Raw genomic sequence first — 144,179 nt, 5'->3', positions numbered from 1 at the left:
TCAATGAGGGGGATAAAAGACTGCTTCCTTGCCTTTTAGGTGACTTCAATATGGCCAGACTTTGAAATCTAATACTGTACTGAATTTTGTATTGAATGCGGTGGTGCAATATTGAACGATAAAAGAAGGGGCTGGTACAGTACTTTTCAAATACTTGCTGCTCAGAATCTCTCTGCCCTTTTCCACTTACAGGTATGATCTTATCTATTGATATTTTCTGTCTGAAAGGGCCCTCTGTCTGTTCTATCAGGTTGCCCTATTTTTCATTGTGCTATAGGCTGCATTTTGAAATGAATAGCCCAAACAACTTCGATATATTGCTATTACTGTGCTGTTCTTTTGAAGAAATTCTTCAGTTGGCATTTGCACTTTAATCTGACTTCAAGCTGCGGTGACAGCGGTGCCCTTCCATTGCCAGACCCCACCACCGCCACCCAGGCACTGGCTCCTTTGTACATCTCAACGACTTCTGTCATCCTTCATGCCACCTGTGCCCCCTCTCCATCCTAAGCTGGTAAGGCGCAGCTGGAGGCTTTCTTCTGACCTCTTTCCAGCCATGCCTGCTGCTGCCACTCTGTAGCAATCAGCAAATGCATTGGGTGGCTGCCTTTACGCTTTTCCTCACTCTGATCTGCCCACCCTGGCTCTCAATGCCCTCTCGAAGTCCTCCTGCATTACATGTGTGGGTTCTCATGGGCAATAAACCTAAAGTGAACATGCCAGAAGGAGCTATTCGGTGGCCACAAATCTGTGAAAAGCTCTTTATGTTCCCTGGAGCAGATACTGAAGAGTCGGCCCATTTATGTAAACACTGATCACTGAGATGCTGGTAGTTTAGCTGCATTTTGAAGAATTTCTAAATGAGACTAGTCTGGGGACAGAATATGATTGTATAGTTATGAAGAGCATCAACAAGCTATGCTCAGTTATAAAAGAGACAAAGGGAAGGATACTGTCAGTTGAATGTCTCCTTGACTATGATGGTTGAAGACACAGACTAAGGCTCCCAGCACCCTGAACATTCAATGCAGCCACAGTTAGCACTCAGTTCGTGTATATTTAATGGAGCTGAACTTACAAACTAGGGAAACTGTAGTTCCTAAGCTATTTGTGAGGGACATGTTGTAGAGTTTTGGATGATTGGGTGAAAGTTAAGAGCCCTCTCCACAGAGACACGCATACACAAAAACTTAGAACATTTTAAGTGGTCCTATTACCCACTGAAGATGCTGCCATGCTCTCATTTAGATTTTCACACACTTGAGATTCTAATGTAAAAATGAAGGGGGAAAAAAAAAAAAGAATCAGAAGAAGAACAATGAAGTATCAACAACCAGGGTTACATTCTCTTGTGGCAAAAGGTTGATGATCTGACATTTAGATACAACCCCGACATTTACTGTTTATGTGCAAACATTTCTTAACCTCCCTAAAGTTCATCTGCAAAATAAGGATGAAGCATGATTTTTCTTCTCTGTGCTGTTGTGGCATTTAATGTGATAATTTATGTGAAACAGTTTATGCACCCTTTCCAGAGACTGAATTATCAATGTTACTGTTGTTGAGGAAATCTAAACTGGTTATTTTCTTTTTTGGCTTGTTTCTTCCCTCTTCTGCTTGCTTTTCTTCTTCTTCTCCATCTTGCTTGATATTTGGTAAAAAAAAAAAAAAAGTCTGTATTTTATTGGTTGTTTTGTATCCATGAAGTGTCACCAGCAATGAAAATCCTTAGATGTCCCATTAGCATCTAGGGAGTTGTTGTTGTGGCAGTATGCATTCCTTCAATCACATCATCTGAATAAAAAGTCTGCAGAGCTTTTTCTGACACTTTTAAGTGTCAGATCTTACCAGATTGAGATTTAAATATTGCTTTCATTCATTTCGGGAAGGTATACAGCTGTACTTTCTAAACTTTACCATTTGACTACTGGGCATATATCCAGAAAAAAAAAAAAAAGAAAAGAAACATAATTCAAAAAGACATATGCACTCCAAAGTTCATTGCAGCACTATTTACAATAGCCAGGACAGGGAGGCAACCTAAATGTTCAACAACAGAGGAATAGCTACAGACTGTGTGGTCCATATACATTGGAATATTACTCAGCCATAAAAAAGAATGCAATTACGTCATTTGTAGGAAGGTGGATGGACCTAAACATGTCATACAGAATGAAGCAAGTCAGAAAGAGAGAAACAAAAATTGTATATTCATGCATATATATGGAATCTAGAAAAATGACACATGACTTTTTTCAAAGCAGAACTATAGACTTAGATGCAAAGAACAAATTTATGGACACAAAGTGGGGAAAAAGGGGAGTGGAATTAATTGGGAAATTGGATTGACATGTATACACCATTGATACTATGTGGAAAATAGACAGCTAATGAGAACCTACGTTATTGCTCAGGAAACTCTACTCAATGCTCTCTGGTGACCTAAATGGGAAGGAAATCAAAAAAAAAAAAAAAAAAAGAGGTATATGTGTATATGTACAACTGATTACTTCGCTATACAGTAGAAACAAATACAAAATTGTAAAGCAACTATATTCCAATAAAATTAATTAAAAAATAAAGTTTAGCCCTTTGGAAAATGGGGACAATAACAAGGTTATCTGCAAATTCAAGAGACATTGTACTTAAAAATAATATGTTGAAAATTGTAAAGTACTCTGTAAGAATTAGTAAGCACTAGAAAGTAAAGATGAAGGTATGCGAGTCCCACTGAGCCTTTCCTTCATGGCTACTGTGAGACTGCAATGAGTATTTATTTTGTCTGTTCGCCCCTCTGCTGCTAAGTCGCTTCAGTCGTGTCCGACTCTGTGCGACCCCATAGACAGCCTCCTACCAGGCTCCTCTGTCCCTGGGATTCTCCAGGCAAGAACACTGGAGTGGGTTGCCATGTCCTTCTCCAATGCATGAAAGTGAAAATTGAAAGTGAAGTCACTCTGTCGTGTCCGACTCTTAGCGACCTCATGGACTGCAGCCTACCAGGCTCCTCTGTCCACGGGATTTCCAGGCAAGTACTGGAGTGGGGTGCCACTGCCTTCTCCGCCCCTCTAATGGGGTCTAAATTGCTCTTCAGATTTCTAGCCTGACCACCACAGGTGGGAATGATAACTTTAATATTTTCTTCTCCCAAGCAAAGTGGCTGGTCTGGGTTAGGTCAATCAGAGACTTGGCCTAAAATTGTCCAAGTTAGAATTAATGGAACAGGAGATTTTCTTCTCAAGAAGCCAAGCTAGAAAGTTATTAGTCGGAGCATTAAGTGGCCATAGTTCAGCCTCAGGTGAAAGCTGTTTTGAGAGAATGAAACCAACAGAGAAGAAGCATGGAGAAGAGGACACAGAGAATCTGGAAGTGATTTAAATTCCTACAAGTTCAAGAAGTTGCAGCAATCCTTGCTTTCTCAAGCCATGATTACTCTAATGTTTCTTTTATTCTATAATAAGTTTCCTTTATCTCATTTTCTAAAGTTACTTCGAGGTGGGCTTCTCTCACTGGTACACAGTAAGGTGCTGACCGACAGATCTGCAGGTGCTTTCAGAGAAGGGAGGGGCGTATAGCTGTCAAAACCATGTCTTTTCACATCCGCAAGAGGGAGGGTATTCCTCCATCCTCACTCTGGTCCTAGCCCAACCAAACCCATATTCAATGTTGTTGCCTGTGAAAGGAATATGAACAATAGCATTTGCCTAAGAAGCCAAGAAGACATTTCTGCACAGTTTAGAGTCACATGTTCGTTAGTCCAGACCTTGTGTGGCAAAGCCCTGCGCTCCTTGTACATTCATTGTCTTTCTTGCAGCCAGAATGATTTTTTGTTTGTTTGTTTTAAGAAGCCAAACAGAGGGAAATGACATGAACAGACAATTTGGGTTGACTGGAGAGCAGATAAGCGTGAGGAGGAGACAACAGCAGGCAAGGAATGATTTCTGAGCAAGAGTAGCCTGCTGCTGTTTGGCTCTTTTAGCCCATGGAACCCACTAATAATTTTCCCCAAGTTCCATATTTCCTGCCAATTGAGCCCTATAATCATATTTCTAGGGAGGTCTGAATCACTTTGCTTGTCAAAAAGGAATGTTGTTTATAAGCTGAGAGCTAACATACTACTTTGCCCTCCAGTCAAGAGAAGACAGATCTATCTGAATAGAAATAAGGGAATACCTAAAAACTCCCAGTTAATGCCAGATAATCAAAAATTTTTAATAACTCCAAAATTTGATCATGATGTTTTATTTTAGGCTTCACAAGACTTAATACTGTCATATTTTAAAATGTGAACTATGACAAAACAATATTTCAGTTAAAAACCACCAATCTGGAAAACCACAATAATTATGTAAACCTAATCCAGAATGTGTTACCCTTGAAACACAACAGATACAGACACTAGTAATGAATAGAAAAAATAGACTTGATAACTTTCCCTAAAGCCTAGGAACTTTCTCAAAATGCCACAGAATATATCACTATTTTATTTCTCAACTGTACTTAATAAAAAATTTCTATAAGAATTCCTAAAAGTGATGGTCTTTCACCTCCTCCATCAGGACCCACTCTTGATGCCTATCCTCTTTTACTTTTTTGTTAACCACTATATTTGTGTTTTCTACATTTGATATTCTAGAACTTTCTCCATGTTTTATAAGGAAGTCACCTAATCTAAGGGATTTTGTTTACTTGTTTCTTTCTGTTTCTAAATATTTAAAAAATCATTTTGTTATGTCAGTCACTTCTTAGTTTCAGATGTCTCTAAAATTATAAATATGTAGAAATGGTATTTAATTCTTTATTTTGAATTTATTTTTTCAAGGTATTATTAAATTTATGTCTGAAATTAGTCTTCAAGATAATTAACTTGATCATTTGCACGTCACACCTCATATCCTTACATACTCATTAAAAAGCCCTGATATTTTTAACTTTATTTTATAGAAAATTATTTTCCTTTAATTATGTCTAATATTTATATGCACACTTTCCTAGTAACCCTGTTCTACTAAACATAGATTTATAAATGTCAGGAAAAACAGCTTCTTTTACATGTCACTTAATAGGTTTTTATTTCTCTATTTCAATTTTCCTTAGATCCACTCAATTTTCCTTAGACAATTAGATTTTAAGCATTATACTTGAAACTATATTGATCTAAATATGACTCATGTTGTCAATTTAAAAATATGTCAACCTGTATTCACACATAATTAAAGATGTTTGGAGTTTCCTCATCTTCTGCCATTTGCCCTGTAAAAGTACAGTAAAGCCATAAGTACAAGTAACTTATGTGAATTATTGAACTAAAAATGTAATATATGATGTGAAGAAAATACTATATTTTCACTGAAAGCAAACCATGAATCTCTTTGGGGCAATTTAATTTGACTCCTTAGACTTTAACTTCAAGTGTTTCTTCAAGGCATGCTGTTCTATCCCTTTTACTTATGAATACATTTTATTTTGCTGGCAATAAAAGCATTAAATTATTAAAGAAGGCATTCATTTTTATGTAGAAACTTTAAAATGTACTGGTGTGCAAATGTATGACATTGTAGAGTGCTTATATTGGCTATTTGATTTGTGTTGATATTTGCAAAATATTTTCCCACAAAATAATTTTATTGTCTCAATAATACCCAAGAACATTCCTAAGTTAAAATAAAAGGAAAGTGTGTAAAAAGATGTGAATATTCTCCTTTATTCATCCTGTCCCCATCTCACATGTATACACATTTATTTTTTCATGTAGTTTAATTTTTTGTTTGTTTAGATTTCACCTACAAGCAATACCATAACTACATGTCTATCTCTGTCTGGCTTATTTTAGTTAGTATAATATACTCCAAGTTCATTCATGTTGTCACAAAAGGCAGAATCTTCTTTTTTAATGGCTGAGTAATATTCCATTGTATGTGTGTCTTTGTGTGTGTGTGTTGTGCTTGCTCAATCCGATCATCTATTGATGGGCACTTGAGTTGTTTCTATATGTTGGCTACTGTGAATAACGTAACAGTGGACATAGGAGAGCAGGTATTACATTGAGATACTGATTTAGTTTTCTCAGATACACACCAAGAAGTAGAACTGTGGGATCATATGGTGGTTTAATTTTAAAATTTTTGAGAACCCTCCGTGCTGTTTTCCATCAGAGCTGTACCAATTTACATTCCACTAACAGTGCACAAGTGTTTCCTTTTCTCCACATCCTTACCAACACTTATCTCTTGCCATTTTGTTAACTGGCATCCTAACAAGTGTGAAGTGATATCTCATTGTGGATTTGAATTTCCTAGATAATTAATGATGCTAAGCATTTTTTTAGTGTGAATCTATATATGCTATGGAAAAATGTCTAGTCAGTTTCATTGCCATTTTTTAACCTATTTGGGTTTTTGCTATTGAGTTGTGAGTTTCTTATATATTCTAGATGATAATTACTCATCAGATATACAGTTTGTAAGTATTTTCTTCATTCCATAGACTATCTTTTCGTTGCATTGTTTGCTTGCAGAAGTTTTTTAGTTTGATGTAATTTTACTTGTTTTGTTGTTGCTGTTGTTTATGCTTCTGGTATGATACCCAAAAAATCATGTCTAAGAGCAGTGTCAAAAGGTTTTCTCCATATGTTTAATCCTAGAAGTTTTGTAGTTTCAGTCTCTATGTTTAAGTCTTTAATACATTTCAAGTTAAGTTCTGTGAATAGTGTAAGATCAGCATACAATTTCATTCTTTTACATGTGAATATTTACCTCAACACCATTTTTCACGCTACCTATTGAAAAGTATCCTTTCCTCACTGTATTTTCTTAGCTATCTTATCAAGTATTAGTTGACCAAATATGTGTGAGTTTATTTTGGGGCTCCCTATTCTGTTCCATTAATCTATGTTTTTATACTGTTTATTTCTGTGGTATATCTGCTGTAATATATTATCTTTTATTTCTGACATTTTGTATTTGGGGCTTCTGCCTTGTGTTTTGTTAATCTACATACATTTTTTAAAAAATTTTGTTTATGTTTCCTTGGGGCATCCCTGGTAGCTCAGTAGGTAAAGAATATGCCTGCAATATAGAAGACTTTTTTTTTCAATTATTGTTTGCATTTCTTAGCTCCTAGTTTTATTGATCTTTTCTCTTGTTTTTCTAGTCTATTTCATTATTTCTGGTCTGATCTTGCTGTTTCCTTTTTTTCTGCTAACTTTGGGCTTTACTCTTTTTCTAGATACTTGAGGTATAAAGTTAAGTCATTTGAGAATTTTTTTCTTAATATATGCATTTATCACTATAAATTTTCCCCTTAGAACTGCTTTGCTGCCTCCCCAAAGTTTTGGTATGTTGCATTTCCATTTTCATCTATGTCAAGATATTTTTTTTATTTCTCTATCTATTTCTTGTTTGATGCATTGATTCAAGAATGTATTCTTAATTTCTACATATTTGTGAATTTTCTTTCTCTTATTATTGATTTCTAATTTCACATCATTGTAGTCATAAAAATACTTAATATGAATTCAGACTTCTTAAACTTGTTAAAACTTTTTTGTTTGTGTGATCCAGCATATGATCTAGGGACTCCCAGGTGGCTCAATGGCAAAGAATCCACCTGCCAATGAAGGAGATGCAGGTTTGATCCCTGGATTGAGAAGATTCCATGGAGTAAATGGCAACTCACTCCAGTATTCTTGCCTGGGAAAGGCCATAGCCAGCCCCGCCCATAGCCTGGCTGGCTATAGTCCATGGTGTCTCAAAGACTGGACATGATTGAGTGATTGAGCATATGCACAACATGTGATCTATCCTAGAGAAAGTTCCATACGCAATTGAAAAGAATATATAGTCTGCTACTGTTGGATGGAATGTTATAAATATATCCAAAGTTGTATTGATGTCTAATATTTCCCTTTTGAGTTTCTAATGATCTATTCATTGCTGAAAGTAGATTACTGCAGTCCCCTATGATTATATTGCTGCCTATTTCCACCTTCACATCCTTTAACATTTGTTCAGTACAGTTAGGGGCTCTGATGTTGGATGCATATACATACATATAACAGTTATATCTTCTTGGTGGACTGACTTATTTATTTTGTAACCATTACATTTTTTGACTTAAAGTCTATTATTGTGTTTTACTCATAAGTATAACTACTCCTGCTCTCTTTTGGTTTCTGTTTTCTGGGAATATATATTCTTCCATTCTTTCACTTTCAGTTTATATGAACCCTGAAGGCTGAAGTGAGTCTTTTGTAGGAAACATGTAAATGGGTGTTGCTTTTAGCCATTCATCTAATCTAAGTCTTTTGATTGGAAGATTTAAATGATTTAAGTTAATTATTGATAAGTAAGGACTTGCTATTACTATCCTGTCAGTTGTTTACTGGCTTTTCTTGTAATTTTCTGTGTATTTCTACCTCTCTTGCTGTCTTCCTTTGTGATGTGATGATTTTTCATAGTGATGGAGAACTCTATGCCTGAACCAAAGATGCACACAGAACAGTCGCAGAGACAGGGTCGGGAAAACAGGCACACATGGAGCATCTGTGGTCCTGGGTCTGATGTATGCACAGGATTAGGGGGAGCTGATGGCCTTTGTCTCAGGACGGTGTAATAGTAGCTTTTTCTGGGGTTGGGAGATCAGTAATATTTCCCTTCCCAGAGTTCTGTGATAGAGATAGTGTTGATTTTCTCAATGAAAAACATTGCTGCTGTCCTCTTCATAGCTGTTTACTGGAGTCTACACTGATAAATTCTACAAGGTCCTAGTGTGAACATTGTGGAAAGTCACAGTTTTCATGGGAATTATTGAGATCCTCTATGGTAAAGGCTGTCAAGATCCTCTACAGAGAAGGCTACTGATGTCCACAATGGCACCCTCAGCCAACCCCCACCTTCCTTTGTTTTTAACTGTCTCCAGACATCTCTACTGAGTTGATATCCCTAGCAATTATCAATTATTTCTGTGAAGCTATTCTTTTTTTTTTTTTTCTCCACTGTTTTTCTATGGGTTTTTAATTAGACTCTTGTGCCTTACCAGGACTATTTTCACTCATCTTAGCTATCTAATTTTTGTCTGTATTGGGGAAGAAAAGCTAGTATCTCCTACTTGCCATCTTGGTGACATCTCCACTATAAATTTGTTGTTTTTAAACTAACCGGTTTGTAGTGATTTGTTATGACAGCAATAGAAAATGAATGAAAGTTAGTAAATATTAGTCATGTGGAGACTATACTGGATTATCTCGGTGAGCCCAGTCTAAACCCATAAATCCTTAAAAGCTGAGAACATTTTCTGGCTGTGGTCAGAGAGGGCAATGTGACACAGAAGAACAATCAGTGAAATGCAATAATGTTGATTTTAAATGTGGAGGAATTGGGCAAGAAGCCAAGGATTATGTGTCCTCGATAGTGAAGTGAAGTGAAAGTCGCTCAGTCATGTCCGACTCTATACAGTCCATGGAATTCTCTAGGCCAGAATACTGGAATGGGTAGCCTTTCCTTTCTTCAGAGTATCTTCCCAACCCAGGGATCAAACACAGGTCTCCCACATTGCAGGCAGATTCTTTACCAGCTGAGCCACAAGAGAAGCCCCAAAATACTGGAATGGGTAGCCTATCCCTTCTCCAGCAGAGACAAGGAAATAGATTCTCCCTGGAGCCCCTAGAAAGGAACACAATCCTGCTGACACCTGGATTTTAGCTTGCTGCAATAGTCAAATATTTCACAATGCTCACAGGAGATTACAGGCATGTTGCACTGATGCAACAGTGAAGAGTCTAAGCATGCCTAGACAAGCACACCCGCTGTGTCAAAGACTGACGATGGCCTGGGGCTGACAAACCTAAGTTGGTTCTATCCCCACCCATCCCCCCACCTTATACAAGCACATGCACAAATCTCCAAGTTTTCAGGAAAGTTTGATGAGCACTTATGGTGTTTTGTTTTTTTTTTCTTATGGTGGTTTTTTTTTTTTTTTTAGTAGACCGTTTAGTTTAGTATCCCAAGGCAATAGAAATAAAGTGAAAATAAACAAATGAGACCTAATTAAACTTGTAAGTGTTTGCACAACAAAGAAAACATAAACAAAATGAAAAGACAACCTGCGGACTGATATAAAATATTTGCAAATGAGGTGGTCGACAAGGGCTTAATTTTCAAAATATCCAAACAGTTCCTGCAGCTCAATAACAACAACAACAAGAAATAAACAACCGAATCAAAAAAACTGGGCAAATGGCCTACACAGACATTTTCCCAAAGAAAAGATAGTCAACATTGCTAGGGAAACGTTCAATTACTAGAGAAATGCAGAACTACAATAAGTTATCACCTCACACTGGTCAGAATGACCATCATTAAAAAGCCTACAAATAATAAATGCTGGAAAGGGTGTGGAGAAAAAGGAACCCTGTTACACTGTTGGTGGAAATGTCAATTGGTGAAGCTACTATGGGAAACAGTATGAAAGTTTCTCAAAAACTAAAAATAGAGTTACCACATGATTCAGCAATCCTACTCCTGGACATATATCCTAAGAAATCTCCAATTTGAAAAGATGCATGCACCCCACCCCAGTGTTCATAGGAGCACTATTTATCATAGCCAAGATGTAGAAGCAACCTAAATGTCCATGGGTAGGTAATGGATAAAGAAGATGTGGTATACACGTGAACAAAATGGAATACTACTCAGGCATTAAAAAATGAAATAAAACAATGCCTCTTGCACCAACATGAATGGACCTAAAGATTATCATTCTAAGAGAAGTAAGTCAGACAGAGAAAGACAAATATCATTTCAAGTCACTTACATGTGGAATTTGGTATATGGAATATGATAGAAATGAACTTATTTACAAAATAGAAAAAGACTCACAGATGTAGAAAACAAACATAATTACCAAGGGGAAGAGAGGCAGGGGAGGGAAAAAATTAGGAGTTTGAGATTAACAGATACAAACTATCATATATAAATAGATAAACAATGAGATCATATATATAGTCTGGGAACCAAAATTCTCCAAGCCAGGCTTCATCAATACGTGAACCGTGAAATTCCAGATGTTCAAGCTGGATTTAGAAAAGGCAGAGGAACCAAAGATCAAATTGCCAACATCCGCTGGACCATCGAAAAAGCAAGAGAGTTCCAGAAATCCATCTATTTCTGCTTTATTGACTATGCCAAAGCCTTTGACTGTGTGGATCGCAATAATCTGTGGAAAATTCTGAAAGAGATGGGAATACAGACCACCTGACCTGCCTCTTGAGAAACTTCTATGCAGGTCAGGAAGCAACAGTTAGTTAGAACTTGACATGGAAAAACAGACTGGTTCCAAATAGGAAAAGGTGTACGTCAAGGCTGTATATTGTGACCCTGATTATTTAACTTATATGCAGAGTACATCATGAGAAATGCTGGGCTGGATGAAGCACAAGCTTGAATCAAGATTGCTGAAAGAAATATCAATAACTTCAGATATTCAGATGACACCACCTCTATGGCATAAAGTGAAGAAAAGCTAAAGAGCCTCTTGATGAAATGAAAGAGGAGAGTTAAAAAGTTGACTTAAAGCTCAACATTCAAAAACTAAGATCATGGCATCCGGTCCCATCACTTCATGGCAAATAGGAGAAATAGTGGAAACAGTGTCAGACTTTATTTTTGGGGGCTTCAAAATCACTGCAGATGGTGACTGCAGCCATGAAATTAAAAGACACTTACTCCTTGGAAGGAACGTTATGACCAACCTAGATAGCATATTCAAAAGCAGAGACATTACTTTGCCAACAAAGGTCCATCTAGTCAAGGCTATGGTTTTTTCAGTAGTCATGTATGGATGTGAGAGTTGGACTATAAAGAAAGCTTAGCACTGAAGAATTGATGCTTTTGAATTGTGGTGTCGGAGTAGACTCTTGAGAGTCCCTTGGACTGCAAGGAGATACAACCAGTCCATCCTGAAGGAAATCAGCCCTGAATATTCATTAGAAGGACTGATGCTGAAGCTGAAACTACATTACTTTGGGCACCTGATGAGAAGAGCTGACTCATATGAAGAGACCCTGATACTGGCAAAGTTGAGGGCAGGAGGAGAAGGGGATGATGGAGGATGAGTTGGCTGGATGGCATCACTGACTCAATGGACATGAGTCTGAGTGAACTCCGGAAATTGGTGATGGACAGGGAGATCTGGTGTGCTGCAGTTCATGGTGTCACAAAGAGTCGGACACAATTGAGTGACTGAACTGAACTGAACTAATCTTTAAGAAATCAAAAAGAAAAAAAATATGAAAAAGAATACATGTGTTCTTTTATATGTATGTATATATATATACATACATATAGTACACACACACATACATATACATATACATCTTCATTTGAAGACATATAACTGAATCATATTGCTGTATACCAGAAATTAACACAACATTTTTAATCAATTATGCTTCAATTAAAATAATTTTTAAAAATAAAGAATATAGTTAAGATATGCTGTAATAACATTTGGAAAAGATAATGATATGACCTTGGATTTGCAGAGATGTAAAGAAATGAATAAATTTGAAAGATATTAAAAGTTATAACAAATAGTACTTGGCAATTATTATTGTTACCTATGAACAAACTATCTCAAAACTTAGTGGTATAAAACAGTAAAAATTATTTTTATTACTCACACAATATGGGTCAAGAATTCATGGCTAAGAAGGTATGTCCATTTTTGCTTCAGATGATGTCAGCTGGGAAGTCAGAAAGTCCATGATACTTTTATTCAGTGTGAAAAGTTGGTGCTGGCTGTCTGCTAGGCACCTGGCTCACCTCTCTGTGAACTCTCTATGTCTCTGTACAGGTCTCTGATCACTCAATAATCTACCTCAAACTTCTTTAAATGGTGCCATGCTTAAAGAGAATAAAAATGGATGATGTGTGCTCTTTTCATGTCTCAACTGAGAAGTCACGTAGTGTCACTTTTACCATATTCTCCGCATTAGACAGGTTGTAGAGCTGCCTAAAACTCAGGGAATGGACAAATGGCAGAGTCACATTTTAAAAGGGAATGTGAGTGGAAAGTTGAGAATCAAGAGATCAGAGGCATTACTTAACTGAGGAGTGAAGTTATTAATGGCATGGAGGAAGAAATAGGAGAAAGACCAATTAGAGGGGAACACAGCAAGCTAGATTTTCTACATATGGGTATACAAATATAGAGAGAGATATCTAAGAAATTTCTAAGATAAGGTTATAAATCAAATACTTGTATTACTACTCTTTTGACATTCTAAGTACTTTGCAAATGTTAACCAATTATCATGAAAACACTATGAAATGAAGATATTATTATTTGTATTATCCTCATTTTGCATATGGAAGTCAAGTTACATGCCCAAATTCACATATTTATTAAGGGGCGGAAGCAGGATTAAAGCCCAAGAAGTCTGGTTCCACATTTCTTAGTTGAATCACTTTTCTTTGCTAATTCTCAGTTATATAGCAAAACTTGTTTTTCTAGAGCTCAAGAGAAATATTAGATGATTTGGATATCTATAATATTTCAATGTTTAAATCAGAAATGAGTGAAAATAAAATTTTAAAAATTTAACCTAAGGAAATATATATAGGGCTGAAGAATATAACCATTGTCTTTTGTCTTATCGTATTTGTTTTGAGACATAACAGCAGGAATGATACGAACCTCTGATCTTGTGGCAGGAATTCATAGAAGACAGCTTTCTGGTGGGATATTTAATTATTCCTAGGAATAAATAGACAGTAATAAATAAAAATGCTAGTCTGACTTAGTTTTGTGATGTTTTTAATTTACTGATGATGCAAAGTCCAGAGATGCCAGATATAAGAATTTTTGCTACATTTTGTCCTTTGGTGTGCCATTTACACAATAGTGTGTGTTCAAAGAGCTTACTGCCTTTTGAACTCCTGGGATATTGTGATCTAATAAAAATTATACATTTGATTTTGTCCCTGGTTCCTGCACAGAGCTTCTAAAATCCTTGGAATTTCTTAAACGGGTAAGTGAAGTATCTTTTGTTATTCATAATAAGTCCTCTTCAACCATTCCTAAGTTTATGCAGATGAGGTAAATCATAGCTGATGGAGACTGATTGCCTGACAACCAATTTTTAGCTCCAGCCCCAGACCTCCAGGGAGGGAAGAGAAGCAGAGACTGAGTCAATCATAATGGCTAATAATGTAATCAATCATGTCTATGGAATGAAACTTTTGTAACACTCTAGACGTTAGGCTTCTTACAGCTTCCAGGTGCTCAGCACACAGAGGTGCTGGGAGCATAACAAATTCAGAGCGAACATGGAAGCATCATACCCCTTCCTCCACAAATTGTCCTATGCATCTCTTCCACCGGGCTGTTTCCTTTTATGGTAAACTGGTAATCTGCTAATAAGGGCTTCCCTGGTGGCTCAGTGTAAAAAGCCCACCTGTCATGCGGAGATGCAGGTTCGATCCCTGAGTTAGGAAGATCCCCTAGAGAAGCCTAGTAGGTTACAGCCCATGGGGTCGCAGAGTCGGACACGACTGAGCAACTTCACCTAGAGAAGGAAAGGGCAACCCACTTCAGTATTCCTACCTGGGAAATCCCACGGACTGAGGAGTCTGGCGAGCTATAGTCCATTGGGTCACAAAAGAGTTGGACACAATTTAGGCATTAAACGACAATAACAAAAAAATGTGATAACAAACTGTTTTTCTGAGTTGTCTAGTCTTTCTAGAAAAATATCATACCTGATGAGGGGGGCATGGGGATCCCCAATTTATAGCCCATTAGTCAGAAGTACAAACGACAACCTGAAATTTGTGACTGATATTTGTAGTTGGAGTAGGGGACTGTCCTGTGGGGTTGATCCCGAAACATGTAAGGTCTGCACTTTCAGCAGGCAGTTAGTGTCAGAATTGAGTTAAATCGTAGACACTCAGTCTGTGTCCACTGAGAATTGAAGAACTACTTGGTGTGGAAAGCACTCCTGGTGTCAGAAGTGCTGAGAATGTAGAGAAAAAAGGGGGAGGTTGAACTCCGCACTACATGACAGGACATTCTGAGAACAATGCCTGCTATCAAATGTTCCAGAGTATTGCTGAGGCATTTTCAAAGTGCAGAAATCCTTGCTTTTAGTTTAAATTTGGCTCGTTTCTGAAAACTTGACTTTGGATTCCAACGCAAAACTCCCTTGAGAGTTATATAGAAAAGTCCCATATAAGAGGATGGGAATGAACTTTATCAAAAAGAATTTTGCCGGCTTAGACCAGGGAAAAATACCCAGTGAACCGATCAATTTATTCCTTTTGAAGATGATTCAGCTTATTATATCAAGTTTATAACGTTGAATTCCTAAACCTTGATGATATCTCTCTAGCAATTTTTTTTTTAATCAAAGGGTTTACAAAATACTCAAAGACAAATTCCTTTTGTAAATCACTTCTCAAAATCTTAGCAAGCGTTTTTTAGACAATTCAAGTCCTGTGAATAATTGTGAAAAACTTGAATTAGGACATGATGGTAGCACCAGAGTGTGAGCCAGACTGTTTGGATCTGTCTTAAGGTCAACAACTAAATCTTTAATCCCAGGCAGCTGTCACTCAGAGTCATGATTTTGTCAGAGAAGAAGCAGGCCCAGTGCAACATCATATCTCTTATCACAGTTTGTGGGTGTAGAGAAGAGTGTCAAACTGAGTAAAAAAAATCAAAAAATAAAATAAATTCATATTAGAGTTATATACCCTTTGCCTGTGAATCGCAGAATTGTATTTATGTGCAGAATGAAGCATTCCTTAACATACTGGCAGCCTCAATCTGACAGTCGGGAAATAGTCTAGTGTTAATATCCACTGGAATAGAGCCCAAATCTTCTGCCTACTCACAGTTGCTGTTCAAATCCGCAACATCCAGCAGAGAGATCCTTGTGTTCAATCTTCACATGAGTGTGGAGCAGACCAAGGCCCTGTGGCAAACATCTCTAGGCTTTGTAAGTTGATGAATAGGAGTTTTCCTATGGATGCAAGTGAATATCCCACAAGGCCCTGCTGCCTCTCTTTTAGCTTCCTAAACCAGAGCAATCCAAAGAGGATATAAACAAATTAAGATCATTGTATTCCAGACTTTTGAACATGCTGCTTTTTTATCTGGGATACTCTTTTTTTTTTCCTATATTCAGAAAATTGCTATTATCTCTTTAAGTCTCAACCTAAAGCATTAATTTTTCTACTGAGATATCAGTAAGCTGTTCATTTAGGCAGGAACCTCTTTTATGTGTTTCTGCTATATTTTATGGGGTTTTTTTCTGATTTTTCTAGCTAGATAGTTTACTTACACAGAAGGGTAAGAAAGATTACAACAAATTGATCTGAAACTAAGAATTAATTAATGCAGTTTTAATTTGTCTGCATGGAGTCCACTTTGATCTCTATTCCTAGTCCTATTTACTTCTGGTCCTGACCTAAGATAACCACAATCATGAGTTTAACTTCAATACTTCAAATCCACTCCTAATTTTTGCACACACATAGACACAAAAGCTCATTAACAATAACATATCCTTGTATTGTATATGTTGTGCATTTACAGAAATACCCTGTTTGTGTTGTATAACAAACATGCCTTTGGCAATATATCTGTGTTGATAGTTGTAAGCCATTCATTTAAATCACTGTGGCTTACTACATAATCGTTCACATGTGTACACTGAATGTACTCTCTTTATTTCTCAAAAAACTTCGTGAAATTATGAATGTTGATCACCGTTATTTCCCTCACTGCATTGCATTGTGCTTGCTATTCTACTCACAAATAGTAGAATACAGACTGAAGTTTGCTCTTACATTTACCTTGAAATGAGATCCATGTATGTATTTGAATATCTGATCATTCAGTGCCTTACTCTTGTTTCCACTAAAGTTTGTAGGATAACTCAGAGAAAATGTTGATGAAGTTTTGTTGATTTAGATACTTGGTCTTAATTTAGTGGGATTTTTGAGAGCTTTATTAATATCATATACTGCTGGTCAACTGGTAAGTTATAGCAAGTTGTCTGAAAAGGCCTGAATACAGGAGAGTTCCTCCTCGGTGGGCAGGCCTGGCTAGAATGACACACTACTTCTATATTCTCTGCAAATTTCAATTTTATCCATAAGACATGTTAGGAGGTGATACTACTTCACCACCATGCAGTGTCTGGTAAACCACATGAAGATAATGAACACTGGCAGTTACACAGATTACAAAATATTAAAGAGTGTCTGCATTCTAGAATGTTGAACAATGCTATATATGAACATCTTCTGTGGCATAATCTCATTAATCTTTTTGAAAGAGCCTTTAGGACTCATCTTTAAAATTCACAATGCTCGCTATGCCCTTCCTATAAAGTATTATAGTAGTAGAAAGGACAGAGGTATTAGATTTACTCAGTTGTTGTTCAGTCCTCCAGTCATGCCTGATTCTTTGCTACCCTATGGACTGCAGCACATCAGGTCTGCTTGTCCTTCACCATCTCCCAGAATCAGTCCAAGTTCATGTCCATTGAATTGGTGATGCCATTCAGACATCTCATCCTCTGATGCCCTCTTCTCCTTCTGCCCTAAATTTTCCCCAGCATCAGGGATTTTCCAATGAGTTGGCTGTTTGCATCAGGTGACCAAAATACTGAAGCTTCAGCTTCAGCATCAGTCCTTCCAATGAGTATTCAGTGTTGATTTCCTTTAATATTGACTGGTTCAATCTTCTTGTCCAAGGAACTCTCAGGAGTCTTCCCCAGCATCACAATTCGAAGGCATCAGCTCTTTGGTGTTCTGCCTTTTTTGCAGTCCAGCTCTCACAACCATATGTGACCACTGAGAAGACCGTAACATTTATTACACAGACCTTTGTCAGCAGAGTGACATCTCTGCTTTTCAACCCACTGTCTAGGTGTGTCATAGCTTTCCTGTCAAGAAGCAAACATCTGATTTCATGGCTGCAGTCACCATCCACAGTGACTTTAGAGCCCAAGAAGAGGAAATCTGTCACTACTTCCATATTTTCCCCTTCTATTTGCCATGAAGTAATGGGGCCAGAATCCATGATCTTGGTTTTTTCAATATTTAGCTTTAAGCTCGCTTTTTCACTCTCCTACTTCATCCTCATCAAGACCCTCTTTAGTTCCTCTTTGCTTTTTGCCATTAGAGTGGTATCATCTGCATATCTGAGGTTGGTGATGTTTCTCCCACCTATCTTGATTACAGTTTGCAACTCATCCAGCCCAGCATTACTCATGATGTGTTCAATATATAGTTTAAATAAACAAGGTGATGACAGACAGCCCTGTCTTACTCCTTTCTCAATCCCGAACCAATTAGTTGTTCCATACAGAATTCAAACTGTTGCTTCTTGACCCACATACAGGTTTCTCAGGAAAAAGGTAAGATGGTCTGATATTCCCATCACTTTAAGAGCTTCCCACAGTTCATTAAAAGTTTTCACATAGTTGATGAAATAGAGGCAGATATTTTTCTGGAATTTCCTTGCTTTCTCTATTTTCCAGCAATGTCAGCAATTTGATCTCTGGTTCCTCTGCCTTTTCTAAACTCAGCTTGGACATCTGAAAGTTCTTGGTTCACATAATGTTTAAGGCTAGCATGCAAGATGTTAAGTACGACCTTACTATCATGGGAGATGAGTGCCATTGTCTGATGGTTTGAACATTCTTTAGTACTGCCCTTCTTGGGAACTGGGATGAGAATTGACCTTTCCCAGGCCTGTGGCCACTGATAGGTCTTCCAGATTTACTAACATATTGAGTGCAACACTTCACACTGTATAAAAAGATATATAACACTTTGCAACACTTTTAATTATACAAAAAGATAAAAAGATTTAGTCAGGCCAGAGTCCAAATACTGATAACTGATTAGTTGGGTAACTTGGGCCAAGTTATTGCTCTCACTGAGCCTGTTTTTCATCTGCCAATCACAAGTTCTATCAGGGAGTGTCAGGCTGTCTTGACAGTCTATGTCATGATCCTTTCTGCTCCCAGCCTATGGAGAACCCTATAAGAAAGTAAGGACAAAATAGAAGTCACAAAGCACACTCTGATAGGTATGAGGGAAGTTCCTATGCGATAATTGAAGTCATTATGATAGGTCTATGTGAGTGTTAAGTTGCTTTAGTTGTGTCCAGCTCTTTGTGGCCCTATGGACTCTAGCTTGCCAGGTTCCTCTGTCAATGGGATTCTTTAGGCAAGAATACTGAAGTAGGTTACCATGGCCTCTTCCAGGGGGTCTTCCCAGCCCAGGGATCGAACCCACATCTCTTACATCTCCTGCACTGGCAGTCAGGTTTTTTACCACTAGTGCCACCTGGGAAGCCCTCATAATAGATCTAGACCACATCTTCTTTCTTTCCAGCTGTACATTTGCTGTGGCTTGTGTGACAAAGTCAGCAGGGAGGATTTGGGATCCCCACCCACATATTGAAAATGAGAACTAGATAAAAGATAAATAGAAAATATATGGAGTAGAATCTTGAGGAACCTTATTTGGCTCAACTCCCATATAGGCAGTATGCTCAGTATGGGCCAGATAGATGAGCTATAAATAAAATGTGTTTCTCTTCTTATAGTAAACTTTGCCCTTTGAGCCTTTGGGAGCCAAGTAAGGGTAAACAGTTGGTGGCTGGATCAAGTGTTAAGGACTTGGGGTCCATGTTTTCACCATTAAATTTTCCAGAGTCTTTGTATTGGGACCATCATCAAAGAGACATCAAATATAAAAGAAATGATATATAAAAAGGATTTTACTTATTTTCTTCTTCCTACAAGTTTTCATTCTTGAGGTCTTGAATGGAGCAAATTGTAAATAAAATGTTAAAATAAGCAGTGTTGGGTTTGGCATCCTCAATTCTACTTCTCTGTCACTTGATATTCATCTTCTCTTTGTCCATTTTTGCAAATTCTTTGTTGAGCTAATCATGTGAATCATGTTTCTCCTTTATTCATTTCACCTTCACAAATATGACTTTAGCCAGCCTATGATGGGTAATCATGCATCTCAGCACCCTCAAGCAAATAATAACATTAAGGAATGTTATTGTGATCAAGCCAACAAATCATCATGTCTCATCCAAAAACTCACCTTACACTATGATGATTGAGTATAGGCTCTTTAAGAAAGAATTTTCTTCTACACTGACTCATTCAGAACTAGCTATTATTGAAAAATAAGCATCTACTTATAAGATGCTTTTTCTCTGCTATTTCATTTTAAGGAGGACTATTGAGGATTAGGAGCTTCCCTGGTGGCTCAGATGGTAAAGCATCTGTCTGCAGTGCTGGAGACCCAGGTTTAATCCCTGGGTCAGGAAGATCCCCTGGAGAAGGAAATGGCAACCCACTCCAGTACTCTTGCCTGGAAAAGCCCATGGACAGAGGAGCCTGGTAGGCTACAGTCCATGGGGCCACAAAGAGTCAGACACGACTGAGTGACTTTTATTGAGGATTAAGAGCGTCCCAGGTAACGCTATTTGTAAAGAGCCTACCTGTCAGTGCAGGAGATGTAAGAGACACAGGTTCCATCCCTGGGTCAGGAAGATCCCCTGGAGGACAGCATGGCAACCCACTCCAGTATTCTTGCTTGGAAAATCTTACGGACTGGGGAGCCTGGCCGGCTACAGTCCATAGGGTTGCAAAGAGTCAGACACTACTGCAGTAACTTAGCACACACACAGTGTCACAACTAAATGAGATTCCAAACAATGAATTCTTAGGTGAAATTTCAGTTATGGGAATGATAAAGGTGTACAGGTTATAGAAATTGCTCAAGATATAGTTGCCGACTGATTGAATAAATGGAAAGATGAACATATGAATGCGAGGTATTTTGTAAAGGGATGACTTAATAGAATTTCTTAAACGAATTGAAAATATTCCCCTGGACTTAATTGCTATTTCAGAAACTGAAAACCTTAACCTACCTTCTACATATCCTTGTTTCCAAGAATGCCTGTGGGAGATCTGGCAGTATAACACATCTGGGGTGGGAGAGGGGAATGAGTCACTGACCTTGGGTGATACCTGGAATGCGACCTGCAGACAGGAGTACACGGCTCTTTTAAAATGTTTCATTCTTACAAAGCTTCTGAGCATTTATGGCTTTAAGGCAGGAATTCTCTCAGGCTTAAAACGTAAATTAAAGCCATACAGTGTCAGCTTCAATAAAGGCCTCTGTTTTTCACATTTTTTGACTTCTACTTAGAAAGACAACACTGTGCTGAGAGGTTACTCTTTCTGAACAGTCTCAACATTTCTTTCAGCTATTCTCATCTCCCCTTCAAAAGACTCTCCCACTAGAATTGCATGAATATTGTGTACCCAAGGTGAACGTAATGTTTGGAACAACAAAATATTGATTTCTCATTGTGTAACTTCCATTTAATTTAAGCAAAAATGCAAGAAGGGGAAACAGTTGGTAAGAGAGGACACTGATCTAACCCTTTCTAGTGATCCTTCGAAACTTCACACACTGCCAGTGTTGAATTTTGTTGACAGATACTTATTTCAGTCACATTTTGATTTTATACAACTCTTCAAAGTCTGGTTTTAAAACAAAAAATCTAAAATCTTTCTTAAAGCTTGGCTTCTCTAGCCCAGGATGATTCCAAAAATTGATATTGTGAACATTAAAAACTAGCTGTTTGCCCAGTTCTATGTAATTCATCATAGTTGGTTTAATTCTTACTCCAAAATATCCTCTAAATGTGTTGGCTTCTCCATAAATACATGAAAATGACAGCTCTCTACCACCTCCAGCAACATGTACTGTTTTACAATCCTGTTATTATTCCAGCCTAAGTGTAATTTCAAATCCTCTTGAGCGATGTTCTACCATTTGTATATTCTATTATCTTGCTAAACATTTCCTAATCTGCTTTTCTCTTCATCCCCAAAGGTCAGAAGCATTTTCCCAAGATATTTTTCTCAGTTAACCTTATTTTATAAAACTACAGTAAATACATTTACCAATGGTTATTTTGCTGTCTTTGTCTCTACCTCATTTACTTGAGGAATTGTTGACGTCTTTGGCATCTGATTAGTTTAGATCAGGAGATTTTCCGATATTTTTCTCAGGTTTTATCATTTTTATCTCCTAACGGATAAGGTAATCATCCTCCTGATTGTTAACTTCTAGTTTTTTTTTTTAATCTATCCATTTAATTTACTGATCTCAAGTCTCAATAATGCAAAAACAACAACAAAAACAAAAAGCCAAAAAAAAAAAAAAAAAAAGCCTTACCTTTTGCTACCAGGCTATACTAAGTACTTTATCATGTATTTTTCACAATAACTTTGTGAGGTTGGTTCTACTATTCTCATTTTCCTGATAGAACAAGAGGCTCAGAGAAGTTGGATAACCTACTCAAACTTACAGAGATAAATATCACAAGCAGAACTGCAACCAATAAGCTTTACTTTCAAGGCATTTTAGCCACCATATTATTCTATGTTTATCAATGGATCACTGTTTTGAGACATAATGCTAGCTTAAGGAAGAGAAAAACAAGTTAAAAATATATATATAAACTGCCTTCACAAAGATTGCAGTATACAGCAGTAGAAGAAAAAAAGAAATCTATATACACCAAAAACTGTAATACCTGGTATAAATTTGATACAAGTCTGGGAAAGATAAAAGCCCTTCAAATAAAAGCAGAAAAGTTCCTGATGATTGAGGATGGTAGGTCAAATGAGATTTTTCATAAAAAGGAGAAAGGAAGACTAGGGCAAATTTATTGAGTCACATAACTGCCCAGTCCAAGAGTAGATCTGAAGTCCAATAAACTTGATCTTGTGTTTAAATGGTGTAGTTAGACCCTATTTTTTTTTTTTCTCCTTCTGTTTCTTAGACTTACAATTTCAGTGTTGGTCATTCCCCTCTATAATTCCAAAGTTTTGAGGAAACATACTTCTTGGCTTATGCCCAGCAAGAGAAAATCTGCTTCACCAATATTATTCACTCAAAATGTATGGAATTTTTATTGGTCATGATAAGGCTGACTTGAGTCATCTGTCTATCTCCCAAATCAATCATTGTTGCCAAAGAAGGAAGGTATGCTAATTGGCTTAATTTAATTAGGGATTAGCCTTCCCTTCTAGATGGGGTCAATTGGAGGTGCAAAAGACAGCAGAGAAAATCAGGATACTATCAGAAAAGGGAAAAAAGTAATGCCTCTCACTAAAGATTTATTACTTCAGATCTCGTGATTTGTATGTACTCTGCAGTAAACAGAAAATTTACTATTTAATAACTTGAAATTGTGAAGTGGCACTCTCAAAACCCATTGATCAATATGTTTCCATTGAGCTGATATGTAATGATTTTTTATAAATTAACAATCCACTATAATAAAAATATGCTTTACTTTCTTCTGAGCTTTTCTTCTCTTGTCCCCATCAAAAGAACTATGTTCCCTAACTAAAAGAGCACAGTTTAAACCCATCTTCAGAATGCTTTTCCTGGTTACTTTACCCTATCATGCTGTTATTGTCAAATTCTGATCCTGTCCCCTGCAGTGCACTGACAGTTAGTATTACTGTCTGTAGTTATCTGTTTTGGGTATATGGGTCGCCTCATCAATCTGTTGATAATCTTCCTGAATCCTGTACCTGACTATCCAGGCTAGTTTGCATTAAAAATAAAGAACATTTGTAACTGCAATAACAAACACAATTCACTTTTGGTAGTGCTTCTCAACTTGGTCAGGTGGCAGAACACCTAGGACTTGGACTTAGACTTATTACATTGTAAAATGAGACACAAATACATCTGATGTATATCCATTTTATTATATGTATATATTATTTTGATACATTAGTTATCACCCTAGAATTTATACAGATGATAATAAAAGGCAACAAAAAGTTAAGAAAAAATGAGATGACAAATGTAAAATTTTATTAGTGTATATGTGTTGATGCTTTTCTGTTATATTTTGCTTTGCTTTGTTTTTTGATGAAGTAGGGAAATGTAAGCCTTTTGAAATAGTAGCACTGTGATTCAGCTCACAAGGCCATGGAGTTCTATGGAGCCACAGTGGCAAAATGTTGTATTTCTGCTGACATCAAACTATCAGATATGGAATGGCTACCTGTGTTATTAATTACAGTGGAGTTCAGACTGCCTCCATTACACTCTTAAGTGCATGGTCTCCAAAACTCAAATCAATTCCAAAGTCAGTGCTTTGAAAGCCCAGTACATCTTGTTTTGATCTTCAGACATTTAATCCTATCTTTCTATAATATTTTCCTAGAACACTAAAGAAGCATATACATAGATTAAAACAGTTGTAAACATTTTCAATACTGTTGATATCTACCTAGATACTTTCATCTTCATTAAACAATAAAAGGAAGACAAGAGAATATTCCAACATTTATTTATCTCCAGTTAGGTGTCAGGTAATTTTTATGGCTTAATTTACATACTCATTTATTCATTCCTTGGTGGTGGTGTTTAGTCGCTAAGTTGTGTCTGACTCTTTTGAGACCTCATGGACTGTAGCCCGCCAGGCTTCTCTGTCCATGGGATTTTCGCAGGCAAGAATACTGAAGTGGGTTGCCATTTTCTTCTCCAGAGGATCTTCCTAACATAGGGATTTTTAGGAGAACTCACATCTCCTGCATTGGTAAGCAGGTTCTTTACCGCTGAGCCTTATCAAATACTTTTTTGAGAGCTAGCACACAACAAAAAAGACTGACAAAAAGGAGTAGCAAAAATAGATATACTCCCTACATTTATGAAGGATATATATTGTAGTGGGTAGGAAAAAGTGAAAGTGAAGTTGCTCAGTCATGTCCGACTCTCTGCAACCCCATGGACTGTAGCCTACCAGGCTCCCCTGTCCATGTGATTTTCCAGGCAACAGTACTGGAGTGGGTTTCCATTTCCTTCTCCAGGGGATCTTCCTGACCCAAGGATCGAACCCGGGTTTCCCACATTGTAGGTAGACGCTTTTACTGTCTGAGCCACCAGAAACTATTACTAACCAAATTCATAATTGCAAATAGTTTGAGGAAGGAATAAAATGTGATTTTACCCTCAACAATGTTTAAAAAGCATGCTGTCCCCTATTTATAAATGAGGAGGCTAAGGAACTTGTCCAAACCTTTAAGATTAGTAAAGGTCAGCAGGGCTGCCAAGAATTGCTGGGCAAGTGTCACTTTACAACACTTCTGGGGATAGAGGCCATCATTCAGATCCACTGCAATGTGGCTGAGGCTTTTAGAGTGTTGTAAGGTACCATCCGCACAACCTGAGCATGGCCTTGAATCAGGGAAAAGGTCGGGTTTCTAATTTGGCCATTTTACTTTGGATACTATAGATTTTCAATATTATCATAGCTGAAATGTGTCAATTTTCTCATTAAAATAATTATCTATAAAAAATAAGATGTGTGGGATAATATTTAAACAACACTCTGAAACAATTGCCCATCCAATTAATAAAAGACTGAGTATTCAGTGTATGTGGGGGGGTGGGGGGGGGGAAACACTGTGAAAAAGATGTTTTCTGATCTCATAGAGCTTTCAGTAGACCAGGCAAATAGATAGAAATGTGACTGACCCTTATGATACAATAAACTTAGAAGGCATTTTATTGTAGTAAAGAGTTTTTATTTGCTTCTCCAAGCAATCATTTTAGGTATGGGATAGACAATTGGCAAGACAACCAGAATGCTTGCATTAAAACGTTTGAATTTCTACTCTGTTTAAGGGTCAACCACAGCCACTTGATGGCTCAGATGGTAAAATGTCTGCCTGTAATGCAGGAGACCAAAGTTCGATCCCTGGGTCAGGAAGATCCCCTGGAGAAGGAAATGACGACCCACTCCAGTACTATTGCCTGGAAAATTCCATGGACAGAGGAGCCTGGTAGGCCACAGTCGATGGGATCGCAAAGAGTCTGCCATGACTGAGCTCTCACTTTCTTTCTTACAGCCACTTTAGGGACAGAGTTATGCTGTGTGTTACACAAGATTTAGGATTGTTAGTCTGGGAGGGTAAAGATGCATGAAAAAAATTCCAAGTCTCAGGAAATTCAATTAGAAGGCTTTTACAAAAGATTGATTTAGGGTAATAAGTTCTTAGTTTATAGTAATACGAATTTTTTAAAAGGGAGAGGGCAATAAGTTCATAAAAACATGTATTGTTTTGAGGGAACATCAAGGTCTTTTTTGTTTTCCTACAGTTACAGCTTTGTGAGGCAAGTAACACTTAGTAAATCTTCCTTACATTTTCACTGTAATACAAATGAACAATCTTACATAGCTCATTTCTCAGCTCATTTTAATTAGTATCAGAATAGGAGAATGGGTATCTCAGGCTGTTAGTAATTTGATATAGAACTTTTCACCTCCAGGTCAATGGTAAGTGAAACACATTTACATATTTTTAAGTGGATTTATTGCTCTTGAAGGGAGTCCGGTTGTAATCCCTCACACTAGAACACGTTATTGCCAGAAAGCCCACAGGCGCTGAAACATTGATCAGGAAGTAACAAGGAGAAAGGGTTCAATTTCAAGTGCTCTTCAGTCTGTGGCTTGCCTTACAAGATCTTCTTAAATTGTTTTAATTAATCCTAATTATGATTCTATTTTTAAAGACTGATATTTATCTGATAAATTGGATCTAGACCAATATGCTGGACTTATTTTAATTTAGAATATGAGCTATCTAATTATTCAGAAATGATTATCTATATCAGAAAAAGCAAGGAATTTACTAAAGAGCTCACTTTGAGGTAGGGCATAAAAGAATGAGTATTCAAGAAACTGTTTTATAAATTTTAGTAATAGGAATGTGGCTTTTAAAATCTGAAAACAATAGTGCTGCGTATATTAATCTTAGTATCAAGGGCATTAGAAGTTACTTTTTCTTGATGTGTGTGCCCACTTAACTCCCCTAGAAATGGTCATAATGGATTCAACCTTGTTTGATTTCCCCAGCCTCCAAGGCAACACATCCATGGCAACAACTAAGCATCATTATAGTTTCTCAAATGTGAAAAAAATAACAATTTCTTAACTCCCTTTAACCTCAGCTCTTAGTAGACAATGTAAAAAAAAAAAAAAAGTTCTATCATCACTGTATATATGCTCTGCCAGACATACTATTAGGAGAGGAACAAATAATAATGAATAAAGCACAATAACTGTGTTTTAGTTTAAAGTACACCAAATGAAAGACTTAGGAAAAGAACTCACAGGAGGATTATTGGGGACATACTCTCAAGGATCACGAGTGAGAAACAGTGGAGTGAAATAAAGAGGAAGAAAGACCAACCAAAGGTGAATGGATAGATCATCGCCATGGGCAAATGGTGTTCCATCCTGGCAGATTCTCTAAGGGGGCCAATGAAATGTGTCTTAGAATTGTCCCCTTGAAAAGGGAAGTGATGTTATTCATGGGCTCCATCTCTCCAATAGTTAAGCGTGAGATCTTATTGGCAGGAACGCCCCCACACTGCCCAGTTGCAGAGGTGTGACTGGCACAGGGAAACAATCATGTTGCAGCTACAGAGTAGCCTCATGGGGTACAAATAAAGCAATGTAGGTCCCCCTATGCAAGTCTGGTCAGAGCCTTCATGCGACTGAATGGTGCAGCAGACGCTAGCGAAGGAGAGGCTGAGAGAATGTCAAGTAGTCAGGGTGGAATGTCTACCATCTATCACACTCTGCCCTCATAGTGCTCAATACCCAATGCCTCTCTAAAGAGGTACATTTTCTTTCAAGGGAAGGAACTTGAAAATAAGAAAATCTTAAGACATTATTTAAGATGCATCCTTTTAGAACTATAATACAGAATAAACAGATAGGTAGAGATAAATACATAAGTTTGGAATCAGACAAATTGTAGTTTGAACACTGCCTCAGATTCTTATTCATTGTGTGGTCTTTGTCAACTCAGTTTCCTTATCAGTCTGGTGGGGGAGGGGAGGTAAAACAGTCACTAATGCATGAAACAATGCTGAATATTAAATGAGATTATGCATTTGTACCACCCTGGCCCATTTTCTAGAAAAAGTACCAACCGGGAAATTAAAAAAAAAAGGTGATTAGCCATTGAACATGGTAAAAACTGACAATCCTCCTGTTTTTTTAAACTAAAATTAAAAGATGCTTTCTCCTTGCAAGCAAAGCTATGAAAAACCTAGACAGCATATTAAAATACAGAGACATCACATTGTCAACAAAGGTCCCTATAGTCAAAGGTATGAATTTTCTAGTAGTCATCTATGGATGTGAGAGTTGGACCATAAAGAAGGCTGAGTGCCGAAGAATTGATGCTTTCAAGTTGTGGTTTTGAAGAAGACTCCCTTAGAGTACAAGGAGATCACACCAGTCAACCTAAAGGAAATCAGTCCTGAATATTCATTGTAAGCACTGGTGTTGAAGCTGAAGCTCCAATACTTTGGCCACCTGATGCTGAAGAGCTGACTCATTAGAAATCACCCACTCAATGAACATGAGTTTGAGCAAGCTCCGGGAGATAGTGGAAGACAGAGGAGCCTGGTGTGCTACAGTCCATGGGGGCGCAAACAGTCAGACATGACTTAGCAGCTCAACAATAACATATTTATGCATCAAATGATGCCGTGAAGCATAACCCATTTTTAATATGATTTGAGCATTCCTAAGGTAGGGATAATGCTTCCCGTACCACTGAGGGGTGAAAAATAAGGATAACACTGCTACATGCTATCTGAAGTCTTCTTCTGCTGCTGCTGCTAAGTCACTTCAGTCGTGTCCGACTCTGTGCGACCCCATAGACAGCAGCCCACTAGGCTCCCCCGTCCCTGGGATCAAAATAGAAATTGGTTACTCTTCATTTTCAGAGGCACGGTGGCTGTGACAGACCAAACAGAAGTGCGGTGAGAAGCTACGCCACGCCCAAGGTCAGGAGCAGCGACCAAGAGTGCCAGGCTGTGACGGTACAGGAGCGGCTGAGAGGAGCTACCCCACATCTAAGGAGCGGTGGCTGTGCCGGCGCAGGAGGGCCAAGAGGAGCTACTCCACGTTCAAGGTCAGGAAGGGCACCCTCGTCCAAGGTAGGGAGCAGCAGCTCTGCTTTGCTGGAGCAGCCATGAAGAGATAGCCCATGTCCATGGTAAGAGAAACCCAAGTAAGATGGCAGCTGTTGTGAGAGGGCATCAGAGGGCAGACACACTGAAACCATAATCACAAAAAACTAGTCACTCTGATCACAGGGACCACAGCATTGTCTAACTCAGTGAAACCAAGCCATGCCGTGTGGGGCCACCCAGGTTGGGCAGGTCATGGTGGAGAGGTCTGACAGAATGTGGTTCACTGGAGAAGGGAATGGCAAACCACTTCAGTATTCTTGCCTTGAACCCCATGAACAGTATGAAAAGGCAAAATGATAGGATACTGAAAAGGAACTCCCCAGGTTGGTAAGTGCCCAACATGCTACTGGAGATCAGTGGAAAAATAAGTCCAGAAAGAATGAAGGGATGGAGCCAAAGCAAAAACAATACCCAGCTGTGGATGTGACTGGTGATAGAAGCAAGGTTCAATGCTGTAAAGAGCAATACTGCAAAGGAACCTGGAATGTCAAGTCCATGAATCAAGGCAAATTAGAAGTGGTCAAACAGGAGATGGCTAGAGTGAACGTTGACATTCTAGGAATCAGCGAACTAAAATGGACTGGAATGGGTGAATTTAACTCAGATGACCATTATATCTACTACTGTGGGCAGGAATCCCTTAGGAGAAATGGAGTAGCCATCATGGTCAACAAAAGAGTCCAAAATGCAGTACTTGGATGCAGTCGCAAAAAAGAATGATCTCTGTTCGTTTCCAAGGCAAACCATACAATATCATGGTGATCCAAGCCTATGCCCCAACCAGTAACACTGAAGAAGCTGAAGTTGAATGGTTCTATGAAGACCTACAAGACCTTTTAGAACAAACACCCAAAAAAGATGTCCTTGTCATTATAGGGGACTGGAATGCAAAAGTAAGAAGTCATGAAACACCTGGAGTAACAGACAAATTTGCCTTGGAGTACAGAATGAAGCACGGCAAAGGCTAATAGAGTTTTGCCAAGACAATGCACTGGTCATAGCAAACACCCTCTTCCAACAACACAAGAGAAGACTCTACACATGGACATCACAAGATGGTCAATACCAAAACCAGATTGATTATATTCTTTGCAGCCAAAAATGGAGAAGCTCTATACAGTCAGCCAAAACAAGACCAGGAGCTGACTGTGGCTCAGATCATGAATTCCTTATTGCCAAATTCAGACTTAAATTGAAGAAAGTAGGGAAAACCACTAGACCATTCAGGTATGAGCTAAATCAAATCCCTTATGATTCTACAGTGGAAGTGAGAAATAGATTTAAGGGACGAGATATGATAGACACAGTGCCAGATGAACTATGGATGGAGGTTTGTGACATTGTACAGGAGACAAGGATCATGACCATCCTCATGGAAAAGAAATGAAAAAAAGGCAAAATGGCTGTCTGAGGGGGACTTACAAATAGCTGTGAAAAGAAGAGAAGTGAAAAGCAAAGGAAAAAAGGAAATATATAAGCATCTGAATGAAGAGCTCTAAAGAATAGCAAGGAGAGATAAGAAAGCCTTCCTCAGCTATCAATGCAAGGAAATAGAGGAAAACAACAGAATGGGAAAGACTAGAGATCTCTTCAAGAAAATTAGAGATACCAAGGGAATATTTCATGCAAAGGTAGGCTCAATAAAGGACAGAAATATTATGGACCTAACAGAAGCAGACCATATTAAGAAGAGGTGGCACGAATACACAGAAGAACTGTACAAAAATGATATTCACGACTCAGATAATCATGAGGTGTGATCACTCACACTCACCTAGAGCCAACATTCTGGAATGTGAAGTCAAGTGGGCCTTAGAAAGCATAACTATGAAAAAAGCTAGTGGAGGTGATGGAATTCCAGTTGAGCTATTTCAAATCCTGGAAGATGATGCTATGAAAGTGCTCCACTCAATATGCCAGCAAATTTGGAAAACTCAGCAGTGGTCACAGGACTGGAAAAGATCAGTTTTCATTCCAATCCCAAAGAAAGGCAATGCCAAAGAATGCTCAAACTACTGCACAATTGCACTCATCTCACATGATAGCAAAGTATTGCTCAAAATTCTCCAAGTCATGCTTCAGCAATATGTGAACCGTGAACTTTCAGATGTTTAAGCTGATTTTAGAAAAGGCAGAGGAAGCAGAGATCAAATTGTCAACATCCGCTGGATCATCGAAAAAACAAGAGAGTTTCAGGAAAACATCTATTTCTGCTTTATTGACTAGGCCAAAGCCTTTGACTGTGTGGATCACAATAATCTGTGGAAAATTCTGAGATGGGAATACCAGACCACCTGACCTGCCTCTTGAGAAACTTCTATGCACGTCAGGAAGCAACAGTTAGAACTGGACATGGAACATCAGACTGGTTCCAAATAGGAAAAGGAGTACGTCAAGGCTGTATATTGTCACCCTGGTTATTTAACTTATATGCAGAGTACATCATGAGAAATGCTGGACTGGAAGAAACACAAGCTGGAATCAAGATTGCCGGGAGAAATATCAATAACCTCAGATATGCAGATAACACCACCCTTATGGTAGAAAGTGAAGAAGAACCAAAAGCCTCTTGATGAAAGTGAAAGTGGAAAGTGAAAAAGTTGGCTTAAAGCTCAACATTCAGAAAACAAAGATCATGGCATCTGGTCCCATTGCTTATGGGGAATAGATGGGAAAACAGTGGAAACAGTGTCAAACTTTATTTTGGGGGGCTTCAAAATCACTGCAGAGGTGATTGCTGCCATGAAATTAAAAGATGCTTACTCCTTGGAAGGAAAGTTATGACCCTCTAAAGCACAGACATTACTTTGCCAGCAAAGGTCCGTCTAGTCAAGGCTATGGTTTCTCCAGTGATCATGTATGGATGTGAGAGTCGGACTGTGAAGAAAGCTGAGAGCCAAAGAATTGATGCTTTTGAGCTGTGGTGTTGGAGAAGACTCTTGAGATTCCCTTGGACTGCAAGGCGATCCAACCAGTCCACCCTAAAGGAGATCAGTCCTGGGTGTTCATTGGAAGGACTGATATTTAGCTGAAACTCCAATACTTTGGCCACCTCATGTGAAGATTTGACTCATTGGAAAAGACCCTGATGCTGGGAGTGATGGTAGGTAGGAGGAGCAGGGGACGACAAAGGATGATGGCTGGATGGCATCACCGACTCGATGGACATGAGTTGGGACAAACTCCAGGAGTTGGTGATGGACAGGGAGGCCTGGCATGCTGTGATTTATGGTGTTGCATAAATTATGGACTCAGTCGATTTATGGACTCAACTGAACTGAACTAAACTGAATTTTCATTTTCAGTTCACAAAGTTTCTTGAAACTCTTAACTTATGAGAAGGGGCCAGTGGATGATTTAATGTGCCCATTGTTAGTTTTTTGTTTTTTAAAGATAATGTTGTGTTCTTTTTTGCTGTACAATGAAGTGAATCTGCTGTACATATTCATATATTCCCTCCTTCTGGGACATCCCTACCACTCCTAGCCGTCCCATCCACCTGGCTCATCACAGAGCACCAGCCTGAGCTTTTCATGCCATACAGCATGCTTTCACTAGCTGTTTTAGTGCATGCATGGTAGTGCATGCACATGTATGGGCTTTCCAGGTGGCACAGTGATAAAAAATCCCCCTGCTAATACAAGAACACAAGAGACGGGGCTTCGATCCCCTGGTTGGGAAGATCGTCTGAAGTAAGAAAACAGCAACCCACTACAGTATTTGTGCCTGGAAAAGTCGATGGACAGAAGATTCTGGTGGGCTACAATCCATGGGGTTGCAAAGATCAGACACGACTGAGCAAAGTATGCACATGCACGTATGTCAATCTCGATCCCCCAGTTCATCCCCCCTCCCCTCCCCATGTCCATATATCCACCCACTGTGTCTGCATCTCTTTTCCTGCCTTGCAAATAGGTTCCTCTGTACCATTTTTCTAGATTCCACGTACATGCATTAATATATGATATTTGTTCTTCTCTTTCTGATCTACTTCATTCTCTATGACAGGTTCTAAGTCCATCTCCTTTCCAGAAGTGATCCAATTTCATTAAAAAGAAAAAAAAAATTTAAAGCAAAAACTGATGTTTGGCTGAACCATTTCTTGAAACATCAGTGACCCTGAATGCACAGTCTTTACAAGCTAAGAATTCCCTAAAGCTCAGTAGAAGCTCTGAGATCTTAACCTACACAACAGAACAGCAGGATCGGGCAAGCCGCTGTGTTGAGACACCACTTGGGGCCAGATTTTAATAGCTGACAGCTCATAATGGATTGACAAAAGCAAAACATCATTAACTTGAATCTACAAAGTCGACATTTCCATATGCAAATAGGAATTAGCACATATGTGCCTGCGTACAAGTCTCATTGCTTGTTTAGTTGTCTGTATGTCTTTGAGGTGGCCTTCTTTTGTCTTTAAGATCCCAGTGGACAAGCACCACGTCTGGTAACCCACTCTGCAGAACAACAACAGGTGCACACACTGAGCCTCACTAAATGTCTTTTATGGTAATGATGGTGATATTGTTGATTTTTCTCTCACAAGAGGATTTAAGATCTACAGTTTAATGTTGGCACCCAAGAGTGAAAGGATACTCATGAATAATAGGTTTGAGCTGTGGGACCTGAAAGTTACTGCATATTTATATGACAAAGACCACTGAGCTGTCTCCTGAGAGCAGGAGTGCGAGAAAGAGAACTCCTCCTAAATTTTCCCGTATATTAAAGTTCATGATATCAATTCTTACAAAAGACATTCCCTTCATTGCAAGCTAGGTAACTCTTATTTATCTTTCTTAAGAATGATGGGGCTGTGGCATTTTGCTTCTTAGTTGAAATTTGCTTGGTTCAGTGGCACAAAAAATTGGAGTGATTCTGTCCGGTGAGGAAATGATTTAACCTCTCTCAGCATTAAGTGTTTCTTGAATAAGTGTAACCTGTTTTACAGACTCATTCTGTGGATTAGATAAGATCAAATAAGATGATACAAAATACTATAAAAGCTTAAGCTATTGTTATCACAGAAAATGCATCCATTGGGGTGGGCTTACGTGATTAAAGGAAATAGCCAATTATGCCATATCCTTTATGAAAAATGTGATCTTGTACATGTTGCCCTGCAAGTCTGTATTAATACACCAGGAGGCTCAGTGGCCTCTTAAGATTCTTTGCTCTATGCTTTTCCCCATTTTCCTCAGTGCGCTGTCCTTTCTTGGCTTGTCTTTCCTTTTCTGTTGTATATACAAATGTTGTGTGTTAAGATCAAGGAGGTGGACACCTGTTTTGCTTCTCGGAGTTCTATCACTCACTCTCATAAAGATTTTGCTCTGGGCATTGCAGCTGGCATTCTTCTCTTTCTTTGCCTTGCTGCCGGAGAGTTCCACAGGAAAGAATCATGAAGGCTTAGACTTTTCAATTCTACTTCCTCTCTACCTCTCATCCTCCTGTTACCAAAGGGGAAACACATGCTTTTCAAATTCAATTTTTTTCTGATGAAAATTTTGTTCAATTTCACAGTTTGACTTCAGAATTCTCTCAAGTGATGGTAAATTCCATTCCCTTGCAAACAAGGAAATAATCTACAAGCATGTTTGGAAGGAAAATTTAGAAAGTTCCCTTAAGCTTTACGTATCAGATAAATATAAGAAAAACAAAATGTGTTTTGCCAAGCTCTCTGTCATACAGAATACTAACATGTTTAATAACTGTAAATTTGGCAGAAATATTTAACATAGGTCAGTGGAATTTATTAAGTTACAAAAATGTAAACTTTGAAGCACAGATATTTTTAGAAGTGGTAGCATTTAGACAATGAATAGACAAGGATAGAAGTGAAGCTAGTAGGTGGCTAGGGTCGAACACATTTTTGTTGAATAAATTTTAGTTGGAAAGAGTGCTCAATTAAGTTTTATTCTTGTGTCTTATTTTGCTTAAAATAGTTTTTAAATAACATTTTTACTTGTGAAAATGTATTTCTCTTATTCCTTTACTTGATAGTTATTTAAACCATTATAATCCCAAGTTTCTTTTTCTTTCCTTAGTTCACTACAACCCTGGTAAAGCCCTTGCTATAGGTCACTTTCATTACAGCTGTTATAAAAATAAATGGCTTGTAACAGGTAGGCAAAACATGAACTGGGAGGAATGGTCCAGAATCTTATTTCACAGCAGTGCCATAGGAAGCCTTCATGTTCTTTGGGGATTTATTTCTGTGTTCAGTTCTGGCTAAGTAAAACCCCCCACTTGGGTGTCAATGGCTAGTACTGAAAACTACAAAAGGCGAGAGAGACTTTTTTCTCCCTGAAAGGGGTTTTGGAAGTGAGCTAGTTTATATAATCCCCAGGCAAACCTGAAGTCAAGCTAATCAGAATGAGAGAAACAGCTACTACATGTGCGCTAGGACAGTGAGAAATTGTTTTTCAGCATGGTTTATAGCCAAAAGCCTTCAAGGGTATGGAAGAGCTCTCCAACCAGGGGCACAAATATTCAAGGAGAGCTTGTTTGCTTTATGGCTATTTTTATCCCACAATAAACAGCTTAAATTTGCAGACTATACTTTTTGACTATAAAGTGGGTTATTTCTCAAGATGCTGGTGCTTTCCAATAACAGATGGAATAAATAGAAGAAAATGCTGAGAATACACCACTGAAATTCTGATTTATTCAATCATTAGCAAAAAGAAGGGCAATTTCAATTGTAATAGAATGAAAACCTGTTTCTGCTTTCCTTCTGAAACCTGATTTCCTATTGAAAATGTTGCTCTTAGGTAAACACCTATTCAAACCTTAGTGATGGGTAATCCTAACTTCAGGTAGCATGATTTTGTGGGTTCAGTAATTTGTAATATCTATGCAACTAGGGATAAAATATTGACTTTCAATAACAGAAGTAGTATCTGTAGTACAAATAGTGAAAGAGCACATTATCTTCTAAGAAAATGTATGTGCATATATATATATACACACGTATAATATTTACATGCATATGTATATATACATATGCATATATGCATGTATATATATAGGCACACATATATATGCCTATGTATATATATGTATATAGATAGATACTCTGTACTTGGCTTTCAATGCTTCTCAAAATAGTTACTGTGCAGCATATTAGAGGAAACATAGTCCATGCATACTCTCTGGGAACTTGGCACTAAATAGACAACCAATCCGTTTAGCATCTCTTTCTCAGAAGACAATTAGGAAAGAAGGAAACAAAAGCCATTTGATGTGCAACAATGCTTAAAATAATCTTAGCAAGAGGCTACTTTCAGGTTGGAAACCACACTAAATGCTTCCTTTGAAAATAGTTTGAATGTAATAAAAGTAAATAAAAAAGACAGAAAACTGAAAATAACAAGTCTGTGATACACACACACGCATGCACACTAACAGGATATGTAAGAAGGTGGAACATTTCCATTTATTTTAATGGTATATCACAATAAACCTGTGGGGTATAAAGATTTCAATATATACTTGCTTAAAACTTTGTAAGAATTTGAAGTTCTGTGATCAGTTCTTGATCTGGCTGGATCTAACAGAATTTATTTAATATAGAGACAGAAACCTAAGATTGGAACCTGGCTCTGTTAATCTGTGGTGGGACCTCGGCTAAAGCATTCATTTTACCACCTGGCATCTCTCTTTCTCTTTTTTAAAATTTGGTAATTGGACTTAGTCTAAATCAAGGGTATCCAGTCTCTGGGCTGTGGACTGGTACCTCCTGTCAAATCAGTGGTGGCATTAGAAATAAAGTACACAATAATATAACATGCTTGAATCATCCCCAAACTACCCTCCTCATCCCTCGTCCATGGAAGGATGTCTTACAGGAAAGACATTGGCCCCTGGTGCTGAAAAGGTTGGGGACTGTTGTTCTAAATGATCTGTAAGGGCCCTTCTGATTCCAAAATCTTACTATCTTAAGCCTTTCCTTCCTTTTATTTTCAATTATTACCTTCCTTACTTTAATCTTATTATCACTTAAATCAACATTGAATTATCTTTTTGTCATGCAGCTACCTAAACGTACTAAACAGATATATGTTTGTGAGGGCAACTGTTCAGCTTTGTTCTTTATCATCTTTAGCTTCTATCAGACGAAAACTTCTCAAGCAGCTAGAAATAATAGCAGCTGCAATCTACTAAGGTTAGAATGAAAATTCATTAAATCATTTTATAAATGAGAGCTGTTATGACAGCCCTCGTCCAATTTTTAAAATCTTAGAATGGACCTTCCTGGTAGACTCCCTAGGAGTTCTGACAAAGCTATATGTATAAACACAGCCTGGCTAAACATTTTAAATCTACACATTCTGAAAGTTGATATAGCTTCTGTCTTTTGCCCTAACAATGAGAACAGAATGCAACAACGTTACTGCTTAAACAAGATCTTTTAAAATGTACTGTCCTTTTCCTTTTTCAATCTACCTGATAGATGCTATTCTTTCCAAACCTCTTCTGCTCTCTGTGCTCACGCAGTTTCATGCCATTCTCCTGTGGCAGGTGACTGTTTCGTGGGGGTTTGTTTACAGTGGTGGTTTTGATTGTAAAAGCCCTGTATTATGAATAAACCAATGCCTGAAATGGAGTGGAACCTTGATTTATTTGGGTAGGACTGTTTTCCAACTCCGTAAATCAGAGTTTGGTGTTCATTTACCTTTGCATTCTTTTTGAGCCACCGGCACTGATGCTGACGAATGGGAATCAAATGAAGTGTGCTAAGTGCTTCTGCCAGAGGGTTCCATCTTCCCACATGCCGGGGTGTGATTTATCTCTGCAATACATCATGCAACTTATTTTCCTTTACTTATTTTATTTAGCGTTGTCACAAATAATATCAATTGGCCATTGACTGTGAACCCTAAACAGTAGTAAATTAATGAAATAAGCTTCATCTACAGAACTCATCTGTCCCTAATTTGATTAGAGCCACTTTGGTTGCACCAAGCCATTTACTATAGATGAACCTCATTTATTAAACAAGCAGCTTCATGAGTTTTGTCTAAATCATTATGCATAGTGTTTGCAGTGATTTTAATTAAACACTTAAAGCTGACTCTTTTATATCTCAATCACTAAGAATATTTTATGCTTGCGAAATAGGCATTTTCAGACATCCTGTGACTTCAGCTTAAGTAACTTTATCTGAAGTTCAATTTAGTTCAGTTCAGTTCAGTCGCTCATTCGTGTCCGACTCTTTGCGACCTCATGAATCGCAGCACACCAGGCCTCCCTGTCCATCACCATCTCCCGGAGTTCACTCAGACTCACGTCCATCGAGTCCATGATGCCATCCAGAAATCTCATGCTGGGTCGTCCCCTTCTCCTTCTGCCCCAGTCCCTCCCAGTATCAGAGTCTTTTCCAATGAGTCAACTCTTCGCATGAGGTGGCCAAAGTACTGGAGCTTCAGCTTTAGCATCATTCCTTCCAAAGAAATCCCAGGGTTGATCTCCTTCAGAATGGATTGGTTGGATCTCCATGCAGTCCAAGGGACACTCAAGAGTCTTCTCCAACACCACAGTTCAAACGCATCAATTATTCGGCACTCAGCTTCTTCACAGTCCAACTCTCACATCCATATATGACCACAGGAAAAACGACAGCCTTGACTAGACGGACCTTAGTCGGCAAAGTAATGTCTCTGCTTTTGAATATACTATCTAGGTTGGTCATAACTTTTCTTCCAAGGAGTAAGCATCTTTTCATTTGATGGCTGCAGTCACCATCTGCAGTGATTTTGGAGCCCACAAAAATAAAAGTCTGACACTGTTTCCACTGTTTCCCCATCTCTTTGCCATGAAGTGATAGGACCAGATGCCATGATCTTCGTTTTCTGAATGTTGAGCTTTAAGCCAACTTTTTCACTATCCTCTTTCACTTTCATCAAGAGGCTTTTAGTTCATCTTCACATTCTGCCATAAGGGTGGTGTCATCTGCATATCTGAGGTTATTGATATTTCTCCCAGCAATCTGGATTCCAGCTTGTGTTTCTTCCAGTCCAGCGTTTCTCATGATGTACCCTGCATATAAGTTAAATAAGCAGGGTGACAATATACAGCCTTGACGTACTCCTTTTCCTATTTGGAACCAGTCTGTTGTTCCATGTCCAGTTCTAACTGTTGCTTCCTGACCTGCATACAGATTTCTCAAGAGGCAGGTCAGGTGGTCTGGTATTCCCATCTCTTTCAGAATTTTCCACAGTTTATTGTGATCCACACAGTCAAAGGCTTTGGCATAGTCAATAAAGCAGAAAAAGATGTTTTTCTGGACTCTCTTGCTTTTTACATAATCCAGCAGATGTTGGCAATTTGATCTCTGGTTCCTCTGCCTTTTCTAAAACCAGCTTGAACATCTGGAAGTGCATGGTTCACATATTGCTGAAGTCTTGCTTGGAGAATTTTGAGCATTACTTTACTAGCGTGTGAGATGAGTGCAATTGTGTGGTAGTTTGAGCATTCTTTGGCATTGCCTTTCTTTGGAATTGGAATGAAAACTGACCTTTTCCAGTCCTGTGGCCACTGCTGAGTTTTCCAAACTTGCTGGCATATTGAGAGCAGCACTTTCACAGCATCATCTTTCAGGATTTGAAACAGCTCAACTGGAATTCCATCACCTCCACTAGCTTTGTTCGTACTGATACTTTCTAAGGCCCACTTGACTTCACATTTCAGGATGTCTGGCTCTAGATTAGTGATCACATCATCATGATTATCTGGGTAGTGAAGATCTTTTTTGTACAGTTCTTCTGTGTATTCTTGCCACCTCTTCTCAATATCTTCTGCTTCTGTTAGGTCCACACCATTTCTGTCCTTTATCGAGCCCATCTTTGCATGAAATGTTCCCTTGGTATCTCTAATTTTCTTGAGGAGATCTCCAGTCTTTCCCATTCTGTTGTTTTCCTCTATTTCTTTGCATTCATCGCTGAAGAAGGCTTTTTTTTATCTCTTCTTGCTATTCTTTGGAACTATGCATTCAGATGCTTATATCTTTCCTTTTCTCCTTTGCTTTTCGCCTCTCTTCTTTTCCCAGCTATTTGTAAGCCCTCCTCAGACAGCCATTTTGCTTTTTTGCATTTCTTTTCCTTGGGGATGGTCTTGATCCCTGTCTCCTGTACAATGTCACGAACCTCATTCCATAGTTCATCAGGCACTCTATCTATCAGATCTAGTCCCTTAAATCTAATTCTCACTTCCACTGTATAATCATAAGGGATTTGATTTAGGTCATACCTGAATGGTCTAGCAGTTTTCCCTACTTTCTTCAATTTAAGTCTGAATTTGCTAATAAGGAGTTCATGATCTGAGCCACAGTCAGCTCCTGGTCTTGTTTTTGTTGACTGTATAGAGCTTCTCCATCTTTGGCGGCAAAGAATATAATCAATCTGCTCTCGGTGTTGACCATCTGATGATGTCCATGTGTAGAGTCTTCTCTTGTGTTGTTGGAAGAGGGTGTTTGCTATGACCAGTGCATTTTCTTGGCAAAACTCTATTAGTCTCTGCCCTGCTTCATTCCGCATTCCAAGGCCAAATTTGCCTGTTACTCCAGGTGTTTCTTGACTTCCTACTTTTGCATTCCAGTCCCCTATAATGAAAAGGACATCTTTTTGGGGTGTTAGTTCTAAAAGATCTTGTAGGTCTTCATAAAACCGTTCAACTTCAGTTTCTTCAGCATTACTGGTTGGGGCATAGACTTGGATAACTGTGATATTGAATGGTTTGCCTTGGAGACGAACAGATATCATTCTGTCCTTTTTGAGATTGCATACAAGTACTGCATTCCAAGACTCTTTTGTTGACCATGATGGCTACTCCATTTCTTCTGAGGGATTCCTGCCCGCCGTAGAAGATGTAATGGTCATCTGAGTTAAATTCACCCATTCCAGGCAATTTTAGTTCACTGATTCCTAGAATGTCGACGTTCACCCTTGCCATCTCTTGTTTGACCACTTCCAATTTGCCTTGACTCATGGACCTGACATTCCAGGTTCCTATGCAATATTGCTCTTTACAGCATCGGACATTGCTTCTATCACCAGTCAGATCCACAGCTGGGTACTGTTTTTGCTTTGGCTCCATCCCTTCTTTCTTTCTGGAGTTCTTTCTCCACTGATCTCCAGTAGCATATTGGGCACCCAATGACCTGGGGAGTTCCTCTTTAGGTATCCTATCATTTTGCCTTTTCCTACTGTTCATGGGGTTCTCAAGGCAAGAATACTGAAGTGGTTTACCATTCCCTTCTCCAGTGGACCACATTCTGTCAGGCCTCTCCACCATGACCCGCCCAACTTGGGTTGCCCCACAGGCATGGCTTGGTTTCATTGAGTTAGACAAGGCTGTGGTCCTAGTGTGATTAGATTGACTAGTTTTCTGTGAGTATGGTTTCAGTGTGTCTGCCCTCTGATGCCCTCTTGCAACACTTCACATCTTACTTGGGTTTCTCTTACCTTGTGTGTGGGTTATCTCTTCACGGTTGCTCCAGCAAAGCACAGCTGCTGTTCCTTACCTTGGACGAGGGGTATCTCCTTACCGCCACTGTTCCTGACCTTCAAAGTGGGATAGCTCCTCTAGGCCCTCCTGTTCCTGCACAGCCGCCACTCCTCGGGTTGCTCCTCCCGGCCACCGGCCCTGGCCTCCTGAGTGGGTGGCTCCTCCCAGCTGCCGCCCCTGGCCTCGGGCTCGGGGTGGCTCCTCAAGGTCACCGTCCCTGGCCTGGGGCGCTAGGTGGCTTCTCCTGGCCGCCTCTGATATCAGACGCGGGATGTCTCCTCCCGGCTGCCACTGGCCTCAGACGCGGGGTAGCTCTTCCCGGCCGCTACTGCCCTCCGACGCAGGGTAGCTCCTCTTGGCAGCCGCCCCTGACCTCGGACGCGGGGTGTCTCCTCCCGGCTGCCACTGACCTTGGACGCGGGGTAGCTCCTCCTGGCCGCCGCCCCTGACCTCGGAAGCAGGGTAGCTCCTCTCGGCTGCAGCCCCTGACCTCAGACGCAGGGTAGCTCCTCTCGGCTGTTCCTGTGCTGTCTCAGCCTGGCACTCTAGGCCGCTGCCCCTGACCTCGGACATGGGGTAGCTCCTCTCGCAGCCGCCTGCGCTTAGTGAGCCAGCTCTCGCAGCCGATTTATGGAAGGGGGTGGTCTTTTGTTTCTGGGGAGATGATGGGAGCAGGGAAGGGACACAGGGCTTTTTTCTAAGAGGAAAGGCTTCTTGGAGAAGGTGTCCTAAAGATTGTGATTAAAGTTCCATCACAACGCAGGGAAAACTATCACAGTCCCTGCCCCAGAATCCCAGCGCTCTTCTGCGTTCCTTAGCATAAGAATTTAAGAATCCCACAGGCGTACAGGAATCCTAGTGGTCAGTTTACCTTGGAATTTGGAAAGGTAAGTTTCACCAAAGATTGGCTTCACAAAAAGCAATCTGAATAATTTAAATTGACGATGTCCATGTTTCCGTGTAGTGGCTCTAAAAATGTAAAAATGTAATGCTAATTCATGTCCCAGAATTAGCACAGAAAGGTCTGTAAAACCAAAACAAGGGAAACATAAGCAAGTTCAATATGAAACAAGGTGACAGCCTCTGGGCACTAAAGAATTGCACAAAAGCAGGAGCAAAAGTGAGCGGTGTAACCAAGGGGGACATATACTTGGACTTGGAGTGGGAGGGGTTGATTGTACAACTTTAGTGAAGGGCAGACCGGAGAAGGCAATGGCATCCCACTCCAGTACTCCTGCCTGGAAAATCCCATGGACAGAGGAGCCTGGTAAGCTGCAGTCCATGGAGTCACTGAGAGTTGGACACGACTCAGTGACTTCACTTTCACTTTCATGCATTGGAGAAGGAAATGGCAACCCACTCCAGTGTTCTTGCCTGGAGAATCCCAGGGATGGCAGAGCCTGGTGTGCTGCCATCTATGGGGTCGCACAGAGTCAGACACGACTGAAGCGACTTAGCAGCAGCAGCAGTGAAGGGCAGACGAACAAAGCAGAAAAACAAAAAAGTCCTGGTGGATGAGATAAGAACATTCCTGAGAAGTATCTGTGAAACTAAAGCAGAATAAAAATTGGAAACATTTGGTAGAGCTTGTCTTTTTCCAGAACATAAATGAAGGTGGCTGGTGGTGATGTCATACAGAGTCCTCCAGCAAGTCTTTGCTAAGGACATATGCCCTCCTCATGAATCCACATGACGAGATCTACTGCAGTCAAGGTCTGATTAAAGAGCTGTGAGAAAAATCACAGCAATGCTGTGTTAATATTAAAAGCATATTCAATATCCTTGTTTTTCTGAAGAATTTGATGCATACCAGTACCTTGAATCCTCAGATGTTTTCAAAGAAATTTAGAACCCACAGTTCTATAACTTAAAAACGAGAAATGAGGGAATTTAGCTACCTGAGCCCTACAGACTGTGTGAATGGAGCTTCCCAGGAGTTATTGTATATATGTTTTTCTATAGTTATTAATTATCTAATTCACTGGTAAAAATTCATTGACTTAAATAAAAACTGCACAGGTCATGGAAACAATCTCTTCATTAGAGGAACATATCAAGGAAGGAAGGGGAAGGGAGGGAGTGGGAAGGAAGAAAGGAGGTGGATTTATGCACGTATATTTTTATCACTGAGCTATTTTTATACTACACTATACAACATATGAATACAATGTAACAGTCTGAAGAAAAAGGAACTGGAAAATATTAGATGAAATATGTCTAATGCAGTATGCCTCAAAGTGAGTTTCTGACAAAATGATTTTTTTAGTCTAAAATGTTTGGGAAACTGTAATGATACATATTTCTTCAATAGTCACCGTGAATATATAAGGTTCTGAGGAGTGCTGCAGTAAAAAAAAAGAAATCTAAATTTGTTTAAACCTGCATTTCAAAAATACATTTCACTAGGATAGCTTTGCTGCCTTTAATACCTATTAACAGCCTAGGGCACAAGCATTCCTTATTTTGGGAAGCTGCTCTCAGTATTTCTGTAGAACTCACCTACAGGGTCTAACTCTTTTAGAGATCATGCAAAGGAAAGTGTGTCCAAGCATAGAATTACCTATAAGGAAAGCAGAGTTTATAAAGGGAATTCTTAACTCTGAAATCTTCAGAAGTGATGGATGAGAGAATGAAAATCATATTTGGAGAGTTCCCAAACATCAAATATGCTCTAGTTTTCCCATAACCAAACTTGAAGTTACAAACTCAGCCTTTAGAATGCAGTAGCACTGAAAAATAAAAGCAAACAATAACTGTGTAGATAGCATACTACAGTTAACTACATTTTTCCCCCATTTTTGAAGCTGTGAGCATGACTGAAATCCACTTATGAAAATTGCAGTTCCTGTTCAACAGCTTTGTTATCTGAATTCCATATCCTCTAAGCAATTACTACATAAATCTCTCTCTCCAAAATTAGCAATTACTCCCTTCTGATTATTTCTCAGATTCAACTCCCCTGGTGTCTCAGAGGCATTTGATAGTGTTGATCATCACCTCTTGCGTGTATTATGGTCCTGGTCCTCTGTGCCACATCATCCTTATTCTCTCTCCCACCTCTCACCAGGCTTCCCTGGTGGCTCAGATGGTAAAGAATCTGTTTGCAATTCAGAAGACCTGGGTTTGATCCCTGGGTCGGGAAGATCCCCTGTAGAAGGAAGTGGCAACCCACTCCAGTAGTCTTGCCTGGAGAATCCCATGGACAGAGGAGCCTGGCAGCTTACAGTCCATGGGGTCACAAAGCGTCGGACATGACGTAACCAGCGCTCACTTTTCACCTCTCAGATTACTCTCTCCATCGCTATTTCCTGATTCAGTAAGTCACTGCTCCTCTCATGTCACATGGTCCATGTTCTAAGCAGATATGTATTTCCCTTCATGTTTATTCCTTTAAAGTCCATACCTAGTCTCCGTGTTATCACCTCTAAAAATATGCCTGTCCAGCGATGCATATCTCTTCCTAGTTTAAGAACCACTTCTGCAGTTCCAGGAATACCAGAATTTTATTTTTTTCTCAAATACCCCTTGACATAGCCAATTGAATAAGAAAACACTAAACTTCCCATCTACTCTAAGCTACCTCTATTGACTAATGACCTCTATTACTCTGTGTAGCAACATTATTCTTTCATGTTTAATATGTAAGTTTTTCTAGTGCTTTGTTTACATGTGTCTCCCACTTGTCATGACATTTTACATATTATGCATCAACCATTTATTAAACTCTTAGAATATGCCACTACCCTGGTAGGCACTATAGATGCAACCTTGCTTGACCTTCAAGAAACTCACGATTTAACATCAGAAGAAGGAATATAAACATAAAACTTAAATAAGCTGCATGCTACAAGTACAAGTTGTTATGGAAGGAGAAAACGATTTCAGAGAAGCATGGGACAATATTATTGTTGTTTAGTTGCTAATCCTGTCTGACTCTTTTGTGACCCTAGATTTTAACCCTCCAGGTTCCTCTGTCAGTGGACTTTCCCAAGCAAGAATACTGGAGTGAGCAGCCATTCCCTTCTCCAGGAGTTCTTCCTGACCCAGGGATTGAAGCTGCATCTCTTGCCTCGCTTGTATTGGCAAATAGAGTCTTTACCACTGAGCCACCTGGGAAGCCCAATGGGACAATATTAGAAAAGGAGAGTCAACATTTAAGATCTATCTTAAAAAATAAATTGAAGATAATATGAGGGAAAATAGAAAGAGCAATGTCACCCCAGGCTGTAAATATTCATAACTTGTTTAAAGGAATAGCAAGAACTCTGGTGTGCTTGTGGGGTGGGGATAGGGTTTATGTCATGTGTTTGGGTTTGAAAGGCTTGTTAGGAGATGAGACCGATAAGATGTTGAACATGGTTTGCTATGGATCTTGAATGAACTGATAAGGAGTTTGGACTTGACCCTGAAGGTGGGGTAGGTTATCAGAGTTCGAGAAGCCAAGTGCAAAATCAATCTATGTCTAAGAATGATCATGTTGGCAAGACAGAGGGTGGAAAATAGAGGATGGGATGGAGGACAAGGAAATAATCTCCCAACTAAACTTGTCTTGTTCTTAGCTCTTTAGTTAATTCCAATCTTCCTGGATGACTGTATGACATTTCATTGCACACATGCACACACAAACACATACAATTCAGAAGTGACTACCTCTTTCTTATGACATCAAAATTAAACTCTTCCTGACTCTCATTGTCTGCTAGAGACTGAATGGTTGCATCCCTCACACTTCACATGTTGAAACCTAATCCCCAATGTGATGATATTTGGAGATAGGGTCATTGGGAGGTGATTAGATCATGAAGGCAGAGCCCTTTTGAATGAGGTTAGTGTTCTTATAACAGAGAGCAGCCACAGAGTTCCCTCACCTCTTCCACCATTTGAGGACACAGAACGAAGATGACCCCCTTTGAACCAGGAAGTGTCCACACCAGACACTGAATTTGCTGGCACCCTAACCTAGGACTTTCAGATTCTAGAATTGTGGGGGAAATAAATTCTGTTTTAAGGCATCATGTGTGGTATTCTGTTGCTGCAGTCTGAATGGGCTAAAATAATACCTGTCATGTTTCCTGAAGGACTAATTATCCGGCATATGCAAGTGTCCTCCTCTTTCAAATGCCTCATAATTCTTGCTTCTCACAAACATTACCCTCAGCTTTATCCTGTATTCATTCCAACTGAACTCCTAATTCTTCCTCTCGCCTCTGCCATGGAAAGCTCTCATTCAAGAATTTAGATCAAGCCTATTCTCCAATATCAAATCCAAATCCTCCCTTCTCCCACAAAGCCTTTCCTGAGGACCTTCTTGCATCTTGCCTTTGCACTTACCGGTATTTTTCTTTTCCCAAATGTTTTGGTATATCTTGTATCTCACAATTCATGTATTATCTTCATCATTTGCTACTTTTATATTTGAATATCACTGCAGACAGTGACTAAAGTCATGAAATCAAAAAATTCTTGCTCCTAGGAAGGAAAGCTATGACAGACCTAGATAGTGCATTAAAAAGCAGAGACATCATTTTGCTGACAAAGATCTGTAATGTCAAAGTTATAGTTTTTCCAGTAGTCAGGTATGGATGTGAGAGTTGGATGATAAAGAATGCTGAGCACAGAAGAATTGATGCTTTTGAACTGTGGTGTTGGAGAAGACTCTTGAGAATCCCTTGGACTGCAAGGAGAGCAAACCAGTCAATCCTAAAGGAAATCAGTCCTGAATATTCATTGGAAGGACTGATGCTGAAGCTCCAGTACTTTGGCCACCTGATGCAAAGAGCCAGCTCATTGGAAAAGACCCCAATGATGGGAAAGATTGAAGGCCAAAGGAGAAGGGGGTGGCAGAGGACTACTGGAAAAACCATAGCCTTGACTAGACAGACCTTTGTTGGCAAGGTAATGTCTCTGCTTTTGAATATGCTATCTAGGTTGGTCATAACTTTCCTTCCAAGGAGTAAGCGTCTTTTAATTTCATGACTGCAATAAAATACATTTAAAAGTGATGACTCAGTCTTAATGAATAAAATGATTTCTTTCTAAAGAAGATGAAGTGGGTGTATTCACAGCTAAATAGGGGGAAAAAAACAAACATGCTTGAGAAGAAGCAACATGCTGAGGATTCATATATTAGCACCATCTCAAACTAATGCTCCAGCGACCTTGCCAGTAACATTTATTCAGAACAACCAAACAGGGAAAGAACCAGCTTCTCAATATAAAACTGTATTCATCCTGCTTTTTAAAAATATTTCCAACAATAATAAAAGGTCAGAAACAGGCCTTGACTGGACACTGATTGCTATTCTTGCTTTCTGACACTTTTCCAACTTTAATTTAAAATACAATTTGTTAATCTTTGTAAACAGCAGAACTATTCTATACTGTGTGTGTGTGTCAGTCACTCAGTCTTGTCCAACTCTGTGATGCCATGGACTGTAGCTTGCCACCAAGTTCCTCCGTCCATGGACTTCTTCAGGCAAGAATACTGGAGTAGGTTGCCATTCTCTTTCCCAGAAGATCTTTCCAAACCAGAGATTGAACCTGGGTCTCCTGCATTGCAGGCAAATTCTTTACCATCTGAGTCCCCATCTGAGTACAGTAGCAACTAGTATGTGTTGTTAAATTTGACAGATTTAACCAGAAAAACACAAATAATAGTTAATAGTTCAAATCTTTAAGTTGCTACTTTTCCAGATACAGTATATTGATATTAATTTGTTAGGGTTGCCTTAACTAAAATTTATTGACTTACAGTTCTGCAGACTAGAAGTACAAAATCAATTTCTTGGCAGGTCTGGTTCCGTCTGAAGTCTGTGAGGGAAGCCTCTGTACCAGACCTCTCTCCTTCATGTGGTTCACCATCTTCATGTCCACGTGATGTTTTTATATATGTATATATATATATTTCTATCACCAAATTTCCCTTTATCTTTGAAAATAACTGACCTTAATGGCCTCATCTTATTTTGATTACCTCTCTAAAGGATCTCTCCTCTCCCCAAATAAGACTACATTTGGATGTATTGAGGTTTAGGATTTCAACATATAAATTTTGAGGGGAAACAAGTCATCCCATAAATGGTACTTTCCTCATTTTTAGTTGAAATATTATTTACAATTTAATTATTTATTGTCTAAAATTTATAGATTATAAAAGTTTGTATTAAGGATAGTATTTGGATGAGTCTTTACAGCCACATAAATGTATGGAAATTGGAAAGGAATAACTTGAATTTCCTGTTTTCAAATGGCATGATCTTATACAAAGAAAATTCTAAAGACTTCACACACACACACAAACGTGTTATGTTGCAGGATACAAAATCAATATACAGAAATCAGTTTCATTTTGATACACTAACAATAAACTGTCCAAAAAAGAAATGAAGAAAACAATCCCATTTACAATAACATCAAAAATTTATAGAAAGAAAAAGTTGAACAATGTTTTCTATGGCCCTGGACATGAGAGAAATAGAAAGATGTTGGTCAAAGGGCACACATTTTTATGATAAATAGGTTCTGGAGATCTATTTGCTAGCATGATGACTATAGTTAACAATCCTCTATTGTATACTTGAAATTTGCTAAGATAATAAACATTTGTTCTCACCACTCACACACACAAAAAGGTAACTACGTGAGGCAATGTACGTAACTAACCAGACTGTGGCAATCATTCCATGACACACACATATATTAATTTATTACATTGTACATGTTTACAAAATCACATTGCACAACATAAATATGTGCAATTTTTTGTCAATCATACCTCAATAAAGCTGAAAAATAGGAAATAAGCAAAAATAAAGAGAGAAGAGAGAAATCTGAAAAATATATAAATTTAAAATCACAAAGTAAATAAAAGTATATTCGATGGTTGTTTGTTTTAATTTTGAAACATTTAAACTTCTAATGAATTAGGATTGAAAAGTAACTAAACACTGCTATTTAAGTTCATAGACTAACTGGACTGCTGCCTATGATGTGAGATACACTTGAGCTGCTGGGAATTGCTCCTACCTTCAACACATGTGCACTGTCGGTGTCTGCCGAATATCTGAAGTTTCACTAGAATATTGTCTCATGTTGAAATGTGTGTGTTTCAGAAAGTAGAGACAGATCAAGCCAATCATCAATTACAAAAATTGTATTGACAGTAATTTAACAGATTTCTTCTAGCCAATGATTTTTCACCATCCAATAGCACAGAGTGCTGTCACACTTCCCACCTAGCCTCTCTAGTATGGGTCTAGGGTTCTCTACACTGTCAACTTCAAAACCAACATATGAAAATATTGCTGAAACTGCTGAAATCGGATCTTAACCAAATATATACCTTAATTCCCTTTTTAGACAAATATTTATGGGGCTTCTACTACGTACCAAGCACTATCATAGATGCTTGAGTACTTTTTGTGAGGACAAAGCATCCCTGTCTTTGTAGGTTGTATTTAGGGATATATGGAAATGCCTCATATTTTGTCTCCTTGAAGTTAGTTATTTGCATAACATCCAGAGTGATCTTTTCAAAGAGAATTCTGAGACTGCCTCTACTTCTTTGGAACCTTTTCATACTTTCCAATTGCTCTTTATTAAACCTGAAGAGCAATTGGCATAGCCTTCTAGGTTCTGTGGAATCTGATTCCTGTTGATTTTACCATTTTATTTCATGTTGTTTTCCACCTCACCCACTCTGTCCCAGCCACACTGGCCCTCTAGCTAATGGTGATATTAACCAAATCTCTCCTGTCTCAGAGCATTCACACATTTGTTTCTTCATTCAGGAGCTTTCTTACTCCTCACATACCCACTTAGAACTCTTCCTTTACATCTCAGGAGAAATACCACTTATTTATGGGTGTTTTCCTAACCCACCAAATTAACTTCATTGTTCCTACAATACCTCTTAGAACTTTCATTTATAATAATTATTAATATATGTATACTTTTATTATTTGTAAACATCTAAATCATTATCTGTATAATGCCTATCTCTCTAATTGGATTTAATTCAGTTAGTACAAAGATCATGTAGGTTTACACTTATCTCCCTATTCTTTGCACAGTACTGGATAGATGAAAAGCACTCAGTAAGTATTTATTGACTTTAAGAGGAATGAGGCACAAGAGAAAAGAGAAATAATATCTTGACTGTTGGAAAGCTCTTATATTACAGTGGTATGAGGTTAAATTAGAAAGCACAGTAATTTAAGGATAGAGATTCGGGTTCTGGGCAGAAAACTTCAGATAAAATAACTTAATTTAGCCAATGTTTTCTAAGTACATTTAATGGTGTACTGTCCCCATAAACTGCTTTTCAAAAGCATGATACCATGGTTAAAGAACATTGTTCAATATCTTCTGCCTCTCGTGATTCATAGTGCCTATCATGAGTTCCTAATAAAGAGTTCTAGGAACTGTTCTGGTAAAGAAATCTGTTTAACAAATCCCCTTCTTCCTCCATAATAGCTAGTAACACTTTGGGCATTTGCTGAAAAAGACTGTTTTGAGATATAATACACCTCTTCCACACCCTTATTTTTTCTCTTACAATTCAAGGCATTTAGTGGAAAATCTCATTCTGCATTTTTTTTGGCCTCAAAAGAGACTCCTGGAGGCCTTACCTTTAGAGATTTTTAGAGATTTTGTTTTAACTTATTGACTGAAAACCGATATATAGCATCAGGAATTTTAGCACCCTTTTTATAGCATAGCATTTATGTATTTTTTTATAATTAATATATAAATATATATGGACATATATGGATTTATAGCATGATATAAGTGGCCAATAAGTTTCCATCTAGAATTATTCAGCCTAATTGTATTGCAGACTGGAAATCAACAAATAATTTTGCATGCAAATTTCTAATATTTGTATATTTATAATGTTATAGTAAACCAACATATAATTAATGTATCATCACACACGTTTAGTTGCTCAGTCATGTTCAACTCTTTTCAACCTCCTTGATTGCAACCCAGCAGGATCCTCTGTCCATGTGAATTCTCCAGGCAAGAATACTGAAGTGGACTGCCATGCCCTCCTCCAGGGGATCATCCCAACTCAGGGATCACACACAGGTCTCCCGCATTTCAGGCCAATTCTTTACCATATGAGCCACCAGGGAAGCCCAAGAATACTGGAGTGAGTAGCTTATCCCTTCTCCAGGGGATCTTCCCTAGCCAGGAATCAAACTGGGGTCTCCTGCATTGCAGGTGGATTCTTTATAAGCTGAGTTACCAGGGAAGACCAATGTATCACTAGACTCACATATAATTTATTTTATAAAGTATATTCCAAAATAAAAGTTTTAAATGCTGATGTGAAATAAATATAATGAAAGGTCTTCATCCTTTTTTCTACTATTTCATAATCATCATGCATATTTCCTGGATTCCATATATTCACCTTATATTAGATATAAATTTTATAAATTGTGACTGGGTTGGAACTCACCAAGAATGATGAGGCCTAGGATTATTGTTCAAGAATAATAATTCATTTGAAAACTTATAGTCTTAATTTACTCTGTAAATGATCAGCTGCTATTAATATTCACTAACTATGGCTTATTAAGCAGTTGCTGCTACTGCTGCTGCTAAGTCGCTTCAGTCGTGTCCAACTCTGTGCGACCCCATGGACTGCAGCCCACAAGGCTCCTCTGTCCATGGGATTTTCCAGGCAAGAGTACTGGAGTAGGGTGCCATCACCTTCTCTGTATTAAATGGTTAGAAGGAACTAAATTTAGAGGGTTTGTAGAAGATATTAATATGTGGACAAGGGCTATATCTTTATAAAATTTGGGTCAGGATTGAGATGTTGCATAATTTGCTGGTACATAGATACCAGACGGAGCCATGTCTTTACCTTGGCCTAGTACCCTAGCAGCACAATTTCAAAGGCACATGGTCCTCCTAGATGACCAAACTACAAGGCCATGTGATTACTTGAGCACAGATCTATCAGGAGTTCAAAGTGCAGAAAGTGGGGGTTATCAAAGATGACTTCTGAGCTCTTTTCTGGGCTTCCCAGGAGGCTCAGCGGTAAAGAAATTACCTGCATTGCAAGAAGATGCAGGAGATGCTGAGAATTTGATCCCTGGTGAATCCCATGAACAGGGGAGCCTGGATCCCTGTCTATGGGATTCGCCAAGGCAAGAATACTGGAGTAGGTAGCCATTCCTTGTTTCAGGGGATCTTCCTCATCCAGGGATCAAACCCCCAGTGTGGGCAGGGGTCTCCCGATTGCAGGCAGATTCTTTACCATCTGAGCCTCCTGGGAAGCCACTGTGAACACCTGAGTGAGAAGTAGTATTGCTGAATGATTAGGAACTCTGACTTTGAGGAGAGATGGGTCTGATGTCATTTTCCACTTTAAACAACTTAAAAGCAATATCATCAGGGACAAGATATTTGATATATCTGAAATACCATAAAACATAAATAATTATAGTTGCACAAATCCTGCCTTGAGTTAAAATACTTAGCAGAATGATGCTGTAGTTGGCTTTCAAGAAAAGTAGTAATACTTCTTCTTATTATTATTATTTTTTAATTCCAAGAAAGAAGTGAGAATTATTTATGGTGCTAAGTATTTTCCAGGTATGTCACTGAACCCTAAATTTGATCTTTATGTTTCATATAGATGCATTTGACTACTTTTTACCTAGTGACCATACGTCAGTTGACAATTTTGATTAAGGCATTTTCAATTTGAACTTTGCTTAATCTTTAGTTCAAGTGGGAAATCTGGTAGTAAGGCTTTCTCTCCTTTTGAGGTTCTGTTAAACACTGTGGTCCATGGAGACTGAATGGTAAATTAAACCAAGGAAACACACCAAAGAAAAAATTCTGTGGAATTGAACCCAGAAGCAATCAATGGCTGCAGGAAAATAACTAATCAACAAAGGCGAATGCCTCCTACATCCTGTACTGGCAAAATCTGAAAGCAAAATAAGTTCCACAAATTAAAACTTTTTGATTTTTGAATGATGCTCTAGAACAACTTGAGTTCTGACACATTCAGAGCAATTGTCAATGTTCACCACTAGAGACTGTGTTAAAAAAGTAATCAACAATAAGTTTTATAGGTTTTATGTGTTGCATTAGTCTTATCAACTACTAGGGGTAAGGGCTAGAATTAGAGTTGGAAGAAGAAATGATAAATTCTTCCATTTCTTCAAAGAAAACATAGATATTTATACAGCGATTTTTTCTTTTACAAACAAGGATCCAGGGTCCGGAATCTAATAGGGTAAGGTAGACTCATTGATTGGTCTTTTAGGGTCTAGAACAGTTCATGAAGAAGGCACAGAATGGAGCAGAAATACTTCAGCAGAGAATTGATGCTCCAGTTCATGCTCTGTAGAATTACAAATGTCTGGGCTTTTCATTGTGATACATTTCATCCTATGAATCTGCAAAGAATTGTGCAATATGTTTTAGAAAATCTTGTGACTTTACTTTCAAGATCTAGGAGATTTCAGGTTTCTTAACTCTTTATTATCCTGGAATAATCAAGACTAAGCTGATTTCCTGAAGAAATTGCTTTCATTAAAAAAAAAAATTATTTTCTTAACATAAAGCTATCACTAATGGAGAACACACGTAAAACTTTAAACTTCTGCAAACCAACACAACTTCCCATGCATACAGCAAAGATTGACTGCCATCAAACACTTTAATTTTTTTGGACCAGCTTAAAAATAAAGTACACTCATTTTGCACCACTACAACATGGTCATTTTTACTAGAGTAAGCATTGGATTCATTAGCCTAACACCCTCAAGGCAAAATTCTAACAACCCCTGGATCATAACGAGATAGAGGGCGCAGGAGAGCCATTTAACTTGATTCCTAACATAAAGTTATTTATGAAAAAAGATACAACTGAATTATTTTTTGCACAAATGTTATAAAATATTTTTATTAAAATAAAAACAATGATAGGAAAAACAGAAAAGGAAAGAAAATATCCAAAAGCAGCCAAACATATTTAACAGAGATGAAGTCCATTCTATTTCCCTGGAGTGCAAATGTGTGGTTTAACATATGAGAAGGATATTTCACTTGGTGTATGTTACCCATCACAGAGGCACCAGCAGGAGCAGCTACAGAAAATGGTCCATTAGTTTTCCCATAATAAATTCTTTTTTCACTGGTACACTCCTGGGATTCTTTGACATTACTTCAGTGTAGTTATTGGTGGAAGGCCTTCATAATTAGAACTCTCACAATTTGAAATTAACATTTTCCATGTCATTCTGCTGCTGCTGCTAAATCACTTCAGTCATGTCAGACTCTGTGCGACCCCATAGACAGCAGCCCACCAGGGTCCTCTGTCCCTGGTATTCTCCAGGAAAGAATGCTGGAGTGGTTGCCATTTCCTTCTCTAACACATGCATGCATGCTAAGTCGCTTCAGTTTTGTCCAACTCTGTGCGACCCTATGAACAGAAGCAAAGGATCAGGCTCCTCTGTCCATGGGATTTTCTAGGCAAGAATACTGGAGTGGGTTGCCATTTCCTTCTCCTCCATGTCACTCTGCTGCTACTGCTGCTGCTAAGTTGCTTCAGTTGACTCTGTGCGACCCCATAGATGGCCGCCCGCCCACCAGGCTCCCCCGTCCCTGGGATTCTCCAGGCAAGAACACTGGAGTGGGTTGCCATTTCCTTCTCCAATGCATGAAAGTGAAAAGTGAAAGTGAAGTTGTGTCCAACTCTTAGCCACCCCATTGACTGCAGCCTAGCAGGCTTCTCCATCTGTGGGATTTTCCAGGCAAGAATTCTGGAGTGGGTTGCCATTGCCTTCTCCACCATGTCACTCTAGTACCTGTTAAATATTGCAAAATTTGATTTTATGGGCATCCTCTCCAATATATGTGATTCCAAAGGCAAAATTGTAAATGCAAAATGCTCTTTGTGTCTTTGCATTTTATATTTGCACTTGTTTCTCAAATTAGCATGTCAAGACACCTATTCAGTCAGCATGACTTATCATGCTCAAGGAAGGACTAGTGAATGAGAGCTAACAGCTCCCAGCTGGAGTCTCCAGTGTGTCTAACTTATAAGGCAATAGCTTCCACACAAGGGAGTTCTCAGAAAATATGTACCCTAAAATGTACAAGTACACATGAGAATTGGATGGAAGTCTTCACTGAGGCCCCCCCCAAAAAAAGTCAGCACCGAATTGTGCCAAGTGCCAGGAAGAAGATATGGTGTTTATGCTAAAAGGAAATCACAATCTAATACAGAAGCTAGAATTTTGGCAACATAATAAAGTAAGTTCAGTCAGAGAAATATACAGCATTTAAGAAATAACACAGAAGAAATATGATTTGTGTGTGCCAAAACACTCTTTGGAAATTTTTCTTACAGCTGCAAAGGATATTAGATGTCATCTCCTTTATGTCCTCTCTAAATGCTAGTGTTGTGTTTTAGTCTCTCAATCATGTCCAACTCATTGTAACCCCATGGACTGTATTCTGCCAAGCTTCTCTGTGCATGATAGTACTGGAGTGGTAGTCATTTCCTTCTCCAGGGGATCTTCCTGACCCAGAGATCGAACCTCAGTCTCCTGCATTGCATGCAGATTCTTTACCCTCTGAGCCACCAGGGAACCCCCTCTAGATGTTATGGGTAAGACTGAAACTTATAAAAGGAACATGATTCATGCAAGGACCCACAGCTCATTTATTTCATAGCTCCAAATTCTAAATCTAATGTTTTATTGACTACAGCAGACACTCTTAGGGAAATATATGGCAATGTATCCCTAATTCACAATGCTAATTTGTACATTATTACTCTCTCTCAAAGACTATAATAAATTGGGGAGGGTGTGGCCTGAGGGATAACAATTAATCTCTTACTTACTTTTCCCTTCAATTGTGCTATTTAATAAAGGAATCATCACTGAGAGAGCAAGAACTTGGAAACAAAGTTGAACTAAATGTATGAGAGAATAGGCAAAAAAGAAAAAGAGTCCTTGGACTAGGGCCATGGAGTAAGAGATGAGAATTTCAGCATTAATAAAAAGCATCTTAATAACTCTGACAAAATGGGTAGAATTTCTTGAGGCAAAGAAAAGAAATAATAATCATGAAAATTCAATATGCTTAAATAATGTCAATCAAGAAATATTTACTGGACATTCATTATGTCCCATGAACAATATTGGGCTTCCATGGTGGCTCAGATGGTAAAGTGTCTGCCTGCAGTGCTGGAGACCCAGGTTTGATCCCTGAGTTAGGAAGATCACCTGGAGAAGGAAATGTCAACCCACTCTAGTACTCTTGCTTGAAAAATTCCATGGATAGAGGGGCCTGGTGGGCTACAGTCCATGGGGTCGCAAAAATTCGGACACGACTGAGCAACTTCACTCACTATGAACAATATTGGATACTAGATGTTGTACAGGAGAGGTCAAATATTCTGTTTTTAAGAACAGAATTGAACAATCACATGAATAATTCAACACAAGTCAAGTACTCTGTGACAGGAGTGTGGTTCCATAACGGGTTATGACAAAGGATTCTGACATAGTCTGGGAGGTCAAAGAAGTTCTCCTGTACAAATTGATACTTAAGTAAGATAAAGGATAAATGAAAATTAACTATTAATAGGTTAAATGTAGGAGGGAAAGGAAGTAATATTTAGACACGGAAGGGGAGAGAACTGTGAGACTAGTCTGTGATCCAGGGACCGTATTGGCACATATGGAAGACTGAGGTCTTTGTAGTAGATTGATTACATAAACAGCCCCAATCTATCACACCATCCTGAATTCATGCTCTTCTACTTCCTTCCTATAACAACTCCAAGCTTGTCCTGTGGCTTGCTTTGGCCAATAGAACAATAACGCACTGTACCCAAGCAGAATTTTGAAAAATCATTTGCATATTGTTACTTCCTGTCCCTCCACCATGAAAACTTGCTTGGCCTAGCTTGCTGAATAAGGAAACATGGAGCAGAGGCATGTTGCCCAGTTGTCTCTGCTGAGGGCTACCCAGACCATCCAACCACCAGCCAGATACTTGGAGGAGCCCAGCAAACCCGAAAGAATAACCCAATCAGTCCACAGGTTTGTGAGCTAAATATATATTTAATGTCTTAAGCCACTAGTATTTGTGATTGTTAGGTGGCATAAACATAGCTACAGATAACTGATATGGTGGTAAACGTGAAAAATGGATAATCAGTGGTATATAGTGTGCATGAATGGGATGATTTTATTGGAATGATTTTCAGGCTGCTGCAAAAAGGGATAATGGCAGCTTGGACTAACTGATAGTGAGGATGTAGACAAGGCTATAGAATCAGGGCAATTTGGGTTTAACTCTCTAGAAAATGGTGAACTACTAAAGGCTTTTATACAGATAGATAGTGACATGAACAGAGAGCTACTAATTTAGGGAAATTAAATTGACTGTGTTTTCATGAACAGATTACACTAGAAGGAGAGTCAAAGCACAGAATAAAAGAACAAAATATTGAACCAAAAAAAAAAAAAAAAAGATTAAATGCCAAGAGAGTATATTTTCACAACATGATATTTAATGGAAAGCTTCAGACAATGAAAACACTCTGAGGCCCATATTCAAGAATAGATTCTCACTCTTAATCTTTCTAGATGTTAATAGTTTAATTAGAGGCCCTTTGACAGCTCAAACTCAATTAGTTGGTGGCTTGAAATTAAAATGGAATCTATGGATTTAAAACATGATAAATTAGTTCCAAGACCACTTTGCATTAAGTGGTCTAGTGGATGAGAAATTAATATAAAGATATAAACAGTTTAAAGAGCATGGGCTTCATTTTAATATTCACTTCCACATTATTGGCAAAGGCTGTCTATAGATTAAGACCCTAATATAGACACTTCCCTTGTAGCTCAGTCGGTAAAGAATCTGCCTACAGTGCAGGAGACCTGGGTTCGATCCCTGGGTTGGGAAGATCCCCTGGAGAAGGAAATGGCAACCCACTCCAGTATCCTTGCCTGGAAAATCTCATGGATAGAGGAGCCTGATGGGCTGCAGTCCATGGGGTCACAAAGAGTCAGGCACGACTGAACGACTAATATTTATTACTTATAGACAACAGGCTACTCCTTCCTGACTTTTCAAAATTTCCTCAACTTCATCCTCATGGTCATAATAGTTACCTTATTCCATAATACATAGAGACACATTATAGTCTCTCAGTGAGTGTGCAGTCATTCCATAATATTTATGATGTAATATGGAATAGAAATGCTTAGGAAAGTGAGCAATGGATTTTAGTCATATCTCTATTTGAAGTCAATCCCTTCTCTTCTGTGTAATTCCCATCTCCTTATGCAAGTTTAAGGACATTATTCCAGGAGTTCCTTGAACAGCATCACTCCAGCAATTTTTTTCTTTTCCTCCTGCTTAGATATTTCTCTGTCTTTCTTCTGTATAGCTGAAATCAGTGTACACATACCATTATAGAAATTCTCTTGTTTCCTCTTCCGTCACTTATCCATTGTTTGATTGTATGTATTGAAAAACTCCAAGAGAGTTATCTATTCTCATCATTTCTAATTATCTCCTCCCATATTCCTTCAAACCCACACAAGTTGGGTCTTTACCTCCATCATTCTATCAAAATATCTCACCATGTGTACCACTGATGCCCATTTGGTAAATCCAGAGGCTACTATCAGCAGCAGTCTCACTGCTTTGACACATTTTTCTCACTTTCATTTCATACCAGCCATTCCCTTGTTTATCCTTCTTCTTAATGAATTTCTTTTTTCAACCTTGTTTATTGGATTTTTTTTCTACTCCTGGATCTCTTACACTTGGAGCACACAACAGCCTTGTCCATGGGCTTCCCTTCATTCTCCCTTCACACTTTTGATTATCTCATCCAATGAAATGGATAGTATAATTCATATGGTAACTGCTCACAAATTAATACCTCTAGTCCAGACATCTACTCCAAATACCACACATATCTCTGCTTAGTTAACCACTTGAAAAACTTGAATGGGCATTTCAAACTGAGACTCTGCCCTAAAATAAATACTTGACTATATCACCTATAATCAGTTGATGGAAATTTCATCCATTAATTGCTCAGAAAAAAATACATACATACATACATATATATATATATATATATATATATCAGAAAAATACATACTTTTGTTTATTTATCCTTGAGTCTATTTTTTAATACTTTACCTTCATCATATCAGTAAATTCTGATATATTTCCAGAATCTCATCATTTCTTTTCATTCCTACTGATATCACTCTGGTGTGTGCTACTATGATTACTTGAATTACTGTGATGCCCTCCTAGGTGGTTTCTGCCTTTTTCTCATGACAGCCTGTTCTTAACAAAGCAATCAGAGTAATACCTTTAATATTAAGACAAATCATACCATTCCTGTATTAAAAACTGTGCAATATCACAATATCATCTCCATACTCATGCAGGCTAGGAGCCAAAAATTTAAAACAGTAAATGACCCCCTACCTCTGTACCTGAGTGTAGTTATTCCACTAAATGCATCTCTTAAGATTCTACACCCCACCCGCCAAACCACTAGGATGTCTCTTTACTTTTTCTTAAACATGATGAACATACTTTCACCTTAAGGGATTTGATCTCACTCTCTGCTTAGAATACTCTTCCTCCAGGTGTGTGCATCTCTCTCAAACTTTCTTTGAATTTCTGTTCAAATGTCATCTACTCAGTGATGTTATCCTGACCTTAGTATTTAATATGACAGTCTAACTCCCTTCCCCAAACTCTGGGACTATTGATTCCCTTTGCCTTATTCTATTTTTCCCCATAACACATATTTAATATGAACACAGTAAATAATTTACTTATTTATTGTATTTATTGTTTATTTTCTCTCTCTTGTCTTAAACATAAGTATGTGAACATAAGGTCAGAAATCCTTAATATTTCCAAGAATAAATAGTGGTTAACACACACACTAAATAATTATGTATTGATTGAACGAATGAACAAAATGATATTCTGATTTATTTGAGATGACATACCCCACTCCACAACTAAACTCTAAATATGTATATATTATCAATTGTTTCTGTGATTGCAATGAATCCTTTTCTGTTGGCTTATACTTCAGAATGAGTTTTTAATCTGAATTAAGGCATCCTCATCTCACTATTTTCCTGTTTATAACTTAATCATCTACCATTACTGCTACTTTTCATGCAATGTGGAAGCCCTGGCCTCATTGAAGACAAAACATAAGAACAGTTGACAGTACTAAATGTCTTGTTGGATGTGGGGAGTGTGAAATGACAAATAGGAGTCAAAACTCTATAAGACAGAAAGGGCAGAAATTTAGTTGAGTGATTTACTCAGAATTACAGAATAAATTAGCAACAAAAATGGAATAATGTAGGGTTTCCACTTTCTGGTGAAGTTTATAGACACTAGAACTTACCCTTCAGAGTCTAGTTCTAGTTCTAGACTGTGGCTTGCTTCCATCAGAATGAAAAATCTCATGCTAAGTCCCAGATGATATGTTCTTCTCATCCGAGATGCATGCCGGATAGACCTCACCGTTGCTTTTGTTCTTGCTCATTATATTAAAGTTGAGAGCCCATAGTGTTTTAGGCCCTGTATTTCCTGGCAAAGCATTATGGCAATTAGTTTGGTGTTTGAGTGTGTGCATGTATATGTATATGTAATTGGGAAAAATTTTTAAAAAACAGAGATGATGAGAGATTGTTTATGGCAAAAAAAATATGAACAATTTCATGCTGATATTAACAAAAAGCATACTTTAACTCTGCTGTTCTACTTTTCTTCTTATATCTATCACATATTAGCACAAATCATTATATGTTATTTATATCCTGCCTGCATTTTGCTAGAGTTGTTCTGTGCTTAGATAGTGAATCCTCACAGAGCCTAATCAGCTAGTTTACAGAATATTTCATCATTCTATGCTCTGATTTTAGTTTCATATCTAGACATAATATTGATTGTTGATGCAAAATTAAGGATGGAAAGAAAAATTTAGAATAAAGGCAAATAAATTAATAAAAAAAACAACTATGATTAATTACTGGGCAATCCTCTTAATTAAACAATAACGTGAAGAGTGAACTTCCAGATGTTTAAGCTGGTTTTAGAAAAGGCAGAGGAACCAGAGATCAAATTGCCAACATGGGCTGGATCATCAAAAAAGTAAGAGAGTTCCAGAAAAGCACCTATTTCTGCTTTATTGACTATGCCAAAGCCTTTGACTGTGTGCATCACCACAAACAGTGGAGAATTCTGGAAAAGATGGGAATACCAGACCATCTGACCTGCCTCTTGAGAAACCTATATGCAGGTCAGGAAGCAACAGTTAGAACTGGACATGGAACAACAGACTGATTCCAGATAGGAGAAGGAGTACGTCAAGGCTGTATATTGTCACCCTGCTTATTTAACTTCTATGCAGAGTACATCATGAGAAATGCTAGGCTGGAAGCAGCACAAGCTGGAATCAAGATTGCTAGGAGAAATATCCATAACCTCAGATATGCAGATGACACCACCCTTATGGCAGAAAGTGAAGAGGAACTAAAAAGCCTCTTGATGAAAGTGAAAGTGGAGAGTGAAAAACTTGGCTTAAAACTCAACATTCAGAAAACTAAGATCATGGCATCCAGTCCCATCACTTCATGGGAAATAGATGAGGAAAAAGTGGAAACAGTGTCAGACTTTATTTTGGGGGGCTCCAAAATCACTGCAGATGGTGATTGCAGCCATGAAATCAAAAGACACTTACTCCTTGGAAGGGAGGTTATGACCAACCTAGATAGCATATTCAAAAGCAGAGACATTACTTTGCCGACTAAGGTCCGTCTAGTCAAGGCTATGGTTTTTCCTGTGGTCATGTATGGATGTGAGAGTTGGACTGTGAAGAAAGCTGAGCACCAGAGAATTGATGCGTTTGAACTGTGGTGTTGGAGAAGACTCTTGAGAGTCCGTTGGACTGTGAGGAGATCCAACCAGTCCATTCTAAAGGAGACCAGTCCTGATGTTCATTGAAAGGACTGATGCTGAAGCTGAAACTCCGATACTTTGTCCACCTCATGTGAAGGGTTGACTCATTGGGAAAGATGCACATGAGTCTGAGTGAACTCCAGGACTTGGTGATGGCCTGGCATGCTGCGATTCATGGGGTCGCAAAGAGTCGGACACAACTGAGTGACTGAACTGAACAAAACAGAAACAATAACAAAATAAATGATAGCTAATGCAATAAATTCAAATAATGCAAAGAAGTTAATTTTTCCCATAGCATTTTCTTTTCTATATTTTAGTACCAGTTTCTCCCACTATCCAAAAATAGAGCATGCCTATGAAATCTTTTCTAAGCCAAAATGACCACAAAGGAAAGAAACAATCACCTTTTATTTTCCATAAAAGTAAAAAAATTCTCTTAGAATTTCTTTTCATGGAAATAGGTAGGTATTTTGTAAAATTGAAGTGCTATGAAGCAAAATTTTGAAAAACAGGGGATGACTGTATTAAACCATTTGATGACTTTTATTATTTTAATTAATTATTATTTTTGGCTGTGCTTGGCCTTCACTGCTGCAAGGGATTTTCTCCAGTTGTGGTAAGTGGGGGCTTCTCGTGGTTGTATTAATAGCTTTTCTTGTTGCAGAGCTGACTCTCTAGCCTGGGCTCAGTACTTGTGGTACATGAATTTGATATGTGAGATCTTCCTGGACCAGGGATCAAACTCATGACTCTTGAATTGGAAGCAGATTCTTTACCAGAGTTACCAGAGAAACCCAATTTGATGACTTTTAAACTGTGATCTGTTCTCATGTTCAATGACGTTTACTGCTCAGGGATACTTATTTTATGTAGAATACTGGTTTCTGTTAAGTTTTAGCTAACTATTAAGTTCACAGGATGATTTTGTACGAATGGTATTTGAAACTTCATCACTGCAATGTTTCTAAATTTTCCACCATATAGTCAAAGGATGTGGCTGCTTATGTTCACAACTTCTTGAGGATCATATTATTTATTTCCCAAATCCATTTTCCAGTAAATTATCTGGTGTAAAAGAGGTGCTTTACCTCATCTCAGTTCCTCTCAATGAGTCTATCTTCTGGTCCAGAATCTTTCTGCATTACCCATAATAAAAATAATGAATAGCCTTTTACTTATTCCAAATTTTAACTAATTTATTTAAATTACATATTTTTAAAGCACATCTGAAAAGTCCATCCATGCCATTATTGTTATAAAGACATTAAATCCCTATAAGTGAAAGAAAGAGTACATTTGAATGATAAGAGAGTATTATGCAAATAAATACAGAGCATTCAGATAGTGATAATAGTTATTATATTAGATTTTAAAATTCACTTTGATAACATTGCCTTAACCAGTCACATGTTAGCTATAATGAGTTCTAAAGAACAGGAATATTGAAAAGAGGGTTGAAAATTGATATTTTTTAATGAAGTCTAATCCAGCAGGTTAGTAAAAGTCTACCTCTCTCCTCCTCAAATGTGTTTTGAGGCTAGAAAACCTGAGTGCGTAGGTTTGAGTAAACTTAAATAGAAAGTGTGTTTACTCCTCACTTTTTCAACTGAAATGGTGTCCCAGTGCCAGTTGTCTTTCCTTCCATTTATCTATCTTTGAAGCAGTCTTAGTGGTATTTTTCAATAATGATTTGTGGTCAGAGACCAAGTAAGTAAATAATTATAATATTTTAAAACTATAATGTGATAAAAGTAGAGTGCTTAAAAGTCATTTTCCTTCCCAGACTAGTTTATTTAACTAATGTCCTACAGGGAAAAAATTCTGCAAAAGGCAATCCATTTGCCTAAATTCTCTCTCCAACTTTAACACAGTTCCAGGTGAAGTTCTGTCTATTCCTTTTGGTCTAGCAAGCAAAAGAAGTGTTTTTAATTTTCTAAAGTGTTGTTTCTAGGCACAGATAACAAATATCTAGTGTTTGAAGAATTGCTTAGTCAGATCTAAAATGCATGCTTTTAAGCCAAATAAAAAAATCAGTTAAGTAGAAACCAAGATAAAAAGCATAGATATCTGATGACCGGTTCCATGAGTGGTTTAGGGATTGCTTTTGTAGACACCGTGGAGGATGTCAATCAGTAAAAAGGGCAAAATTGAGGAAGTAAGAGTGATTTTGGAACAAAATTTACTCCAGAATCTACAAGCAGAATCTAGATGAACTTGAAGGTGGAGGAGAGAACTTGAAGACATCCCAACTCCAACTCAAAAACATTTCTGGTGGATTGAAGGAGAATTGAGGGGTTCTTCATTAAATACATTTTCTATGAAAGAGAAGTGACATAGTCTGCTGGGAGGGAAAAAAAATAAAGATTCTGAGAAGAATGCTATTTGGAGGTTATCACAGAAGAAGAGAACAATCAATTGGCAAATACAAAGCAGAATAACCTGCCTCTGTAATAAGATCAGGGCCTTCCCAAGGGGCGCAGTGGTAAAGAATCTGCCTGCCATTGCAGGAGACACAGGAGACATGGGTGTGATCCCTGGCTTGCGAAGATTCCCTGGCATAGGAAGTGGCAACCCACCATTTTCTAAATATGTCTAAAATCCATTGTTTTTTAGACTTTGTATTCCCTATTATCAATATCTAGATATTTAATTAATATTCAGTTGTGAAAAAGTGAAAGTGTTAGTCACTCTGTTGTGTCCCACTCTTTGTGACTCATATTCCATAACCTGCTGGCCTCCTCTGTCCATGGGATTCTCCAAGCAAAGATACTAGAGTGGGTAGCCATACCCTTCTCCAGGAAATAATTTTCCCCTCAGTGTTTAGAAATTTGGGGGGAATCTTGCACACAAAATAACTAGGACTATTTGAATTTCAGAGCCCTCCACCCATTGTAGGCCATGTCAGGAATAGTGTCCAGTTTCAGATGTCTCACCATCGACAAAGCATCCACAGAGAATTAGCAAGATGTTGAGAGCACTGGCCAGGCCATCTGAGAAATACTTTAGGAAAATAAGGCTCTTCTTCTAGGAAATCAAAGAAATGGAAGGATTCCTAAAGGTCATCTGGTCCAAATGCTTGATGTGAGAGCTTTCAGATTCCCCAGCAGATGTTACAAAGAAGCTTTGCCTGTCCTTACTGAGACTAACTATTCCAGTGGGATTCTTTTCCTTTGCTCTCCAGGAAAAAAGGCTCTATAGTTGAGACAGCTAGATAAGGAAATATAATTCCCGCTTTATTTCTCTAAAGCCATGATTTTGAAACTCAGCCATAGACAAGTATCTTTCTGTTCTGAAGAACAGAAAGAGTCTGTTGCTGAGTTTTCAAGACCCTAAAGTTTTGCCCCACAATGTATATACTAATTTTATTTCTTTCCATTATACAGACAGGCTAATCTGGCTCCATTCTACACAACAGAGTGTTCTCATTCTGTTCTAGCAGCTATTTTGGGTTTTTATTGCTGTGTAGCAAACCCCTGCAAAACCAGGTGGCTTTTAAACAGCACTTTTATTTTTTATTCACAAGATTCTATGAATCAGGAATTCAGGAAGGATTCAGATGGAATGTTTTTGGCTTTACCTGATTTCACTAGCAGTCATTCATTTAATAGTCATACTTGAATATTAGAACATAAAGAATACAATCATTATAGTAACTTCATTGCAGTATTTTTATAAAGGTATAAATCTATTTAGTCCTTTATTGATGGGTATTTAGATTGTTTCTAATTTTTTTTCACCATTGCCAACATTACTGTACTTAATGCTCTTTGAGAACTTATTTGGATGGGTCTCTGTTGTGTTAAGTCCTACAAGAATTTATGAATAAAATATAAATTCATATAAATTTTAGTACAAATGGATAAGCCACTAAATAAAGGTAGTCCCGTCTGGACCAGCTTAGGAGAATGATCACTTTTCTATCTTTTCTCTGTTTCCATTCTGCAGTCTGATAGTGAATTGTATCACTTTTATTTTCATTTGCATTTCTCTGAATATTAGTGAGGTTGAGCACTTGTTTATGTTTAATGATTATTTATATTTTTTTCTGAATTTTCTTTTCATATCATTTTCCCATTTTCATAGGGATATTTTATTTTTTATTGTATCAGTAAGTAGTAGGTATAACAAATATATTGTTTTTGACAGCTATAGCAATTTTCCTCAAAGAAATTCTCTTTTAACTTTATTTGTAATAAATATGTCCCATAAAGAAAATGTTTCAAATAAAATTTGTGTTTTTCTTTTGCTACTTCTGGGTTTGGTTTCATGTTCCTCAATATTATCAAAATATTTACTTATATTTTGTTTCAATGTTTTTGTTGCTTCATGTTTTATTAAATATTTCACCTATCTGGATATGCATGTGTGTGTGTGCATACTGTAGTAGAGATTTTATTTTTCTCAAATGGATAGCTGGCTAATCCACTGTTATTTATTTAATAATGCATTCCTCCTCAACTAATCTGTAAAATCAAGTTATTATATCTAGACTTTATTCTGTACTTCAATTTCTTTGTCTCTTCCTCCACAAATATAAACTAAATAGACAAATATAAACTGCTTTAACTTCTGTAGTTATATATACATGTTCCTTTTTTGTTTTCATATCTGTGACATAAGTTTTTATATTATTGTCAAATTTTCTGGATATTCTTGCAAATGCATTCTTCTAAATGAAAAAAATATACAGTAGCATACAAATTTTTATTGAGCTAAAATTATAAATTAAGTAGGAAAAAGTAAAAAAATATATAATATTGAATTTACTCACCAAGAAAGATATTACGACTGTTTTTACATTTATATAAACACTCCACTATAGTCTTAAGCTTTATGGAGTTATTTTATGTAGTTATTTTCTTTTTATGCTGTAATAAAATTTTTCCTATTATGTTTTCCTATTATTTTCTCTTTGTTGCTTGCTATTAGTAGAATAAAAGAAAGCTATCACTTTTTTATGCAATACCAAAAATTTTTTACAATATCAAATTTTTATATTAAGTATTGTATCATTTAAATGACTTAACTAATTGTTTCTTTCAGCTGGTCATTTGATTAACAAGGTTTGTAGGTAAATATTTGTAATATGTTCAAATAATCTTTTAGAATCTGCCTTTAAATTAAGGATACTATTGTTTATTATTGTGTCAGTGTTTTATTATGTTGGTTAATTTCTCTTAAACAATGTTAAGTAACTTTTGAGTAATTTGAAACTCAAAAAGATGTATTTCTTAAAAATAGTTAATTTCCTTGATATCACTGAGTTTATGAAATGGTACTAGGCACTATAATAACTACTATTACAGGGAATAAAAATTAACACTAACTGGTCACTGTCTATGTAAAGCTTTTACTTCCAATGTGTAATTTATCTGACAGCATTTCAGATCATTTTAAGACTGAAAAAAAGGTCACTGATTTCTTTGGAAAAATAAATGGTTCAGTTTGAGTTTGGGGGGGGGGTTACAATTTATTTTGTTTTGATTTTAATTAATTTGTGTTTGTCTTTCTTGGGTGAAAAGAAAAATAGAGGAAAGTTAGAATAGTAGGCAAAGCAAAGGCAGAGATTGATGAAGAAGCCATAGGCAAAACTTGAATGGATGTGTGATGATCAAGTAATAAGCAGAGGAAAAACATGTGTAACTTGAAGGAATGGGCCTTGTCTCTCTTATTTTACTATATGGTTTTAGAAGCTTATAGTATGATAACCATATCAATTCAGTTCATCAGTTCAGTTGCTCAGTCGTGTCCGACTCTTTGCAACCCCATGAATTGCAGCACATTAGGCCTCCCTGTCCATCACCAGCTCCTGGAGTTCACCCAGACTCATGTCCATTGAGTCAGTGATGCCATCCAGCCATCTCATCCTCTGTCGTCCCCTTCTCCTCCTGCCCCCAATCCCTCCCAGCATCAGAGTCTTTTCCAATGAGTCAACTGTTTCTGGAGTTATTTCTCCACTGATCTCCAGTAGCATATTGGACACTTACTGACCTGGGGAGTTCTCTTTCAGTATCCTATTATTTTGCCTTTTCATACTGTTCATGGGGTTCTCTAGGCAAGAATACTGAAGTGGTTTGCCATTCCTTCTCCAGTGGACCACATTCTGTCAGACCTCTCCACCATGACCTGCCCGTCTTGGGTTGCCCCGCGGGCATGGCTTGATTTCATTGAGTTAGACAAGGCTGTGGTCCTAGTGTGATTAAATTGCCTAGTTTTCTATGATAAGTATATAGAAGTGCTTAATAAATTTGCTGAATGAATAGATGAAAAATCAATGTCAGTCTATGAACTAGGTGCCCATGTTTAATCCAAATGGCAGGTTGTCCACCTCCATATAATTCCCACATTAGGTGGGATGCATGAACATCCTTTTTAACATCTTCATTGAGTCTGCTGATTCACACGAAGAGTCAGACATGACTGAGCAACTTTCACTTCACTGGGGGGAGGAGAGAGATCTTGGACAAGACAAGAAAAATAATTATTCAATTATCTTAAATAAGTTCTTGGTGTTCCAGGCTGTCCTTCTTCTATTGAGTCTTTTCAAAGAAAATGGAAAAGTAAAGAAGTTTTCTATTTGATGATGAGGGAAATGATGATGAGTTCAATTACCTTCTGCTAAGTTCAATTTTCAAAATCCAGCCATATGTCCACTCCCACCTGGCCTTATGTAGCTGAGAAAGGATCAACTTTAGCAATAAAATGGTTCATTTTATATTTAGGTCCTAGAGAAATTAGGCTCTGTGAATAACATGTTCAACAGACATTGAGCTAATCAATGAGGGAAATTTCAAACTATCTACTTCTGTTTCAATGCTGTTTGTGATCCACAATAATATTATACTTTCAAAAAATGTGAACAAAAATGAATTCAACATCCAGTACTTTTTCTCTGAAGCAAGACTAGAGAGCTACTCACATAAGAAATCTGAATAAAGTCACTGTTTATATGACACCACAGAAGAGTATTTAGTTGATACCTAAAGAAATTAGATCTAAGTTCTGCATTGAAAAGCACATTTCTAAGCCTCAGTAACTTAGTAATGTCTAAACACAGTCTTTTTGACCAAGAAGGTTTCGAGTCAAAAGTGCACTGATGATTCAACTAAGCTTTAGGGTACTTGTTTCAAATATTACAGTATTATACATCCACATAAGCAGAAATGCAACACAAGAAAATATTAATTACTACAAAAAGTTCTGAAAACTAAAACAAAATCCTGTGGCAACAAAAACAGTGCAAGGAGAATTCATATGCTCTGATTTATTCATAGCTGTGGGCTTCCTTAATGCTCTTCATATGGTCCATTAGTTCAAACATCCCAGATTACTGAAATGCATATTACTGATTTAAGTAAACTTCTGTATAAAGTTTTTATAGGAGGCTAATTCTGTACTGAATTTTGTCATATATTGGAAAAAGTGTGGAGATAGGAAAACTGAGTTCTAACTGGGCTCTGATTAGCTCAATGTCTGTTGAACATGTTATTCACAGAGCCTAATTTCTCTAGGACCTAAATATAAAATGAACCATTTTATTGCTAAAGTTGATCCTTTCTCAGCTACATAAGGCCAAGTGGGAGTGGACATATGGCTGGATTTTGAAAATTGAACTTAGCAGAAGGTAATTGAACTCATAGGTGATAAATCCAATAAATTTAAGCAATTTAACCAGAAAATTTAAATTCAAGGGAAGAATAGAGCCTGGCATAGGCTGAGATAGAAATGTGGTTAGGAAAAGAGATAAGATGTTCTATTTGGGACAGGAGGCTGTGGTTTAATGTCATTCTACTTATATACTTCAATTCTGGACACTCTGAGTGACTTCTTTTGAGTGTGCTAGAAGCTTGAGTGGGAGAGAATTGCAGATAAAAATACTATATCAAACCTAAAAAATTTGATATCACCCTCTACCAGAGCTATCATGCCTGGATGTCAAATCCATAATTCTCAGCAACATCAGGAAAGATTTTATATCACAGGTTGTATTAGTTGGTTTCACTGGGCCAAATAAGCTTACCACATGTTCCATGGTGTGCCATATGTAGTGAGGTAATTGCAATAGGCTAGGAAGAGACATTGTGTAAAGATACCCACTGGGTCTATCTATATGACCAAGCGACAAAACAGGCCTAAAATGGACTCTGCCCAGCTGATTCTGTTTCCTTGGCCATATCAATTGGCCGTATCATATCCATTGTCTGCCTGAATGTTGGGTGCAATCTGTTTGAAACTCTGCTGCAGGGTAATTGCTGGGAAGTTCTGAATCAGCTGCACTAGGGTGATCTGTCAACACTAGGGTTTGTGTTCTGTCAATGTGGTCCCCACCCTCACTTCAGATTCAGTGGCAAAGCTGTTGAATGTGGAAAGCTCAAGTACAGGGGAAAGACTATTAGCATGTTATCTAGACTGGGCTGTTTTTAATTCCTGGAGGTTTCTGGGAGACTAGAAGATTAATAGGAAATGCTCACCTAGAGTCTGCATGAAAGATTTCCCAATCACTCTGAGCAAGGTCTGTGCTTGCTTTACTTTTACACTTATACACGTGGGATATAGGAAAGTGGAAGTGGAAGAAACAAAGCCAGAAATAAAAGGGCAAGGGTTCAATATATGTAAATGTTTCTGTAGAAGTTGATAAAAAACACATGACTCTGAATGACTTCCAAAATATTGAATCCTATAAGACACTCAAAAAAAAAAAAAAAAGAGTGATCTGAACACCATCTGTTTGTCCTTTTGGTACATGTGGTAATGGTCACTTATCTGACTACCTGTGGATATGGAAATGCATTTGAAATAATGAAGGACCCTCTGCTCTATTATAATGACAACTACCAGTGACACTTATAACCTTAGCAGCAGGTTAGAAACTATTTATGTCCACTCCCATTAAGAATTTTACCTTTTTTGACACATCCATTTGGTTCTGTTTGAAAGAAAAAATCATTAGTCTGACCTAAAACCACAAATGAAGACCAACTTCTCTCAAGTAATTTGCATATGCTTAACTATTCATGAGTTCCCTGCTGAGCATCAGAGGTGGTTATCAATCTACCTACACCCTAAACTTCTATAGAATTCTCAGGCAGTGCTAACTTTTTGTTGGGAAGCATTTTGGCATTTTCTGCAAAGAATACAGTTTATCTATTCATTGAACAGATATTTATTAAGCAGCTACAATCTGCTGAGTACCTAGTCCAATTGTGGAACGTGTTGTGTATTAAAATTGATCTTATTTTAATAGAAATAGTGTATTACAATTGATCTTATTTACCATCATCTATTCTTTCAGCAGCATTCACAATCAATCCCTCCTCTTACCATAATTCAATTTGTCATTTGTTGATAGATGGGCTAGAAGACAAAATTTGGCAAAATACAATACATGGAATATCTCCTATTTGAGGCATGTGTACTAGTAGAATTTTGGGTCTACAACCTACACTAACAGCACTTGAATAGGCACTTATCTTTTAATTTTTATATTTATGTTTTCATGCTTTTGAGTTTTCATCTGATTAAAACAAAATATTAATACTGCTGTATTTAATATTTCAGTGCCTATACTGGTGAGGCAGAACTCTCAAGAAAATTACTGCTGTTGAATGTAAATAAGTTATTTATTGTTTTGTTGAAGGAGTTACATTTCCAATGTGCAGTGCATTATGCTTTGTTTATTTTACATTTTTTTTGATGCAAATGACTTGTCATCTTAATCTCAGAGTACATCAGAAACAGAGTGATAGAAACTTTGTCAAAACTACCAATGCTCAGAATTTTTTTTTTTTTTTGAAATTACATGGGTCGAATAGCAAGCAGATTATTTAAGAGGTGCAAAATAGCATCAGAGAGCTTTTGGAAAAGATCATTTTATATACATCTGACCACTAACGACTTCTGAAGTCTTTAGCTCACAGCAAGAAAACTATACTAGAAACAAAACAAAAATATGTTCACTAATGCCTCTTTCAATTAGTCTTTGTTTTTAGTATAAAATATAGAGTGTATTTGGTTTTTATTTCAAAAATGCATAGAATCTATTGAATTCCAGCTGATACTGCTCTAGGCAAATTTTTAAGATTTTCCATTGTATGATGAAAATCTTATTTACATTACTCTGCATCATATTTCTGTGTTATATAGTTACCAAATAAACTCTTTAGGAGTTATATGGGGGAAGTTTAGGGGGAAAAACCCTCAACCATCTTCCTGGGGTTTTGTTTGTTTTCTTTCTCTCTTTTTTCATAAAATGTTTATAAAATGGGCAAGTCTAGGGAAACTTTCTAATTTGTGGATAGCGGTTCCAAGCTGTGCCTATACAGTTTAATGACTGCTTAGTTCCAAAATATATAAACACATTACCCTTCTACATAGCAAAATGCCCAGGAGAAGGCAATGTAGAAGAAATGAAGCAGAAGAAAATATATTGCACCATTTTCTTTTTTCCATTTAATTTAAAATTGATATAAAGTGTTTTCAGCTTTGAGGAGCTAGTGAATGCTTTCCACTTGCTGCTTCCTCATTTTATCTTAGATGCCCTTGGCCAATATACCAACCCTACACAGCTTCTGAGAAAGTCTTCTCAGGTAGATTTGGAAGGAAGATATAGTCTTTCCTCTGAGAGTCAGCAGCCAAAGTTCTTATTATTTATTATGAAGATAAATGATTTTTTATTTTAAGAGTGTGTATGCGGGCTTGTGTGTGTGTGTGCGTGTGTAACTCTTCATAGTCTTATCTTTGTTATGCAAAACAACTTTTCAGCAGGACCTGCAAAGTTTAGCCATCTACCAACAAAACATTTGGTACATCAGCCTCAGAATGAAATGTCTGGATGTCAAGTTGCCTTACTGTATCCTACATTTTAGTATGCTGTATGCATAAGCAGTTGGTATGCAACTGAAAGAAAATTCTATATTTGAGAATGAAGGGGGGCTGAAAAGCATAATTAGAGTGAAATTCCTCATTATTCTGTGTTGATTAATATAAAATATATGAGGAAAAGCTTAGCAATGTTTTTGAAACATAGTAGGATTCAACTAAGTTGAATTTGAATCTGAATGTTATGAAGCCTCAATGTATTCCATGTTTTGGAGAAAAATAGAAAAGTATATTCATGCTTATGTAGAAGAAAGGAGTGCACATCTTGTCCAGACCAGAGCGGGTAATCTAACAAAAATTTTACTCTGGTACCAATTCTATTGGCAATGAACAGCAAACAATCCAGACTCTGTTCATGAATATGAGAGGGATTCAGAGACATGTGGCAATTGCCATTCTTCCTTTTGAACAGCACACAGTCCTGGAGAGGGTAATTGGCTGTCGCTGTTTCTACCATTTACTCAAGTCATTAAATAATCTGCTCACAGAGTGGCTTTTGCCTTCACTCCCCATGCAAACTGTCCATTCCAAAATCCACCACAAGGTCAGTGGCCAGTGGAACGATCTGCTTCCATGACTCAGTTTTTGAGATGCATTTGACACATCATCTCTTAAAACAGACACTAACCTCTGCAGCCAATTTAGTTCCTTTCTCCTTTGTGTTCTCACAACAAAATTTTTATAATTCTGTTATAATAACTGTGTATGTTATATCTGTGTACAAAGTGGCTGCTCTAACTAGACATTAAGCTCCTTAAAAACAAATGTTATTTATTCATTTTTGTAACACTAACATGTAAAAGATATTCTGACCATAATGTAAGGGCACAATAAATACTTACTGAATGAGTGAATATTAGAGATATCTGACCAGTTTTAGAAGAGCCTTGTTGTATTCTACAATATAAAAAGCCCTATCACTTACATCAGGAAAATGAGTCAAAAGACTGCAATGATTTTTAGGCATGGCTTTCTCATACTAGCATACACAGCCTTCCTGGAATACAATTTTTTGTTGTTTTAAACCTCTGCTCCATCATTCATATAACTAACATTAAGTATCTACAAACAGGAGTCTTTAATGACTCCTTCAGTCTGTACAATTTAGTAAAAAATTTTTGGGATTTTCCAGCATTTTTAACATGCTATATTTTTCCGATATGTTCAACTAAAACTCATATATGATATAGAGGTTACTGGTCTTTGACATCTTTAAAGTATCATCACTTTACTGAATGATCCAAAGGTTGTAGAAGGAAAGAAGAGAGAGATAAGGGATGAAAAATTTCTGAATGTATTTTCATTTCTTTATCAGAATAGGGGAAGTATTTCAAAATATAAATTCAGATTGATTTGATATTTGATGGCATTTGTGTTTCAATTGTTTGATTTTCCAAAAAGACAAAATGTAAATTAAAAGCAGAATGTCAAACTGGAAAATAGTAATTCAGGTAGAAGATTATTTATTTAAGGGAAAGAAACCCACTTAGAATTAAATTTTAAAATGTACAAAACCACACACACACACACACACACACACACACACACACACACAGAAATTTGAATGGCCAGAAACAAGTTTAATTGATAACAGGATACTGCTTTATCTAGAACATGATGCTATTTTTCACTGGTTTTAAGCCTTAGCTTTTTTTGTTTTAGCTATAAATTATAATAATCTGAATGGGCTGGCATAAGTTGAAACAAGCCTCCTCACAAACTACTCAAGAGCTTAACACAAATTTTCAAAACTGAAAAAAAAATTATTCAAACTATTTTACTCAGAAATTCAAATTCTCTACATTATCCCACTGTAAATGAATCAAATAAAAAACACAGTAAATTCTCAGGTCACATTTTTGAAACAACAATGCAGTTAACTAAACAGTTTTCAAAACTATAAAGGTTATACACACACTCACACGGGCATGCATATCAACACACAGAGCAACCATTTTGAAAATTTTGAAAAAAAATTACCAAAATTATGTTTCTTTAAATTATGACTGGGTTCACACATGTACCCGCGGCGGATTCATATCAATGTATGGCAAAACCAATACAATATTGTAAAGTAATTAACCTCCAATAAAAATAAATAAATTTATATTAGAAAAATTAAGACTGGGTTCAACAAGACAGCAAAATGACAAAGTTACAGATAATGCTTAGACAATGTTGAAAAGTAGGTAATAATACATATTAATCCTCATTTGTAGACTCCTGATTCACAAGGAAGACTTCCACTTCAAGATTAGCAGACTGACCACATATATCATTTTCTTCCCTCTAAAGATTTCTTTGAAATGATAATAAACACATAAAACAGTTTAAACCTAAGTGACTAGAGAAATCGGGGATGTGGTTGTAGAGGGGCACTCAGTAAGCCTCAAGAGAGTTTATCAAATTTCTAGAATGTGAAACAGCATGTGCGGGAGGAGCAAACAAGGAACAAATCAGAGAGAACTTCCATCAAGAGTGTGAAGAGATCTTCAGCCATTTCCTGCTCATCAGTTCAGTTCAGTCGCAGGCATGTCCGACTCTTTGTGACCCCATGAACTGCAGCACGCCAGGCCTCCCTGTCCATCACCAACTCCTGGACTTCACCCAAACTCATGTCCGTTAAGTCGGTGATGCCATCCAGCCATCTCATCTCCTGTCGTCCCCTTCTCCTCCTGTCCCCAATCCCTCCCAGCATCAGAGTCTTTTCCAATAAGTCAACCCTTCACATGAGGTGGCCAAAGTATTGGAGTTTCAGCTTCAGCATCAGTCTTTCCAATGAACACCCAGGACTGGTCTCCTTTAGGATGGACTGCTTGGATGTCCTTGAAATCCAAGGGACTCTCAAGAGTCTTCTCCAGCACCATAGTTCAAAAGCATCAATTCTTTGGTGCTCAGCTTTCTTCACAGTCCAACTCTCACATCCATACATGACCACTGGAAAAACCATAGCCTTGACTAGATGGACCTTTGTTGGCAGAGTAATGTCTCTGCTTTTGAATAAACTATCTAGGTTGGTCATAACTTTTCTGCCAAGGAGTAAGTGTCTTTTAATTTCATGGCTGCAGTCACCATCTGCAGTGATTTTGGAGCCCCAAAAAATAAAGTCTGACACTATTTCCACTGTTTCCCCATCCATTTCTTATGAAGTGATGGGACCAGACGCCATGATTTTAGCTTTCCAAATGTTGAGTTTTAAGCCATCCTTTTCACTCTTCTCTTTCAAATTCATCAAGAGGCTTTTTAGTTCCTCTTCACTTTCTGCCATAACGGTGGTGTCATCTGCATATCTGAGGTTATTGATATTTCTCTCAGCAATCTTGATTCCAGCTTGTGCTTCTTCCAGTCCAGAATTACTCATGATGTACTCTGCATATAAGTTAAATAAGCAGGGTGACAATATACAGCCTTGATGTACTCCTCCTATCTGGAACCAGTGTGTTATTCCATGTCCAGTTCTAACTGTTGCTTCCTGACCTGCAAACAGGTTTCTCAAGAGGCAGGTCAGGTGGTCTGGTATTCCCGTCTCTTTCAGAATTTTCCACAGTTTATTGTGATCCACACAGTCAAACGCTTTGGCATAGTCAATAAAGCAGAAATAGACATTTTCCTGGAACTCTCTCGCTCTTTTGATGATACAGCAGATGTTGGCAATTTGATATCTGGTTTCTGCCTTTTCTAAAACCAGCTTGAACATCCTGAATTTCACAGTTCATGTATTGCTGAAGCTTAGCTTGGAGAATTTTGAGCATTACTTTACTATCATGTGAGATGAGTGCAATTGTGCAGTAGTTTGAGCATTCTTTGGCATTGCCTTTCTTTGGGATTGGAATGAAAACTGCCTTTTTCCAGTCCTGTGGCCACTGCTGAGTTTTCCACATTTGCTGGCATATTGAGTGTAGCACTTTCACAGCATTATCTTTCAGGATTTGAAGTAGCTCAACTGGAATTCCATCACCTCCACTAGCTTTGTTCATAGTGATTCTTTCTAAGGCCCACTTGACTTCACATTCCAGGATGTCTGGCTCTAGGTGAGTGATCACACCATTATGATTATCTGGGTCATGAAGATCTTTTTTGTACAGTTCTTCTGTGTATTCTTGCCACCTCTTCTTAATATCTTCTGCTTTTGTTAGGTCCATCCCATTTCTGTCCTTTATTGTGCCCATCTTTGCATGAAATGTTCCCTTGGTATTTCTAATTTTCTTGCAGAGATCTCTAGTCTTTCCTGTTCTGTCGTTTCCCCTATTTCTTTGCATTGACTCAGATGACCATTATATTTACTACTGTGGGCAGGAATCCCTTAGAAGAAATGGAGTAGCCATCATGGTCAACTAAAGAGTCTGAAATGCAGTACTTGGATGCAGTCTCAAAAATGACAGAATGATCTCTGTTTGTTTCCAAGACAAACCATTCCATATCACAGTAATCCAAGCCTATGCCCCAACCATTAATGCTGAAGAAGCTGAAGTTGAACAGTTCTGTGAAGACCTACAAGACCTTTTAGAACTAACACCCAGAAAAGATGTCTTTTTCATTATAGGGGACTTGAATGCAAAAGAAGAAAGTCAAGAAACACCTGGAGTAACAGGTAAATTTGGCCTTGGAGTACAGAAAGAAGCAGGGCAAAGGCTAATAGATTTTTGCCAAGAGAAAGCACTGGTCAGAGCAAACACCCTCTTCCAACAACACAAGAGAAGACTCTACACATGAACACCACCAGATGGTCAACACCAAAATCAGATTCATTATACTCTTTGCAACCAAAGATGGAGACGCTCTATACAGTCAGCAGAAACAAGACCGGGAGCTGACTGTGGCTCAGATCATGAAATCCTTACTGCCAAATTCAGACTTAAATTGAAGAAAGTAGGGAAAACCACTAGACCATTCAGGTATAACCTAAATCAAATCCCTTGTGATTATACAGTGGAAGTGAAAAATAGATTTAAGGGGCTTGATCTGATAGACAGAGTGCCTGATGAACTATGGACGGAGGTTCATGACATTGTACAGGAGACAGAGATCAAGACCATCCCCATGGGGGAAAAAATGCAAAAAAGCAAAATGGCTGTCTGAAGAGGCCTTACAAATAGCTGTGAAAAGAAGAGAAGCATAAAGCAAAGGAGGAAAGGAAAGATATAAGCATCTGAATGCAGAGTTCCAAAGAATAGCAAGGAGAGATAAGAAAGCCTTCCTCAGGAATCAATTACTGATCATAACCAGGGATATACTTAGAAATTGGAATAACAGATAGAAAGGAAGGTGAAGAAGAGCCATGGGATCCATCCAAGTTATGGCTGCTGCCAGGACACTCTGGGCTTCTTTGTAGCTAAGGACCTGCAACTAAGTAAAGGAGTCTCTACTGAGATGGGGTGGAGGAGGTGGGGCTTCCCAAGTAGTGGTAGTGGTAAAAAATCCTCCTGCTAATGCAAGAGATGCAGGTTTGATCCATCCCTGGGTTGGGAAGATTACCTGGAGGAGGAAAATGGCAATCCACTCCAGTATTCTTGCCTGAGAAATCCATGGAGAAGTGGAGCCTAGTAGGCTACAGTCCATGGAATCTCAAAGAGTCAGACATGACTGAGAAACTGAGCACTGCCATAGGAATAACTAACTCTGAGCATCAGGCAACAGCAGAACTTCATTAACAGAGTGGATACAAGAAGGATGTTTCCTGTGTTTCCTTGCACCACTCACTGGAAGGGTGCAAGGCTTGCACAGTCCCACTCCAGCCTAAAGGGTATAATTGTCAAATGCCATGGAATGAATACTTTAATTACCCTAAAATTCATGTGAGGTCAGTCCTTGAGGGAAAATAATTACATCCCTCATGAATGAAATCAGTGCCCTTGTAAGAAAAGACCAGAGAACAAGCTTTCTTTCCATGTGAAGATACAAAGAGAAGTCAACTCTGCAATGGAAGACTGTTCTCATCAGCCGCTGACCATGCTACATCCTGAACTCTGATTTCCAACCTCTACAACTGTGAGAAACGAGCACAGTAAGTCCTTTACGTATGCACCTATAAGTTGTGAACTTTCAAAGATGCAAATGTATGTTCACTTGTCCAATCATGTAAGTTAGTTCACATGTCTGGCATACATTGTCATAGCAGGCATCATCTTCAAGTGACTGTGCTTTTGTGTACTATACTGTTCAGTATGTATAGAACACAGTAGCACAGTATCTTTATTTCAAGTGTTTGTTTTTTATGTGTTATTTATGAGAAAAGTATTATAAACATATTAAAGGACAGTACTATATAGCCAATTATATTAGTTGGGTACCTAGGCTAACTTTGTTATTCATGTTAGTTGCTCAGTCGTGTCTGATGCTTTGCAACACCATGGACTGTAGCTCACTAGGCTCCTCTGTCCATGGAATTCTCCAGGCAAGAATATTGGAGTGGGTAGCTCTTCCCTTCTCTGGGAGATCTTCCTGACCCAGGGATCAAATCCAGGTCTCCTGCATTGCATGCAGGTATTTATCATCAGGGAAACCCAACATTGTTGGGCTTACAAATCAATTGGACTTACAGACACACTCTCAGAATGGAGCTCATCCATATGTGGAGGACTTACTGTATTGTTGTCTAAGTCCCTCAGTCAATGGCAGCTTATAATAGTAGTAAGCTAAAATAGCAGTCTACTCCCTCCACAGGATAGAAGATTTGGATTACACAATAAGGTAAATTTCCAGGTCCTCCTGAGATGATAGACGAGAGTGAGAATTCCACAATTTGGAATGGATATTGGAAGAGGAAGAGGATGATTGTCAGTGGTAGTCTTAAGACTTTGAGACTACCAAGTCCAGGTTCATCTCACAAGTTCAGTTTTTTTTTTTGTTTTTTTTGCTCCTGACGAATAAAGGCTCACAGATCTATGGATGACCTGCTCACCATCCTGTAGATCTGCGAGACACATAGGAAGGACCATGATGACAACGAAAAGTCAGATTTCCTGCTACAAGAAGTTTAATTGATTCATTGCCTTAGCTGCTGCCTTTATGGATCCACCATCTATGCCATCCATAGCGAGTGAGTGAGCAGAGCAGGAGTTTCAATAAAAACCTAGCCTATGAGATGTAAAACTTCCTTAAGTTGTATCTTTTGCTCAAGAACATTCAGTGGCATTGTAAAAGATTTCTCGAAACGATTTAAGATTCAGAGTCCAAAACCACAATTACTTTTGCACCAGTTAGTAATAGTAATAGTATCACTATTAAATTAATACTATCAAATTAGTATCTCTCAAATACTATGTTGTTCAGCCACTCAGTCATGTCCGACTCCTTGCAACCCCATGGACAGCAGCACACGAGGCTTCTTTGTCCTTCACTATCTCTTGGAGTTTGCTCTAATTCATGTCCGTTGAGTTGATGATGCCATCCAACCATCTCATTCTCTGTTGTCCCCTTCTCCTCCTGCCTTCAATCTTTCCCAGCATCAGGGTCTTTTCCAATGGTTCGACTCTCCTCATCAGGTGGCAACCATTGTCCTTCCAGTGAATATTCAGGGTTGATTTCCTTTAGGATGGACTGGTTGGATCTCGCTGCAGTCCAAGGGACTCTCAAGAGTCTTGGAGCCAACATCACAGTTCAAAAGCACCAATTCTTTGGTGCTTAGTTTTCTTTATAGTCCAACTCTCACATTTATACATGACTACTGGAAAAATCATAGCCTTGACTAGATGGACATTTGTTGATAAAGTCATGTCTCTGCTTTTTAATATGCTGTCTAGATTGGTCATAACTTTCTTTCCAAGGACTAAGCGTCTTTTAATTTCATGGCTGCGATCACCATCTGCAGTGACTTTGGAGCCCCCCAAAATAAAGTCAGTCACTGTTTCCCCGTCTATTTGCCATGAAGTGATGGGACCAGATGCCATGATCTTAGGTTTTTTCTAATGTTGACTTTTAAGCCAGCTTTTTCACCTCCTCTTTCACCATCAAGAGGCTCTTTAGTTCCTCTTTGCTTTCAGCCATTAGGGTGGTATCATCTGCATGTCTGAAATTATTGATATTTCTCCAAGCAATCTTGATCCTAGCTTGTGAGTCATCCAGCCCAGCATTTCGCATGATGTAGTCTGTATATAAGTTAAATAAGCAGGGTGACAGTATATAGCCTTGACATATTCCTTTCCAATTTGGAACTAGTCCACTGTTCCATGCCCAATTATAATGTTGCTTCTTGTCCTGCATACAATTTTCTCAGGAGGCACGTAAGGTGGTATGGTATTCCAGTCTCTTGAAGAATTTTCCACAGTTTGTTATGATCCATACAGTCAAAGACTTTAGCATAGTCAACGAAGCAGATGTAGATGTTTTTCTGGAATTCTTTTGGTTTTTTCTATGATCCAACAGATGTTGTCAATTTCATCTCTGGTTCTTCTTTCTTTTCTAAATCCATCATATACATCTGGAAGTTCTCAGTTCACATATTGTTGAAGCCTAGCTTGAAGGATTTTGAGCATTATGCTGCTAGCATGTGAAATGAGCACACTTGTGAAGTAGTTTGAACATTCTTTGGCATTGCCTTTCTTTGGGATTGGAATGAAAACTGATCTTCTCCAGTCCTGTGGCCACTGCTGAGTTTTCCAAATTTGCTGACATATTGAGTGCAACACTTTAACAGCATCATCTTTTAGGGTTTTAAATAGTTCAGCTGGTATTTCATCACCTCCACTAGCTTTGTTTGTAGTAACACTTCCTAGGATCACTTGACTTAACACTCCAGGATGTCTGGCTCGGGTGAGTGACCACAGGATTTTGGCTATCTGGGTCACTAAAACTCTTTTTTGTACATTTCTTCTGTATATTTTTGCTACCACTTGTTAATATCTTTTGTTTCTGTTGGGTCCATACTGTTTTGGTCCTTCATGTGTCTATCTTTGCATGTAATGTTCCCTTGGTATCTCTAATTTTCTTGAAGAGACCCCTGGTCTTTCCTTTTATATTGGTTTCCTCTATTTCTTTGAAATGTTCATTTAAGAAGCCTTTCTTATCTCTCCTTGCTATTCTTTGGAACTCTACATTCATTTGAGTATATCTTTCCCTTTCTCCCTTGCCTTTCACTGCTCTTCTTTTCTCAGTTATGTGTAAGGCCTTCTCAGACAACTATTTTGCCTTGTTGCATTTCTTTCTGGGGTGTGGGGGGGGTGGGGATAGTTTTGGTCGTCATTTCCTGTACAATGTTACAAACCTCTGTCCATAGTTCTTCAGGCATTCTGTCTATCAGATTTAATCCCTTGAATCTATTTGTCACTTTCCTTTTATAATCATGAGAGATTTGATTTATGTCATACCTGAATAGCCTAGCCATTTTCCCTACTTTCTTCAAATTAAGCCTGAATTTTGCAATAAGGGACTCCTTATTTGAGCTACAGTCAGATCCCTGTATTGTTTTTGCTGACTCTATAGAGGTTATCCATTTTGGGGGGCAAATAATATATTCAATCTGATTTTGGTATTGACCATCTTGTGATGTCCAGTTGTCTTTTGTGTTGTTGGAAGAGGATGTTTGCTATGACAGTGCCGTTCTCTTGGCAAAAGTCTGTTATCCTTTGCCCTGTTTCATTTTGTATTCCAAGGCCAAACTTGACTGTTACTCCAGGTATTTCTTGACTTCCTACTTTTGCATTCCAGTCCCCTATGATGGAAAGGACATCTCTTTTTGGTGTTAGTTCTAGAAGGTTTTGTAGGTCTTCATTGACCATTCAATTTCAGCATTAGTGATTGGGGCATAGACTTGGATTACTGTGATGTTGAATGATTTGCCTTGGAAATGAACCAAGATCACTCTGTCATTTTTGAGATACCCAAGTACCCAAGTACTGCATTTTGGAGAATGACTATGAGGGCTACTCCGTTTCTTCTAAGGTATTCTTGCCCACAGTATTAGATGTAATGGTCATCTGAATCAAATTCACCCATTCTGGTCCATTTATTTCACTGATTCCTAAAATGTCAAAGTTCATTCTTGCCATCTCCTGTTTGGCCACATCCAATTTACCTTGTGAAGAAGGAAATGGCAAGCCACTGCAGTATTCCTGCCTGGAAAATTCCATAGACAGAGGAGCCTGGCTGCCTATAGTCCATGGGTTGCAAAGAGCCGAATACAACTTAGCAACTGAACAAAAACAACTTACTATTCATGGACTTAACATTCCAGGTTCCTATGCAATACTATTCTTTGCAGCATCAGACTTTACTTTTAGTATCAGACACATCCACAACTGGTGTCATTTCTCCTTTGATTCACTTCTTCATTCTTTCTAGAGCTATTTCTCCACTCTTCCCTAGTAGCATATTGGACACTTACTGACCTGCGAGGTCTCATCTTTCAGTGTCATATCTTATTGCCTTTTCAAAGATCAATAAACATAAAAATATACTTAATGTCTATAATCACATATATGTATATTATAGCAAAAAGTAGGTCCTTTTTTTCACTTGTAAAAATTATAATGATATAATTGATTGAGAGTAGGAGAACTCTTATGAATGACATGAGAAGAATTAATACAGTTTTTCTGAAATCAATTTAGCAATATATATACAGTCTTGAAAGTGTTCTAGCTTTTGAACTAGCAATTCCACTTCTAGAAATCTGTTCTAAGAGAATAGGCAATGGAGTCAGAGATTTATGTACTTGAACACAGTTGTGTTTGTAATGATGAAAACTGTAAATAATCTAAGTGTTCAACATTAGGAGACTATTTTAAGAAATTATGGCACACATATTATACAGCCCTTAAATTTCTTGTTTATGAGGATTATTTGACATGAAAAATAACAAGATATACTTTGCAGTTAAAAATCTTGAATAAAGAGATATACAGGCTATTATAAATACCAGATGTTTTCATATATGTAAAAAGAGTAAAAGTATTCTAGCTATTACATTCTGTTATGTATGATATATTTTAAATTTTATCTGCATTATTTTTCTCATTTTTCTACAATTTATTTTTATATGTATGTGTATATAAATATATATATACACACAGATATTCATTAATTAATGGAAAATCAGGAATGAATAGAAGTACAATATAAAAATTATTTGTTTTATTTCCTGGGGCTCATGATTTTTGTGTTAAAATTCTTAGAAGATAGTAATTTCTCTACCAAAATAACTGGTGACCTAAAGAAAAGAAATGGCCTCTTAGTCAAGCACAAACTTCAGAAGTGTGTATTTCAATACTTGATTTTTCTTTCCTGTGATCCCATTATCCACCAGGCTCTGCTTCCACCTATTTCCCTATCTAAACTGGTCCCTACGATCACTAATTTCAAATTTCTTACTAACATCTTCAATTTATTCTTCATCTTTCTACCATAACCATCAAGGCACTTTCTGAACATTAGTATAGAAAACTATTTAATCTACCTCTTTCCTTTTCTTGGGACACTGAAAATATCCCCCAAAATGTATAAAAATGGTTAAGTACTTTTCAAATTTCCATTTAACCCATCTTCTCAAATGAAAAGAGATCCCTCTTTCTTTCCTGGACATTCTCTCTTTTTCTCTCCTATAGCCCAGTCTGTCCTGTCTCAAATCTTCTCTCCTTCCTTTCCAGCTACAAGGAGCTAGATCACAGATCACATCTGATGAGGTCTCAGCTATGAAGCCTATAGAACCCAGGTGACAGGCAAGGGTTCAGGGATGGTAAGGCTGAGCATATGACCTGCTAGTGGGGCTGCAAATTGCTCCTCCTCAAGGAGGAAACTGGAAGTTGCGTTACCAGAGTGCAAACAGTTGGGGGAGGCTAATATTCCATCAAAAGGCGGTATACCAACACAAACTAACTCAGGAGGAAGATGATTGAGGTTTAAATCAGGCTCTGTCACTTCATAGCCCTGTGACTTTGTCACAATTACTTAATCCTAAGGCCTCAGTTTTCTCCTGTGTAAAATGGGGTTGATATGATTTACATCAGTATTGGCACAGGAAGTCTGTGTGCAGATCAAAGATATAATCGAATAATTCTAACAAGTAATTTGAGCATTAAAATTAGTAGCTATCATTGATTCTATTTTTCTCATAATTTAGGTGATCTGGTGGTTTCTATAACCAAATTTGTATAGTCAGACACAAAGTAATTATGTAGTCCTATGCTTTCCCTCTGATGTGAAGCCAGAATTCAATGAAACAGCCAGAGTACTTCATAGGTAAATACAGATCCAGGAGTCTTAATGAACCACTAGCGCGAATGAAATAACTCTGGGTGAGCCTGCCAATTTGAGAGAGCTTGTGAGTTCATACTGAGGCAACTAGCATGGAGTGGACAATCTCAGAAAGCTTCCCTGAAGAAGAAACATTTAAGGTTTGAATGGAAGCAGGCAGATGAAAATGGAGAATGGAAGAGAAAAGGGTAGTTGCAAAGACACTGTGCGGAAAGGAGTCTATCACAGAGAAATCAAATCCAGTGGGGTCAGTGTATGGTGAGCATGGGGATAAGTGGCTTAGGATGAGACTGAAGTGGATGATGAAAACCACATCATTCAGACCCGATAAGCCATGCTGAGGGAGTCAAGGCAAAATCTGAGGAGTAAGGAAGAGAAGGGAAAACACATGTCTTCTAAGATGACTTCTGCATTCCCATTTACTTCAAATTCCTATTGATTCTTACAGATAATCATTCCCTGGGGCCAAATCAACCCTGATCAGTATTGAAAAATGAAACTCACACACACACACACACACACACACACACACACACACACGCCACATATGCAAAAAAAAAAAAAAAAATACAGATCCTCTGAGGATATTTAGAACAGGCAAGTTAGAGATGAATGACTTTCTTGTCACCCTTTGTTGACAGGTATCCCCCTATATTCCTCAGTGGCACAGATGTGAAGACATAGAAGTTCTTGATTATAATATCTGGGCAGCTGAGGAGTGTGACTGAGGCTCAGAGGAACTGCTAGTTTAATAGCATGTAAAGATGTAAGAGAGGCTTCCTCAGTGGCTCAGCAGTAAAGAATCCACCCACAAAGCAGGAGCCATAGGAGACGCGGGTTTGATTCCTGGGTTGGGAAGATCCCCTGGAGGAGGGCATAGCAACCCACTCTAGCATTCTTCTCTGGAGAATCCTATAGACACAGGAGAATGGTGGGCTACAGTCCAGGGGGTCTAAAAAGTCAGACACGACTGAAGTGACTGAGCAAGCACGCATGCACGCAAAGATGAAAGAGGTCAGGAAATGTGGATTTGCAGAGATGCATATTATAATAGTTGTGTTAGTCGCTCAGTCCTGTCTGACTCTTTGTGACCCCATGGACTGTAGCCTGACAGGCTCCTCCGTCCATGGAATTCTCCAGGCAAAAATACTGGAGCGGGTAGCCATTTCCTGACCCAGGGTTTGAACCCAGATCTCCAGCATTGTGGCTCTAGAAATCTACGTGAGAGAATTAAGTAAATTTACTTCTCCAGTTTCTTGATCAAAGCAAGATAAAACCCAGCCACAGTTACCATATGACTTTCATAGGAATCATGCTCACCCTGAGAGACCTGAGGAATGGCCTATTGATTAAGAGCCTTCCCTGTTGGATTGGAGACCTACGAGAAGATTCAGTAGAATTTGAAATGTTTAGGCACACCTCACACATCAAACCCTTGGAACCACTTCCTATCAAACTATACCCCACGCTTAGCTTGATAACCAAGATTAAGCTGAAGTTACATATGTAGTAGGATATTAATCTGATTTAGGTTTAAGATTGTGACAAAAGGAAAGTGCCTAACAGGGGTTGGTACTAGAAGGAACAAGGATAACTCAAAAAATTGCTGTTGCATGAGTCACAGTAATTTATATAATAAATATTTATTGAGTACCTTCTATGGGTCAGACTCTATTCTAAAGCATTGGGTAAAAGAGCAGTGACAAAAACCAAAATCTTGATTAACATATGTTCTAGTTAGAAATGGTAATGCTGCTTCCTGGTGAGGCTTTGGTGTTTGACTAAGGCTGTTACACAGGCAGCCCAGTAAGTTTCTGTTTAATAATCTGTGTGGTCAGAGGAACCTGAAGGCCTTAGTTTCAGTCTATGTGGTTTGCATGCCATCACGGACATACAGTGAGATGAACTGTGCTCTAATAAATACATTAGACTGGCCTGATCAATCAATAGACAATTCAGTCTACTTTGTTAATCTTCCTCTCTAGAATAAACCTCACAGTGTGACTGTGTGACTATATTTGTGGAAAGGTTTCCATATTTCTAGAGCTTATCATACATGTGTTATGCTTAGTCACTCATCTGTGTCTGACTCTTTGGAACCCATGTACTGTAGCCCAACAGGCTCCCCTGTCAATGGGGATTCTCCAGGCAAGAATACTGGAGTGGGTTGCCATGCCTTCCTCCAGGGGATCTTTCCAACCCAAGGATGGAACCCAGGTATCTCACACTGCAGGGCTGTCTGAGCCACCAGGGTTCTTATTGAAAATAGCAAGCTGTGAGAATAAAACAATAACTGAGTTTTGGTTTACATTTGCTTTAAAATAAGTATATGGAAGCCTCCAAATTTCTCTAATTATTTTTCTAACTATTGAATATATAATTGGTGTAAATAGTCTTGGTGGAGACTCAAAGAATTAACATATACCTTAGAGATAATTTCTTATTCTATTTAGACAAAGCAAGTGAATATTATTGGAACTTTCTTGCCCGCTATTTTTTTTTAAACTTAAGGATAATTGTAACATCTTGGAGTGAGTTTCTGTGTTCATTAAGGGTTTGTTAGAGATCAGAGTGTTTTTGGTAAATTACACCGTTTGACAAGTTGAAAAGATAGAGGAGACATAGATAATGACTATTAATTAATGTCACTAATAAATCATGAAATAGCTCCCTAAATTTACTACTTTTTCAACAAACTTTCATTGACAGTCGACAGTGTTTCAGGCTCTTGCCCTCATAGAATGTATAACGTAGACTAGCATTTAAAAAATAAATGCTTAAAAAATAAGTATATATTTCTACTTATATATTTAAAAATATATTTCTACTTATATACTTAAAAATAAGTATATATTTCTACTTATATATTTATAAGTATAAATTAAACTATATGAATTATATTGAATATTGTGAATAAAAGTTTAGGGTACATTATATATATATAATAATGTATATATAAGAAGTGCCATTAATTGGGGTGTAGAAGTCTGGAAACTTGGCATATTTGGGAGGGTCATGAATTCAGTTTTAGATGTATTAAGAAGATGCCTCTGAGACTTTTAGCAGAACAGATGTTACACTGAAATTCACAGGTATATTTTCAAGCTATATTTTTTTTCACAAAAAGAAGACTTCTATATCACAGTAACTGCTGCTGTATTGGTGTAAATAGTCTTGGTGGAGACTCAAAGAATTAACATATACCTTAGAGATTATTTTTTATTCTATTTAGACAAAGCAAGTGAATATTATTGGAGCTTTCTTCCCTACTATTTTTTTTAGCCACTAAATTGTATTCTACTCTGTGACCTATAGCCTGCCAGGCTCCTCTGTCCATGGGATTCTCCAGGCATACTGGAGTGGTTCGCCATTTCCTTCTCCAGGGGATCTTCATGACCTAGGAATCAAACCTGCATCTCCTGCTTGACAGATAGGTTCTTTACAACTGTGCCACCTGGGAAGCCTCATAATAGTAACTAGAAAGCAATTAATCTAATAAAGCTATCCTTAAAATAGTGGGAAAGCAATGCTGAATATGTGCTAATTTGGCCTGGAAGTAGTGGAATAGAATCAACAAAAGCCATGACTCTGTCCATACATTCCAATTTGGCAAAGGTTCTACAGATTAACAAATTGCTTTTGGCAAACAAAATACGTTTACTATTTTTCCAGGGGAAAAAAACACGAAGATAAATATCAAAGGATTTTTGTTTTATTGACACTGCTTGATCACCACCACGCTGCTATCCTACAAAATATTACCTGCAAGGCCATAGATCTCTCTGAAAATTACCTACATGACACAGAAAGATCAACTTGTGGAAGTGGAGGTGGAAGAGAAGGGACAGCTAGCCAATAGTTCTGGGAAATCGACAGCAAGCACTGTGATCTGAGTCAAAGTTAAGTAGCCCAGACTAAAAGTGGCTGCTGAGAAGTGAAAAGCAGAGCATACTGGCAAAAAAAAAAAAAAAAAAAAAAAGAAAGAAAGAAAAGAAAAGAAAGAAAGAAAAGAAATCAGAGTGTTTTCTGAACTTCCACCAATTTGGTTGAAAGTCGACTTCTAAAATAGGAGCTCTTCGATAAACAGGTTTTATACTGGCTCTATAATGGGAAGCTTAAAGGATCATTTACTAATTTGAATTTCTATGAGGAATAGGGCAAGTGCTTCCTAGACCATGGAAGATTATAAGTTAACTGCTCATACTTTCAACTGTGATAAGGTGATGAATACTGACGTCAAAACCTTAGCCTCAAAGCCCTGGAAGATGTTTGACAGCCATAGTGTTCAAAAACTATGTGCTTTCTTCCACTGGCTATACACATTGAAACTAAGTAAAATCTTGAAAGTGAAATATCCTGAGAATAGAATCATTCAATATATAAACTTGTTTTTACTTCTTGAGAAAAACAAGGGGGAGAATGAAAAAGGAAAGAAAAAGAGATTCAACCATCACATTTTTCTGCTGATCCTGAAGGCATGTGTGTTATTTTTTGATATGATTTAATTGCAAACAATTTGATTCATTTAAAAAATATGATAGAAAAGAAAAAAAAAGGAAAGAAGGGAAGTCAGAAGGAAGGGTAGGACTGAAGGAAAAAAAAATGTTAAAATGAAATCATTAAAATCTGGAAACTGTAAGGAGCCTGAGAAGTGTTCTAAACCAGATCACATTTTGGTAATCTCTTCTTTCCCTCTGACTACTGTTCACCCACCTTCTTCTTGATCAATCACACTGAAAGAAAACCTGGCCCATTCTCCTGTTAGATGCATCTAATGTATTCTTCAGTTTTTCCTTATGTTGAATTTTAATCTGCATTCTAATAGCTTATTCTTACGGGTTCTTGTTTCCTCTTCTAAGTTTACCGAGTTATGTCCACTTCCTTTTTCTCACATAAGCCCTTCAGTACATGAAGACCTATAGTTTCAGCCACCTCGGATCCCTGATCTATGAGAAACCCCAGTCGAAGCAGAAGCACAGCAAGCAGAAACAGACCATCCCACAAAGGAAATGCAGCTTCGGGAGCAGGCTATGACATCATGTGATTAGAGAAGATGTTGTAGCTGGACCCCTGGGTTGTCGAGCATTTGTTAAACATTAAGCAGTGAAGCCCATCTCCACAGGGAAACTAGAAACAACGGCAAATGGGGTCAGACTTGCCCAAGGGAGCCTGAGGCAGAAGTATTCTGACATGAACAGAAAGGATTGATGTCTCTGATGTAGTTAGTAAGGCAGTTCTTACATTGCAGTTTGGTTCAGTAACATGGGAATTATTTGATTCTACTGAAGCTAAAGCAGAAAGCCTGTTCATAAAGGCATTGTTTTGTCCCATGCAGGGAGACCACAGGGAACTAAAGAATCTATGAAGGAGGATAGAAGATGGTGAACACAGTGGAGCATCCAGCTCCAGGAAGACTAACAGGAAGTTCCACAGCCGCTCAAACACAGGGCCCTCAAGATGATAGATGAGCCCTGTGTAGGGAGAGCGATCGCAATAAACTGTGTGAACTCAAAACAGTCAGGAAAGCAAAACTGAAGAGAGCATGCTCTTTATAGAAAAGGGATATTTTTTTCTCCAAAATTTCGATTGCAGATTTTCTGCAGATACGCTTGAGGTTGTGACACAAGAAATGGGACAGAGAGTAATGTTTAAAATGTGGTCGCTAACAAATTTAGAATAAAATTTCTTTGTTCTTGTAGAAAAATTCTTCACATTCAAACCCACTGCATAAAAGAGAGGGGATTAAATATCTGAGAAATAAATCTTAGATAAAAAAGCAAAACAACATAAGAACCAGTCAAATAGGACTAAACACACTGAGGTCAAGAGGCAAGTTACATTAGTGGAAATAAATCAGTGGGTTATAGGCCCTCTGACCATTAATACAATCCTTATTATGGATAAGGAATGAAAGGAATGGATAGGAATTGTTTGGACCCAAATATCAGATCTCGATTGGACCCAAAAATCAATAGCTTCACTAGCATCTTGACAGCACTAATAGTAAGAAAAGTCATATTTCCTATAACTGAATAAGTAAAATGTTAGAATTAAAGAAATTTGCAAGTGATTCCAAAGAAAACAATACAAAACAAAATTTGCTTTTGTGTTTCTTTATGTTATTAAATTAGGCAAAATTATTCTTAGAAATTACAACTTTTGGATGGTTTCTCAACTCACAATGAACTCTCTTTTTGACCCATTTACCTTCTGAAACAAGCCCTTGATAACTTTATTTATATTTATTTGTTCTCAAGTTAGAGCAATTGTATTTTCCATAGAAATTATGCAGGAAGAATTCTAGCTCAGTGTGGTTCTGTGTTTTTAACAGGGTGTTTTAGAACTGAACTGAACGGATAGACTCAGTGTCTGCCATGTGGTCTGAAAAGCAGGAGAAAAACCTACAGAGAAAGAATTCTGCAATGCAAATGCAAACAGGCAAATATGAGGTATACAGAGTCTTTTCTAATTTATGATTCTAACTTTACTTCTTAATTCCAATTTTCTTCTGGACTGAGGGTCAATATACACTTTCCAATATTTTTCAAGAGGTACCTGTATATATGTCTCTCTTTTGCTTTAACTGGTTTAATTATTTTTATTTGTTTTTACTGATGCTCAGAGTGCTATATATTATAGAATAGGACTGTGTTTGCATTTTGAGCAAGATTTTCCACAGACCTAAGTTCAGGCATAAAATTATGGTTTTTACCAATGCTTTCCTGAGTCAATCTGAACAGCCTAGCATAAGCCCGGGTACTGCAAGCCTCTCAGAGAAGGCCTCTGGCAGAACTGAACTCACCTTAGCAAACATATGCATAGCTGAGGTACCTGTCATGTGTCTGTACACTGATCTTGGTGCAGGAGTTTCACTAGTGGACAAGATACAGTCCTAACTTACAAGAAGACTGTAAAGTCTATAGAGGAGTCTAAAAAGGAAATTTCAGTGCAAAGTAGTAAGTCCTAAAATAGGAATAAACCTGGATTATATGAGAACAGATATAAGAACAGATATTCCATTATATAGAGACCCAGAAAGAATTTCCAAGGGAAATGAGGCAAAAGGCAATATCTAAAAGATAAGCAAAAATTAAGCCAGATTAAACAGTTAGGATAAAGAGAGCAGACTCCTATGTCAAAAGTCAAGCATGTCCCAAGCCTTATAGGCAAGAGTTAGCATAAGAAACTCTTCACTGTGTCTGGCACCTAAAATTCAGAATAGGAATAAAGTGAAAAAGAGTAAAGTTCAGATCCAAATTGAGGAACTTGGATTTGATGCTAAAGGAAATGGAAAATATTTAATGGATTCCAAACAGGGGAGTTCCAAGATCAAAAATGTGTGTTAGGAAGATCATACTCTGCTAAACAGTTTGGAGGATGGTAAGCCTGCCTTCAAAGAGGCCTGGAGAAGAAAATTGGTTCAGTGATTCATGCCACACATAATGCCTAAGATTAACAGAGTAATGTAGGGACTGAGAAAATGAGAAAATATAGTGAGCTAATGACCAAAGTGTTCTGCCGGGGAAATTGTATGTAAAAAAATATGAGCTAAAGGTCATGTCACTTCTTACCATGATCCCAAAACAAAAGGCCCTGATGGTAAATATAATCACATCAGAATATTTCAAGAATAGCTTTTTGTTTCAGAAGAAAACTTAAAGTCTTAGTAATTTGTAGTTATCTTGGCCTCAGAGGACTCCAAGACTGGATTGAAAACTTTACTTAACCACTTTACTACCACATAAGTTACAAAGTCTGGGGCCGGCCATAAAGATGTTAATTTAATGAATATTCATAATCAATAAATATTCATTAAACAACATTTCCGTTACAGGCATGCTGTTGCTTCTGGCAGGTCCCGCCTGCATGGCAGAGTGCACTTGTTAAATGAGTGTTGCTCATCGCAGAAACACCTTATGGGATTTCATGAAAGAAGCTGCGTTTATCTACAATACATACAGATATGTAGAGACAAGTTTGAACAAATTCTGTACAAAAGAAAAAAAAAGGTTTTTTGTCTTTGGTAAAATGCTTGTGTTTCACACGTCAAATGTGTGGCCAAATATGTGAAATTCTATGGGGGAAACCAAGTAGAATTCAAAGAGTTTTATTTGTATCTCTATATACTAGGTAAGTGCAAAGGCAGTGGTCTCTAACAAGCTCGATGGCTGTCTGATGGAAGTTTTTAAATGCAAATGGAGACTTGTGAGCATAAATGCTCAAAAATTTTTTTTTTGTTGGATGATGACTTCTGAGAAAACAATCTATTTAATATCAGATGAAGTTGCTTTGATACTGTATACATTTCAATTGGAGGATGTGTGTGCTGTTAAGATAACTTCTTTTTCTGAAAAATTTCACAAGCATTTTTCATTAAAAACCCAGAAGAATTCTTTGTGACCACCACCCAAAGAATCTTCATATGTTCTTACACACTGATAATAATTTACAAAACTTACTGGATATTGACAGTAAACAGACAAATACAACTACACAGTGTTATCTGGTTCAAAATTTCCTGCTTAAAAATGCTGCAAAAAGAATAAAATATTCAACAGTCTTCTACATATACAAGATCCTTTAAGACCCTTGTTTTCTGTTGATTCCATTGAGTTCCTCAGGGAAGCAATTCTATTTTGTTGTGTTCTAAAAGTATGATGAGCTTCTAGTTAGCATATAGTAAAATTACTCTTCTTTCAGATACCTCACAGTCTTCCAAGCCTGGATATGCACAGGCTTTACCCTAATTGGTGGGCAGTTAAGCAAATAAGAAAAAAGTCCAGTTGTTCTCACACCAGGCAGCTTATTCAGTGAAAAAGACTATTCACTTGGCAAAAGCATCTTAAGTACATGGCTTTAGTCTCTCTGAAAGAGTAAGGTGAATTAAGAAGCTATGGAAGACTCCGCAGCTTTGTGGGAAACGCAGTGAGTTTTGTTATTGCTGTTCTCAATTTTGTTGTTCATGTTGATTTTCATCATCGTGTAGTTTCTTCCTTTGCACTTCCCTTCACATACTCTCAACCAACCTTCAGTCCAAGAAAAATTAGTAAACATGTAAAGGTAAGTTTGTCTCTCACAATTTGATCTCTCTTTATTTTTTCTTCACATCTTGGAACTTTGACTAATACTTGCATACTTTGGATACAGTAGTGAGTTTCATGCTTCTATAAGGATGACATTTACCACTATCTACCTTGACAGTCTTTGAATAGAAAATACAAGAGGTGAAAGGTTGGTGGAAAGGGCTTGTTGCTTCAAGCATACAGATGGAATAAGATGCTTCAGCACGGACATACCCTCAAAGGAAAAATGATACCCTTATATTTTTCCAACTTTGCTTTCTGAGTGAACCTTCTCTTAGTAGGCCTTATATCACATAGTTTTCCTTTTAAAAAGGATGGTATAGAAACCACAGGACTCTCAAAAACAAAGTAACTGCCTGCCTGTCAAATCCAGGTCATAAAGTAGCCAAATTAAATTTTTCATATACTCAACAACTCTCACTATTGTTGTTTAATTGCTGTCATGTCCAATTCTTGTAACCCCATGGACTATAGCCCACCACGCTCCTCTGTCCATGGGATTTTTCAGGCAAGAATACTGTAGTGGGTTTTCACTTCCTTCTCCACATCTTCTTAACCCAGGGATCAAACCTGCTTATCCTGCGTTGCAGTTAGATTCTTTACCGCTGAACCACCTGGGAAGCCCACTCTCGTTATTGCTGCTGCTGCTGCTGCTCAGTCGCTTCAGTCTGTTATTTCTCCAAAAGAGGCTCTAAAAAATGTTGCCCTATCATCTAAACAATTGTAATTGCATTTGTGGTTTTTAATTAGTGAGTTGTTTAAGCTTGCTCATGAATAATAACTGCAACATACAATAAATTTTTAAATACAAATTATAAGAAAAGTGAAGTCAAATACTTTTCTAGGAGACCAATTTTAACTCAAGTTGAGCTTTGTCTATAAATTTAATTTTCTTTAGTGAGAATGGAACACTACAATGGAAAAGTTTCATCTTAATTGACTCCATGTGACACTATATCTTACCTAATCATAGTTTAGGAAAGTGTAACAAAATTATTTGAAAACTCTATATTGCTAATAATACTTTTGTTACTATGATGACTTTAATTACAAAGGTCCTTTTATCCTAGGTCTCAATGATTTAGCAAAATACAGATTATTTCTTTTACCTCGTTTGCAGAAAGATGCATTTCCAAGGGCATTTCAAGAGAAAAATGAGTTAAACTATCCACCCTGTCTTGAAATAGAACTTTTTAATTGCCATGAGTACTGCATTCCATATAACAAGGCCATTTTTTTTTTTTTGAAACACTGCATGAATATTATCTTCTGGAACAATGCAACAGGGTGGAAAGGATGAAGGTCTGTTCTCATATTTAAATCCTGTGTTACCTCAAATTTTACCCAATTTGAAATGTTACTATGGAATTAAATATGATATTTTTATCAAAGTAGATGTTCTTTCAGTTGATTAAACATCCTAAGAAACTCTTTTGCAAATATGCTTTCTAACAAAAATCTCTCCACTGTTGATGCTCTTCTCCAGTCTTTTTTCTCAGATAAAACAGACACTCTTTCTTGCCACCTTGACTTTGCTCCAGATGTGCCTCTTCCCACAGTTTGTTCTCCAGTTATTGAAGCCAGGAGTTGCAAACCCAAAAGTGTGAAATGGCAGCTTGCAATCCCCTAAGGTGTCAATAAGGCTGGGGAAAGAGAATCATAGTTTTTGAGCATTTGGGCTCACAACTCAGAACAAAACCAAGCAAAACAACAGCAGCAAACCTTACCAACAGCATGTCTTTTAGCTTATTTTATCCCATGAGGAGCCAGCCAGTCACCCTGGTTTAAATCCTACTGTTCAAACATTGTTAACTCTTGAGGTGCTGCACTAGATGGAGACGAAGAGCTGAAATAAGACTCAAAACTGAAAAGATGCATTCAACTCTCTTGATTTTAATATATGTGAATTGGAGAACCAAGGACATGGAATGCAGTGAAGTCAGAGTTTGTATCCTGAGGGACATTATTTTTTATTCTCTTAACATCTTCAACAGATCATATCTTGTAGTCTCAGGATCTGTGCTAGTCTTGTTTGGAAACATCACCTTCAAAACCAAATAACTTTTAATTACTATCATTACCAGGTTACTGATATAACATATGACAGCTATAATCCAATCATGTCTATCATATATTTAATGGGAAGGCTTATCAGCTGCAGAGGAAACTTAATTAATTAGGTATTCTCCAGTGTAAAGTAATACACAAACATTCAGATCACACTTACATGAGATAAGCAGCATGAGTCATAGTACAATAATATACTGGTTATGTGACAGGAGAAACTGAGACGAAGCCTTTAAAAATGACTCATTCAAGGACACAGAAATCATCAAGAACAGAACTCAGAAGGGAACTTACATTTCCTGCCTCTTATGCTAGTTCTCAGAAAACCATTCTATTACCATGAGAGGCAACTGTAGCAACCAGAGTGTTTTGCATACAGATTTAAATTCACAGAAATGGAATTTAAAAGCAGCTGCAGAACATAGTGGAGAGAGCTGACTTTGCTAACTGTAAACTGATAATCTAGTTGGTTTTCTAATCTCCTTTCTCTATGTTCCTCTAACTAAAGGAAAGTGGCACCCATAAGTACCTTCAAGCCTAGCAATTTGCTTTTTTAGCTAGATATACTTTGGAAAGATGAAATGTGTATGCCACTTTGCAAAACAGCATGACTCTGTTAGCCTTTGCTTGCTTTATCCTGAGCCAAAAAAAAGAAAAAAGTAGATCTGATAGCATCTGTTTCCACTACCCATGCTAGCCCAATCATCAAAAAAGCATAAGGGTTGGGAAGGAAGTTCTGTAAGCTTTCAACGTGCTTGTTCCTTACCAGGAAAGTCACTTTTTTCCATGCATTCACTCTGCTTGCCTTCCTTATGTTTGACTCACATGTTCAGCTGGGAGGTAACTTAGGAGGAAATAAAGGGGAAAAGATCAAGGGTTACGAGTTGTATTAAGTTTCATGATTATGAAAAAAAAAAAAAAGATGTCAAGTGTTTTCAAATGGAAGCTAAACAGAATGATCTTTAAAAGTTAAGAAGGTGGGAGTTCCCCAGGGACCCAGTGGTTAGGATTTCAGGATTTCACTGTTGTGGCCAGGTTTCAGTACCCAGTCAGGGAACTGACATCCTGCAAGCCGCATGACATGACCAAAAAAAAAAAAAAAACGTTTGTTTGTTTTTTTAATAAAAATAAAAACATCTTAAAAAGAGAGAAGGAGAAACAAACAATCATCCCTGGATCCTGTGAAAATTGTGTCAGCACATATTAGACTAGGCAAAAGAAATTTAACTTTACTGGAAATTTTCAGGAGACAGATCATAATGTCTTAAAATACAGAATAACAGAAAAAAAAACATTTATTACATCAATTTCCTTTTTGAAAAAGGAAACGGAAAACAGGATTTCTAAAAGCAAACATATACAATGGCATTCTCTTTCTTGCTCTTACTTTTCACTTTATTTTTCTTCATATAAATTAAGAATAATTCACCAATAAAGACTGTGAAAGTATGAATTAATTTAGAAAAAAGAAAAAAATTTGTGTAACAATTAAACCAATGTGTTCAACTTTATACTATAAATAACTCAACATTGTGGCAAGAAGATGGACAGGAGATCAAAGAGGGATATTTAGAGGAGAAAAATTCTCTTTATGTTTTGTTGTACATGACCTTGAGGGATAGCTTGACATTTGTAAGCCATTTACAACATTGAAGGATATAAAGAAATACTTTGAGCATTGGATTATCATAGACAGTACTTTGTAAAGCTTATTAATAGGAAAACAATCACAGTGATATGAAGATGTTTTGTGGATATTTTATTTACATGTCAGAAACATATGTATAGAAATGCATACACATTCATATAATTTCAACTGCTTTTTATTCTATTTATAAATAATAAATTCATATAAAGTAAACCCCCACTTACAGCTCAAATTTGATTTAGATCTCTATGAATGCTTTCCTATTAATAAGCTTGGAAAACACTTTCCATAATAATTCAATGCTCAAAATTTTCTATATCACTCACCATAGGCAATAGGTTAAGGTCAATGGATTTCTCAAGGTTATATATAAGTACTTGTGTCTCAATCACTTTATAAACTAGGATTAGAATTATTCATACATATTCATATCTGATTTCCCAGCACTTACAAATCTTTCACTTAAAAGGTTCATGCCACATTTTTAATATTGAGGAATAGGCTGAGCTGATATACATGATTTTGCTTCATATTTATTATTTTCATGCTCTCTCTCTTTTCATCTGAAACTTAGTATAGCTGTGAAGAGAAGCAAAGGAGAAAAGGAAAGATACACCCATTTGAATACAGAGTTCCAAAGAATAGCAAAGACAGATAAGAAATCCTTCCTCAGCGATCAGTGCAAAGAAATAGAGGAAAACAACAGAATGGGAAAGATTAGAGAGTTGGACTATAAAGAAATCTGGGCGCTGAAGAATTGATGCTATTGAACCGTGGTTTTGGAGAAGACTCTTGAGAGTCCCTTGGACTGCAAGGAGAGCCAACCAGTCCATCCTAAAGGAAATCAGTTCTGAATGTTCATTGGAAGGACTGATGCTGAAGCTGAAACTCCAATACTTTGGTCACCTGATGCGAAGCACTGACTCATTTGAAAAGACCTTTATGCTGGGAAAGATTGAAGAGAGAAGGAGAAGGGGGCGACAGAGGATGAGGTGGTTGGATGGTATCACCGACTCGATGTACATGAGTTTGAGTAAACTCTGGGAGTTGGTAATGGACAGAGAGGCCTTGCGTGCTGCAGTTCATGGGGTCACAATGAATCAGACACAACTGTGAGATTGAACTGAACTGAACTGAGAAATCTAGTACATGAGCCAAGAACTTTGTGGCATTATGCCATTTGTCTAGCTTTATATGTTTTGATTCAATAATGGGAAATCAATGACTGACTTCTCAGAAAATTAATAGAGGCTTTCACAAGTTTCTATTAATGGACGGTAACTTTGCTATTGTAGTCTTCAGAGAAGTTAACATACATTAACCTCCCAAATAATGCACATTTCTATTATTAAGCTCTTACAAAATATACAAACTTCCTTCCCTATCTTCTGTTTTTCTGTAGTTGTTGTTTAGTCATTAAGTTGTGACTGACTCTTTGCAACCTCATGGACTCTAGCCCACCAGATTCCTCTGTCCATGGGATTTCCCAGGCAAGAATACTGGAGTGAGTTACCATTTCTTTTTCCAGGGGTTTTCCAGACCCAGGGACTGAACCTGCCTCTCCTACATTGGCAGGAGGATTCTTTACCACTGAGCTTCCAGGGAAACCCAAAGAAACGATATAAGGGCATGAATAATTTTACACATTACTTAAATGTGTTCAAGGAAGAAAGCGCTCCTTATTGACCATGGCTTTTGCTCATCCCTTTAATATTGATTCTGATAAGTAGTGTAATATCCTGGTGATTAATAAAGTAAACACATAATAAACTAATCAATTTTCTGGAAAATTATTATAATTTTTAATGGATTTCTTTTTTGGCTAAAGTCTAAACTTGAGAATGAACAGTCTTTATTTATTTCCTGTTTTTACTCTTTAACTATTAAGATAATTGTATTTTTGGACCATTAGAGGCTTACTCTCATCTCTGCATCTTTCCTGGCATATTTATGCTATTCCTTCTGCCTGAATCCCTTCTGCCAACTACTATTCCTATCTTCTGTTTACATGGCCATAAACCCTAAGCATTTACTCAAAGATTTTAAGTGCATTCTTTATCAAACTGAAGAGTAACTATGGAGAAAGTTAAAACGAGGAACCTATCTAAAGTATACATGCACGTGTGGCAGTAAGCGCACTGCAGTGCAATATTTAGAATATTTTCTAAAATTGAATACAATAAATATTTCATAAATGTGCCAATTTACCAAGTCACTGTTTACTTAATTGCTTACTCAGATAAAAATGAGTTAAATCATAGAGTAGCCTTCACATAAATGGAACACTGTGTTTAGATATATGCATACCTATGTGTCAGCTCATAAGAACACCTTCCAAAGATAGATTAATACATTTGGAAGAAAAAGAGTCTGGTTGTACTACCTTGCCCGGATGCTCAAAGAAACCAGACTGATTTTGACTATGCATTTTCATTTATCCATTAGAACAGTCACTTAAATGCAATGTAGTATAAATATGCAAGTTAAACCACTCTTCATTAAGAAGTTTCAAACCTATTTTTTAAGTGGAATTTTAGTTGTCTATGCTAGCAAAGTAATCTATAAGTAACCGCTTAAGTAACTCATACCAAGTGAACATATCATTTCATAAAAGATGGCTGCTTGAAAATAAATCTATTTCAATTTTTATTTAAATCATTAGAATAATTATTTCAGTTAAAGAGGTGGAAAAGTTGATACAGGATGTGACCCAAAGAAAATATCTGTGAGTCACTTCATGTTTCCTGAAAGATTAACATTTTTGTTAATTAATTAGTTTTGGAAATAAGTAGATCTAGTTAGAATTATTTAACTAATTTAAGTGTTTGTTAGTTACTTAGATATTTATAAAGCAAATTGTTAATGTTTTTTAGAAAGCATGAATTTTAAAAAAGAAAAAAATGAAGCAAACCTAGTTCAGTTCAGTTCAGACGCTCAGTCGTGTCCGACTCTTTGCAAACCCATGAATCGCAGCACACCAGGCCTCCCTGTCCATCACCATCTCCCGGAGTTCACTCAGACTCATGTCCATCGAGGCAGTGATGCCATCCAGCCATCTCATCCTCTGTCATCCCCTTCTCCTCCTGCCCCCAATCCATCCCAGCATCAGAGTCTTTTCCAATGAATCAACACTTCCCATGAGGTGACCAAAGTACTGGAATTTCAGCTTTAGCATCATTCCTTCCAAAGAAATCCCAGGGCTGATCTCCTTCAGAATGGACTGGATGGATCTCCATGCAGTCAAAGAAACTCTCAGGAGTCTTCTCCAATACCACAGTTCAAAGGCATCAATTCTTCGGCGGTCAGCCTTCTTCACAGTCCAACTCTCACATCCATACATGACCACAGGAAAACCATAGCATGACTAGACGGACCTTAGTCGGCAAAGTAATGTCTCTGCTTTTGAATATACTATCTAGGTTGGTCATAACTTTTCTTCCAATGAGTAAGCGTCTTTTCATTTCATGGCTGCAGTCACCATCTGCAGTGATTTTGGAGCCCACAAAAATAAAGTCTGACACTGTTTCCACTGTTTCCCCATCTATTTGCCATGAAGTGATGGGACCAGATGCCATGATCTTCGTTTTCTGAATGTTGAGCTTTAAGCCAACTTTTTCACTCTCTTCTTTCACTTTCATCAAAAGGCTTTTGAGTTCCTCTTAACCTTCTGCCATAAAGGTGGTGTCATCTGCATATCTGAGGTTATTGATATTTCTCCTGGCAATCTTGATTCCAGCTTGTGTTTCTTCCAGTCCAGCGTTTCTCATGATGTACTCTGCATAGAAGTTAAATAAGCAAGGTGACAATATACAGTCTTGTCGTACTCCTTCTCCTATTTGGAACCTGTCTGTTGTTCCATGTCCAGTTCTAACTGTTGCTTCCTGACATGCATACAGATTTCTCAAGAGGCAGGTCAGGTGGTCTGGTATTCCCATCTCTTTCAGAATTTTCCACCGTTTATTGTGATCCACACAGTCAAAGGGTTTGGCATAGTCAAAAAGCAGAAATAGATGTTTTTCTAGAACTCTCTTGCTTTTCCATGATCCAGCCAATGTTGACAATTTGATCTCTGGTTCCTCTGCCTTTTCTAAAACCAGCTTGAACATCAGGAAGTTCATGGTTCACTTATTGCTTAAGCCTGGCTTGGAGAATTTTGAGCATTAATTTACTAGCATGTAAGATGAGTGCAATTGTGCAGTAGTCTGAGCATTCTTTGGCATTGCTTTTCTTTGGGATTGGAATAAAAAGTGACCTTTTCCAGTCCTGTGGCCAGTGCTAAGTTTTCCGCATTTGCTGGCATATCGAGTGCAGCACTTTCACAGCATCATCTTTCAGGATTTGAAATAGCTCAACTGGAATGCCATCACCTCCACTAGCTTTGTTCGTAGTGATGATTTCTCAGGCCCACTTGACTTCATATTCCATGATATCTGGCTCTAGATGAGTGAAAACACCATCATGATTATCTGGGTCATGAAGATCTTTTTGTACAGTTCTTCTATGTATTCTTGCCATCTCTTCTTAATATCTTCTGCTTCCCTTAGGTCCATACCATTTCTGTCCTTTATTGAGCCCATCTTTGCGTGAAATATTCCCTTGGTATCTCTAATTTTCTTGAAGAGATGTCTAGTCTTTCCCATTCTGTTCTTTTCCTCTATTTTTTTGCATTCATCACTGAAGAAGACTTATCTCCTCTTGCTGTTCTTTGGAACTCTGCATTCAGATGCATACATCTTTCCTTTTGTCCTTTGCTTTTCACTTTTCTTCTTTTCACAGCTATTTGCAAGGCCTCCACAGACAGCCATTTTGATTTCTTGCATTTCTTTTCCATGGGGATGATCTTGATCCCTGTCTCCTGTACAATGTCACGAACCTCATTCCATAGTTCATCAGGCACTCTATCAGATCTAGGCCCTTAAATCTATTTCTCACTTCCACTGTATAGTCAGATGGGATTTGATTTAGGGCATACCTGAATGGTCTAGAGGTTTTCCCTACTTTCTTCAATTTGAGTCTGAATTTGGTAATAAGGAGTTCATGATCTGAGCCACAGTCAGCTCCTGGTCTTGCTTTTGTTGACTGTATAGAGCTTCTCCATCTTTGGCGGCAAAGAATATAATCAATCTGCTCTCGGTGTTGACCATCTGGTGATGTCCATGTGAAGAGTCTTCTCTTGTGTTGTTGGAAGAGGGTGTTTGCTATGACCAGTGCATTTTCTTGACAAAACCCTATTAGTCTCTGCCCTGCTTCATTCCGCATTCCAAGGCCAAATTTGCCTGTTACTCCAGGTGTTTCTTGACTTCCTACTTTTGCATTCCAGTCCCCTATAATGAAAAGGACATCTTTTTTAGGTGTTAGTTCTAAAAGGTCTTGTAGGCCTTCATAGAACCGTTCAACTTCAGCTTCTTCAGTGTTACTGGCTGGGCATAGACTTGGATAACTGTGATATTGAATGGTTTGCCTTGGAAATGAACAGAGATCATTCTGTTGTTTTTGAGGTGGAATCCAAGTAGTGCATTTTGGACTCTTTTGTTGACCATGATGGCTACTCCATCTTCTGAGGGATTCCTGCCCACAGTAGTAGATATAATGGTCATCTGGGTTAAATTCACCCATTCCAGTCCATTTTAGTTCACTGATTCCTAGAATGTCGACGTTCACTCTTGCCATCTCTTGTTTGACCACTTCCAATTTGCCTTGATTCATGGACCTAACATTCCAGGTTCCTATGCAATATTGTTCTTTACAGCATTCGACCTTGCTTCTATCACCAGTCACATGCACAGCTGGGTATTGTTTTTGCTTTGGCTCCATCCCTTCATTCTTTCTGGAGTTATTTCTCCACTAATCTCCAGTAGCATATTAGGCACCTACTGACCTGGGGAGTTCCTCTTTCAGTATCCTATCATTTTGCCTTTTCATACTGTTCATGGGGTTCTCAAGGCAAGAATACTGAGGTGTTTTGCCATTCCCTTCTCCAGTGAACCACATTCTGTCAGACCTCTCCACCATGACCTGCCTGTCTTGGGTTGCCCCACAGGCATGGCTTTGTTTCATTGAGTTAGACAAGGCTGTGGTCCTAGTGTGATTAAATTGACTAGCTTTCTGTGAGTATGGTTTCAGTGTGTCTGCCCTCTGATGCCCTCCTGCAACACCTACCATCTTACTTGGGTTTCTCTTACCTTGGGCATGGGGTATTTCTTCATGGCTGCTCCAGCAAAGCACAGCCACTGCTCTTTACCTTGACGAGGGGTATCTCCTCACCATCACCCTTCCTGATCTTCAAAGTGGGATAGCTCCTCTAGGCCCTTCTGCGCCTGTGCAGCCGCCACTCCTTGGGCTTGGTAGCAAAACTATATCCTTTTAAAAAGTAGCTTAAAAGAGAAAACACATTGAGATTTATTGTACTTGATTCTGATTCCAACTAGGTATCTTAGCTGTGTGATTGTAAGCAAATCTGTTAACCTCTTCAGACTTGTTTTAGTGAGCAAGATTATTATGAAAAGCAAGAATAATTTTGTGATAGGTATAATACAATATCTTTCATGTAGAATAAACCCAGAAAGAAATAATTAAAAAAATATTTTATTGCTATTTATTTAATTTATATAACTTTTAAGTTGGACTACCACTTGACTGAAGTTTTTAGTATAAAAATAAAAATAATTAGTGGTTTGTTAGAGTCACACATGGATATGGACAAAAAAATAAATAAATACATGGGATGCTATCTTTGTGCTTTACATTATTTCCAGCTTCAGAGTTTTAATTGTCTGCTTGTAGCTGAAGGGAGCTTACATCCTATTCGTGTGACCTAGAGAATCTCAACTTTCTCATTTCCTGACTTCCCTATGTCTGCATTTGTAATCAAGTGACATTAGTAGAGTTTACAATTACAGTTTATGGAAGATAACTTAAGCAACCTGGTGTTCAACCATTAGAAATTATGAGTTTCAGTTTTAGTGTATGTTCCCATGAAAGTGTCATCTCATATTCAGTGTCCCATGAGTCCTGGTGAAGCAATTAAGGGGGACTTTGGATCTTATTATGTTGACTTATGGCATAAAGTGAAGAGGAACTAAAACGCCTCTTGATGAAAGTGAAAGAGTAGGGTGAAAAACTTCGCTTAAAGCTCAACATTCAGAAAAGGAAGATCATGGCATCCAGTCCCATCATTTCATGGGAAATAGATGGGAAACAGTGGAAACAGTGTCAGACTTTATTTTGGGGGGCTCTAAAATCAATGCAGATGGTGATTGCCGCCATGAAATTAAAAGATGCTTACTCCTTGGAAGAAAAGTTATGACCAACCTAGATAGCATATTCAAAAGCAGACATTATTTTGCCGACTAAGGTCCATCTAGTCAAGGCTACGGTTTTTCCAGTGGTCATGTATGGATGTGAGAGTTGGACTGTGAAGAAGGCTGAGCACCGAAGAATTGATGCTTTTGAACTGTGGTGTTGGAGAAGACTCTTGAGAGTCCCTTGGACTGCAAGGAGATCCAACCAGTCCATTCTGAAAGAGATCAGCCCTGGGATTTCTTTGGAAGGAATTATGCTAAAGCTGAAACTCCAGTACTTTGGTCACCTCATGCGAAGAGTTGACTCATTGAAAAAGACTCTGATGCTGGGAAAGATTGGGGGCAAGAGAAGAAGGGGACGACAGAGGATGAGATGGCTGGATGGCATCACTGATTCAATGGACATGAGTCTGAGTGAACTCCGGGAGTTGGTGATGAACAGGGAGGCCTGGTGTGCTGCGATTCATGAGTTCACAGAGTCAGACACGACTGAGCGACTGAACTGAACTGAACTGATGTTGACTTGGTTGAGCTCTTGTCTACCTCATGTCAGAAATTTTACTGCTTGAGTGATGGCAGCAAAATTTTGAAAAAATACTGCTACTGCTAGGTCACTTCAGTCGTGTCCAACTCTGTGTGACCCCATAGACAGCAGCCCACCAGGCTCTGCTGTCCCTGGGATTCTCCAGGCAAGAACACTGGAGTGGGTTTCCATTTCCTTCTCCAATGCATGAAAGTGAAAAGTGAAAGTGAAGTCGCTCAGTTGTGTCCGACCCTCAGTGACCCATGGACTGCAGCCTTCCAGGCTCCTCTGTCCATGGGATATTCCAGGCAAGAGTACTGGAGTGGGGTGACATTGCCTTCTCTATGAAAAAATACAAGACCACCTAAAGATTATACTAAGATTTTTCATGAGCTATTATCATGATCACTACAATTTTTAAGTTAATGATGTAGAGAATCAAAGAAAACACTATTAGAATGAAAAAAGAGTAGGTGAAATAGAATCAGGGATCTTTTAACTGATTGGAGTACAGTTTTTAAGTACTTAATTTTGCCACTTCACTTTTGTGATATTACAGGATTTTTCTCCTAAAAATATCAGAACTTCTGAAACAAATTAAGAAATTGCTATTAAAAGGTTAAACAAATAAAAATTTCATTTATTGTTTTCAAAAAAATTAGCAGTTGATCTAGCAAAGAATTCCTTATACCAGAAGTAAAGAGCTTGTCCTTTGGGGCCACAGTAACATGAGTAGGATACCCAGAGATACCCAGATAGCAAGTAGTATTCCCACTTTCTAGGATTCAGATCTTACAAAAATCATTTAACCTTGTGAATCTTAATTTCATCATCGAGAACATAGCATAATAATAGTGCTAGCTTCATTAAATCAGTAGAAGATTAAATTAGCTAATGAAAAAAGTACTGGCAGAGTGCTGGCATGTAGACAACACTCAATAAATATTAATTATAATTATTAATATAATTTTCTACTGTTAGCTATAAATATGCTTCATTTGACCAAGATAAATTTTATAGAGAACACATTGTACTATACTTTTTTAGGTAAAGATATATCTTATCAGTGGGACTTGGTAACAATTGTTGCAAAATGAGGATTAAATAGAAGATACGATGTGCGTGTCTAAATACTCTATCGAAGAATGAAAACACATATGTTCAACAGCACATTATGGCTCAGGGAGATGTCATTGCCATGACAGGAAATGAACTTTTCAATATAAAAACAAATAGATATGATATAGCCAAAACTGCCAGGTCATAATTCCTTTTCTATTAAACTGCTTAGTTGTCTGTTTCTTCCTCTTAACACAACAGTGAAATGTACATTGCCCACATTCCCTTTATCACTTGAAAATTACAGAATAAAATAAGGTCCATGCAAAATCAAGTCGTTCTAAAGCAAAATAATAAAGGGGAGCTAACTAACATATACTCATCATCTTTCTTTAAACTTTAGTAAAATGACAGACTTTGAAATGACTTAAGGATGTGAGTGTCTTTCTGTGTGTCTAGAACAGTGATGTAGTAGTCTCAAAGACAGCATGCAATGTGGCAGTTGCTATGGTAACAAGATGTTTTTCATTGAAGAGCAGTAAAAAACTTGTGGCATATAAATAACATATGTACAGTATATTGTCTTTGAGTGAATGGCCTTTGCTCTTGGACCATAAAAACATGCTTTTTTCTTTTCTGAAATTCTTTTCTATTTTTTGATGTGCATATGTATCCAATAGACTGGTGATCAAACTTCCCTCTTTGAAGCTACCCAGGGTACAGATCTGTGGTGAAGAAAGAAAAGGTGGCTCAATATTCTATATATGGTTAAAAGGAGTTGATGGGTTGGAAATTAAAACACTTGAATTAGGTGCTGTTTTGAAAGCATTTCACAATTTCCAAGCCCACTTTGCAATTAAAACTTGTGGTAGAGTAATATTTTCTTATAATTTAAGGGAGAACTACTATAAAGCAATTAATTGTTTATACCCCAAAAAAAGTATAGCAGTGGGCAGAGTTAGAAATCTGTATGTTCAGAGGGTGGGTGGTGGTGGTGGTTGTTTAGTCACTAAGTTGTGTCCGACTTTTGCAACTCCATGGACTGTAGCCCACCAGGCTCCTCTGTCCACGGAATTCTCCAGGCAAGTGTACTGGAGTGGGTTGCCGTTTCCTTCTCCAGGGGATCTTTCTGACCAGGAATTGAATCCATGTCCCTTATACTGCTGGCGAACTCTTTACTGCTGATCCACCAGGGAATCCCAGACAGTAAGTACTATAAAAGAGAGAAGGGCACTGCATTTTAAAGTATCAATATGGATGGTCTAGGTTTATCCTTCTCCTGCTCCTTGGGAAATCATTTAGTGATTGTCTGATTCATAAATTGGAGATAGGGCTAATCTAATAGTCACAAAGAATTGGCAAGTGTATTAAAGTAGCAAATGCAGATTAGACTGCTATGCAAATGTGAATCACTGTTCTTATCAAAGATTTTGAAAAGAAATAGTTGGTAATCTAAAATTTCAGAAATACTTTGTCTTGCTTGGCTTTAAAATGACAGACAAGTGCTAAAAGGAATTCAACTATTTTATTTTATGGTCAAATAGTCAATGTTAGCTGGCTAATAACTGTTGACCTTTCAGATTATATGAATGTGCTAATTTTATAAATGTGAGTTGACATATATTCAATAGTGTAGCAGATATGAATATATGTTAAGATAGTCATAATAGAAGATTAAAATTATGTGTTTATGTACATATTTGTATACATGTAAGAATACATACAAATAGATGATACATATATTATATATCTAGCTATTTTACATGAAGATACAGGGATATAGTGGGTACAGATATAAGCTTCCCAGGTGGTGCTAATGGTAAAGAACTTGCTGCAGTGCAGGAGAAACAGGTTCAGTCTCTGAGTTGAGAACATCCCCTGGAGGACGGTATGGTAAACCACTCCAATATTCTTGCCTGGAGAATCCCATGGATAAAGAAGCCTAATGGATTACTGTCCATACAGTTGCAAATAGTTGAACACAAATGAAGCAAGGGATGATGGCTGAGAGGAGCTACCCTGCCTCCGAGGTCAGGGGTGGTGGCCAGGAGGAGCAACCCATGCCTGAGGCCAGGGCGGCAGCCGGGAGGAACAACCCCATGTCCAAGGAGTGGTGGCTGCATGGGTGCAGGAGGGCCTAGAGGAGCCATCCCACATTGAAGGCCAAGGAGGGTGGCGGTGAGGAGATAACCCTCATCCAAGGTAAGGAGCAGCGGCTGCGCTTTGCTGAAGCAGCCGTGAAGAGATACCCCACACCCAAGGTAAGAGAAACCCAAGTAAGATGGTAGGTGTTGCAAGAGGGCATCAGAGGGCAGACACACTGAAACCATACTCATAGAAAACTAGTCAATCCAATCACACTAGGACCACAGCCTTGTCTAACTCAATGAAACAAAGCCATGCCCGCAGGGCAACCCAGGGTGGGCAGGTCATGATGGAGAGGTCTGACAGAATGTGGTCCACTGGAGAAGGGAATGGCAAACCACTTCAGTATTCTTGCCTTGAGAAGCCCATGAACAGTAGGAAAAGGCAAAATGATAGGATACTGAAAGAGGAACTCGCTAGGTCTAGATCCCCAATATGCTACTGGAGACCAGTGGAGAAATAACTCCAGAAAAAATGAAGGGATGGAGCCAAAGCAAAAACAATACCCATCTGTGGATGTGACTGGTGATAGAAGCAAGGTCCAATGCTATAAAGAGCAATATTGCATAGGAACCTGGAATGTCAGGTCCACGAATCAAGGCAAATTGGAAGTGGTCAAACAAGAGATGGCAAGAGTGAATGTCGACATTCTAGGAATCAGTGAACTAAAATGGACTGGAATGGGTGAATTTAACTCAGATGACTGTTATATCTACTACTGTGGGCAGGAATCCCTCAGAAGAAATGGAGTAGCCATCATGGTCAACAAAAGAGTCCAAAATGCACTACTTGGATTCCACCTCAAAAACAACAGAATGATCTCTGTTCATCTCCAAGGCAAACCATTCAATATCACTGTAATCCAAGTCTATGCCTCAGCCAGTAACGCTGAAGAAGCTGAAGTTGAACGGTTCTATGAAAGCCTACAAGACCTTTTAGAACTAACACCTAAAAGATGTCCTTTTCATTATCGGGGACTGGAATGCAAAAGTAGGAAGTCAAGAAACACCTGGAGTAACAGGCAAATTTGGCCTTGGAATGTGGAATGAAGCAGGGCAAACACTAATAGAGTTTTGCCAAGAAAATGCACTGGTCATAGCAAACACCCTCTTCCAACAACACAAGAGAAGACTCTACACATGGATCACCAGAGGGTCAACACCGAGAGCAGATTGATTATACTCTTTGTATGGAGAAGTTCTATACAGTCAACAAAAGCAAGACCAGGAGCTGACTGTGGCTCAGATCATGAACTCCTTAGTACCAAATTCAGACTCAAATTGAAGAAAGTAGGAAAACCGCTAGACCATTCAGGTATGACCTAAATCAAATCCCTTCTGATTATACAGTGGAAGTGAGAAATAGATTTAAGGGCCTAGATCTGATAGATAGAGTGCCTGATGAACTATGGAATGAGGTTCATGACATTGTACAGGAGGCAGGGATCAAGATCATCCCCATGGAAAAGAAATGCAAAAAAGCCAAATGGCTGTCTGTGGAGGCCTTACAAATAGCTGTGAAAAGAAGAAAAGTGAAAAGCAAAGGAGAAAAGGAAAGATGTATGCATCTGAATGCAGAGTTCCAAAGAATAGCAAGAAGAGATAAGAAACCTTCTTCAGCGTGAATGAAAAGAAATAGAGGAAAAGAACAGAATGGGAAAGACTAGACAGCTCTTCAAGAAAATTAGAGATACCAAGGAACATTTCATGCAAAGATGGGCTCGATAAAGGATAGAAATGGTCTGGACCTAACAGAAGTAGAAGATATTAAGAAGAGATGGCAAGAATACAGAGAAAAATTGTACAAAAAAGATCTACATGACCCAGATAATCACGATGGTGTGATCACTCATCTAGAGACAGACATCATGGAATGTGAAGTCAAGTGGGCCTTAGAAAGCATCAGCACAAACAAAGCTAGTGGAGGTGATGGAATTCCCATTGAGCTATTTCAAATCCTGAAAGATGATGTTGTGAAAGTGCTGCACTCAATATGCCAGCAAATGTGGAAAACTCAGCAGTGGCCATAGGACTGGAAAAGGTCAATTTTCATACCAATCCCAAAGAAAGGCAATACCAAAGAATGCTCAAACTACTACACAATTGCACTCATCTTGCATGCTGGTAAATTAATGCTCAAAATTCTCCAAGCCAGGCTTCAGAATACGTGAACCGTGAACTTCCTGATGTTCAAGCTGGTTTTAGAAAAGGCAGAGGAACCAGAGATCAAATTACCAACATCTTCTGGATCATGGAAAAAGAAAGGGAATTCCAGAAAAACATCTATTTCTGCTTTATTGACTATGCCAAACCCTTTGACTGTGTGGATCACAATAAACTGTGGAAAATTCTGAAAGAGATGGGAATAATAGACCACCTGACTTGCCTCTTGAGAAATCTGTATGCAGGTCAGGAAGCAACACTTAGAACTGGGCATGGAACAATAGACTTGTTCCAAATAGGAAAAGGAGTACGTCAAGGCTGTATATTGTCACCCTGCTTGTTTAACTTATATGCAGAGTACATGATGAGAAACTCTGGACTGGAAGAAACATAAGCTGGAATCCATATTGCCGGGAGAAATATCAATAACCTCAGATATGCAGATGACACCACCCTTGTGGCAGAAAGTGAAGAGGAGCTAAAAAACCTTTGACGAAAGTGAAAGAGTAGAGTGAAAAACTTGGCTTAAAGCTCAACACTCAGAAAACAAAGATTATGGCATCTGGTCCCATCACTTCATGGGAAATAGATGGGGAAACAGTGAAAACAGTGTCAGACTTTATTTTGGGGGGCTCCAAAATCACTGCAGATGGTGACTGCAGCCATGAAATTAAAAGACGCTTACTCCTTGGAAGAAAAGTTATGACCAACCTAGATAGCATATTCAAAAGCAGAGACATTACTTTGCTGACTAAGGTCCATCTAGCCAGACAGTCAGTTCAGTCCCTCAGCCATGTCCGACTCTTTGCAACCCCATGACTCGCAGCATGCCAGGCCTCCCTGTCCATCACCAACTCCCGGAGTTCACTCAGATTCGCGTCCATAGAGTCACTGATGCCATCCAGCCATCTCATCCTCTGTTGTCCCCTACTCCTCCTGCCCCCAATCCCCCCCAGCATCAGTCATTTCCAATGAGTCAACTCTTCGAATGAGGTGGCCAAAGTACTGGAGTTTCAGCTTTAGCATCATTCCTTCCAAGGAAATCCCAGGGCTGATCTTCATAATGGACTGGTTGGATCTCCTTGCAGTCCAAGGGACTCTCAAGAATCTTCTCCAACACCACAGTTCAAAAGCATCAATTCTTCGGCACTCAGCCTTCTTCACAGTCCAACTCTCACATCCATACATGACCACAGGAAAAACCATAGCCTTGACTAGACGGACCTTAGTCGGCAAAGTAATGTCTCTGCTTTTGAATATACTACCTAGGTTGGTCATAACTTTTCTTCCAACGAGTAAGCATCTTTTAATTTCATGGCTGCAGTCACCATCCAGTTCTTTTGGAGCCCCAAAAAATAAAGTCAGCCAGTTTCCACTGTTTCTCTGTCTATTTGCCATGAAGTGATGGGACTGGATGCCATGATCTTAGTTTTCTGAATGTTGAGGTTTAAGACAACTTTTTTACTCTCCTCTTTCACTTTCATCAAGAGGCTCTTTAGTTCTTCACTTTTTGCCATATGGGTGGTATCATCTGCATATCTGAGGTTATTGATATTTCTCCCAGCAGTCTTGATCCCAGCTTGAGCTTCCTCCAGCCCAGGATTTCTCATGATGTATTCTGCATATAAATTAAATAAGCAGGTGACAATGTACAGCCTTGGCGTACTCCTTTTCCTATTTGTAACCAGTCTGTTCCATGTCCATTTGTAACTGTTGCTTCCTGACCTGCATACAGGTTTCTCAAGCAGCAGGTCAGGTGTTCTGGTATTCTGATCTCCTTCAGAAATTTCCACAGTTTATTGTGATCCACACAGTCAAAGGCTTTGTGATAGTCAATAAGGCAGAAATAGATTTTTTCCTGAAACTTTCTTGCTTTTTCGATGATCCAGTGGATGTTAGCAATTTGATCTCTGCTTCCTCTGCCTTTTCTAAAATCAGCTTGAACATCAGGAAGTTCATGGTTCACGTATTGCCTAAGCCTGGCTTCGAGAATTTTAAGCATTACTTTACTAGTATGTGAGATGAGTGCAATTGTGCGATACTTTGAGCATTCTTTGGCATTGTCTTTCTTAGGGATTGGAATGAAAACTGACCTTTTCCAGTCCTGTGACCACTGCTGAGTTTTCCAAATTTGCTGGCATATTGAGTGCAGCACTTTCACAGCATCATCTTTTAGGATCAAATGGCTCAAGTAGCATTCCATCACCTCCACTAGCTTTGTTCGTATGATGATTCCTAAGGCCCATTTGACTTCACATTCCAGGATGTCTGACTCTAGGTGAGTGTGTGATCACACCATCGTGATTATCTGGGTTGTGAAGATCTTTTATGTACTGTTTTTCTGTGTATTCTTGCTACCTCTTCTTAATATCTTCTGCTTCTGTTAGGTCCATACCATTTTTGTCCTTTATTGAGCCCATCTTTGCATGAAATATTCCCTAAAAGTGAAAGAATGTGAAAGTGAAGTCGCTCAGTTGTGTCTGACTCTTTGCAACCCCATGGACTGTAGCCCACCAAGCTCCTCTGTCCATGGGATTCTCCAGGCAAGAGTACTGGAGTGGGTTGCCATTTCCTTCTCCAGGGGATCTTCCCAACCCAGGGATCGATCTCAGGTCTCCCTCATTGCAGGCAGATGCTTTAACCTCTGAGCCACCAGGGAAGCCTGAAATATTCCCTTGGTATCTCTAATTCTTGAAGAGAACTCTAGTCTTTCACATACTGTTGTTTTCCTTGATTTCTTTGCACTGATCACTGAGGAAGGCTTTCTTATCTCTGCATTCAAAAGGGTGTGTCTTTCCTTTTCTCCTTTGCTTTTCGCTTCTCTCCTTTTCTCAGCTATTTGTAAGGCCCCCTCAGGTAGCCATTTTGTTTTTTGCATTTCTCTTTCTTGGGGATGGCCTTGATCCCTGTCTCCTGCACAGTGTCACGAACCTCTGTCCATAGTTCATCAGGCACTCTGTCTATCAGATCTAGTCCCTTAAATCTTTTCTCACTTCCATTGTATAGTCATAAGGGATTTGATTTAGCTCATACCTGAATAGTCTATTGGTTTTCCTGACTTTCTTCAATTTAAGTCTGAATTTGACAATAAGGAGTTCATGATCTGAGCCACAGTCAGCTCCTGGTCATGTTTTTGCTGACTGTATAGTGCTTTTCCATTTGGCTGCAAAGAGTATAATCAATCTGATTTTGGTGTTGACCATCTGGTAATGTCCATATGTAGAGTCCTCTTGTGTTGTTGAAAGAGGGTGTTTGCTATGACCAGTGTGTTTTCTTGGCAAAACTCTATTAGCCTTTGCCCTGCTTCATTCTGTACTCCAAGGCCAAATTTGCCTGTTACTTCAGGTGTTTCTTGACTTCCTACTTTTGCATTCCAGTCCCCATAATGAAAAGGACATGTTTTGGGTGTGTTAGTTTTAGAAGGTCTTCTAGGTCTTCATCAAACTGTTCAACCTCAGCTTCTTCAGCATTACTGATCGGGTAAGTGAACAAAAAAATTAAATAAAACTTTAAATTTGAGTAAGCATGAAAAGACTATAAATAATGACAAAATAGATTTGAAAATGAGCCAAAAACATTCAAAAATTAAAATCAATAATGATCCTCTGAATTTTATTCATCTCTTAATAAAAGACTTAGAAAGAATAACAGGATATTAAGAAAGAGATCAAATATACATACTATAAAGGAAAAACAAAACATTCACAGATCACATTAACTATATTTCTATGATAGTTAACATAGGAATTTCATAAGAATCTATTGATACATATCAATTGTAGAATTAATATTTAGATGGCTGCTCAATACAAAATCAATATACAAACATATGTTATTGCATTAAATGGTGAAAATATATTAGGCAATATGTTTCTGTATAAAAAACTCCATTTAAATAGCATCATATTGTTGTTTAGAAATACCTTCAATATGTGTATGTTACTCACACACATGTTTGAAATCTAATTTAATTAAATTATTTCCAGTGTTTATGATGAGAAGATTCAATACCATAAAAATATAAGCTTTCCCTAAGTACAAAAGCAATTTCAGCCAAAATATCAAAACAATTTTTTTACTGAATTTAGTGAGCTGAATCTAAAATTTGCAAATCAGACTAAATTACCAAGATTAGATAATTTCAAGAAATAAAAACAAGACAGATAAAATGACAAAAGGAAGACAAAATATAGATATTAATATTTATTTTAAAGTTAAGATATGAAGATGGTATAGTGACAAAGTGCTAAACAAATACATAGAATAGACTGAAGAGTTCAGAACAGACCTGTGCATTTATGGAAACTTGATTTATGACAATGTAGACATTATAGATGATGGTAGAAAAAAATGGTTTTTAAATTTACTTTTAATAAATTATCCTGAAATAACTGGTTACCCATAAAAAACTAAATTGGAACCATAACTCATATATGCACAAAAATCAATTCTATGTAGGTTTGAGACTTAAATGTGAATAGCAAATCATAAAAATGTTAAGAGACAAGCCGAGAAAACATTTATTATGCATATAGTAAACAGAATTAATAGCTATGTTGTTAAGAAAAAAACAAACAAGCCAGGAGAAAATTGGCCAAAAGAACGTACAGGCATTTTGCAGAAGGTAAAACACAACAGATTCTCAATCATATGAAAATATGTTCCACCTGGTTAGCAATCAAGAAAATTGAAAATCATTCTGACATCTTTCCACATGTATGTTATTGGGAAAACAAATAAAAATTAGACAATGCTGATATTGGCTAGAGTGTGGGTTAACAGGAATTCATATGTATCTGTGGTATACATGTAATTATACAACCATTTGGAAACAATTTGGCATCACTTAGTCAAGCTGGAGATTTGCATGTCCTCTTCACCAGCATATTCTCTGTCATGTGACAAAGAGAAACACTTATTTCTCCAAATTTATGTGGATTTTTTCTAAGCTTAAAATTTCATTGCTTAACATAACAAAATTCTTATGATTAGTCAAAATGTCCTACAAGAATGTAATAGATATATACATTTAGAATAGTCATAAAATGGAATATTCTATACTAGTAAAACATTAGACTTCAACTATGTACATCAACATAAAGAAAAAATATGAACCAAACAAGTTGCAGAAAAATGCACATGGTATCTAAGCCCTATATCACTAGTGTTCAATACATGTGTAATAAAAGCAAAAGAAAAAAATGTAATTAAGATCACATTCAGGAAATATAATAAACTTGCAGGGCAAAAGGGAATTATATTGAGGGATTCTAAATGACTACTTACATTCTGCTTCTTTTACTATAAGGTAACTAAATGAACATTTATTTTATTATTCTTTTAACTGTAACACACATAGGTTTTTATATGCTTACATATATATTTCATAATAAATAGCAAGATGTCATTCATTAATTAGTTTATTTCTATATCATCATCTACTGCCTATAATCCACTATCATACAGATATTAAATTGAATAGACAAGTTTTATCTCTTCAAGAAGAATAATACCTAGTATGGCTTATAGATAAACACAGTACAAATAACAATACAGTATTATAACATTGTTCCTTGATAGATTCATGAACAGAAAAAAGATAGGTAAATTGATCTGGGGCTTGGGGCTTGATGGAGTCAGAGGAGACGTCTTGTGGATGTGACAGTTCAGCTGAGAGTTGAAGCATGCATAAAAAGGTGTTAGCCAAGAGAACAGTCCCAAAAATGCATTCCAGGAAGAGCCAAAAGTATGTGAAAAGGCAGACATTCTAAAGAAGTCAGGCTTTTTAAAGAACTGAATGAAGCTGATAATTTGCTGGCAACTGCTATCTGATTCCCTTAGGAAAAAGTACTAGATTCTAGGGAGCAGGGGAGTTGGGGTGTGAAAAAAAGAGACTAGAAAACTTTCAGAATCTAGTCCTCCTGAAGAATAATGTATTCCTGTTGATCCAACACTTAAACAGAAAGCTACCAAAAGACTCAAAAGTTCTATAAATTTTTTAGCTTGATGTTAACCTAGGGAGTGGTTCTGGTCACCAGAAAGTTGATTAGGCAGGAAACATTTTTTAAATTAAAACTGGTTAAATTCCTTCAAGAGAGGAAAGGACACAAAAATTCTCTTCTACTTCTGTCTTTTCAGAGAAGAGTTATCCAGTGAAAAGGGAAGTTCTATGATATAAAAACAGGAGTTTGAAGGTTTGGAGATGGCCAATAGGAACAGAAGTAGGTCCATGAGGAAGACAAAATTAAGAAATGTACTAGTCTTTTAGGCATCATATTTTAAGAGAGACCAATAAACCTTAAAACCTCCAATTCAAAAGATGGTGATTAGAATGTTGAACATCCTAAAATGAGAGTGGGAAGCCTACAAAAATTAAAGTGGTAGGGGCTCTGTCACTTAGTAGGATCTAGACAGCAATAGGCAAAGTGGCTTAGTGGTGATGTCAGACCCAGTGAATATTACAGTTACTTTTAAGCCAGATATTTTTTGCAAATAATTTTCCATGTTTCTTTTCATATTTTATGGTACCTATTCATAATACAGTATATGTATAATAAAGCATTTTATACAATTTAATTACTGAAATGAATAAATTGTTATGTACAGAATTTTAAAGAAACAGGTAGAAATTAAGCAAGTGAACACAAGTTATCTCTTATCTCACATGAAGTTTACAATCTGAAAAGTAAAATATGATAAGAAACCAAAGACCTTTTGAGGAATTCTAATAACAAGTTGTTTCAATAATAAATTCCTGTAAAGTTCATAGAGTAATTTAAGTCCTTGCTACCAGAACTAGAAAGACAATCCAGTTCATTTTTGCCTTAGATCCAGCAGTAAGTTTTCCAAGCTGTAAGAATGTTGTATGAGGACAAGCAAACCCCATTGTTCATGATTCCCAGAAATTAGAGAGAAAAAAAAAACAACCCCATAAAATGCAAAGTCTCCATTCAACTTATTTGTGGTTATTACTGGAAACACCATGTTCACATGCGTCAGTTGACAGGACTGATAGTTATGAATGATAGTTATGATGTCAAGGCCTTAACAACAACAAATTGCATTAAAAGGATACAGTTCCTCTGAGTCGCTAGAAGTCTTCAGATAGTTCAAAAAGTCAGTTCCTGAAAGACTGTGCAAATTTAGCACATCACAGTACAAAGATCATGACCTACAAACCCAGCTGCCCTGAAGCCAAATATGTTTTGGCTTTCCTTTACAGGAACCAAGAATCAGTCAAGTTATTCATGTCTTGAATGATTCAAGCTATAAAATGAAACCTTATTAGTGGTTTCCAAGCACAGATGGTATATTTCCTACTTCTTTGTTTGTCTTCAAATTAAAGTGTTGATTTATGTTGCTCTAAATTTTTATGTAAATTTGTTTGATTAAAGGGCCTTCTAAATTTTGTTTTTTGAAAACCATTGGACAAGATGATCTTTATGATCCTATACAGCTCTAAATTCTGCAAGAGCATAAACCATGCCTGTCTTTTTCATCTCCTATTCCCAATTCTCAGCAGTGCCTCACAGTGCTTAAGAAATATTGCTGTATGGATGAATGAATAAATAAAAGGTAGATGAATACAATTCATAGTGTAATGGTTAAATCCAACAAGGGATATGAGGAGCATGACCAAGAAGTATCTTTTAAATATTTTTTTTTTTTAACAAGCATTTGTATATTCATTGACCAAATGAGTATTGAGCACCAGTTGTGTTCAGGTGTCAATTTACTTAGTTGAAAGTATATCAGTGAACAAAAAAGTTGTGTGTGTGTTCAGTTGTGTCAGATTTTTGCAACCCTATGAAATGTAGCCCACAAGGCTCCTCTGTCCATGGAATTTTCCAGGCAAGAATACTGCAGTGGGTTTCTATTTCCTCCTCCGTGATAAAGGACGTAAAAAAATCCATAGCTTGATAGGTGATAACTGCTATAGGAATAAAAGGGTAACATGCGCAACCTTGTAAAAGGGTCCAGGAGGACCCAGGGTGTGGAGGTGGCAAGTTGTAATGATAAGTAGGGTAGTCTTGGATGACCTCACTAAGAAAGTAACTTACAACCAAAGAATTGAAGATGGTCATCAAATTAATTATGCAGAACACTAGTGGAAATAAATTCTAGGAAGAAGAAATAACGAGTTCAAAGTTTCTAAAACAGAAAAGCATACCTCATGCTCAAGGAACAGGAGAGAAACCTGTGTTTCTAGATGGGAGTAAGCGAGTAGAGGACAGTATAAGATAAGACTGTCTTAGTCAGCTCAGTTCAGTCAATTCAGTCCAGTTGCTCAGTCATCTCCGACTCTTTGCAAACCCATAGACTGCAGCACGCCAGGCCTCCCTGTCCATCACCAACCCCTGGGAGTTTATTCAAACTCATGCCCACTGAGTCTGTGATGCCATCCAACTGTCTCTTCCTCTGTCATCCCCTTCTCCTCCTGCCTTCGATCTTTCCCAGCATCAGGGTCTTTTCAGATGAGTTGGTTCTTCGCATGAGGTGGCCAAAATACTGGAGTTTCAGCTTCAGCATCATTCCTTCCAAAGAAATCCCAGGGCAGATCTCCTTCAGGATGGACTGGTTGGATCTCCTTGCAGTCCAAGGGACTCTCAAGGGTCTTCTCCAATACCACAGTTCAAATGGATCAGTTCTTCAGTGCTCAGCTTTCCTTATAGTCCAACTCTCACATCCATATGTAACTACTGGAAAAACCATATCTTTGACTAGATGGACCTTTGTTGGCAATGTCTCTGCTTTTTAATATTCTGTCTAGGTTGGTCATAACTTTTCTTCCAAGAAGCACGTGTCTTTTAATTTCATGGCTGCAATCACCATTTGCAGTAATTTTGGAGCTCCCCAAATGAAGTCTCTCACTGTTTCCTTTGTTTCCTCATCTATTTGCCATGAAGTGATGGGACCAGATGCCATGATCTTAGTTTTCTGAATGTTGAGCCTTAATCTAGCTTGTTCATTCTCTTCTTTTACTTTCATCAAGAGGATCTTTAGTTCTTCTTTGCTTTCAGCCATAAGGGTGGTATCATCTGTATATCTGAGGTTATTGATATTTCTTCCAGCAATCTTGATTCCAGCTTGTGCTTCATCCAGCCCAGCATTTCTCATGAGGTACTCTGCATATAAGTTAAATAAGCTGGGTGACAATATACTGCCTTGATGTACTCCTTTCCCAGTTTGGAACAAGACAGCTCAGGTTGCTTAAATGTATTTTCTCACAGTCTGGAGGCTAGAATCTGAGAGAGGTGGTTTCTGGTGAAAGCTGTTTTCCTGGCTTATAAATGGTTGAGTTCTCACATGGCCTTTCCTCAATGTGAGCATGTTAAGAAAGAGAAAAAGAGATCTCTCTCTTCTACCAGTCCTAGGACCTTATCCTACTGATTTGCTTCCTAGACTCATATCCCTAAACACAGTCACACTGGGGATTAGTGTTTCAATATGTAAATTTAGTGGGGACATAATTCAATCTGTAGTGGAGATCAACAAGCAAAATTTGGGAGCAAATCATATAGGGTCTTTTAGACCATTGTAAAGACTTAAACTAATAATCTCTGAAATTCTCTCTACAAGGGAGTTTTATAATTCTGTGTTCTATTAAGCTATAGAATTGATTTCTTCCCATTAGTTTTGGATGTTTACTCAGGGCTGAATGGCAAGAGAAAAAGCTAAGAAGATACTCAACTCGAGTCTCAAATGTCTGTTTGAATATTGGTTTTGAATATAATTGAAATTATTTGCTTGAATTTATTAATTGAATTCTATATCACAAACCTTGGAATTAAAGTCTCTTTAATTTAGCATGCAAATCTATGCAAAAACATGCAGAACAGGATCCATAAAGCAGCTGAAATATTTCCTTAGGCCTTACTATAGGGGTCAAACAATGAAAATGGGAGGCAGTGAACGTGCATTGCTTAAAAAGAATTTTTGTATGACCTAGTATGCCAAAATATATTTTGGATGTGCACTGGTAAACGGACTATATAAACTGAAAGTGAGGTGTGACACTAATCAATGTAATTATAAAAATTTCTACTGCATGCTTATAAAGTATATTAATGGTCTAATAGATCATGTTTAAAGATGCATAATTGACACCAAGAATCAACTCTTCAGCACACAGATGCCACTAATTTTTGGCAGAGTAACCTCCCATTTAGCCAGAAATTAGCCTATCCAGTAAAATAATATAATTTAATCTTTTTCAATGTCATTAAGAAAAAAAGAACAAACATGCAGTTAGAGGAAGTAGTTACACATTAGAATTATCATTAAAGCTGAACTAATTGTAAAATTTTGTAATCTTGTATCATTTTCAATCTTATAATAACAATAATAGTTATTATTACCACTATTAACAGTGGCACATTGTTTTATTCCAAAACCAGCTTCCTTTATGAGACAGAGTATAGAACATTCTACTCAATGAAAATCTGTGAGGAGAAAAGGAAGCAATTGCGCTTGTTTGTGTATCAGTTTGTCTGTATATCACTTGTTTGTGTATCAAATGAGACCTAAAAAAATCAGCTGTCTCATCTTCTCATTTTACACATAAGGAAAGAGACCCAGTGAGGTTAAATAGTGAAATGTGAAATTAAGATGATTTTCTTTCACACAGATTTAATGACTTTATCCCTAGCTACTCATTCAGCTTCATGTCTAGTCAAACAAATAAATGGGTAACAGTTTTTTAAAATGACTTCTGCATCACAAGACTGACTAAAATGTATTCTCTGCTGTAAAATTTATCAGTCGAGCATAGATTTCAACCCTAGATAAGAGGAATAAATTTTCTCAAGGTCAGACTACCAAATTTCTATTATTTTGTGTTTTAGTTAGAATTGCCAGCTATTTTATTGGTGTGTGTGTTTTTTTTAACTCACCCAGGAAAAGATGAGCAGCTGTCCATCCTATGTCAGACACATCCTCTAAATCAGTTTTCCAGCCCTAAAGGGAGAAAGACATCCAAATAAAAAATTAGCATCTATGCATAGATTTCTCTAAATGAAGAGTTTCACAGAAGATAAATCTGTGTATTTCATTTAGACTAGGCCATATTAACTAAAGAAAAGCTCAAGAACAAAAATGAAGGGCAAAAAGGCCTTTGTTATGACCCCATGTGCACTAGGGTCATTGCTGTATTGCAGTCAGTACTTGTGGTTATAGCCATAAGGTGGTAACTTCTACCGCAGTGTCATGAGTTATAAACCTAAAAGTAATACGAAGCAGAGAAACCAGCAAAGCTGACCCAACCAAGATGGATATAAAATTAGCAGTGGGCTAGAAAACTTTATGCCAGTTGCTAAGGGCAACATATAACTGATGGATAATGTAATAACACACATTAAGCCACACTATACTAAATAAGTTCACAACATCATTAATATCCATAGCAGCAGGGGCACCAAGCTGACTGAGGTAAGCAAAGGTGTTGATGATGACTATACGTTAGGGAAAGGCCTAACCACTTAATGACCTGATGGGATGCATAACAGGAGAGGGAAAAGGACACTGCAGTTCTTGCTTCATTTGTTCTTGCTTTTAACTTAAATCTCCCCGAACTCTGTTGTTTCCACTGCTGCCATATTTTGCATTTCCCTCTCATTGAAAGAGTGGATTATATCTCTATCTTAATAATCTTATGGACATGGACTCTCTTATCAGCAAGTACTCCTAGTGTGTCCTGAAATACTCTTCCCCATGTACAGAGTGCCACTTTGCCTTACCTATTCTTTTCATCTTTATTTCTTTTTCACTTCATTTCCTTATCACTTTATTTTCTTAGAAATATTGAAAATGAACTTCTGTTAACCAAACTCCTGCCTGCCATTCCAACTATAGAGGAGGGGCAGGAGTGGGGAGGAGAAAAGAAGAAAGGGCTGAGGGTATTGCGCATATATGAAGGCTACCTCTAAAAAATCATAAAGGGAAAAATAGTCTGGCAACTCTCATTCCTTTAAAGTCATTGTTCCCAGGTAACCAGCATTGTATTTATCACAGTGTGCCCAAACTGGACATTTCTTTGTCTCTCTTCCCCATGAAATTTTTGTTTTGGTTGCTAAGTTGTGCCCAACTCTTCTGTGACTCTGTAAACTGTAGCCTACCAGGCTCTCTGTTCATGGGATTTCCCAGGCAAGACTACTGCAATAGGTTGCCATTTCCTCCTCCACGGGATCTTACCAACCTAGGGATCGAACCTGGGTCTCCTGTTCAGAAGGCAGATTCTTTGTCACTGGGTCACAAGGGAAGCCCTTCCCCTTGACCACTGTCACCATTATCCTTTTAGGAGTCAGTTATCTTAATAATTTGATAACTGCTGCCAATTAATTTGAATCTTTCCCATGAAAAATGCATTGACTAGAAGGAAGGTATGAAGCAGAGCAAATGTAAATCTCATGTCAAATCCTGGAATATGGAGCAGAAATATTTTGAACATGAGAAATTATAGCTTCCTCAAATAATACTCTCTAGCAGTCAGCAGCTTTGTGTCCTGCAGAGCTGACTTTACCTATATGAAATCACAGATCCAAAGGTTGGAATTCTCAGGAACTTAGATTACTTAGTCAATCACTCTTGCTTTGCATTTGAGAATTTAGTTAACTTGTCCAAAGCAGACTAAAGTGATTATAACTCCAGTGATCCTGGAGTGTTCTCAATGAGTAATAACCTTTGAGACCTGTCCATGAAAAACATGGACTCTGGATTCAGGTTGTGAGTTTCAGTCCTGGTTCCAGAATTTATTAAAACTCTCTGACTTCGGGCAAGTGATTTAACCTCCCTGTACCTCTCTCATCTGCAAAACTGGATTAATAAAATTATCTACTTCATTGGGCCAACAGGATAACAATGAGGATTTAACTGAGTAACAAATGTAAAGTAATTATAATAGCTTGGAACATCATAAGTGCTCAACTAATTTCATACCATTATTAAAGAAGTGGCAGAAAAATCAACAGGAGTGGTCTAATATTTCCATAGTGCTATTTCTTCTTATCTCTTTTTATCTTGCCTCTAAAACTTCCCCACTCCCTCTTTTTCTCCAAATTTATTGCTCTCATTACAATTATACTTTATTAAAGCCAAGATACAGTTTTCTTTGCTGTAGCAAATCTGTTTCCTAAAACAATACCAGACACATAGTAAGTACTTGATAAATTCTTAGAGAATTTAAATTCTTAGAGAACAAATGTACAGTAGATATGAAACTTGGACTATCTCCAATAAGAGATGCTTCTGTGGATTTGAAATTTTTCAGAAAGGGCAATATGTGTATCTTTTAAAAAATTTTGTTTTAACGTGCTTTTCCTAAGATATTTTTGGAATTCTGCCTTTCTTCCTATGATCCTCAATGGCTGTGGCTAAGTCAGCTTTATACTTCCCAAGAAACTGGGACCCAAACTTCTCTATGGCTATGGTTTATAGAAAGGGATGGTGATACTCCTTGATCATAGCACAAAGCACTATGTTTTGTCATTTGCAGAATCTAATATTTTTGCTGAATTCAGTTAAAAATCATGGAAAGTTTAAAGAGCAGGGCTGGAATCTCAAGTTAACTGTTAAATGTCTGTGTTACCTTGAACCCTCATAGACTCTGTGACTCTCAATTTCTATCTCTATAAAAATGAAAAGATATATTTAGGTGATTCATTTGTAAGGTCTCTTTCAGCTCTAAAGACCCTTGGCTCTATAACCAGGAAATACTATTACTTAATAACTAACAAACTTGGCATACTGGAATCCCACTTTAACAGTATTTACTCTGAAATTTATAGGATTTCATGCTTCTTCCACTATAATTTTAGAGGGACCACATTGCTGTATCTGAAATGGCAACCCACTCCAGTGTTCTTGCCTGGAGAATCCCAGGGACAGGGGAGCCTCGTGAGCTTCCATCTATGGGGTCGCACAGAGTCGGACACGACTGAAGCAATTTAGCAGCAGCAGCAGCAGCAACAGACTATAGCTTCCAATTCGCTTTCACCTTAATCTTCTAGTTAAACTAATTGGAAATCTCCAATATGCACCTCATATTAACAGGGCTTGAGAAGTGAGGAGAAACATTACAAAGAAGGTATTTCTGACATTATTTCATGTAATTTTGTGAATTCAGTTCAGTTCAGTTCAGCCGCTCAGTTGTGTCCAACTCTTTTTGACCCCATGGACTGCAGAGCGCCAGGCCCTCCTGTCCATCACCAACACCTGGAGTTTACTCAATCTCATGTCCATTGAGTCGGTGATGCCATCCAACCATCTCATCCTCTGGCATCCCCTTCTCCTGCTGCCTTCAATCTTTCCCAGCATCAGGGTCTTTTCCAAGGAATCAGTTCTTTGTATCATATGGCCAAAGGACTGGAGTTTCAACATCAGCATCAGTCCTTCCAATGAATATTTAGGACTGATTTCTTTTAGGATAGACTGTTTGGATCTCCTTGCAGTCCAATGGACTTTCAAGAGTCTTCTCCAACAGCACAGTTCAAAAGCATCAATTCTTTTGCGCTCAGCTTTCTTTATACTCCAACTCTCACATCCATACATGACTACTGGAAAAACCATAGCTTTGACTAGGTGGAACTTTGTTGGCAAAGTAATGTCTCTGATGTTTAATATTATGTCTAGGTTGGTCAAAACTTTTCTTCAAATGAATGAGCATCTTTTATATCCATTTAAAGTGTCTTACTGAATATTAAGGATGAGAGTTTGTTTGTTGAGAATCCTATGATTATATTAATGGCCTACTTAGTGAATTCCTCCATTCTTCTTTATTACTTCCCTGTTTTGCTCTGGCCCACTTAAATGCTCAGTGAGATTTAAAGGAAACTCACTGCATGTTTTCTCTAGATCTCAGTTTCCTTATCTATAAATGATTAAACAACAATAACAATTTTATTGATTTGTTGTCAAGAGAAAATAGAAAATTTGCCGTGTAAAAGCTAGTCTATAAAATTTTAAGCATATTATGAATTTTGAGTACTTCATTATTCTTTCAGTTTTTCTTTTGTGTTAATCATGTTCCTCTGACCAAAATCTAGAATTAAGGAAAAAAAAGAGGGCCATGTTATTTAACATAGCAAACCAAGCATTAAAAGAAATGTCAGAAAACCTAGAATCAATCTGAGCTGACCAGTACTTACTCAAAAGTGTAGCCTATAACCTTCAATAAATCATTTAGATTTTCTGAGACTTTTATTTTTCTTTTTAACCTATAAATTGGAGTATATTTTTGTCTAGTGTGATGGTCAAAAGTGATGACATAGGTAAAATATTCTTAGATGTGAATTTATTTTCTAACAAAGTATTTATTATTCTGTAGACTTCACTGCCTAGTTCAAGGTGCATATTAAAAACTAGCTAAAAACTTGACAACAGAGAAGGGGAAAGGACTCTGGAGATTGACGAATCTAATCTCCATATTCTTTCAGGTGAAGAGGCCTATTGATAGATCAATTTAAAGTTTCCAGAGTCAAACTAAAGCACAGATGTTAGTACATTGACTGAATGTGTACTTCATTCTCCAGAAAACATCCAGGACTCTGGTTACATTCAAGATGCGTATCCACGGGAGGAAGTGATTCACTTGTGTTCTCTAAGCCACAAGAAAAAATAAAATAGTATTGCACTGACCCACAACCATTTCTGTATATAAAATAAGAAATCTCTAGTTTAAAAAATGAAAGACATAGTGGCAATAATACAACTCATGGGAGGAAAATAAATGACCACCAAGAAAAATTTGTCACATAATAGAAATCTCTATGATCTACAGTAGATCATAATGAAGCTATCCATCAAATCAGTTTGGCCTTTGATTCTCTGATCACTAATATGAGCTTCACTGAAAATTAATTAAATGCTAATTTTATAAATTTCAGTCTTAATACTGTTCAAAGCACTGAACCTGACTTTGCCTAAAAGAACTGCCTCTCCAGAACCAATAATGTCTCTAATCAATCTGTTAATGCAGGTTCCTCAGACTTTCAGCTTCAGCCAATTACTTACAGAGAAGCAGAGAAGTCGGCACACTGCCTTGCCTAAGCCAGCATAACAGGGCTTAGGCAAAGGCTGGGGTGGATATTTTAAATCTAAATCTTTTTAAGCCAGCTGTTTCATTAAGAGGTAAGCCACTAACTGATATTTCTGATTTAACATTCTTTTCAGAGTGTCCCCATCAACCAGGATATGTGCCAGAGTAATACTCTCATAAGGAAGAAGTAAAACAAGCTTGAAAAAGTTTAGTGGGGAAAAAAGAAACTGATGTAGGGTTATTTTTCACAGTCTAAATGATTGACTTGGTAGTCACCCAATACTAAACCTAAATTCACACGCTTTGAAAGCAGAGGGATTAAGAGATTGTAAAAGGAGAAATATTCAAGTCAGAAGCAAAAATGGATGAGGAATGGTGAAAAAACAGGGCACTTTCTAAAAGTTGGAAAGATAATGAGACATCAGAAAATATTTCTGTATATGAGTTTATCATATTTTTCAGATGACTCACATATTAAAAGTATATTGAGACCACATTATGCTATAAGTCGAGAATAGTCTTAGACTGCATAGCTAATCCAGATGGACATGAAACCGAAGAAAAAGAAACAGGCAGACCAAGACATGATGCATTAATGTGCTCAGATACTCATAAGTAGAATACGTACAATCACAGTTCAGAGAGGAAAAAATAAAAACAAACAAACAGTGTAGCTAGGACTTCAAAAATGTTTTGCTTGCATATTGCCTAATAATTTTTCATTAAGTTTAATTGGCTGCATAGAATACAGATGCTGATATATTGTAAAAGTTAACATTTATTAACTAAAATATATATATCACTTTGTAAAAAGTACCTGAAAATCTAAATATCATAGCAATCTGATACCAAACAAATCCATTTAAATTTTACATAAGCAAGATTTCCTCTAAATCAGAAATTTTATATTATTTTTTTACCTCTTCAATTCATATGTCTCTTTCAATTACATGCAAAAATCATGCCTTAATGCAACATATTGTATGGTTGCCTTTTGTGTCATAGAAATATAAGCTGAATTTTATTTTATATTTTTAGTAACAGGAGACTTTATTCAAAAGGATTATTGCAGGGGAGACACTATTGCCCTGGGAGCAGCAAGGAGATCTGGCAGCTTGGAGAGAGCTCTGACTATGAATTCTGAAAGTATTTCAAAAATTGGACAAGATGCGATTTTTTTTTTTAGGGAGGAGTAAATAAGGCTACAAGGATCAGGTGTGGAAAAGTGGGATGAAAATGTGGATGATGGGAAGGAAGACCGGAGACTGTTCTACCCTGAGGCTGACCTATCCTAAGAAGGGGTGGGGCTGTCTGTTGGCTCCAGCTGAGTGTGGGGGCCACAATTCAGAGGCCTGGACGAAGGAAAGAAGCTTAAGTTTGGTTAACAAGCATTTTGTTCTGCTTGATCAGTGGATACAACAATTCAACTCATCATTTATACAGCAAAGAATGGGAGTTTAGAGGTTCTGAGTCTGGCCTTGTCGTGGAGAAACCAGGGGGTCTTCCATGAGTCTTAGATAAGTCATATGAGGAATAGAAGGGCTTTCCATTTAGGGATAGTGGTAAAGAACCCACCTACCAATGCAGGTGACACAAGAGAAGCAAGTTCGATCCCTAGGTTTGGAGGATTCCTTGGAGGAGGGCAAGGCAACCCACTCCAGCACTCCTGCCTGGAGAATCCCATGGACAGAGGAGTCTGATGGGCCACAGTCCGTAGGGTTGCAAAGAGTTGGGCACGACCGAAGCCACCCAGCACAGCATACACACACATAGGTGAGAGAGGCTCTGCATGAAAAACCATTTTCTGAAACAAGAGGGTAGGGGATTTCTTTCTTTTTTTTGGCCATGGCACGCAGCACGTATTTTTATGAAATTTCCTCTGAATTTGACTTAATATTATGCAAGATCTTTGACTTGATAATATATATAGACCTATTTTGATAACTATTTATTAAGTATAAAAAGTAACCCTATTAAAAATGATTTCTTAATAAAATGAGCATTGTTAATTAGTTCATGTGTTATAAAAGAATACAACTTATTAGTAAAATGTTAATGAAATCATTAACATTTCTACTCCCATTTTTGTTTTTTGCTTTAAAAATGTATCTGGAGAGAGAGAGAGAGTTGTGAATACAAGTTTTGTAGTGGTAGCACTATACAATTCTTTGAACATTTTCTAAATTGCATATCAAAACTGACATTGTAGTCCATCATAATTTTTAATGATCTATCAGCTGACAACTCAGTTAGATCTTTCTTCCTTTTTGTTGAATACCACAAATGATTCAATAAATGCATCTTATCCAGTCATTAGAATCTTACACTTTCTCTGTTTCAGGAAATGGTTTACTATTCCATATTCCTAGAATCATCTTTATTTGATGAAAAAGCAACTCTGAAAGACCATCTTTCAAGCTTTAGTTCCTGTCTAAGTCAGCTGGTTTTGCAGAACAATCAGTTTTTCACTGGGAACAGATGACAGATTTTTTTTTTTTCAGTGAAAGATGAAGAATTTTACATTCTTGTTGTTCCATATTAAAATAAATTTGAATTAAGACCTCTAAACACATTCCAAAATATTCCAATTCTAATTCTACATATTTTCATTAATTAAAAAAATCGATATACATGACAGAAACATGACATAATGTTCCATTTCTCTCTATATATAATTTCACAAATATTTTCATAGCATAGATCATTGATATTCATGTTCACAAAAGGAGGTAATAATAGGAGAGTACCAAAATGGCAGATTAACTAAATATGTCACCTTTGGGATATATGACTTAATCATTAAAAGAGTATTAGTATTACTTTAGTACTAATACTCTACATCTACACAATGTTCACAATCTTTAACATGTTTCTCTATTAATATTAGACTAGATCAAGTCAGGTAAAAGAAACTACTCTTGATCTTTCACAGTAAGGGAATTTAATACAGTGGGTTGGATGTATAACTAACAGAACTGTGAAGCCATATAAAAGATGGTGAGGTAACTAAGAGATGGAAGTTGCTACCCTACTGTCTAGAAGAACAGGAAAGGATGGTAATACCAGAACCCAGAAGAAGTGTCATATAGCAAGAATGCAAACCCATTGAGAACTCTCCTGAAAGAGTTGGAACCATGGAAGAAATGGTTGACTGATACAGGTTGGAACTAAGAAGGAGTCCCAGCTAGACATGTTATCTAAAGAAGATGGGATGGAGGAGCAATACACAGGAAAGCCTAAATAACTCACAGCATTGAATTTTTTTAAAAACTGCTTCCCATTGGCTGAAACTATGTAGATGTCAGAAAGCAAGAGAGCATAAAATTGGCCATTTCCTGCAATATGGAAAAGTAGGTAAAAAGCAGAGACTGGATGGAAAGCAAACAGAAAATTGGTGAGCATGCCCAGTATACATAATTTGATTCTTAAAGCCACGTTAGGAGACAGACAAAACATACATACTCTAAGAAATCTTTTTTTTTTTTCCTTTTCCTTCATTCTCTCTTTTTTTTTTTTTAAGGTAAGAATAATAGTATTTAGAAAGTTCATGCTACCAAGAAGAGTTGAATCTGATCTTCAAACCCAGGCTTTTTATTCTAAGATCTTTCAGCACTAAATACACCATTTTAATCCTTTGGATTTAGGGAAAATACAATTTGTGAACATTTTGGTTTGAAGTAAGGAAAGATGACTGACAAATTGAGCCTCAGTTCAGTTCAATTCAGTCGCTAGGTCGTGTCCGACTCTTTGCGACCCCATGAATTGCAGCACACAAGGCCTCCCTGTCCATCACCATCTCCCGGAGTTCATTCAGATTCACATCCATTGAGTCAGTGATGCCATCCAGACATCTCATCCTTTGTCATCCCCTTTCATCCTGCCCCCAGTTCCTCCCAGCTTCAGAGTCTTTTCCAATGAATCAACTCTTCGCATGAAGTGGCCAAAGTACTGGAGTTTCAGTTTTAGCATCATTCCTTCCAAAGAAATCCCAGGGTTGATCTCCTTCAGAATGGACTGGTTGGATCTCCTTGCAGTCCAAGGGACTCTCAAGAGTCTTCTCCAACACCACAGTTCAAAAGCATCAATTCTTCGATGTTCAGCCTTCTTCACAGTCCAACTCACATCCATACATGACCACAGGAAAAACCATAGCCTTGGCTAGACGGACCTTAGTCGGCAAAGTAATGTTTCTGCTTTTGAATATGCTATCTAGGTTGGTCATAACTTTTCTTCCAAGGAGCAAGCGTCTTTTAATTTCATGGCTGCAGTCACCATCTGCAGTGATTTTGGAGCCCCCCAAAATAAAATCTGACACTATTTCCACTGTTTCCCCATCTACTTCCCATGAAGTGATGGGACCGGATGCCATGATCTTTGTTTTCTGAATGTTGAGCTTTAAGCCAACTTTTTCACTCTCTTCTTTCACTTTCATCAAGAGGCTTTTTAGTTCCTCTTCACTTTCTGCCATAAGGGTGGTGTCATTGGCATATCTGAGGTTATTGATATTTCTCCCAGCAATCTTGATTCCAGCTTGTGTTTCTTCCAGTCCAGCGTTTCTCCTGATGTGCTCTGCATATAAGTTAAATAAGCAGGGTGACAATATATAGCCTTGATGTACTCCTTTTCCTATTTGGAACCAGTCTGTTGTTTCATGTCCAGTTCTAACTGTTGCTTCCTGACCTGCATACAGATTTCTCAAGAGGCAGGTCAGGTGGTCTGGTATTCCCATCTCTTTCAGAATTTTCCACAGTTTATTGTGAGCCACACAGTCAAAGGCTTTGGCATAGTCAATAAAGCAGAAATAGATGTTTTTCTAGAACTCTCTTGCTTTTTCCATGATTCATTGGATGTTGGCAATTTGATCTCTGGTTCCTCTGCCTTTTCTAAAACCAGCTTGAACATCAGGAAGTTCACGATTCACGTATTCTGAAGCCTGGCTTGGAGAATTTTGAGCATTACTTTACTATCATGTGAGATGAGTGCAATTGTGCGGTAGTTTGAGCATTCTTTGGCATTGCCTTTCTTTGGGATTGGAATGAAAAGTGACCTTTTCCAGTCCTGTGGCCACTGCTGAGTTTTCCACATTTGCTGGCATGTTGAGTGCAGCACTTTCACAGCATCATCTTTCAGGATTTGAAATAGCTCAACTGGAATTTCATCACCTCCACTAGCTTTGTTCTTAGTGATGCTTCCTAAGGACCACTTGACTTCACATTCCAGGATGTCTGGCTCTAGATGAGTGATCACACCATCGTGATTATCTGGGCCTTGGAGATCTTTTTTGTACAGTTCTTCTGTGTATTCTTGCCACCTCTTCTTAATATCTTCTGCTTCTGTTAGGTCCATACCATTTCTGTTCTTTATCAAGCCCATCTTTGCATGAAATGTTCCCTTTGTATCTCTAATTTTCTTGAAGAGATCTCTAGTCTTTCCCATTCTGTTCTTTTCCTCTATTTCTTTGCATTGATCACTGAAGAAGGCTTTCTTATCCTTCTTGCTACTCTTTGGAACTCTGCATTCAGATGCTTATATCTTTCCTTTTCTCCTTTGCTTTTTACCTCTCTTCATTTCACAGCTATTTGTAAGACCTCCCCCAGACAGCCATTTTGCTTTTTTGCATTTCTTTTCCATGGGGATGGTCTTGATTCCTGTCTCCTGTACAACGTCACGAACCTCATTCCATAGTTCATCAGGCACTCTATCTATCAGATCTAGGCCCTTAAATCTATTTCTCACTTCCACTGTATAATCAGATGGGATCTGATTTAGGTCATACCTGAATGATCTAGCGGTTTTCCTACTTTCTTCAATTTGAGTCTGAATTTGGTAATAAGGAGTTCATGATCTGAGCCACAGTCAGCTCCTGGTCTTGTTTTTGTTGACTGTATAGAGCTTCTCCATCTTTGGCTGCAAAGAATATAATCAATTTGATTTCCGTGTTGACCATCTGGTGATGTCCATGTGAAGAGTCTTCTCTTGTGTTGTTGGAAGAGGGTGTTTGCTATGACCAGTGCATTTTCTTGGCAAAATTCTGTTAGTCTTTGCCCTGCTTCATTCCGCATTCCAAGGCCAAATTTGCCCGTTACTCCAGGTGTTTCTTGACTTCCTACTTTTGCATTCCAGTCCCCTATAATGAAAAGGACATCTTTTATAGGTGTTAGTTCTAAAAGGTCTTGTAGGCCTTCATAGAACCGTTCAACTTCAGCTTCTTCAGTGTTACTGGCTGGGGCATAAACTTGGATTACTGCGATATTGAATGGCTTGCCTTGGAAACAAACAGAGATCATTCTGGTTTTTTTTGAGATTGCATCCAAGTACTGCATTTCAGACTCTTTAGTTGACCATGATGTTTACTCCATTTCTTCTGAGGGATTCCTGCCCACAGTAGTAAATATAATGGTCATCTGAGTTAAATTCACCCATTCCAGTCCATTTTAGTTCACTGATTCCTAGAATGTCGACATTCACTCTTGTCATCTCTTGTTTGACCACTTCCAATTTGCCTTGGTTCATGGACCTGACATTCCAGCTTCCTATGCAATATTGCTCTTTACAGCGTCAGACCTTGCTTCTATCACCAGTCACATCCCTTTGTTTTTGCTGTGGCTCCATCCCTTCATTCTTTCTGGAGTTATTTCTCCACTGATCTCCAGTAGCATATTGGGTACCTACCGACCTGGGGAGTTCCTCTTTCAGTATACTATCATTTTGCCTTTTCATACTGTTCATGGGGTTCTCAAGGCAAGAATACTGAAGTGGTTTGCCATTCCCTTCTAGTGGTTGTCCATTTACTGTAGGGAGATTATCTGTGCTGCTTACAAATCAATAACCTAACTATAAAATTAAGTGCTACTTAATAAAGTAATTAAGTGTTAAAGAACTTTTGGCCAGACTGTTGTTTGTCTTCTGTTAAAAAAAAAAAAGAAAAAGAAATGAAATTAATAAGAGACAGAAAGAAGCCTTTTAATTAGAGCCAGGAGGCCAAAGGGAGGAGCTCTGCTGAGACAACAGCAGAGCCTACTAGGAAGAAGAAAGACTCCTCTTTTTCCCTGACAAGGACTTAGCCAATGAAAAGTAATAAAGTATTTGTGTGCCATAGCTTCCTCAACTTCCTGGAATTGCTATTGTCTACTATATATATATAAAAAGAAATCTTTTCTGAAGAAATATATAGCAGTCTGTTTGTTTTAGGTCAACATTTTGGTGATCCATAGAAGAACCAGAGAAGATTCTGCAAGGCTATAGGGTTGGTGAGCATACAGGTGCAGTACTCTCTGTAAGTCACTGCTTCTGTTGCAGATCCTGGAGTTTGAAGGTATGCCTTTCCTGTAGATCTAAGCCCTCCTGGCCTTTGAAGCCCTCCAGGTTTAATTCAAGATTTATTTAAAGTTTTATCTTTCAGATTAAGGCTTTATCCTATATGCAAGTACTCAGTTGTAACTAGGATCTGATTTTAAAATCAGATTATTTCAGTTGAAGCTGGCTAGTCTTCTGCCAGTTTCATTAAGGGTGGGCTGCTTCAGTAAAACTGCCAGTTCAGATGATGACCCATTCCTTTGTAGTAGGGGCTATCCTCTGGAAACTGGTGAAAAAGTCTTTGGTCTGATTCCTCTAGAATCAAGGTATTTCCTTAGAATTGGCAGATATTAGCTTGCAAGCTGTTTGAATTGAGCTGTTTGAACTATATAGGCTGTTTGAGCTCTTTGAACATAGTCTTTTTTACTCTAGATAAAAATCTCTGAGAAATGGGATTCCAGATACCTAAATACTTTGAGGACTCCTCTCCTACAGAGACTTCAGCCAATTTTATATTTAAAAACCAGTCTCTCCTCATGCACATTACTAAGTAATCAATCCGACCAAAGGTCATTTAGAATATTAATGGCGAAATGAGAAAATTCTGAAATCCCCAAACTTAATTTTTTAAAAAACAAACTGGATTACAATAGTTCAAAAATTTCCAGAACTGAATGGTCTGCCTATTTTGATTGGTATTTTGAGACTTTTAAACATTATCTGTTGCCTGATACATCTCTGTAGAAAAGATTTCAAGGTTAACTGAAGCAAAAATGTAATTAAAGAAGATAAAATAGCTTCCAAAGCTTCAGCGTCTTCTTCCTTGGCTTCTTTGTTTCAGGCTCCTGCCTCTGACACTCTTCCTTCTTCGCTTCTATGCTACCTGTGTCTCCTTTATAACCTCAAGCTTCACATACTAATTTTCTCTTGCCAAACTTTGCCTTTTCTCTCATATTCTGCACAACCTTTGAACTTGTCAGAACCTGTACCTTTAAAATTAAGCCTTCTGTGAATTCAGAGGCTAAATCTCTGATTTCTAATATTCCCTAGATTAAACGTGAACTGCAAGCTGTAGTCAAAGATTTTCCACAGATTTCCTGAGGAATTTAATATTGTCATTCTAATTTATCCCCCTAGCTTTTCTGATGTATATTAGCTAGTCCACTTACTTGTCAGTGAAGGCCAGGCCTGGCATTGGATGAAAATCACTGATTGGAAAATTCTGAAAGATTTCTAGAGTTATAATCAAGAGACAAGTTCGCTAACTTATATGAACAAGCTTGAATAATTACATCTTCATTGAGCAATCCTGAGGGATTTTTCCAAGATATATTCACTGAAACAAAATTCAGGCTATGATGAACCTTGTTCATGACTATCACAATTGACCTTAGATTTTTTAAAGAAAATTCTGGTCATCCTTCAAATATCATTGTACCCAGTAGCTTTCAAATCTATATTTATTAATTATCTAAACTGGAATATTTTCCTTCTATAAAAGGAACCAAGATGGAATGGGAAATTATGTCTACTTCAAATGTAATTAATTTGGCAAATGAGCTCTCTCACCATTAGATGAGTCACCTCAAAGGAAGACCAGAAAAATTTTAAATTTTCAACTGTAGCAAAGGAAGGCTCCTAAACAAAAATCAAACCTTCTAGTTTCTGCTACTATTCCAAAGATCCAGGACACTGTAAAAGCGGTTTTTACAAATTGAAATGTTATAGGCACCTTCAGTCCTCTAACCAGCCTTTCCATCACCCTTCTAATTCTCAACAATAGAGCTCTAAAGAGCTAGAGTTCTTCCCTATCATCTCTCTTAACTGGCTTGGAGAAACATTTCCCTAGATTGGGAATGAATCTCTTCCAATCCAAACTGACAACAGAGCCCCCACTACTATAAAATTGTCCCTGCCTCTGAATATTAAAACAGCTCAAATAGTGGGTATCTCTAAAGAACCTCAAGAGGTTACTGTCTCTGAACCTTTTCCCTCTTGTTTAGATACTTTGAGAGACACATACCCTTTCTCCTTAATTCCTCAGCTCATTACTCATGTAGTAGACCAAGAATTCTTAGAGAAGTGTCATGCCAGAATTTCTTTCTCTCAAAAGGATAAGTCATTCTAGGATTTGACAGTAGTCATCAAAGTAACCAACCAGGTGAATTAAATGACCCTTTGCCATCTGTTATTTGTTATTTCAGTACTAGAGCTGATTCTGGAAGCATTAATCATTTGTCCCTATAAAGCTACCACATTCCTTGTGAGCAACATCTCCAATTGATACTGGTAAATTTCAGTGTACCTCCTATGAAGATTCAAATAGATACCTCAAAATATCTTCCCAGAATTTGACAGTACCCTATAAGGAAAGAAACCCTTCAAGGGGCATAAAGCTCATAGATTATAAAGTTCAGGGCCTCATTGCCCCCTTGCATTAACCCATGTGACATTCCAATTTTACCAGTGAGAAAACCTAATGCTGAAAGTGGAGGTTTGTCCAGGACCTCAGAGCAATAAACAATATTGTTATTCCTCAACATCCTATTGGTCCTACCCCTAATACATTATTAACATCCATCCCCACTAGAAGCAAATTCTTCACCATAATTTATTTGTGCAGTGCATTTTTAAAAAACATTTTAGCTGATGACAGTAGCCAATGCCTTCACCTTCACTTGAGAACAAAACAATTCACCTAGTCAGTAATGCCTCAAGGTTTTACTAAGAGACTTATTACTTACAAATCCTAAAGGTTGATCTGAATAACATAAAGTTTCCTAAAGTTCTACTTTGTTGCATTATATGCATGATTTACTTCTTCGCTTTCCTACTCAAACCTCCCATAGGAAGATGGCAACTAGTCATTAAAGCTTTTAGCTTTAGAAGGATATAAGGTCACCAAGGATAAAAACTGCAGTTTAACCAAATCCAGGTTTGCATGGCATCTGATATTAGAACAAGGACTGTACCTGGGTCCAGGTAGGCTTCTGTTGTCCTCAGTTTCCCCAAACACCAAACAAAGCACCAAGAGTGAGGTTTTTCTCAGGCTAGTTTATTGTCAAACTTTGATTCCAAATTCCTCTCCTTTGGTCAAACAACTCCAGCACAATTTTATGAAAAGAAGCAGACAACACAGCTTTCAAGGTATTAATAGTTTGATGAACCCACCTGCCCTATGCTATGCCAGCTATCAGATCCATGTTTTGTATATGAAAAACAAGGAAATATCCCTGAGATACACACTCAAAAGCAACAAGGACCATGATCAACCTGATATAGCCAGCAACTGGACCCTGTAATATGGGAATGTCCCCCTTGCCTTAAAGCCATTATAGTCACTGTTCTTTTGGTTAAAATCACTGAGAAAATCATTGTCCTTTTGGTTAATACTAAGGATAATAATAATACTAAGAAAACTATTATGTAACCATTTTTGTGTCTACTTGGGTAGAAGTTCTCTTGAATTATCACCCTCAATATTTCTCAATGTTTTCCCTCACCTCCTATGAAGTCTTTTTGTTAAATGCTCCTCATATAATTTTTTTCTGTAGTAATAATATTAACTCTGCTACTCTTCTCTCCTTGATCACTGATGTAGTCCCTCACAACTGCTTAAAGCTATGGACTACCTCCTGACTCTCTTGGTGATCTGCAGGAAATTCCTTTGAGTAATGCTGACTTCTCACAGTTCACTGATGGTTCTTATTTAAAAGGTAACAATGACAAATATTGTGCCAGGCATTCTTTTGTAACTCCTTTTGATGTTATTGAACAGTATCTTTGTCTATGGCTACTTGAACCCAACATGCTGAATTAAACACTCTTATATGTGTTTTAGCCAATGACAGAACTGCCAATATTTGTATTGATAGTAGATGTTCTTTGGGGGTGGTTCATGACTTCTTGAGCAATTACTGATTCTGGAGCATTCTAATCTTGACTCTGGAAGCTAAGAGAAATCATTGTGCTGATATTTCCAAAAGGAATGCTACTTTTAAAGGGATTAACAACAGCCAAACTTCTATCATGATACAAAGGAATATTTTTGCAGAAGATTACTTAGAAAAACTGGATAGAGAAGCACAGGAATTGGCCTCAGAATAGGAAAGACAAGATTGGAAATTCAACAGTTTTTTATTTAAAAAAAAAAAGAGAGAGAGAGAGAAAGCTTTGGTTTGGAACAAATAGCAACCCAGTTCTAATAAAGACTAGAATCCCCACTCCTCACCACTGTCCATGCATTAAACCATTGGTCTACTGGCAAAATGATAGCATTCATGAATCAGCATTGGTGGGGAAACATTAACAAGGCCACACAAAAAAATGCCTCCTTCACGTATCCAAAGAACAATCCAGGGAAGTGAAATAAAGTGAAAGTCGCTCAGTCATGTCCGACTCCTTGTAACCCCATGGAATTTTCCAGGCCAGAAAACTGGAGTAAGTTGCATTTCCCTTCTCTGGGGGATCTTCCCAATCCAGGGATTGAACTCAGGTCTCCTGCATTGCAGGCAGATTCTTTACCAGCTGAGCTACAAGGGAAGTCCACAATGCAGGGAAACCTGTTCTTATTGCTCCCAGACATTTTAAACTGCCTAATGGGCTATTCTAGGTCTGGCAAATGGATTTCATACAACTTCCTCCCTCTAATAGATATAAATATGTTTTAGTCATAGTTTATAAGTTTTCACGCTGGACTGATGACTTCTCTTCCAGACAGGCTACTGCCTCTTCTTTACCTACAGTCCTTTTGGAAGTGATCATCTGAACTTGGGGAGCTCTCTGCAAACTTCAGAGTGATCATGCAACACATTTAACTGTCCAGGTGCTTCAAGAAGTCCTTGCTGTGTGGTCAGCTTCTCAATACTTCCCTTCCATTACCATTCTCAATCTTCTGGCTTAAAAGAACACACTGATGCATTGTTAAGACTCAGTTGACAAAATTTGTAGAACCTCTCCAAACACCTGGTAAAGAATCCACCTCAGTGCAGTAGAACCAGTTCAGTTCCTGGGTTGGGAAGATCCGCTGGAGAAGGGAACAGCTATCCACTCAAGTATTCTGACCTGGAGAGTTCCAGTCCATGGGGTCTCAAAGAGCTGGACACAACTGAGCCATTTTCACTTTCACTTTCCAAATATCATAGCTAAAAGCATTGCTGTTTGTCGTAAATTTCAGAACCGCCTCTTCTGGAATTCATTAACTATTATCTTTTCAGATAATCACAAGATGCCCAAAGCACTTGGCTCCTGCTTCTTTTGACCTATGACAGATAAAAAAAGTGATATTCCAATATTACAAAAACTTAATTGCTTCTATTAAAAAATACCATGTTTTGGTAAAGCACTATTTTCACAATGTACTCTCAGAGAGGGTGACTTTAAGCATCACACCTTGCAACATGGAAATATCATCAGTTGGAAAAGACATCTTGAGAAGCACTCTATTCAACCTTTCTGGAGAGGCCACTATCAGGCTCCACTAACCAAACTTTGTGCTACAAAGCTCCAATAATCCACTCTTGGATAAATGTGATACACTTAAAGAAATGATTGGACCCTGAATGGCTGTGCACATCATCTGGTGATTTGAAAGCAAAGAATTCCAAAAACTGAAGCAGATGGCATCTGATGGGAAAGTTTTCCCAAGGTATTGAAACCAGGTCTATTAGAAATTTGTCACCAAACCTTTGATAATGGCATAACACTTCAGATGATCTCCATTGTCTGTGATGTTAAGAACATATGGACTTTGAATAAAATGTGTCTAAGAATGTTTCTTCTTACTCCTCCTTGTTACTTGAGTATGACTTCAATAGGTTTCCAATCTGTGCACACTTTTTCTGGTATGAGACACTACATCCAGCAAAGATCCTTCCTTACTCTGAAGAACAAAAAAACACTGAAAAGGGAAAATCTGACTTTTGATCTGTGATGGTTTTAGAGAAAATATTGATCAAAATGGGGAAATGTAAAAGAATAAAACCTTCAGTTAAAAATAGTCAGGAGATGATAAGGGGCATCTCTCATGCCCTGTGATGATAACCAGAATCAGAACCCCCGAAGAAGAAAGACTTTCTTGTTTCCTGGCAAGGACTCAGCCAACTGAAGCCTTGGACTCTGTTTACCATAGTCCTCTCAACTTCCTTTTTTCCACTACAAAAATATTCTTCTTCCCTTGCCCTCAAGGGGCTCTCATGTAGCTTGACTTGAATTGCAATTCTCTGATGATCCCAAACCTGTCTAGTCAAGGCTATGGTTTTCCAGTGGTCATGTATGGATGTGAAAGTTGGACTGTGAAGAAAGCTGAGCGCTGAAGAATTGATGCTTTTGAGCTGTGGTGTTGGAGAAGACTCTTGAGAGTCCCTCAGACTGCAAGGAGATCCAACCAGTCCATTCTGAAGGAGATCAGTCCTGGGATTTCTTTGGAAGGAATGATGCTAAAGCTGAAACTCCAGTACTTTGACCACCTCATGCAAAGAGTTGACTCATTGGAAAAGACTGATGCTGGGAGGGATTGGGGGCAGGAGGAGAAGGAGATGACAGAGGATGAGATGGCTGGATGGCATCACGGACTCGATGGACGTGAGTCTGAGTGAACTCCTGGAGTTGGTGATGGACAGGGAGGCCTGGTGTGCTGCAATTCATGGGGTCACAAAAAGTCAGACACAACTGAGCAACTGAACTGAACTGAACTGATGATCCCAAATAAACTCATCTTTACTGGAGAAATACTTAGAAGTCCTTTTTTTTTTTTTTTTTTTAGATCAAGACTTCTCAGCAGGCAAAGAAAAAGTCAGATTCACTAATGACTTAATACTTGCATCTATAGCCACAAAAGCATCTCATGGGTATTCTCTGGAATAATATAAAGACGGTTTACTATGGAGATAGATTAGGAATGGTTTCTTTTATGGCCTTGGCTGTAACTCTTTATCTCTGCCCAATAATATGACAGGTGAGAAAAGGAAAAATATATTCAACTATAAGAATTTTTTTTTAAATTGGAGGATAATTGCTTTAAAACATTGTGTTAGCTTCTGTCATACATCAGCATGAATCAGTCACAGGTATACATATATCCCCTCCCACTTGAAAACCCCCTCCCATCTCTCAGTCCATCCCACCCCTCTGGGTTGTCACTCAACTGGGTTGAGTTCCCTGTGTCACACAGCAAATTCTCACGTTCTATCTATTTTACATATGGCAATGTGTGTGTTTCCATGCTATTCTCTCAATCCATCCCACCCTCTCCTTACTCTACTGTGTCCACAGGTCTGTTCACTATGCCTGTGTCTCTATTGCTGCCCTTCAAATAGGTTAATCAATACCATCTTTCTAGATTCCATACGCATGAATTAATATACAATATTTGTCTTTCTTTTTCTGACTTTCTTCACTCTGTATATTATTAGACTCTAGTTTCCTGGATAAGACATGGAGAAAAGGGGACCCTCTCACACTGTTGATGGGAATGTAAATTGATACAGTCACTACAGATAACAGTATGGAGATTTCTCATGAGAATTCTTAAACAGAGTCTACGCTGCTGCTGCTGCTGCTAAGTCGCTTCAGTCGTGTCCGACTCTGTGTGACCCCATAGACGGCAGCCCAGCAGGCTCCCCTGTTGTAAGTATTATGGCTGTGTTTTAGTTGCTCATCTGTAATAAAAATTGCATTATTAGGGTGCACAGCAAAGATTCTACATTGGATGACTCTATTGTTCTTATCAAACATTTTACTCTGACATGAACTTGGAAATTATGTTCTCCTCCAGATTAAAAAAGAAAGAAAGAAAAATGGCACACACATATTAGCCATTCCTTCCATAACTGGCTCTCCATGCTGTAGCTCCCTGTGAATTTTATACCACATAAAATGATTCTCATCTCTGGACTCCCAAGAGTTGTTAAAGGTAGACATCCATATGAGTCTACATCTTTCCAAGTAGAACCTACTTCCTAAGTAAATCAAGAGAAGTAGGAAGAAATAGCACTGATTTTCAGAAATTTTGTCTGAAAGACATTCATTGTTGTCTATTGTTGGCATTCAGGAGGTAATACTCAGAGAATGGTGAGTTTGTGGAGAAGATAATACAAACGTTGCCACAATTAATTACAATTCTTTGCCCAGGGCTTTGAGAATAGAATCCACTGTTGAGAGAGCCTGACTCCCAAAGAAGATAATTAATGCAACATTTTTCATATGGTATTAACATAAGGGAAAATAAATTTTTTTTCAGTCTAGGTAAAGTTTATGAGTCTGAAGCCCCCTGTGAATCCAAGACCTGTGAATAGAGGAGAGAATTCTGAGACATGCCCAGACGATTTCTTACAAAGTCATCCAAGAAAGATTGGTAGTGTCATTGTCAATGATAAGAGCACCTACCCAATGAACAGAAATACACAAAATTATGAAATTCTTGTTTTCCTTTTCAGTTATCAGTATTACTTGGGGCTTCATTTTTTTTTTCCATTTGCCATGAATGATGCCATGTTTTGTGAGCTACTACAAATCTATAACCAGATTTCATTAAATGAGAATAATGATTATTCTCAGCTAAATTTATTTTGTATAGATCAAATCAAATTTCTTTGTGTATTAGTTTTCTTGCTGTTCATAAATTACCATAAACTTCAGTGACTCAAAACAACATGAATTTATCATTTCATAGTTTCTGTGAGTCAGGAGTCTAGGCATGGGTTAGCTGAGCCTCCCAATTTGAATTCAAGTTATCAATCAGGCTGTGATCTCATCTGAGACTTGGGCTCCTTTACAAACTTACAGATTATGAATAAAATTTATTTTCCTGTGACTATGTGACTGAGGCCCTATTTTCCTTGCTAGCTCTCTGTTGAGGATCACTCTTAGTTTCTAGAGGCTACCCTTTGATTCTTGCCTCTTGACACTCTCCTTCACAACAGGGCTGTTTAGTTTCTTCTGGGCCAGCAGGAGAGAATCTCTTTGACACTTTATGTTAAAGGGCTCATCTGATTAGATCAAGCCCACCCAAGATAACATAGTAAATGAACTTCAAATCAATTGACAAATAGCCTAATACTGTGAGTGGTATCTCATCATATTCACTGAGAGTAGTCCTGCTCACACTCAAGTGGAGGAGATTATAAGGAGTGTTACATCAAG

The sequence above is a fragment of the Ovis aries genome, chromosome 1 (genome assembly GCF_016772045.2).
Source record: "Ovis aries strain OAR_USU_Benz2616 breed Rambouillet chromosome 1, ARS-UI_Ramb_v3.0, whole genome shotgun sequence".
Lineage (NCBI taxonomy): Eukaryota > Metazoa > Chordata > Mammalia > Artiodactyla > Bovidae > Ovis > Ovis aries.
The sequence above is the reverse complement of the archived record's forward strand: the minus strand, read 5'-3'. Positions refer to the sequence as shown.